Raw genomic sequence first — 140,971 nt, forward strand, 5'->3', positions numbered from 1 at the left:
CTCCTTTACCTACTAGGAGAACTAGGTTCTCATCATGCAGATTATTCTCATATGGATCATGTTCTTATTTCTACTTTATGTAATGAGGAGGAACCTGTTTTCTTTGAGGAAGTACATGATGATGATCATTGGATGCATGCTATGCAGGATGAGTATAACTCTATACTCAATAATGACACCTGGTATTTGACAGATCTACCTCATGGCACGAAGGCCATTGGTACTACGTAGGTTTACAAGTTAAAACGCAAAGCATATGGTAGCATTGATCGCTACAAGGCCAGACTTAATGCAAAGGGTATGCCTAGCAAAAGGGCATTGATTATGATGAGACCTTTGCACCCACATCTCGTCATTAGGTGTCTCATTGCTTTGTCAGCACATCATGGGTGTAATGTACATTAGTTGGACATTAAGACTGCATTCTTGAATGATGATTTACATGAGGAGATGTATGTATCACAGCCTTCTAGTTTTGCTGTGAAAGGAGAAGTCTCTAAAATATGCAGGTTGAAAAAGGCTCTTTATGGCTTTATGTAGGCTCCTAGAGCATGATATGAGAAGATTCATGTATACTTGGTTGCAAATGATTTTTGCAACAGTCTAACAGAGAGTACTCTCTATGTGAAGAGGAGTAAGAACAAATCTTTGGTCATCGTTCTATACGTTGATGACATGCTGCTCACGGAACCTGATTGTTGAAATATATGATGTACAAGTGGTAAAGGGTGAGAGAAAGAGGTCATGTAGGTAACACATCCCAAATAAAGTGGGCATGTGGGTTGAAAAGGGATCTAGGGTTGGCCCAACCCAAATAAAGTGGGCATGTGGGTTGAAAAGGGATCTAGGGTTAGCCCAACCCTAGCCCTTGGTGAACCATATATAAAGGACAATAGGCCTCACTTTTTGTAACACAACACTTGAAGGTGAAAGTTAAGCCAACTTTGGATTAGCTGAAATAGAAGGTAATATAGAAGCTTTCTATACATTTTATGTTCTTGCTCTCTCTCATAAATGTTGTTCTATCTTGCCATCAACTATTGCTTCCGTTGTGCATACTCCCCATAATTTTAACATGGTATCAAAGCCTGGCAAAGGCTAAGTTTCTCTTCAGTCCCCTTTTCTCTCTCTCTCTACCTATCATAAGCCACTCATATCCTCATCAAGAATGACGGTGGTAGAAGAAAGTGAGAAGCAAAAAGGCATCAAGAAGGAAGGCAACAAAAGAGCTTCATCAAATAAGAGGATCCTCATCACATTGACAATCAAGAAGAAGAAGAAGACATTGACAATCAAGAAGAAGAAGAAGAAGAGGAGGAGGAAAAAGAAGAAGAAAAACGTAAAGTTCCACCCATCTCCATTTTTCCGTCAAGGATTAATGTCAGCGTTTTTTCCGTCGATGCTTGTCTTTGATACTTTGGAGCCGTGAAGAAAAGGTATGATAAATTTTGGTTGAGCTTTTGAAGCTGCTAAGGTTGTTTTTTGAAGGAGGTGGAGCGCATCATTGTTAGCTGCCGTCAATGGAGCTAACTACAGTTCTGTCCGTCCTTGCGTTTTTTCGTTGCCGTAGAGTTTTTCGTCGTCAGCCATCTAGTGGCTGCATTTGTGTTCTGTGCACAACATGCACTACCACCTTGTGTAGTATTGCGGGTGTTTTTGCGTAAGCAATAGCTATGTAACCTCAGTAGGCAGCAAGCACCGTCCATCGACGTTGACGAGACAGCTCCATTCGACTGCTTCCTGTAGCAAGCGTCGACTCCATCCTCTACTACAGCAACAACGCAAATGGCAACGCTAAACGACAACCTGTAACAGCCTCAGCAAACGGCGAGCAGGCGGCGCAACACATCACAAGTAACATCAACGTCTGCGTTTTTTTTCAGAAAAAAAACACTCAAATCGTTTTTTTTCTAAGTTAAAAAAAAAAACCTTTCTTTATCCAAGTTTCCCTCTCTAAGGTTATTGAAACCCTTGGAGGACTCTTCCAAGGGTCTTTAAACCTTTCTACAAAGGTTTTCTTAACCCTTTTTTTTCTCTAAGGCTCACAAAGCCAAAGGATTAAAGAAGGTGATTTTGTAAATCCTTGAACCCACTTCAAGCACATCAATCTTCAAGCTTGAACTATTTGTTACCTTGTAAATGGAGTTAGACATTGCCCTTGTTTTTTGCAAGTGGTAAGACCTCTCCTACCTCTATCAAACATGATGAAGGAGATGGGAGCCTCGATTGAGAAGTTTGATGGCGAGGGTTTCCATGCTTGGAAAGTTCAAGTAAGATATATGCTAAAGGTCAAAGCAAATGGTGCATCTACATCTACATCTACATCGAAAACTTAAGGTACGTCTAAATCTAACTTGAAATGTATCTTTTGCAAGAAGATGGTTTCATCAAAGCAAGGGAGCAACAAGAGTGGTGCGCGAAGCCATTATGGAAGAGATGGTACTAAAGATGTTACAAAGGTTGAGGGGAATTTTGTAAGTTCCTCACATGCCAAGAAACTCTTCTAGTTGAGGAGTGAAGCATGCTTACTAGAATTGGGAGTGAACCACATTTCTCTATAACTCATCAAGTCTTTTGTAAAAGCCTAATTTATAAAGGCTACCTACCTTGTCATCTATCCTATGGTCAAGAGGGGGTCATTTTGTTCTTGTATGTCCAATGCTCACCTTGCTCCATATTTCATTATCCCATGGTGGCATTGAGAGGGGGTGTTGAAATATATGATGTACAAGTGGTAAAGGGTGAGAGAAAGAGGTCATGGAGGCGTGAACACACCCTAGCCCTTGGTGAACCCTATATAAAGGGCAAGAGGCCTCACTTTTTGTAACACAAAACACAAGTAACACGATGCTTGAAAGTGAAGGTTAAGCCAACTTGAGAGTGGCTAAAATAGAAGATTCAAAAATTATGATTTCTCTGTGAGTATTTGTAATTCTTGAATTACTTGGCATACTCACAAGAATAAAAGTCTAAATGTTATAATTTTGTGCTTGAACGTGAAGAAACTTTCACTAAAAAATCTTAAAAAAGGCTAATTATTGTTATCTTCTATAAATATGTCACCATTTGTTAGGAATATAACTTGGAAATACTTGTTTTTTAACTAGAAACAATAACTTGGATATACTCTATACTCTAAAAAGAGTTATTATTGTTCTCTTCTATAAATATATCACCATTTGTTAGGACTATAACTTGGAAGTATTTGTTTGCTAACTAGAAACAGAAACTTGAGACACTAGACTATACTCTTTACCATAACAAACTACTTGATTTATAATAAATCTAAGACTTAAACTTTAGATCAAATCTTATATCTATAAATTCTACATCTTGATTAGATCTTGTGCTTAATTGTTCTAAGTTTTAGACTTGAATAAATCTAAGTTTTGAACTAAAGAAAATATTGGAAAATATGTAGATAGCCCTCCCAACTAGTTAAAATTCTTATCTTGGTTAATAAAATTGTGATTTAACTTAAGCTGGTCTCAAATTTCTAGAAATTCTTGCAAACTTAAGATGGTCTGACTAAATCTTAGACTTAACATGTACTTACTTGCTCTTGACTTGAAATAAATTTAAAACTTGAGTTTGGTTCAAATATGATTTTTATAAATTCCAAGACTCAAATAAATCTTAAACTTAAGCAAACCTTTAGTTTGAACACATCTTATACTTAGAAAAAGACTTAGCACACCTGGACCCTATACCAAGTTTCTCTCTTACTTGATAGTCCGCGACCAGTGCCTCAAGTCCCTAAACTCATAGTCCTTGACACTCTCTCTCTCTCTATGTGTCCAAGGCTTACTACAAGTGCCCGCGACCTTGACTAAAGTGCTAACACATACATCTACCACGTGGCCTACATCATCGGTGGCTCAGAGGTGGTTTTACTTTGTTGGGGCAGGTTACATTGGGTTGTGGGGTCTCTCTCTCTCTCTCTCTCTCTCTCTCTCTCTCTCTCTGAGATTTTCACATGGCTCCTCACTCTTTGGAGCCTCACATCTTCTCTTGTCTTCAGTCTTCTTCTTGTGGCAGCTTCTCTTCACGCGTCCATGTTTTCCTCTTCTTTCAGTCTTCTTGTGGCAGCTTCTCTTCTCGTGTCCATGTCTTCCTTCAATGCTTCCTCTAGATCTTCTTGGTGTGGATCTTCTTCTTGGAAAGAGATGTTCTTCTTCTTTCATGGTTGGGGCATGAGCTTGTCCGTCAAGTCTTCTTGCTCCATGTGAGCAACATGTTTAAACATTTTGTTGACAGTTCTTTTGGGCTTTTGATGTTTATCTTGTGTTATTATGCAATGCAAACCCAAATCTATGTGGGAGGTCTTACCTCTTGCCTTATTCCGGACAAGGGCAGTGTCTGATCCCATTTTTACACTGATGTAATGTACCCAATACATAATGCATATAGCATTCATTCTTATGCACATTCCCAAATGCAACTCTGGCTGTGAATAATCTTGAATTTGAGTGTGATTTGCAGGCATTAACCAAGGGTTAAATGCAAAATGATGATTACCACTAATTTATCAGCATAATTACCAAAAATTACATTAACTCAAGGGTAACCAATTTGTACGGAATGGTTGGGGTATCAAACCAACTAATCTGAAGTTATAGGGATCTGTATCAGATACCTAATGGTTAATTTGAATCCTCAATTGTACCAAAATATAGTGATTAGCATTGATTAATCACTGATTAGTAAATTAATCCTCTGTTTTGTGTGCAAAAAACAGAGTATACAGGGAGCCCAGATCTGAGGCCTTAGAGTTCAAATGAGCTCAAATTCTTTCAAGGCCATCAATAGCAATTAGTCTGATAGAGGATTAAGCCAAGAAACACAAGATTTGACCAAACATTGAATGCTTAATCTCTGTTTTACCAAAATCACTTGCAGATTTGATGAAGAGCTTGGATCTCACTGTAGACTTGATCAAATCAATTTCTGACTTCACCAGCTTGTAGAGCATGCTTAAAAACAATTGGGGCTAAGAGGAATTAGACCCATTTGATTGGATGAAGTAGAGATCTCTGATTTATTAAAGAAAAATGACGCTTCTTAATCAGCAAAAATCCGGCGCTTGCATAGGCGGTTTGCTGCATTGATTCAACTGGCTGGAGCACAAGGGTGTTGGCTATCTATGGCTAGAAGCAAGGGTGTTGGCTGGAGCACAAGGGTGTTGGCTATCTATGGCTAGAAGCAATGGAGCTAATGTTGAGTGTGTAAGGAGATAGAGTCCCTCCACCAGCTGGGGTGGCAGAGAATAGTTGAAAAAGAGGGAAAAATAGTTGAAAAAGAGGAAAAAATATTAATTTCCTACTAATCCTAATTAGTAAAATGATTAGCAAGATAATGAGCTCACAAATTGATGGATTGTAGGCTTGGCTCTGATACCATGTTAAAATTACAGCAATGTGATGAGCTATGGTGGATCAAATACTAGAATCAACATCATTAACAAAGTGATTAGCAAATAATTAAGACGTGATTAGTGAGTAATTAACAACAAATAGCTTAATGTAGGCATGGATAGTCAAAAACCAACAAATTCTCATTAGGCCAATGCCTCAATTTATAGTCTTTACATCCAAGCATCAAATCCCATTGATTTCTCCTTGATTCACTCCACCTCTTTTGCTTGATTCTCTCCACCTCTCCTAAATCTTCTCATGCTACCCTTTATTCTCTCCCAGTAGATTCTTCTCACATTTACAGATTCTCTTTTACAGCCTCTTGCGCCAAGGGCTTGTTCCCGCACACACCCTATTCACTTGTATATTTCAACATTGACAACTTATATATAAATCTTGTTCTTGATGTGATGATCTTGATTTTAACTTAACTGATAATTAACTAATTCTTTTCGATTGTGAATTAGCTCATACTGTCAGATGATGCTATAGTCTTTGTATCATCTCAGGTTGACTAAAGATATCGTTTTTTACTATGGCTTTCTATCTAAATCCTATTGGAACGAGAAAAGACCAAACAATACAATACAAGCAAAATATAATAGCAAATATGAAACTCTTTGCAAATGTGAATTTATACATACCTCCACCTCTAAATATTGTGTCGGTTGCATTACCCTTTTGCTTGAGATGTTTACTGCATAGATGATTTAAAGAAACAGTTTCATTAGAATATAAACTTTGTTTTGCGAAAGTCTTGACAAAATAGATTAATATCCAAGAGTATATTTCACAAACATGAATCTATTTACTATTTATAAAAATGGTGTATATGTTTTATGTTAAAATCAAATGTTTATGAAAAGAAAAATATCATCTGCATTTAAATCATTATAAGAATTATAATTTTAATAGATTTAAATAAAAAATATTCAAATAAAACTTGGCATCACAAAGTAGAGTATTGATATTGGAGTAGAAGAATCTCACCTTAAATTAATAATCTGATTACTAAAAAATAAAATTTAAAAATGGTAATAATATTAACTATAACAAATACTATATTCCTCTAACAACACAAGTATGATCTAATATATATATAATTTCAGGTGGTAACTTAGATTTAAGATAATTTAAACGAGTAAGAAAATTTTTATTGGTAACGGGTCATGTTTGATGCTTTATTCCCAAGTAATTTCTTATCGTTCCATTTTGATATACAAGCTAATTGGATACACTCTGCCATAAGTTATTGTAGTTCTGATGGTTGATAAGGATACACTCTACCATAAATTGTTGTAGTTCTGATGGTTAATAAGGATCATGGGGAGATGTATGAGTCCTTTAGATTTTGAACAAGGGATTCTGATTTTTTTTTTTAAACTCTTGAGTATTTTATGTTTAAAAGAAGTAATAAATGTGAAATTATCCTATTAGTGTGGTATAGACATTTTTGGTAGCTTGATAGAAAGCTCTTTTGATATGCTCTCTTGAACATAAACATAAGTGAAGATAAAAGTAATTTTGACTTAATGTTCCCCTTACTATCAAAGCCTATGAACTTAAAAGTGTATAGAATTTAGCTAAACTTAGTCGGTAAGAAATGCAATTTCATTGCTAGTTGGTCAACTGACCTAACTATAGACTTAGTCAAAGTTCAAGATACTATCTTCAGTTTGATCGGAATGATAATAATTTATTTAGAACAATCTTTCACATTCTCTCTAAATCTTGTGTAGTCACCCTTGGTCACAAACAAACAGACTCGTAGATACAATAGAGTTCAAGTTAAATGGATTAAGACTTCTCAAATAATTTTTAGCTTACACGAGAAGATGTGCAGGAAAAGGGCCATATAAATACTATCAATATGATAAATCAGTCTCACATCACTAAGGCCAATATATGGCTTACATTGCATCTCAAATTTTGGAGTTTCAAATAATTTAGTTTCTAAGGTTGTAGACCTGCCTACTAAATGGTCTATTTTCTTGAGCCTTGTTTTAGTTTTTTTTAAAGCCTTAGGTCCGAGCCTTAGTACTTTAGTATATATATATATGTTTATAGAATGTCATGTTCCAAAACAGTAACATTGCAACACCGTTGGCTATTGAGTGGAAAAAGCTCAAGGCTCAATAATGATTTCATGTAAATCTTTAGTTAAAGGTTTTTAGACCTTATATATATATATATAAAAGATACGTAATAAACTTAAATAACCTTAGATTTATGAATGTCTTAAATAATAAAAGAAATTTAAACCCTTTTTTAATAGTATTTATGGCAAATCAAACTCTTTTAAAAAAAATCTTGAAGCTTAGTCTCAAAAAAAACAAAAAACAAAGGACTCTGTTTTGTAAGCCTTATAATAAGGCTTTTAATTAAGCCTAGCGCAACATTAAGGCTTAAGTCAACATTTTACTTTTTTTAAAAAAAAGCTTCTACCTATATATAACCGAGCTCCGACCTTGCTGCCATGTGTCCGGGTTTTGTAAGGGCTTGGGCTCCACCTACTTTGCGGTCATGTATCGGCTCCACCATCGTAACCGTCTGCCAGCCGCCCTCATTCCATGCACTGTTGTTGTTTGCAGAGAACGTCGGATCTCTGGGGTGAGCTTGTAGAATTTGAAGCTGCCAGTTGTGTGTTGTGGGACGAGACGCACCTTGCACTTGCTGTGGTACACCTCTGATTACATGCATTTCTGATTATGGTTGCCGATATACATCTCTCCCATTGATCGAATGCCGTTTTGAAAAATGAGAGTTTCTCTGTGTGTGTGGGGTGAGCCTGTAGAAGAGAAGCCTCCGGTTGTGTGTCATCAGGGACGAGAGGAAGCAGCATACACAATAGCCTTCTGCATGCATTTCTAATTTACATGCATTTCTAATTAACATGGATTTGTAATTATGGTTGCCCAATATGCATCTCTCCCACCAATCGGATGCTGTTTTGAAAAATGAGACTTAGGCTCTATGTGTGTGTGGGGTGAGCCTATAGAAGAGAAGCCTCCGGTTGTGTGTCGTCGGACGAGAGGAAGCACGATACACAGCAGCCTTCTGCATGCATTTCTATGAATGGTTGCCCGGAATACATCTATCCCATCAATCGGATGCCATTTTGAAAAATGAGAGTTTCTCTTTGTGTGTGGGGTGAGCCAGAAGCCTCTGGTTATGTGTCATCGACGAGAGGAAGCGTCATACACAGTCGTCGTAGCCTTGTGCTAGCATAAGGTTGTTTTGTTTGTTCGAGTAGGAGTATGTGCTTCTATTGGTATCGTGAGCTCGCTTATTATGGTGGCAAGGTGTTTAAGACTTGCCTAGGTGGCTAATATGGCTCTAGCCTTCCTTCATCGTTTCCTTGCATGATTGCGTGCACATCAAGTTTCATGAGTGCCTAGTCTTGAGAGTAAGACGGAAACTAGTGTTGTAGGAATTGTAGAAGGTACGGTTTGAATCATCTTAGTGCTACCATACACAACAACAAATGGCAAGAATGCCTACTTTATTGGTGACAATAGCTTTACTAGCTCCACCTACAGTTGGACCTAATGCTACTAGTGTTAGCAATGAAACCTACACTAGTGAGAGGAACCCATATGGAGCATTGGATGTTCCACACCTGCAGTGTTACCACCCCACCTCACCTCAATGTCACTAGGAACCATGCCAAAGAGGCTAGTTAATACTAAACATATTCCAGATGGACCCCTAGCATGGTAGAATTTTACATCCGGATTAACTCCCTAGGAACCCACCCAAAAGTAAACGCCATTTAGGATAATCAGGACCAATTATGTAGGACATGTAACAATTGACTACCTTAATGTAAATAGCATCATGGACCATGGGAAATTAATGGCCCAAGGAGAGCTCCTCCTGCTTGTTTCAGATGTAAAGAACCTTACTGAGTGGCCGAAATTCCCATGATGGCAAATCCAGAAGTGATAACAACAATCCACCACCTTTGGATAGATGAGGCATCACGTGCGACATAGATCACTTAATTATTGTGACTACCTGCATAAGCCTACAACTTCAAATCCATCTACCATCACTCCTTAGCCACCACCAACAAGTTTTGGTATAGTCAGTGTTGTGTATGCCAGTCTTCATAGGAAGAACAACATGAAGTACCACAACAAGGATCGAGACTAGGGCACATTCCTAACAAAAAGCAAGATCAGGCTAGTCCTAAGTCAACCCTCCAAGCACTAGAAACTTTGTCAAAAACAAGAAACAAGGCAAGGACGGTAGCAAGGAAAAATTAAAAGTACCCAATCAACCACGGACTCAAAAATTCCTAGTGGTGATGAGAGAAGAGAAAAGGGCCCAAAAGATCATTCAGGTTATGCTGTGATTTAGGATGTTTTGGTTTTATAAGCCATATAGCTTTGGATAAAGCGAAGGGATTAAATTCTCCTAACACACTTGTGCTGATAGAGAGAAACCCAAAAATATGAGAGATAGCTGAAAGCTTTACAGGCTTGTAGGGAGGAATGAATAACCTTGGGGTTAATCTAAAGCTATGTAGAAATAGAAATCATATGATATGCTAGTTTAAATCACTCTCTATCATAATGGACCAAAAGGATGAGCTTCTTAAAATGGCCAAGAAAGTTGTGGAAGGGAAGTACAAATTTAGAGGACTAGAAGAATCCCTTCCCAAGAAGTTATAAGCTTACCCTAACTCGAGAGAGAAAATCTCAAGGTTGAACGACACTCAAGAATTGGTACAAAGAACTAAAACAAGGTTGAACGACAATCAAGAATTGGTACAAAGAACTAAAACAGAAGAGCTGGTAGGATCGATCTCCACATTCCCATAGAGAACCCCCGTTACGCCATGAGCTTATCATAGAGGAATTCCATGAGGGAGTGTCTTAAGAAATCTCAAGGGGAAACACCAACAAGGGAGGGAGCCCTCAATAACTTTTGAGCCTCATAGCATGTAAATAAAATAATAACATAAGAATAACTCTTGGAGATTGCGGGTTGCTGTCATAAAAGAAAGGATCAACCAAGAGAGGCAATATACATCGAGAGATTGCCTTCATAGTTATTTGCATGGGCGCCATAGCCTAGCTCATTGTTGCTGACTACACCATTCTACATGGGTATAGATGACGAGTCAATGAGAGTTGCTAATGTGCCATCTCTAAGGCTTGCATTAAAAGGAGAAACAGGAGCCTCAAGAGTAATCCTCTGAGTCCTTATAACCATGGCCGAACACTTTTCATGCAAGCCGAAAGCTTGAGATATACATACATACATACATACATACATACATACATACATACATACATATATATATATATATATATATATATATATATATATATATATATATAAGTCCATCAATTGATGAAAGAAAAGCCCAAAACTAGTCAAAGAAATTGACGAGACAAACCAAGCTAAAATAGATTACCTTGACGGACATTCAAGGATGTACGAGTCAATGCAATTGAGAAAGTACTATACAGGAGACAATATGAACTTCACCATTTCAATTAAATTGGGAGGAGTGACCACCACTCTATGATCCTTGTTGAGGGACCAAGAGTGAGCATTATGACCAAAGACATGTGCCAAAGATGGGGAAGAAACCCCCTTAAAAGAGCCAAAATAGTCCCCAAGCTAACAAACAAAAATTTAGGAACCCTTATGGGAATCCTAAAGGATGTTAAGGTAGCATTGTGTGGCTTGACCTACGAGCATAAATTTTCTATTGTTGACTTTGGAAGGCCCACCAATTATGATGTAATTCTAAGAAGACCATTCTTGTGCCAATTGTCTATGATTCATGATTAGGGTTATGATGAAGGACTATAAATATAAAGAAGTCACCAGAATGCCTATCGTCATTGACTAACTTGGGGTTTGATACGATGGATCTCTGAGACTTAATATTTATACACTACTTTAGTGGAAAAAGTGGTAAAAGATGCGAGTCAGAATATGAAGCTTCCATAGCTTCACTACCAAACCCTGAAGAGGAGGAGAATGGGATGACTTGGACAAAGTGGCAAAAGATGTGAGTTAGAAGACGAAGCTTCCATAGCTTCGCTACTAGAACCTAAAGAGGAGGAAAACTAGATACAATTGCTAGCTATGATGAATGTGTGTCCTATACCCATGGGAACATAGCTTTGTGATGAGAATGGTAGGGACATAATTCTAGTTTTAGGAGTGTGACCGCACTGTTTCCTAAAACATAGATACCGGTTCCTCTAAGGAAGGAGGAACCAAAAATAGGAAAAAAGTCTTTTGAAGAGCTAGAAATTGTACTAATTAGGGGCTCAAGTACAACTCTTGCACCAAGCAACTTCTTTGATAGTGAAGACAAAGAAGGAGGTGTGTCGCAACTCTACTTAAAAGAGTTGAGAAACCAACAAAAATTAGAGCCAGAGATCCACCAAGCCTCAAGGGGGAAGAACATTACTTATAATATGTGGAAGCCTTGAAGGCCCCAAGAGGAGTTCTGCTCTAGGTGGAAGGATCTAATGAAAAGACCTTGTGTAAATGCCATAAAAATAGATCCTGACATGGCTGAAGTGCTAGCCCATGACTACTCCTATGATACGGTTTCAATGGACGTCCAAGTCTAGCACAGTGGTGAAAGAGTCAAGAAGGAGGGATTTTAAGCCCAATAACCAGATTAGTAAGAGGACTCTAAACAATTTTCTCGATTCAAGAACTACAAAGTGGGAAACCAAAAGATGTGTGCCCCACCACAAAAAAAAAGGGAAACCCCAAGGAACGGTTTCAATGGACGTCCAAGTCTAGCACGGTGGTGAAAGAGTCAAGAAGGAGGGATTTTAAGCCCAATAACCAGATTAGTAAGAGGACTCTAAACAATTTTCTCAATTCAAGAACTACAGTGGAAAACCAAAAGATGTGTGTCCCACCACAAAAAAAAGGAAAACCCCAAGGAACCTAGGAGTATGCCCCACCACAAGAAAGGGAAAAACTCGAGGAACCAGGAGTTTCCTTTTTTTTTGGATGGTGTGTGCTCCACCACAAAAAAGGGAAAAACCCAAGGAACCAGGAGTGTCCTATGATGGATATGGACCAAAAGATGCAAAACAAGTGGATTTTAGCACACTACATGGGAAGGAACCCAAATTGGTTTAGAGAGCCACCGACTTAACCCAAGAGGAGGAGATATAACTAGTAGCAATTATAAAGGAGTGTAGAGATGTGTTCACTTGGAGCTATGCAGATTTGAAAGGAGTCCCTCCAGAGGTTTGCCCACACACAATCCCTGTAGTGGGATGCGTTTACTTAGAGCGATGCAAATTTGAAAGGAGTCCCTCCAAAGGTTTGCCCCAGTACATAATTCCTTTAGTGGAATCGTGCTATGTCGGTAAAACAAAGAGCTACAATGAGATCTATGCCAAGGCAATAAAAAATGAAGTCGACAGATTTATCACTATGGGTTTCATTTATGAGATTGAGCACTAGATTGGGTGTCAGTAGTAGTGATTATGCACAAGAAGGATGGTAAGATCCACGTGTTTGTTAACTTGAAAAAAGTAAATGCAACCATGATAACCCACCACCATAGACTAAACTTGTGCTTGAAAGAGTGGTAGGAAAAACCTTACAAAAGGATTATTTTTTGGAAATTGAGCATCAAGGCCTACAAGAAAGAGGAGAGATTCAAGGATTTATCAAGGGTTGATTTTGAAGATTAAATCAAGTGTTCAAGGGCAAATTGAAGCATCAAGGTTCTCCACTATACAGGCTTCTTCGACATCTTTTTTTGCACAAGTCAATCATGAACGATGATGACTTTCTCGAGCAAGAGGGTAATTTTGAACATAAAGGTATTTTTGATGATCCATGTATGCCTAAATCTATTGAAAATAAAGTTTCACCTCATGCTTTTAAAAATAAAAGGATAACATAAGGACAAAGAAGTAGCCTATGCTAAAATTAGCTCCTAGGATTTATGGATCTTTCAACATTATAGATGAAGAAGAATATCTTGTGCCTGAGTTTATAATTGACCATAAGATCATCACTTTATGCACATGCAATACGTATGTTAAGTATCTTGTGACTTTCAAGAACCATTCTATTAAAGATCCCAAATGAATGTTAGAAAAGCTTTTTTGGTTCTTACTAAAATCTCATCCACTCATACCATCCATGTAATTAAGGTCAATTACAACCTGAGAAAAAGAAATTATTAGTCATAAACTCTATAAGAATACACATTATTTTATTTCAAGATATATTTTAATTTGGTTGCGTCTTTTGTTCATATTATTTTTCAAGATTAATGTGTTTCATCAACTATGTGCGTTGATATGATATAGTCAAGATTAATGTGTTTAATCACCTATATACATTGAATAATATTATTTTGGATACAAACAATGATTGAGTGATGGATTATGTGTTAATCGTGGATGGAACATGTGTTGGACCACTATAAGATATTTTAGAAGACATGTAAACACCTTTTATGGTTTCATATTTTGGCATTAATGTTTTGTAAGTCTAAGATCTCAAACCTTTGTACATACCAATTAATATGCTGGGTAATATTATTTTGGATACAGAGCATGATTGAGTGACGGATTATGTGTTAATTGTGAATAGAACATGTGTTGGACCACTATGAGATATTTTAGAAGACATGTAACACCTTTTATAGTTTCATATTTTAGCATTAAATTTTATAAGTCTAAGGCCTTAAACCTTTCTACATACCAATTAGTACGTTGACTAATATTATTTTGGATATAAACAATGATTGAGTGATGGATTATATGTTAATCGTGGATGGAACATGACCACTATGAGATATTTTCGAAGACATGTGAACATCTTTTATAATTTCATATTTTAGTATTAATATTTTGTAATTCTAAGGCTTCAAATCTTTATACATACCAATTAATATTTTATATTTTTGGTAGATCTAAGACTTCATATTTGTAGCTTGCTATATTTTGTGAGAGCTTTCATACTTAAAATCTCAAAAGTACTTGTGCTTTGTTTTTGGAAGTTCTCTCTTGAAAAGCAAGCTATTTAATACGCATAAATATTGGTATTTAGAGCTTTGGTCGCCACTCAAAGAGAAGGATTTTTGAGAAAACTTTAAAAATAAATTTCACTCAATTATTAGGGAGCAAAGAAGACACGATTTGATTTTTGGTAAATACTAAAGCTTCAAATCAAGAAGGAATAGTTGCACAGTAATGCTAAAGAATTTAGGAATTGATTGTGAAGTAAAAGGTTGATTTACATGCTTTTGGAAACCATTGAACAATAGCACAAGTAGCTTATTCATTAGACAAAGCTATTCCTCCACCACCTTTTTCAAAACCTCTCCTAAGCCACAAAACCACTTTCAAAACCACCTTTTAATTTCCTCATTCTCTCTAAGATCAAGAGCTATCAATGAATTAGATGAAGCTTGAGAATGATTCTTCTATTTTCAAATTTAGAGAAGCTAAATAGTAGAGATTTTTGAAAATTTGACGATGCGGGGATGATTCTTTGATCTGGCCTTTTTTGAGGATTAATATGTATGATTTGAAGTACATATGTAACTTATTTGATGTACAAGATACACTATAAAGCCATCACAATTATATTCTACAAGTGAAAGGAGCATGAAGCACAAAGATTAATTTCTTGTGCTATAAAAAATTAAGGCATTCAAACTACATTAGAGATACACAAAACTACATTGAAAGACACATTCCTCCTCCATGATAGTGGCATACTTTTGTTCTTTTGGAAATCCACAAGTTTGTCCTATCACATCCACTACAAGACTAGGTCTTTAGCTGTTACATATACCACCTTTTGTGACCATTACTATCTTCTTCACTTTCACTTACATTTTGCTTTGTTTAGGATTTAGGAGATGCCCAATGCATCTCATCAAAGTACTCACACATTTTGGTTCCATGGGTGGTTATAGTAATAATAGTGAGCATTTTCTTTCAGTTTTTCAATGCAACTTGTAAAATTAGTGATCTAAGGTTATAAATCACATGGACTGATTGAGACTCTAGGAGAATCATGGGCAGAGAATAAGTCAAGGAAAAAGTGGGAATCCAAATGCCTCCATTTGGATCTAAAAAATGTTGTACATAAGACATTCATTTTAAGTGAGGATTGTATATTGATAGGTTTAGTGAAATTATTATCTTATTAACATTTTTTCAAGTTGAGTTCTTAAGGACATAAATCATTCAATTATGAGGTGCATTATTTGCTTTCGCTCCCTTGCTACCACATGGAATGCTTTGATTTGTTTATTATGTATTGGCTACGTTTGCGACCACAAAATGATGTCAAAAATTGTAATCCACAAAAAAATAAAGCATGCATCTAAGGGAGAAGGAATAGCAGAGTGACACAAGGGACTTTCCAGTTTAGTGTGTTTTTGAGATGTGTGTTTTGATTATCAATCTTCTTATGCTCCATGCATTGAATTTGAATGTCTATTTTTTTTTAAAAGAATGCTTTCTGTTGCGAGCACCAAGAAATCATATTAAATCCTTAATATAAACGGTTGTCTACACCAAGCAACACAAATAAGTTATGGCCCTTGAGAAAGTATTATTCTAGGTATTTTGAAACCTTAGTGAAGCACAATGAATTGATATCCATAATCTGCATAAGCACCACCTACTCTGACCACTGAAGATAAGCAGCATTGCTATTATTCATCTTGTTTTTCTTTGGCAGCTGAGCTTGCCCCTTCCACCGGGCTATCTGTATAATATTCTTGGCGCTTTATGTTGACACCGTACTGTAAAAGATCTACTTTCAGTAACAGGAATAGCAACAAAAGCCCAAGAGGCTCTTTATAACACCTTTGCAACAAGTTACATACGGAAAGACTCAACTTGAGATGTGCCAGAAATCAAGTGATCATTAAAAATCAACACAATTGCATAATAATTTAGAAATTTGACAAGAAGTTTTGTGATGAGAACCTCTCGAAGAGCTAAAGCCAAATCCTCAGTTGTCAACACAAATCGCTTTTCCTGTCGTAAAACTCAGGACTTGGTACAATATTATTGGAATTTACCAATAAATAGCATGCAATGGCTAAAGCCTACAACATGAATCCCTTATGCTTCTAAAAGTTTCCCCACTTTGCAAGCTAAGAGCATCATGCACAACAATTTACGCAAAAACACAGGACCTATCAAACAGCAGGCTGCACTGCAAGTGGAATGCTTGATGGATGGAGGATGCCACAAATGGAATGTGCAGCCAGTCATGGGCTGAATAGATGCCCTACATAAGCCTAGCCAGGCTGTCAAGCCCATATGACCCAACTCAACCTGCTCTTGCTACTGCCCTCCCTGGGACCACCCCCATATTTGGCTTGCTGCATACTGTCACGTATCTTTTCAATGCCCAGCCAGCAATTGTATATTAACACAGGGTGCAGCCATGGTTTTATTTTGATGTTTCACCTGTCCAGGAATATGCCAGACCTACCACATCCTATGATCAAAGAAGCACCAAACAGCTCCAGACTCACTCCCTTCCTCGTTAATGGGCACTTTAGAGCAACCCAAAACCCAAACAAAGCATGGGTTTCCATGTAATACAGACTTGACTCCTGCTTTCTTTATCCCTCTTGATAGGAGATCAACCGCATCATCCATCTAGACCCAACCCGGCTTCATATCCCTGACCGAGCTTTTTTACCTGAAGCTCCAGTCATACAGAGAGCACTTCTTGAGGGTCACTGGTGATGGATTCATTGAGAGGCCCCATAGACACGTCCCATGCCATGAGGATTGCCATTGGTCAGCTGAGGGTGTAGTCACATGGCAAAACTAAAGACCTGTGCTTTGATACTAAAATAAGATTGCTCGCTATTCAGGATCAAATTTCTTGCAAGACCACATGGTCCAAGAGATCAAGCTAGCTTAAACAAGTATACTACTTTAATTAAGATTACAACATTGAGAGCACGTGCAAACTTGAAGACAAAGCATTACTTTATTCAAAAGAAGATGCATTCATATTTATAGGCCTTTGATAAAGTGCCTCTTCCATACCTTGTTCACTAGCATACTTGCTTATGGAGAAGTATTACATACTCAGATACCCAGTCTCCTGGGACGCTACCACTGCCTCTTGGGAGAGGTTCGGGTCTTTGCCAAAGAGTTCCTCGCTCAAATTTCGGCCTGCACGCCGATGTATGGTGCCCTCACTATTGGTCAACATAGTTTAACTTTTTGCTTTTTCCTACTTTTTGACCGAGACTTGCTGCTTTGTCCATCAACCTGTCCATGTGTCCCGGCATGAGTTCCATCGTGTGAAAAGAGCTTGGAGGGCCAAATAAATACACCGCCTCGCTCAGATTTCGCCCTGCACACCATCTCTCAATGGACCCTGGACCCCCAGTGTGTGGTAGATCTTCACGGAGGCCCGAGCCCGTGGCCTCAGCTCCTTGGAGAACAGCTTTGTTGCCACTTTAATCAAGGCTTGAGGCCAACTCAAGCCAGCCCTCATGCAGTTACCCCTGATCTCTGACGAGGAGAGACTATGCCAATTCTTGATTTGGAACCCCCTCTTCAAGTTGCCCAGTGCTCACTCCTTGGGCACTCACTCTCATATTGCATGGGGCCCCCTCAACACTGGTTCCGCTCAGTCGTTGGGAGAGTGGACCACCTTCTGGAGGCTCTTCCCAAGAGACACATGACAGATGTGATCAAATACCCCCCCCCGCCCCCCTCGCGCGATTAGTAGACCCTCTTCAGGATCCTTCCCCCCGGGAATGGCTTGGCACTCTCACAAGCCATGATGCCTCTAGCAGTCCTCGGTTCTGATGGGGGGCCTACACTCGTTTTCTCAATTGGTCCCAAGGGGCGGCTACCCCTCTCCCCTGCAGAGGACTACAATTGTAGATCTCTTCAGCCGATGAGGATTCTTGGCTTTCATGATCACTACTGGGACATCGACCCTCCTCTGGCCAAGGTGGCACGCAATAGTTATTGGCGCCTATGGCTCTCGGAGAGTTGACCTCTGCTTCGTGTCTAGCAGGGTCCAAGTGAGTGGGAGTGGCAAGACCCCTTCAGCCCAGAGAGCCTCACCACCCCTTCATTACACAATGATGATGAGGCACAAGATTCAGATTCATGAGAAAGATGGAACCCCCACAGCAGCAGCAGACCACTGGGCCTCCCAGCGCATCTTCTCCTGCTTTCTCAGAGATTTTTGGAAGCGTTTGTAGGATAGCTATCGGCCTAGGAAGGTCACGCTCTTCTTCTGGCAGTTAGCCTCGCTGTTGGCACTTGATTGGCCATTGGAGGACGGCCGGAACAGTGCATGTGATGTGACCACCCCATGGAGTCGCAGTGGCACTATGGTCCCAAAGTGCAACATGTTTGTTAGAGAATCCTTCGCCTATACACGACGGTGCGGTCCGCGTCACGTACTATCCACCTTGGGTGCAATAGCCTGAGTGACTCAGGCTAGCCCCACTCTTTTCTACAAGGAGGCCCCAGGTGGGTGGGCCCTCTGACGCTCTCATTGCAGGATTGATACAGTTCCCACCCCCCTACAAGTTGTCAGGGCTCTAGTCTATGAGCACCAATCCGAGATGGGAGATCGTTAAAAACAATAGCTGCATGGCTTATATGGTGGGCTCGTTGTAGCAAGGCCATTGAGGTTACTCTCACCCCTCCAGCAGAGTCCATCCACTCCATTTGGACTGACATCATTCATATCATCCATGGTCAATGGGGGAAGCTTTAGGGTGGCTTGAATCATATGCGTAGATGGTGAGAGGCCTTCTTGTGCAGATGGCACACGGGTCCCTTTCTCAATGATCAGGCCGGAGAGATTACTTGGCAGTACAAGCCACGCCGGTATGGCTCTCCCCCCCTTCCTCCCCCCCAACAACAACCTTGTATGAGGTAGTTTCCCTCCGAGTGCGGCCAGCCATGGCGGAAAGCCCCCCTCCCTAGTTTGTTTTTTGGCCTCTTATGAGGATTCAGAGCATCTACATTTAGCCCTCCAGCTGCTGCTTTTTAATTAATAGAAGGACCTCTTTCCCAAGAAAAAAAGTCATACCCTTTTGAGTCCACAAAACGATGTCCAAAAAGTCATATTTTGTCCAAACCATGCCCCAAAGGTGTTCCATCCATGGGTGCATGTTCAAGGCACTTATCGGCGCCTCTAGGGCTGGTCCAAATCTGCCCTTAAATCTGCCCATACCTACTAGTGAGGATAAAAATGTCCATAAGCATCGGGATTAACTAATGCACATGACAACTAATGTAGTAGCATTAAAGGCAATTGAAAGCACAGTCTGTGAATCCAAACATAAACTATTGGAAAGTCGTCCATAAAAGCTGAAGCGTTTTACATGTAAGAAAACAAATGGTTAATAAACTGCACTGTACACACGTAAATCCTTAAGAAATTCATCCCTGGAACCTCAGAATGTTTTAAAAAAGCAGCCGAACACAAAAGTGTGCAAAACTATCTACAACTAACAATTTACTTCCAAAAATATATTACTTATCTTATGGTAGGCCACCAACAAAAGTTGGCCAGTAAACTTCCTGGATATAAACATCATCTACCTTAGATAATGAAATAAGCAATTACTTCGTTAAATATCGAGATTGTTTACTTCAATGTGCAAAAATTCTCCAACACTTTACCTTTGATTGCTTATCTTTTTTCTCTCTCATGGGCCCTGTCTGCCTCAGTTTGCATAGCCTGGAGGGAAAACACAATTTTTTAACCATCGAAGAACTAATCCACTTTTTTAACCATCGAAGAACTAATCCACTTTTAAGGATATATGTCCTCTTTATTTCAAGAGAACCAAACTGTTCCAAAAAAAATCTTTCAAATCACATACTCATATGAATCCCCCATGTATTGATAATCTCAACTACATAGATATGGACATAATAGCATCAGATGTGGAAAAGGAAAACATGTTACTTTGGCCTATCTCTTAGTCTTGCCTTCTGCAAAATGTTAGCGAAAAAGGCATCATAGCCCGTCATCCTCCACCTGGGCAATCTGTGGAGTCAAGACTGCCAACAAACTCATATCTCCGATTGCCTCATCCAGAACCCATAGATTTGTCAGAGCATTGAATTGGTGTGGGAAGCTTATGTTTCTCACCTTGGCGCTGCTACCCTTGACTTGAACAGGGATCTCCAGGAGGTCGGTCAGATTCTGCAATCTACCGCTGAGAGGACAGACTTCAGGCTTTCTATAAGCGGGAGAGAGACCATGGTGGTTGCCCTCACATCACTTGGTACTCTGGAGGAAAAAAGACTGGAGTACAGGTATCATGCTAGAGCCTTCTTCTGTACCCAGGGAGAGGAGACAGTCACAGGTGATTTTTTTTCCAACACCAGACCACAATATTGCTGGGATGCTGTACGTAGCCTCGAGGGACCTCACGCGACGGTGGAGACGGACCCATACCCCCAGATTGTATGTCATAGTAGTGGTATGTGAATTCATCTAGGGCCAAGCCAGGCCACTTTTTCCCTCTTTAGTGAGGTTTTCCCCCCAACTATGTGAACACCCCCTCTTGTCCACATTTTAGGGTGTACTTATCTTTTGTACTTGATAGACATTTCATTATCAAGCAATCTACATCAAGTTGTGTGCTCTCTTCCCTCTTGCGCTTCTCTGCATCTCTAGGACTATGTGTGTGCATTGTTGTTGCTCTGCTGCATCCCTGAACCCAACATTTGGTGTCAGAGTTATCACGGTTCCAACCTCTTGTGCCTAAGCTCCACCTCTGTTCGTAGTCATAGTCACCAAAAACGTTTCGGGGTTTTTGACGTTTTGAGGTTTTTGAGGTTTCGGGACAAAACGTTTCGTCTTTCGGCTAAGAAACGCGGAGGTTTCATAGTTTTTTCTATATAAATACAATAAAATGGTTTAGAACTTGTAGATTGTAGAATTATTTGTAGGCCTACCTAATGCTAGCTATGCACTTAAAATATGGTAAAAGCTTAGACAATTGTGGTCACAATTGGGCAATTGGGGAGTCGTGGAATTGTGACTCGTGAGAAATTGGGCAATTGTGAGAAATTGGGAATTTATGAGAAATTGAGCAATTGAGAATTTAGGGAATTGGGAATATTGGAGAATTTGTGAGAAATTGGGAGAGAGAGGAGGAGGAGGAAGAGGAGAAGAAGAAGAAGAGGTGACTACAGATCGCGTGCAAGAGAGAGAGAGAGAGAGAGAGAGAGAGAGAGCCCAACATTTAAAAAAACACTTACATGAAATTTAAAAAAAAAACAATTTGGTTTTTTTAGAAATGAAAAAAAATCCCCGTTTCTTAAACGCGTTTCTAGAGTTTTGACCGTTTCGGGGTTTCTCAGCCCAGAAACGTGTTTCTATGTGACTATGTTCGTAGTACATTGTCCCCTCCAGGAACCCTACCGAGTGCGCTATCTCCAGTGGCCTTGTTGCTCGCACCCTGCCATCTGCAACTTCGCCGGCCATCTCCACCCTTGACCCAGCGGCTCTGTTTCCCTGCCTCTGCCTCTGCCTCCGCCCTAGGCCACTTTGCCCTCTTGTGAGGGGGTGGGGTGAGGGGATAAGCATTTGAGTGGTGCACGCCAACGCTCTACAGCCCTTCTGCATTCAGCATTGATCTCTTGCACCACTCGCACCTACAACTTCTTCGTTGATCTCACTCAAACATTTTCTATCCGACAATTTTCTTTGCTCCATAAACTCTATTATTTGATGTACACTCGCAAGTATCTTCCTTCAATGAGCTACTCACAGCCTAAAGGTTGCAATCAGTGAACAATCTATTTGCAATGTGTAGGAGAAGTAGCATTTGGTGCGGGACAAATTACTTTTTTGCAAGTAAAAATGGTTGGAAACGATGTATTTGGAATGCTTGGTGCTAAGGATAAGTTGGATGGGACTAACTATCCACTATGGTCATACATGATGAGACACGTAATTATTGCCAAAGGCTTTTGGAATGTAGTTATTGAACTTGGGGGCAGGCTCTGAGTCACCAACACGCTAGTAGTCGGCTCTACAGGTGCTTCGGAGGGTGATAGGTGCTTTGGAGGGTGATACTTTGTCTGCTTTGGCGACAGATCCCGCACCCCCTTCTACTGTGGAGCAAGCTAGATGGGATGGCAAAGATGCAATGAAGAGGAACCTATTTCCTTTGAGAAAGTACAGAAAACAATGACGTGCAGGCTATGGTGGATCATAGAGAAACATGGCTATGGCTACGGCTATGGCATAGAGAGAGAGAGAGAGAGAGAGAGAGAGAGAAAGAAAACACGACTCAATATGAGAATGGCAAAATGATTCAAATGCTTGCTTAATTATCATTGAGAAGAGTGCCTTTGAATAGGCTCCATACATGTTGCTAATACAGCTTTACATTTGTGATTAGGTAAGTGATTAGGTGTGAGAAGGTGGCTCCATGATTTTCTCTACCTTTTTCCCTAAATCAGCTCCTTGATTCTAGCAGAGGTAGATGCCCCTTTGACTTTTGCCTTGTGGTTACTTTTTGGATTTTATCCACTCTCTTTTTAAAGAGTGTGCACATGCCTTTATGCTTTTGCACTTGGATAAGGCTTGTTCTCCAACACTCCCCCTCAAGCGTTCTCCTAGTACACACTTCATTTGGATTAGTCTATGACTATTACATAATTTCATTACAAGTTGTGTACGGTTCTGTCCTTGAAGTAGAGTTGATGGCAGTCAAGCCACCTTCTTTGTAGTAGACCTTTAAAAGGCCCATGAGTCTTCATACTCTGCAACGTTTGCATCTTCTTTGCAATTTTCTTCTTCTTCCCATGTGACATTGACCTACGCTTTCCTGTGAAAGCAATCCTTCTCTTTGTGGTTGTTTTTCCCACAATGCTAGCAAGGCTTCTTGGCATAGAAGTCCTCTACATGATTGTTCCTACCACAAATGGAACACTTTTTATCTTTAAAGTTCCTCATTGTGAAGGAGTTATCCTCCTCCGCTGCTTTGTTCTTGACCTTCCTTTCTTCTTCCTTAAAGAAGGCTATGACCCCTTCCCAGGTAAGGTTTGGCAGGTTCTTCAGTGTGGTGATGAGGTTCCCATAAAGCTCTTCAAGCATAGACTTTATGAGCACTGCTAGGGCCACATCTTCTTCCATATTAGCTTTAAGACCTACAAGCTCGTTTATTAAGAACTTCATCTTGTTCACATGAGCATCAAAGCTCTCATGTGGTTGCATTACAAGACCATAAAACTATATCTGCAAAGAAACTTTAGAGTTCCTTGCAGAAAGTGAAGATAAATGCACACTTATGGTAGTGCTACGTGTGAACACGACCTAACCAAGGACACATCTATTGCTTTTGTACTTTCATATCATTATGGATGTAATATACGTGGAACATTGACTCTACCACCTCCATAGATTCTCACTCTCAACATCTCTGTGCACTGTGTCCATCTCCATCTCTGTGTGGTTTCAGCTGAAACCCTAACTTTGTGTGTGCTTGTCTTTCCTGGAGCTACCCATCGAACTGCTCACCTTCGAGTTGCTGCCTCCGGACTGTGCAGCTTCAGGCTTCAAGTTGCTCCTTTCCATCCCAACTTCTCCACCACCCCTCTACTCAGCCTCCCTTAGCGGCGCTAGTGCAGGGGGGAACAACCTCCGCCCCTTTCCGCCAACTGACTGGGTGGCACTAGTGCATAGAGGGTGACCACTGCCAAGCCACTAGGTGGTGTTTGATTCTCAGCGGACGACACTCAACCTACTCTTTGCCTTAGGTGGCAAGGGCTACATTTTCATGCGGTTTTCAAGACACATCAATCACATGGCCGTCATCCATCACTCCACTTTTTCCGGCCCACGTCGTGCGTCAGCATCCACTCTTTTCCAGCCCACATCGTCTGTCACCATCCACACTTCTATGGCCCATGTCGTTCGAGAGTGTTTTTTTGGACACTACATAGCATCTAGAGCAAGAATATTCTTGCTTCAGGTTGCATTTTTGCAGGCAAAAAGTTTGCACAAGAACATTAGGTTGCCTGGCAGTGCACGTAAGTGCTTCTTGGTTTGCATGCAGGTATTAAAGTGTGGATTTTGACAACATGGCTCAAAATGCTGGAGTGCTATCCCAAGAGGATAAGCTAGATGGAACAAACTACTCATTGTGGAGTTTCATGATTCGGAATCTGTTGGTAGCCAAAGGGCTTTGGGGCATTGTGGGTGTGATGACACACGCCCGCTTCTCTTGCAACCAGCAACACCTCAAAGGGAAGCTGCTCAAGGAGCTCTAGGAGCTAAGGTAGAGCATGCTGCTCCTACGCAAGAGCAGAAAAGATGGGAGTCCAAGGATGCACAGGCCATGTCTTTGATAGCCCTTTCTTTCAAAAGGTCTATCATTCCACACACTCCATCCTGCAAGACAGCAAAGCTTGCATGGGACACTTTGGAAGCAATGTATCAAGTACACAATGAGGCAAGGGTTGCCTACTTGAAGAGACAATTGGATTTTCTTTCCATGGATAAGAGTGAATCTATGGCATATCACCTCACTAAAGTTCAAGACTTGTGGGAACAGTTGCTTAACATTGACGAGGTTATCTCTAACAAGCAACTAGTCACCAACACACTGAATTAATTGGCCCCTTCTTACTTGGGCTTTCACACCTCTCTCAATCTTTCTATGAGAGGAGGTGCAACTGCAGTCACCTTTGAAGAGTTGGTGAGTTTACTCTTGCAGGAAGAACAAAACAAGAGCAAATCTATAAAGAAACCGTGGTGGTGAGATAAGGCATTTTCAGCCAAGAACAAGGGGAAAGCAAAGAGCTTTAAGCAAGGACACCAGTCCAATAAGGCTGATCATGGACAACCCTCTTCTGGAGGTGAAATGCCTGAAAAAGGGGATGCCAGCAAGCCCAAAAAGAAAGGCAAATGACACTACTGTCATAAGCCTGGCCACTACATAAATGAATGTAGAAAGTGGATAGCAAAAGAGAAGAAGAAAGATGCAAGTAATGCAATAGCTGACACTTCTAATGACAAAGCAGAGCAGTTTGCTAATGTAGTCCATGAGGATTGCACATTTTTGGTCAAATGAACTAGTGGCACACCAAGTGCTACAACACAGGAGATGTCTTTGATTGCATCCCACGGTAAGGATATTTTGATAGTGGTGCTTCAAGTATCACTTCTTGGTTTATCCTTCTGATGGCCACACTGTATCATGTGCAGATCATTCTACTTATCCAATGAAAGGAATATGCAAGGTCATGCTTGTTGAAGCCAATGGTGCATGACAAACGTATAGTATGTTCCAAGGATAAAGAAAAATCTGCTCTCTGTCTCAGCCATAACCGATCAAGGTAAAAAGTATTTGGTGGTTAAATTTGCAAATAAAATGTATTTAGTCAAGGACCCTTCAAGGGGTTATGCTATAGTCACTTTTGGAGCACGATGCAATGGCATGTATAAGCAAGACAGCTATAACAAGTGTCCATATGATGCACATACAGTGGCTGCCCACACCCCAGCTATGCACCATACAGAGCTATGGCATGCTTGTTCTGGGCATGTAAAATTTGGGAGTTTGATGCTTTTGCAAAAGCATCATATGGTTGACAATATGCCACCTCTTGAGTCTCCAACAAGACATGTATGTGAAGGGTGTATTTTGAGAAAGATTCACCGCAAGCCATGGATGGAGCTATTAGAGCTAAAAATAAATTACAGCTCATATATAGAGATGTATGTGGTCCAATGCGGACACCATCCATGCAAGGACATCTTTACTTTGTCACATTCATTGATGACTACCGAAGGTTTTCTTGGGTATATCCTTTGAAAGAAAAAGTAAATGTGTTTACATCTTTCAACAATTTGTGGCAACGGCTTAAAATATGTCTGGATAAGTAAGCTACAAACACTCTGCTCACATAGAGAGGGAGAATACATATATAGAGATGTATGTGGTCCAATGCGGACACCATCCATGCAGGGACATCTTTACTTTGTCACATTCATTGATGACTACCGAAGGTTTTCTTGGGTATATCCTTTGAAAGAAAAAGTAAATGTGTTTACATCTTTCAACAATTTGTGGCAACGGCTTAAAATATGTCTGGATAAGTAAGCTACAAACACTCTGCTCACATAGAGAGGGAGAATACATGTCTAATGTGTTCAAGGATTATTTGCTTGCGAAGGGCATCAAAGATCAATGCACTATACCTTACACACCACAACAGAGAAAGGACACGTCTCTCATGGAGATGGCAGGATGTATGGTGAAAAAACAGAAGTTGCCTCATACTTTTTGGATGGAAGCATCATGTGTGCAACCCATGTGTTGAACAGGTGCCCAACAAAAGCTTTGAAGACCATAACACCATTTGAGGCTTGGTAAAAAAACTGGATTATGTGCGTACATTTGGGTGTTTGGCATATGCTGTAGAGTAACTCCCAACAAAGTCAGATGATAAAGCAATCAAATGCATCTTTGTGGGATACAGTAATGAGAACAAGGGATACTGTCTCTATAATCTAGTGGCACACTGGATTTTTGCCCGTAGAGATGTGGTATTTGCTGAAAATTCAGTTCAGCCCATGCTCACGCAACATGTTTGATGGGCTTTTACCCATAGCCATTAGTGGGGATTCAGTTCAACCAACCCCAATTCAGGATATGCCTCAAGTTGAACAAGATGTAAGACATATGGAACAGCCAGCAAATCAGCCCCCTTCTTTGGGAGAGGTTGAAGATGTTGTCAAGGAAGAGCAAACGGCCATACACTGAGCCAAATCTATGCCTAGATGGTTGTTGAAAACCTTGCAAGATGGCAAAATTTCAGCTCCGCTGACAAGAAGCCATGCATTGAATGTACAACAAGGGGAGTACATTTGCCATGGGGGGTCTCTTTGATTCAGATGAGCCTTCTTCTTATGAAGAAGCACAAGAGAATGAGCATTGGGTGCAAGCCATGCAGGATGAGATTTCTTCTATCATGAAGAATAATACATGGGATCTTGTGGACTTGCTAGAGGCAAGAATGTCAATGGAACAAAGTGGGTGTATAAAGTCTTGTTAACCTATGACGGACATTGAGACGTACTATGTTTTACGTCATTAATTTAAATATTCTGAGTCATGGGCCGGGCTTGTCGGCACCATATGTTAAGGATGAAGGTATCAGTAGGATAAGGGTTAGGGTCGGCCAGCCATGTATGGGCGCCCAAGTGTGAACGGCCAAGTCACCTATAAGAGTCAAATGTAACCCTAAAACCCTCATTCTCATGTGTTGTGAATACAAGAGTGCTCTTGCCTTATCTCCTTGGTTTCCTTCTCCTACGTGTGTGAGAGAGAGAGAGAGAGAGAGAGAGTGAGAGAGCGATCGAGCACTGTGTAGCGGCGACGGCGGCTCCTTCTTCACTGCGACGCGGGAATCCTTCAAGGCGACGGTTGAGCGGTGAGTGACACACCTTTTGCATTCTGTTTAAACTTCCTTCCCTGGTTGAATGCTTGCAGCCATTCGTGGCTCGCATACGGTGTTCGGCAAGTCCCCAGCTACGACCTGTGCGGCAAGTCCCCAGCTACGACCTGTGCGGCAAAAGCGCACATTTTTGGCGCCGCTGCCAGGGAGTTGCCCTGCACCAAGCTCCAGTTTGCAGCTCGAGCTGCTGCGTGAAGTTTAATTTACACTGTGGGAAGGCGACTCTGTGTTTGTTGTTGAGGTGTTTCCGTGTTTTGAAATCTGTTTCTTCAATTTGTCTTCTGCATTTCTGTTTTTTTTGTTATTTTTCCGCTCCGCGTGTGGGCGTGCGTTCTGTTATCTGGTTTTCTGCGTGTGGGGGGATTTCTGAATCCCCAAACCTGTGCTGTGTGTGAACTGCACCGCGGCAAAGTCTGAACCCTAGAAAAAAACCCTAGAAAACTTATCCCAAACAAAATAAAAAATAAAAAATAAAAAATAAAAAAACTAAAAATTTATTTTTTTAAAGAAAAAAACCAAACGTGTGGAGAGGAAAGATTTTTTATTTGGAGAAAAAAAATTTGAAAAGAAAAACCCCCAATTGACCTCGGCCCCGGTCTCGGTCTCGGTCTTTTGATATATATATATATAGTAGAGTGAGCCTCCATAGCTTTCTTTCAAGTGAGAGCTTATGGGAAGTTGTGCCCTATATGTAGCCCACCCCCCAAGGAGTAAAGTGAGCATGGCCCTCACCCTTTCCTCCACAAGTAAATAGGCTTTTGTCCCTTCCCCCATAGGAAAACGGACTGTTTTGAGGACCACAAGAGCTCCGGATAGGTAAACACGGTGCTGTAAAGCACGCTAGGACCCTCTGAACGATACACTCGTTTCGAGCTATCACACGCCCTAGTCCAAGTTCGACCATAAGTAAGGGGGTCAAAAACGAGTTAAAAACGGGTTAAAAACAATACAGAAACAAGTAAAAACGGGGTGTGAAACACCTAAGAAACCACTTGTGTGGACTTCAAGGGTAGTTACCAACGCCCGTAGGGTACCCACGTCACATGCATCTACGCTCTGGTCGGGTACTAGAGCCTGAGCCACTAGAAAGCGTTTCAGTTTACGCAGGCTCACACCATCCCTCCACGTTGGCATCTTGGCCTTCGGCTGGAACCCAAGGGAGTGCAACCCAAGATCCACGAATAGCGGATAGTGATTCGTCCTTTGACTCAGAAGCCATGGAAGGGCACCCTACCAAGAACCCTGAGGAGACAAGCCAAAACATGCCAGTTTGGGTCCCACAACCCGGATCTAGCATGTTTAGTCATCTAATAGAGACCTTTAGTAGAGCTACACGCTCTGAACATGCGACAAGCGAAGTAAATGAAGAAGGAGGGGTAGTAGATTCACCATTCACATCTTATGTAGACCCTACCCTCCCAAAGAGTGTCCATGTGGATATTTTACCCACTTCGTTTAATGAGGGCCCTACTGAGCTACCACCTTCCGACGCGCCTCCTAAAGTAGAGGTCCCTAGAAGCCAATCCATAAGAAGTGACATTGCGTCCACTTCAAGAGAACCGTTTGGCACACCAAGTCTGGATGGGATATTTCTCAATGAAAATTGGAAATATGATCTACACACAGAGACTCTAACTGACCTATACACGGGTTACACATACCATGTAGGTTGGTTAGAAGTCCTACGATCTACATCTAGCGCCACTAATCTAGAAGAGCAACAACAAATGATATGTGAGGTTATTCATAGAATTATCCAAATTGAGAGGCAAAATAGGGGAGTGAACCTAGTTTCCACTGGCCCTATGAGGTTTTTGGATACACGCAAGGCCAAACAACCAACCCTATCACAATTGGAGACTCCCTCGGTGAGTCCCATAGACCCTTCGTATGTTGTTTCGCCTGGAGTCTGAATGCAGGTTGAGCCACGAGCAGTAACTTTAGTTTTCCAACCTTGGCTCAACTTTCCATTAAGGAATCCACAATGCCTACCCCAATGATGAGCATAACGGAAAGTGCACCTGTTACCGCTGTAGTTAGTGCGACGCCGCTACCTAGTGGAACAGTACATACAACAGTGCGTGCCAGTGCCTATCAACCATATGTACCTATCGCTACTCATGCTCATGTAGCTCCTACGCCTCTCAGTATGCCAATGGCGTATGCTCCACGACCGCCTTATCACAACCCTTATCCAAGAGGAGCTAGGCCTAGTCACATATCATATCCTACGTCATTTGCCAACATACTCAGATCAACGCCAACTCCTATCAGCCACGCTATCCCAGAAGTGCCTCCACCAGCTATGCCTGCTCACCTAGGTGATCTCGCAGCGTTTGCTCAGACGATCGGACGATCTATTCGAGCTCCTCAGAATAGCCATATGTACCCAAGGAGAGAGCAACAATGGTGTTCGGTTTGCTTAGGACCACATAGCACGAGTGAATGTCCCACATTCAGAGTCAAATTCAATGGGAATTGCAATGCATGTGGTAAGTATGGCCATTAATCTAAAGATTGCCTAGTACTTAAGCGAATGTTGGCAAATCAAGCACCACTAGCCTGGTCAAACACACCTCAAGTACCCGCGCTAATGCCTGCACAACCTGTCGAGCAACCGTCACAACACATAGTTCCAAGGAATCCGAATGTAGTCCAGTCTGTGCGTTACTACCCCCAGTGCTAAGACCACAACCTCCACATCCAAGGATTACCCCTGTAAACCAGATGGGTTGTGAGTCACATAGTGCGTGTGGGGGAGATAGACTCCACTGTTTCATATGGGATTGATACGCGTTTGAAATGATTCCCCAGTACTACATGGAGGATCATTTCGGGCTAGTCAAGCCTGTATATCAAGCGGCTGCTCTCGCCACAAGAGGGCAAAACCTTAATACCGTGGCGAGGAGACCACCTCTTCAATGCTACGAGTGTGGTGGACCGCATCATGTAGCGGAGTGCCCTAATAGGCTACAAAAGATCGCTACTCAGATGCAACCAAATCACGGGAGCACATCGGAAATGCCGGTACTTACATGTAATCGTTGTGGCATAGATCATTTGATTGCTCAATGTCCACATAATCCTAATGCACCCAAGATTACGCCATTGAATTTGGTTGAGGTCACCAACCAGGCACGAGGAACCACACCCGTTGTACCCGCGAATGTAGTTACACGGTCAATGCTTCAAAACCAAAACTACATTCTTGAAGAGAGGGATACTGCATCAATTGCTCAAGCAAAGAAAAAGAAAACGCGACGGAAGAGATCGCTTAATGCCACGAGCTCCAAGCCTAGTTCAAAGACTAACATAGGGACAAGAGACGACCCCGTGTATATGAATGATCCTGAAGATGATTCCGATTCAATAGAAACCATGGGGACCAAAGCCACTACCTTAAGGGAGGAACCCACTCGAGAGCTCAACGAAGGAGAATCAAGCGAGTACATAAATAAGGGAAAACAGAAGGAAACTTCCTCGGCCCCACAACCAAGTCAATTAATGCCCTCTCGGCCACCCAAACTGACTGAGACTCCCCAAGACAAGCCACGTGGGCCAAAAACCCTCAAGAAAAAGATTGGAACTTACCCAAACCCAGTTGAGGAGATTGAACAAGTACAACACTTAAGGGGTTTTGGTGGAAGAAACACAAAGAGAACTGGAGCCAAACCCGAGAAAAATCAAAATTCCAGACACCGTGTTTCCTACGCAAGTTCAGCCTCACAGGAGCCATAAACCGTTAGCTATACCTAGTATCATTCGAGAAGAAAGTGAGGATAGGACATCAGGAAGTGGGCAAACACCCTTCTTGCTTGAAAGAATGTTTAGTGAGGGAATGCCTGACCCCATCGAAGAGGAAGTGATTCCATCTTCACCAGTCCCTAGTCAAGGAGCGATATCTCGAAAAGTACCGTTGAATGTGTCCAAGCTAATGGATTTCATGTCCTCTGAGATCAGAACCACGATCATATCCAAATTATACGGAGATCCTGAGCTATTCTTAGCTCTTCGGGCATTTCTCAATGGAGAACTAAAGGCGGGGCTACCACAATTTGCAAATATGGATAGACCCGACACACTTCAAGATGAAGGGAAACATCGGGATCTACAACCCAACCTAGATGAAAACTCGGTCGTGGAAATACCTGTTAACAAGTTGGGACGGTACTTTGAAGGGGACGAATCTAATGCAACCCTCCCCATTACTACCAAGGGATTAACTCTACAGGGAATCCTTGATGGTGGTGCTGGCGTGAGCATTGTGACTAAAAACTGTTGGGAATCTATGGGAAGACCTCACCTCGAAGTCACAAACATAGTGGTTAAGATGGCAAATGGAACTATTGCTAAACCTATTGGAATGTTAAGGGACCTTAAGATCAAGGTTCTGGGATACAAGGTAAAACATACCTTCATTGTAATGGATTTCTCCAAGCATCCTATGTCATATCAAATGATCTTAGGACGTCCTTTCATGAGGGAAGCACAAATGGTGCATGACTGGTCGAAAAACCATGTCTATCTACAATTCTAGGACTCTGTCATTCGAGTTGATCTTGAGAATGGTCGTGCACATCCTTTAGGAAGCAAGGTTATCATTGATAATCGATCGGATACCACTATTCACTCCGCCCCATTAAGGTATTGCTATACATGTAAAAAAGAGATTGATGATGGGAAAGATTCTCCTTATATCGATGTCCTACCGGGTATGACTGAGTCGGATAACGTGGATTGGGTACACCTAGCGGCAACCATAGACACATGGGGAAATAGAGGCACAAGTTGGGTAACACCTAAGGGGCAAGATATGCCACCGTTAGTGTCAATAAACATGATAGGTGTTATGCACTTGACTCCTGATGGCAAGAAAGTGACAAACTCAACTGACAGTAGCGAAGACTCTGACCAATGTAACTCTGAGTATGAATCTCAAGAAGAAACTGACTCTGAGCCTGATGGGAGGGATGAATCAAATATTCACCCAAATGGGGAAGCAATGTGCTCAAGGCCTAGGACGGCGACCCCCTGCAGTTCATCCGAAAGTGAGGGGGACACAAGTGAAGATCGACCAAGTGAGCCCGAATCTGATGGAAACAAAAATCAAAAACTTGGTAAGAAGAAAACGAGACATAAGCGCCAACGCTATCGAGCTAATGTACGAACTGCAATAAACAAAGAGAGATCCACTGCAGAATGGCTTAGTTATGTAGGAGCCATTGACGCTCATCGGAAGATAGCGGATAATTGGGGACAATACCTCCAAAGTGTCATGTGGTGTATTCCGCAATCTCATGACGTCGCCCAATTAGAAATCGAAGAGAAACCGAAACTAAGTCGTACTGCAAGAAGGTGGCAAAACCAAGAGTTGGCTCAGCAACAAAAGGAAGCGGAATTGAAAGAAAAAAGCTTGGCACAACAAGAATCAGTAGACTTACACCCCGCACCCGAGCATTTCAAATCATTTACCACAGGGGAACGTAAAGTGGTCTACACAAAAGCCCAACGAACGCCTACCAATGGGAGTAGCGGTGTCTACGATGGCCCTGCGGTAGTTAAGGAGATAGACTTAGCAGATCCGGGTGAGGAGTCTAAACCAGTTTTTATTGCTCAAGACCTCACCAAGGCAGAGGAAGCTGCACTTACGAAGCTTCTTAAAGAATTCAAGGACATATTTGCTTGGACATATCATGATATGAAGGGTGTTCCACCCTCGGTGGTGCAACACACGATTCCAATGATTAGCACTGCTAAACCAGTCCAGCAACGTCCCTACCCAATGAATCCTAAGTACGCAAAGATTGTACAAGAGGAAATTGAAAAGCTTGTAAAATGTGGATTCATATACCCTATTGAGCACTCAGAATGGGTTTCTCCGATAGTCATCGTACCAAAGAAGAATGGGAAACTCAGAGTGTGCGTTGATCTCAAAAAGGTTAATGCAGCCACCAGAAGGAATCATTACCCCTTGCCATATTCTGAACATGTGCTTGAAAGAGTGGCAGGCAAGGAGGCATATAGCTTTTTAGATGGGTACTCGGGTTACAATCAGATCACAATTGCAGTCGAGGACCAAGCTAAAACAGCACTTATCATGGAGTTTGGAGTGTTTGCCTTTCGCGTCATGGCTTTTGGCTTGACCAATGCACCTGCAACATTCCAACGATTGATAAACACGGCCTTTAAGGAATATCTAAGGGAAATCTGTGAAGCTTTCTTAGATGATCTTTGTGTTCATTCCTCTTGGGACGAGCACTTGATGTGTTTACGAAAAATATTCGAAAGGTGTAGATTATATCGCATCTCATTGAATCCTTTCAAATGCCAATTCTAGGTTAATCTTAGGGCATATAGTGTCCAAAAATGGGATTTCCACTAACGAGAGTAAAATCAAGGTCATTCTGGAATTGCCCCCACCCACCAACTATAAGGGAGTCCAACGCTTTATGGGCCACGTTGGTTATTATCGAAGATTTATTCTATTCTTCGCCGAGATAGCTCGACCATTGTATAAGCTTCTCATCGAGTTTATTTGGACCGAAGAATGTGACCGTGCCTATGAGCTATTAAAGAAGGCCTTGGCGAGTGCTCCAATCTTGAGAATGCCTAACTGGGATTTACTCTTCCATGTGCATATTGATGCATCAAACTTTGCTATTGGGTGTGTGTTAACTCAACCTGGAGAACACAAGCTAGACTACCCCATTAGCTTTGCCAGTCGCCAGTTGAATGATGCTGAGATGAACTACACCACTACGGAGCGAGAAGGGTTGGCAATGATATATGCAGTAAGGAAATTTCGTTATTACCTCCTTGCCACCAAGTTTGTTTTCTATGTGGATCATCAAGCATTGTTGTATCTGGTAAACAAACCATGCTCCACAGGAAGAATCACACGATGGCTATTGATTCTTCTTGAGTTTGATTTCACTGTTGTTGTGAGACCTGGCAAGAAACATGTTATGGCTGATCGTTTGTCTCGCATACCTAATGGTGAGGCTCCTACAGGGGTTGATGATGACTTACCTGACACTTCCCTGTTCATGGTGGAGACACTGCCTGAATGGAGTGAGAAGATTGTTAACTTTTTGGTTAATGGCTTTCCACCCAAGGAGCTTCGTAAAGATCTAGCTCGAAAGCTAATCAAAGAATGCGAATCCTATTGCCTGATAGCCGGGACTCTTTATAAAAGAGGAAAGGATGACGTTCTTAGGCGTTGTGCCCGAGAGGATGAGTATCTATACATTTTGCAAGAGGCACATATGGGCGTAGCCGGTGGTCACTTCTCAGGAGACTTAACTGCGCGAAAGATCTTACAATCAAGGTATTGGTGGCCCACTATGTTCCAAGATGCATCACTCTTTGTGAAGGGATGCGATGAATGCCAACGATACAAGAAACCCCAGCGGAAAGATCAGATGCCCCTACATCCGATCAAAGTAAACCAACCATTTGAAAAGTGGGATTTAGACTTTGTAGGTCCAATTAGCCCAGCGGCTCGAAACACACAATCTCGCTATATTATTGTGGCCACTGACTATATGACCAAATGGGCTGAAGCGAAGGCGACACGTAAGGCAGATGCAAGGACAACAGCCAAGTTCCTCTTTGAAAATATAATCACACGCTTCGGTTGTCCTTTTGAACTTGTGAGCGACAATGGTACGCATTTTATAAATGAAGTGATTAAGGAGCTCACAACAAATTTCATGATATCCCATCATAAATCTACTCCTTACTATCCGCAAGCGAATGGCCAAGCCGAGAGTACCAACAAGACCTTAATCTCTGTTTTGACAAAGACAGTTGAAGCTCATCGCACGGACTAGAATCTAAAGCTTACAACAGCTTTATGGGCCTATCGTACTGCGTACAAAGTGGCTATTAATTGCACACCATTCAAAATGGTATATGGCCAAGAAGCAGTCATGCCGTGGGAATTTGTCATTCCTAGTCTTCGTGTTGCTACTTAAGAGGGTTGGGATGGTAATCCCTTAGTAGAGCGACTGTATATCCTTGAGCGACTAAACGAAGAAAGACAATTGGCTGTATACAATGCCCTTGTGGAGAAGGATAGAAGGAAAAAATGGTTTGATCGCCACCTGAAGAACAAGGACATCAAGATTGGGGATAAAGTCCTGATGTATGGAGTGCGTAACGAAAAGAAGAAGCTCAAATATGCTGGTAAGAGACCGTATAGAGTATGTGAAATTACCCCGCAAGGTACCATTAGAGTGGAGACTCTCGACGGAGTTGAAACCATTGGATTCCTTAATGGGAGTAAATTCAAAAGATACTGTGACCCCCTGATCCAAGAGGAGTTACATGCAATCCATCAAAAGAAGGCAGCTAAAGAACAAGCTGAGCTTAAAAAGATACAAGCGAGAGTCGAAGCCAAAGAACGTCAACAGCGTGCTAGGCAACAACGAGAAGCCAACTTGGGAATTACGCAAGTATTTTTCGAGTAAGCAGAGGAGGATGCACTAGAATCTGACCCACCTCTAAGATACCCAATTGAGTTACAGAGTCCTTACCGGGAGGTGCTGTATAATGCATTATTGGATACAGGAGCTCAACACAATTTGCTATCATATGGCGTGTGGTGTCAACTTGGAAAACCACCTTTATCCAAGAGTGCTATCCAAATTAAAGGTATCAACAAGAAGAAAACCCCTGTCTCAGGAATTCTGCACACTCCGGTGGCCTATGACAAGGGGACCGTAATTCAAAGCTTTTTGGTTATGCCTGCAGGTACCATGGAAGGGACTGTAAACTTAGGGCGCAAATGGATGATGGACACCAAGTGAAATATCGATTGGGCAACTAGACGAGTCACAACACAAGAACCAACACTAGGTCTGACCGCTCAAAATCCCGCACCTAAGTCATCCACTCAAATGCTAGATAATGAAAAATCACAAAGTCCAGTGGCAAAACCATCTTTGATTGTTTGCCATCCCTCTAACGCTTCAACGCCAAGAGTGGAAACAGGCAAGGTGGTCTCTAAAGCTCCGCTTACTATGCCAAAAAACACATACAAATGGGTCCCAAAAGCTTCGTTAATAGCTACTTCCCCTGCTCAATCGCGTTCAGCCACCAAGAAGCCTCGTAAAAGGAAAGCAGCTACCCACCCGAGAAAGGACAATGTAACATCGCGATGGATCCCTAAAAAATTATTAGTAGCCCAAGGGTACTACGAGGGGAATAACCAGATTTGGATCCCTAAACATAAGCTGAATCCCTCTACATCACCTGTAAAACCTTGCAAACCAATTGTTGCCACCCCAATGACAATTCAAGACCGTGGTAAGGAAAAGGTAACAGAGTGCTCCGCACCACTTCTTCCAGAGTTAGTTTGGATTCCCAAACGATATCGATCATTACCACCTAGCTCAGGAAGGGGGGAGCCACATGAAGCTTCTAGCTCCTCATGCTAGGCACACGCTGATATAGAAGTTTCTACATGCTCTACACCTACTCTTGTCAACACTCAACAAGAGACCAATGAGTCTATGTCTCCCTTTGTAAAAGTATCGTCGGAAACCATTTCCTCCATTCGTCAATGGGAGCGTACACTACCATCTCTGCAATTGGATGTGGCCACAAGGGTCATAAAAAGCTATCTGCCCACATCACAACCTATGACCCGCTGGACAAATTGGTTCCAAGAGGCTGCAACATCATTTCAGAAAATATGATCTACCCAAGGAAAGGGGGAGCATGTACTCACGCTCGACATTCTAATGCTTCCTCCTTAACCTTCTCCCCTGACCATGTAATTGCCAAATTCAAGGGGATGTATATATATAGCTTCATGCATTTTATTTATTTTTTAAACAAAGAAAAGAAAAACAAAAAATAGTAAAAAGAGCAAGAGCACAAAAAGAGGAGGAATATCCGTATATACAATCAAGAACTAGATTGACCTGTCATAAACCTACTGATGCTATATCTGTGTTTACAGATATGGCAGATGCACGATCATCATACACTTCATCCACTCCCACCTTTGGTGAGAGGTATCATCTATACCTTTCTCAGATATTTCACATGTGCTATCCTGTTATTGAAACTGAATGGGATAATATAGATGTACTAGCCAGAGAGGAAAATGTTGAGGAATTAGAATGGCTAATTCGCCTATTGACCATGACTGACCCCTACTCCGTAGAGGACATATCCCCATTAGCCCAATGCTTTCCTTTTCCACAAGATGACTATCCTCGCATGGTTACATTCTTGATGAGTTTATGTGGATGGGAAAATGAAAAAGAAATATCTGACAATGATGAATGGACGGATGAAACTCATGGCACTACTGAGGTTGACTTTATTTATTTGGATGATGCGGATAGAGGCTTAGCCTTAGGGCTAGAGCCAGGACTCTACAACATCCTCTTACCATATCCTCAGTAGTAGTGTGGTGATTGGTAGATAGGTTAGTGTTTTCAAGTTGTTTCTAGTTTGGAGTCCTTAAACGAGTCTTGAATTTTTCACACTGATGTGCCTCTCGAGGTATAGTGCTTGTTAGTTGATTGTACAGGTTAAAAAGTTTGAGGTGGGTTCGCTTTCAAGTCCTGAGACTGCCGCAACGTTCATCAAAATATATCTACATCAAATTGCAAGCTGTCTCGTCAAATCAAGGAGATCTCCAATTTCAGGTGTAATTCTTCCATGCCCACTCTCTTTAATTTTTTACTGTTCAATTAATTGCATGAACTATAATGCATGACCACATGAAAATTGTCAATGTACTACTTAGTTTTTGAAGTTGCCTGACGTGCTAGTGTGAATCATTAATGAGTTTAACCTTATTGGATATATTCTTGAGAATGCATGCAGTCTTTAGTTAACCTTGGAATACGATTGTCTTAGGTCTAGGATCAAACCATCTTAATGTTTGGCACCTGGCCATGTGTGTGTTGACCTCTAGAACATAGCTTTTACCCCTTTGTCGAAAGGATGCAAGACAAATTATAGTACAGGAGCGAAGATAAAGAAATAATTTTTTTTTTAAAAGCCTACAATAAATGGCAATACAAGTCTATGATGTGCTTTAATATTGGCCTATCGTCTTATTGATACTTGGTAGACGAGGAGTATTCTACTCCAGACCGATGCCTTGGTTGATAGGCTACTTCCCTGTTTTGCAGACGGTCTACCACAACAACCCTATCGAGCTTACCATACCATAGCTTCCGAGGACGGAATCTACATCAGGAAGGGGGGCATGTTAACCTATGACGGACATTGAGACGTACTATGTTTTACGTCATTAATTTAAATATTCTGAGTCATGGGCCGGGCTTGTCGGCACCATATGTTAAGGATGAAGGGATTGGGTGATCGCCGATGAGAGGCGCACCTTGAATATCAGTAGGATAAGGGTTAGGGTCGGCCGGCCATGTATGGGCGCCCAAGTGTGAACGGCCAAGTCACCTATAAGAGTCAAATGTAACCCTAAAACCCTCATTCTCATGTGTTGTGAATACAAGAGTGCTCTTGCCTTATCTCCTTGGTTTCCTTCTCCTCCGTGTGTGAGAAAGAGAGAGAGAGAGAGTGAGAGAGCGATCGAGCACTGTGTAGCGGCACGGCGACGAGCAGAGAGGCGGTAGAGCGGCGACAGCGGCTCCTTCTTCACTGCTGCGACGCGGGAATCCTTCAAGGCGACGGTTGAGCAGTGAGTGACACACCTTTTGCATTCTGTTTGAGCTTCCTTCCCTGGTTGTATGCTTGCAGCCATTCGTGGCTCGCATACGGTGTTCGGCAAGTCCCCAGCTACGACCTGTGCGGCAAAAGCGCACAAAGTCAAAAGAAAGTCTAATGGTACCATTGACAGGTACAAGGCAAGACTTGTGGCTAAAGGCTATTCTCAGAAAAAGGGAATAGATTATGAGGAGACTTTTGCTCCTACTTCCAAGATGACTATGATCCATTCAGTGATTGCATTGGCTGCACATAGAGGATGGAAAGTGCATCGGTTCGACATCAAGACTGCATTCTTAAAAGGGGATTTACAAGACGAAGTAAATGTAAATCAGCCCATTGGTTTTTAAGTTCCTAGCGTGGAACATGAAGTATGCAGGTTACACAAAGCATTGTATGGTTTGAAGCAAGCTCCAAGAGTTTGGTAAGATAAGATACATGCTCATTTGACCAACCAGGATTATGTGAATAGTCCAGCTAAAAGCACCTTGTATGTGAAGAAAACTGGTGCCAATATTCTCATAGTTATCTTGTATGTAGATGACATGCTCATAACAGGGACTTGAGAGAAGAAATTTCAGATTTCAAGGCTGATTTGAAAGCTGAATTTGATATGTGAGATTTGGGACCTTTACACTACTATCTTGGCATTCAATTTATGCACAGAGATGATGACATTGTTATGCAGCAAACTAAGTACATAAAAAGTTTGCAAAAAAGGTTTCACATGGAAGAGTGCACTAGGTTTACAGCTCATGCATGCACGACATTGATGAACCTTTTGAAGTTGGCATTTACAAAAAGGCAGTGGGATGCCTCATTTACTTGTGTAACACGACAGCTTTTGGGTGTCTCTATTGAGCAAATTCATGCACAGCCCAAGCATAAAGCATTGGCAAGCTGGGAAAAACATTTTCCATTATCCACAAGGTACCCTAGATCTTGGTTTGTTCTACCCTAGGGGGTGGGGGCAGTTTGCAGCTTTATGCATACCATGGTTGCAATGAAACGTGTTTCATTGCAACTAAATGAAACGAACTGTTTCATAAACGTTTAATTGCAATGAAACGCGTTTCTTTAATGCCAGCTGAGAAAAACCTACGAATTTGGTAATTTTTATCTAGAGAGCACGATTTTTGAAAAAAAAACGTCTATAGGCGCCTATGAAACAGATTGGAGCTCCTGCCTTGCACAAATCAGCCCCTACCAGCTCCTCCCACACTTCCGAGGTTCCGTGCCTGCCATCTCTCAAGTTGGTTGTGCTGATTTGTGCTTTTTTTCTTCGATTTTGCAAAAAACACACAGATTTTGAAATTTGGGGGTTTTCATGCTAGGGTGCCATTCCAACCCTTGCCTCACACTAAGGATGCCATGTGGGTCCATGTCAATCCTGTATCTAAATATGGTGGTTCAAACACACAAAAGTGGAAATGCAATTTTTGTGGGGTTTGCTCAGGAGGGTCCATAATCCGTGTTAAGGCCCATTTCACAAGTTTAGCCAGGGAAGGCATTGGTGCATACAAACTTGTGCTTGCAAATATCAAAGCCGAGCTACAAGAATGGAAAAGATAGCAACTAGCAGGACGCGGTTGTGGGCCTGTGCCTGAGGATATTCGGGCTAGTGAGAATACAGGTGATGCATCAAAGAGAACACGGTTGGGTTCAGAAGAAGATGCACAAAGCCAAGTAGGATTCGGGGGAGCTAGTAGTTCCACTCCAACAGCGACACAAACCCCTTTGTCCGCAACACCTAGAGCCTCTCTAGAGAGAGAAAGCATTCAAGCAAGCATGCAAAAGTAGGCAATTAAAGATGCAACTAGGGAACTCATTAGGCTTTTCATCCAATGCACTTTGTCTGTTTACATTGTGCGCACACCACGATGGGGCAGTTAGCTCAATCGGTAGAGTGCCTCGTTTACACCAAGAGAGTCAGCGGTTCAAGTCAATTATTGCCCAGGGCTAGAAACAACCATTAGCCTGAAGGAAACTCGTAGAGTGCCTCGTTTACACCGAGAGAGTCAGCGGTTCAAGTCAGTTACCATTAGCCTGAAGGAAACTCGTATCCATGAGAGCAATCAGCCGCATTGGATGTGAGTGGGAAGGACCCTCCTATGAGACCTTGTGCACTAAAGAGTGGAAGGGAGCAACAAGCAATGGAGGTGGAGATGGAGCCATTAAAAGCCACTTGGAGCAAGTATGGTTGAACACTGTTATGTGATGGGTGATCAGATATACGCAAGAGAAATGTGTACAATATTTTGGTGTCCTCTTGCAACAGCACTATGTTTTTGTGTGCCATTGATGCATCTGCGCCTGGGACAATGGTGACAGGAGAGTTTATATGGTCACACCTCTGCGAGGCTATCATGGAGATAGGCCACAAAACATAGCGCAGGTGGTCATCACTGACGATGGTAGCAACTGTGTGTCTATGGGATGGATGCTAGAGGATGAGTTCCCGCAGATTGTATGGACTCCATGTGCATCCCATCGCCTAGACTTGCTCATTGAAGATCTTGCCAAGATTAGGTGGATTGCTGACATCTTTAACACTGCGCATAGCTTGGTGAAGTTTGTTACCAAGAGGCCCAAGGTCTTGGCAATGTTTCGTGCCAATAGTGACCTTGCGCTTCCGAAGCCCTCACAAACCAAGTTTGCATATATGTTTATTGTGGTTGAGAGGGTAGTGAGAGTCTGATAGGGACTCATGCACACAATGGTCTGCCGAGAGTAGATGAGCTGGGAGGACCATGAGCACCCGAAGGCAGTTACTTTTACACGTAGAGTGATGCAAGAAGGTTGGTGGAAGGAGGCAGAGGCTTTGTTAAGTGCTCTTCAACCAATCTATAGTGTTCTTCGCATCACTAACATGGAGAGCAGCACTCTTGGACTCTTCTACGAGTTCATGGACCGGATTGGAGAGGCTCTTAACCGATGCACTCTCTTGACAGATGAGAGGTACTGAACTTCCAACTAGTTGCCTTCTTGTTGTAATGTATCGTAGGCTTTAGCTAAGAGCTTTGATCATTCATGGCTAATTTTCAGGGTTGAGGATATTCGACGGGTTTGGAACGACCGGTGGGATTGGTTCCATAGACCAATCCATGCAGTTGCCCACATATTGCACCCTCTCTGGCGTAGTGAGGCGCAGTATGTTAATGAAGAGTTGGAAGATGGATGGCACGCTTACATTCGGAAATGGACAGGAGGAGATGTGGAGCTCATGAGACACTTGGAGGATGAGCGGCTAATGTATCTGAATGCCAGCCATGCATTTGGTAGACAAATTGCATGCATGCAAGAGAGCGCTTCACCCAGCCTCATGGTGGGAGAAGTATGGGATCAGTAGCCCTCACTTGGTGAGTACAACTCTAAAAGACAAGTCTGTTATTTACAAATTACATAATACATTGATCAATGATGATTATACTTAGTACTTACAAAGTTTCTGTATTTTAATGGCAGAAACGCCTCGCAATTCAAGTCCTCTCACAGGATTGCAATTCGGGTCCTACTAAGAGGAACCGGAGCACATGGACCCTCTTCCATACAAAGAATAGGAACAGGTTGTCTCCTGCTCAGTTGGAGCGGTTGGTGTATTGCCATTGCAATCTCTGCCTAATTGAGCAATCAGGCAATCCGATAGAGCCTCGCCAGGTCAATGTCGATAAAATCGACATTGAGAAGATGAAAGATGTCCCAGAGATTCCTCAGGAAGAGCACGACATATATGCCAAGTTGTATGAGGAGTTAATGGCACCTACTCATGGCATACGTGCATCTACACAATCATTATCAGGAGGTTCTAGTATCGGTGCAGCAGCTAAGATGAGTGCGAAAGCTAAGGCAGCTTCGTCCTCTTCTAAGAGTGACGTTGAGTTTATCGAGGAGGCTACTGTTACAGGACTGAGTATTTTACCTCTTTTTCTTAAGCATTCTGATTATGTTTAATCTTGTATAGCATTCACTAATCATGTGTAAAGTTTGTACACGTGTATGGATGCAGATACATGTTTGGTGTGCGTGTGTGCATGTGCATGTGCATGTGTTTTTCTCTTACCTTGCTGCAAGTGTAGCAGTTTCTCTCTCAAGATTGTTAGAGGGTCAGCCGAGTCAACAGCAAACACGTGGCACTGATGGCACGCAACTGACGTGTGGTACCTGGCTGCAGGCGATGAGGATCGCAAGGCAGCTAACGTGGCTGCTCGGGCTGATAGGGTCGCAATTGATGACATGGCAACTGGCTGCAGGCACTTAACCATTCGTACAGGCGGCTGGCACATATATGGCTAGTCAGCTAAAGCAGACATACAGGCACACCCAAGCAAGAGAGAGAGGGGAAGGCGACAGGCAGCAAACACAAGAGAGAAGCGAAGCGATGGGCGCCGGGCAGCAAAACGCAAACGCGCCGGGCAGAAGAAAAAAAGTGATGGAGAAAAAGCGCCGGCCAGCTGCGTGGGTTTTCGAAAACACTAAAGCACCACATGTAATTTTTTTTAATATATAAAAAAGAGAGAAAAAAAGCTATTCGATAGTCTATTGGGAAAAGCCTTTGAAATAGATTTTTCTAAGGGAAAAAGCATAGCTTTTCCCCCAAACTTGTATAAAAAGGGGGCCAAGGCTCTTGTTTCACCACAACACAAATTAGGTGAAAGCTTCTAGGAGATCTCCTCTGCGTGGAGAAAGGGGATTTCTTCTCGAGAATTGTAAAAGGGCTACGCCGACCTCGATTGATAAATAAATACCTGCGGGGGTGCCACGCTTTGGGGCCAATTGGTCTTTTGTGCAGGAGCACTCTAGCTCCACTAATTCTTTTTCTTCCTCCAAGTTTATTAATCCAGTTCATAAAGAGTTTTAAGTGTGATTAAGTGTGCTCACCACTCATCAAGTTTCTGAAGGCCGGTTTCATGGTTCCATTGTTGAGATTCATCGTCGACTTTTTCAAGGGGCGAGCCTGTGGTCGACACATTTAATTCTATGGCTGGAACTAGTGCGGAGATGAAGGATTTATCTTCGGAAGAGGACGACTACTTCTATGAAGATGAGGAAAGCGAGCAAGAAATACGTTCGGATATGCCAGAAGCTGAAGATGATGATGCCACCTATGAAGCAAAGATGCAGAGTTTGATGGAGGGATTAATGGAACTCGCGAAGGACTCACTTTTTCCACAAAACTTCAAAGCTGATTCTAAACCACGGAAGTAGGGGTTTGAGAAGAAAGCTAAGCCTCAACATTCAGCTCCCATCCACCCAAATTTTCAGCCATACCCCGATTCTTCCTCTTCTTTTCCCCCACCTATCCATGGAAACACGAGACATATTGTTGTGGGTTACCCAAGGAGCTTCGTGACTATTGTATTAAAACAAAGGTCATTAATATGACTCAGATGTCAGGATTCAAGGATCAACGTCTCTTCTCTAAGAAAGCATCAAAAGAGGCAGAGGAGTCAAAGGAGACCAAAATCACTGAACCGCGAGAGAAGGGGCAATCCAAGAAGAGAAAATTTCAGCCCTTACCTCAGAGAACAGATGAAGAAAAGAAAGAGCTTATAGCTGGCAACAAATGTTTCTCTTGTGGAGAAGAGGGACGTCGGTATTATAGGTGTCCGAAGAGAGCATTTAAAAGCACAGATGATTCACAAGAAGAGCCTAAAGCAAAGAAACAGAAACCGTCTGTTGGACTAGTACCTAACTTGATAGGGATGAAGCAAGGGGATGCATCTTCAGAGTTGTGCAGAGCATGAGGAAGACTTCGAGATCAACAGGTTTTGATCTTTTTCGATCCTGGGGCACGTGTAAAGTTGGGCATCAAACCAGAGGAGATGCGTGTGTTACATGAGGCTACTTTGGCTTGTCCTGGACATTCGGTTGAGGTTACACCGATCATTGGGAAACTGCGACTCAGTGTGCAGACTTACACGGACAGAGAGGATGATTTCTACATTATGCCTTTGGAGGGTTGTGATGTTTTGTTGGGTATGCCTTGATGCTGTAAGGTTAAAGCGGTAGTAGATACTTTCAACAAGAAAATCTCTCTCACTCACAAGAATAAGGAACACACTCTTGATGTAAAGCGTATCGACCTCGGCTATTTCTCGTTTAATAAAGAAACATCTTTCTGTTTACTTAGTGTTTGTTAAAGAGAATCAAGATACCACAGATTCTAACCTGTCTGAGTTGGACAAGGAAAGATTGGACTTTCTCAAAAGTTTTCAAGATTGTTTTTCAGAGGCTTTGCCAGGGGAGTTGCTGCCTGCTAGGCCTGAGGATCATGGGATTGATTTGATTCCTGGAAGTTCACCACCGAATAAGCCATCCCATAGGGTGAGTGCAACCCAACAAGAAGAGATTATGAGCCAAGTGTGTGATCTGTTGGACAAAGGGTTGATTCAGCCGAGCTCTTCGCCCTGTTGTTCACCAGTGCTTTTGGTACAAAAGAAAGATGATTCTTGGCGGATGTGCATTGATTACAGGGCACTGAATAAGATTACCATCAAGAACAGATTCCCTATACCTCAAATCGATGATATTTTGGATCAGTTACAGGGAGCAGCTTACTTCAGTCTAATCTGAAGAGTGGATACCATCAAATTCGCATCAGGCCAGAAGATGTGTACAGGACAGCTTTCAGGACAACTTTTGGACTTTATGAGTTTTTGTCATGCCTTTTGGTCTTACGAATGCTCCAGCGACTTTTAACAAGATGATGGATCGGATTTTTCGACCCCATCGTGCTTTTGTGGGCACCTTCTTTGATGATATGATTGTGTTTTCTCATTCAGAGAAGGAGCATCGGGAGCATTTGACCAAAGTGTTTGAGGAACTCAGAAAGCATAGGTTGGTTATCAACGAAAAGAAGATTGAATTTTTCATGCAGGAGATTCACTTTCTTGGGCACATGGTGTCTAAGGATGGCGTCAGGATGGATCCAGCGAAAATTGAAGCAATAAAGAATTGGCCGGATCTGCAGACTATACATGATGTACGAAGTTTCTTAGGACTTTGTTCATATTACAGGAGGTTTATTCGATTCTTTGCAAAGATTGCTTCACCTTTACATCACCTGACCAAGAAGGATGTAAAATTCCAATGGACAGAGAAGGAAGTGGAAGCTTTCAACAAGCTTAAGGAAAAGCTAACCACTGGTCCAGTTTTGGTTTTACCAGATCTACAAAAACCTTTTGTGGTACAGTGTGATGCATGTGGGAATAGCATTGGAACTGTTCTTATGCAGGATGGACATGTTATTGCTTATGAGAGTAGAACTTTGTCACCAACAGAAAGGAATCTACAAGTGTATGAGAAGGAGCTTCTTGCGATTATTCATGCTCTTTCTACTTGGAAGCATTACCTTCTTGGAGCTGATTTCATTGTTCAGAGTGATCATCAGACTCTTCAATACTTCCTTACTCAAACGAAGCTCTCAGAGAAGCATATGAGATAGGCAAACTTTTTGTCCATGTTTCACTTTAAGATTAGTCATGTGGATGGCAAAAAGAATGTGGTTGCGGATGCCTTGTCTAGGAAACCACATGTGGCCGCCGTCTCTATTATCCTTCATCATGAACTTGATGATATGCGAGAACAGTATGCTCATGACTCAGATTTTGAGCGGATTTTTGATCATTTGACTGAAGGAGAGCGAGTTGATCATTATTCTCTCAAGGAAGGATTTTTTATGATGCATGACAAATTGTGTGTCACATCTCAGTTGAGGCAGAAGGTTTTGACAGAATGCCATGCTCCGCCTTATGCAGGCCATCGTGGTATTGAGGCTACAGTGAAGGCTTTGGAGGCATTCTTTTATTGGCCTACTATGCGCAAGGATGCTGATGCTTTTGTTCGTGATTGTATCATTTGTCAGAAGGTGAAGTATGACCATCAAAAGACACCTAGGTTACTTCATCCTTTGCCTATTCCAGATAGACCGTGGGAGAGTATTGCTATGGATTTTATCTTTGATCTTGCTAGGACAAAGAGTGGGAATGATGGCATCTGGACTATCGTGGATCGTTTCAGCAAGCAGGCTCATTTCATTCCAGTCACGAAGAAGATAAATGGAGAGCAAATGGTGAGGATATTTTTGACAAATATCTTCAAGTACCATGGGATGCCCACATCTATTGTCAATGCCCGAGATTCTCGAAAGACGAGTTTATTTTGGAGAGCATTATTCGAGAACATGAAGACTTCGTTTGAAGTTCTCATCCTCTTTTCATCCACAAACAGATGGGCAATCGGAAATTGCCAACTCAGTTGTATTGGATCTTCTAAAGTGTTATGTTTCGAATCATAAGGAACATTGGGAAAAGTATCTTCCTTTGGTGGAGTTTGCTTACAACAACAGCATTCACACTTCAACAGGTAAGGCACCTTTTGAGATTGTGCAAGGCGGGAAGAAAGTACCTCCGATCCTACATACAAAAGATAAGATCTTCGAGGCAGATCGTTTTGTGGAGAATATGGATGAGGCTTACAAGAAGATCAAGGTGGCTCTTCACAGGACTCAAGAGAAATAGAGGAAAGGAGCAAACCTACACCGTCGATCATTGGTTTTTGATTTTGGTGATTGGATGCTTTTGAGATTTGAGAAGGCTAGACTCAGGAAAATGAAGGGTAAACACAGTTTATATTCTAAATTGAGTATGCGGTACTATGGGCCTTTTCAGGTGATTGAGAAGATGAGTGATGTTTCTTATTGTCTTCACTTACCGGATCATTGGAGGATTCATAATGTATTCCATGTGAATTTTCTTAGACCTTTTAGAGGTGAGGTGCCTACAGATCAAGTTGATGAGAAACACAACCAGAAGTCGAAGAACTAGATGAGATTCTTCAACCGGAACAGATTCTGGCACATAAAGAAAGAAAAGTCAGAGGAAAAGTTCCACGTCGATATCTGGTGAAGTTTGTGAACTATTCACCTATGGATTCGAAGTGGATGGAGGAGGGTGACTTGGCAAATTCACCGAGGATACTACAACTTTACCTCGAGGCTTTAGGTTTGGAGCCTACCTTAGAAAGTGCTTCAACAAGTTCAACTGTGGATTTCAAAGTACTACCTGTTACTCAAGAGGGGGGTGACTCCGCTCCCTTGTTCACAGAGTTCACTTGGATGAGATCTGGAAGTCGCTTGGTGTTCTTATCAGCACACCCGAGATACTGAATTGATAGTATATCTGCCTATGGGATTTCTATGATATTTGTGTACTAGTCACATGGTTTGATTCATGTATATACGAATCTTTAGAGAGAATGGAGACACCTATTCTAGATTTTCATTTGATAAGCATCAGTGTTTACTCATGTTCATGATGTACTGCTGATCGTGGGTCCTATGGGATGGCCATGAGCGGAGCAGGTAAAGCATCCAGGGAGACCTGACTATTCACGAGATGGAAGCTCTTGATTTATGTTATTTAGATGTTCTGTTTCAGTTGGCAGGACATAGCTTTCTCGTTGCTCTCTTAGGTTCTGTTTCAGTTGGTAGATCCTTTGAATGAACAATCGAGGACGATTGCTTTGTTTTAAGAGGGGGGTATGTTACAGGACTAAGTATTTTACCTCTTTTTCTTAAGCATTGTGATTATGTTTAATCCTGTATAGCATTCACTAATCATGTGTAAAGTTTGTACACGTGTATGGATGCAGATACATGTTTGGTGTGCGTGTGTGCATATGTGTGCATGCTCATGTGCATGTGCATGTGTTTTTCTCTTACCTTGCTACAGGTGTAGCAGTTTCTCTCTCAAGACTGTTAGAGGGTCAGCCAAGTCAACAACTGACACGTGGAACTGACGGAAGGCAGCTGACGTGTGGTACCTTGCTGCACAGTGCAGGCGATGAGGATCGCAAGGCAACTAACGTGGCTGCTAGGGCTGACACGGGAAAAGCCTTTGTAATAGATTTTTCTAAGGGGAAAAGGGGAAAAGCTATGAAAAAGGGGGCCGAGGCTCTTGTTTCACCACAACACAAATTGGGTGAAAGCTTCAAGGAGATCTCTTCTACGTGGAGCAAGGGAATTTCTTCTCGAGAATTGTACAAGGGCTACGCCGACCTCGATTGATAAATAAATACTTGCACGGGCGCCACGCTTTGGGGCAAATTGGTCTTTTGTGCAGGAGCACTCTAGCTCCACTTATTCTTTTTCTTCCTCCAAGTTTATTAATCCAGTTCATAAAGAGTTTTAAGTGTGATTAAGTGTGCTCACCGCCCGTCAAGTTTCTGAAGGCCGATTTCAGCTACTGATGAGGACAGCGAGGATATTGAGGATTGAGTGCCCAGACTCCAGATTGAGGACTCTAGTCTTTGGGGCTGTCAAGCTCCTCTAGTTTACTATTTGTCATGCATGATTACATCTATCATGCATGCTTTACTTTGTGTATTTCAGACTTCAGCTTTCTTTTTATGTATCAGCTCAGGATTCAGACTTTTTGTGATTACTTTGAGTGCCATTATTGAGTAGTTGCCATTATTGATGATGGAATCTAGATCTTGATTCTTGATGTTGCCAATTTATTTATGCCAATTGGTCATTTGGCTGCACACTGTAACTGGGTCAACCAGATTCTTTAGTTTTAGCATGTAAACAAGTTTTAATGTGTAAATGATGGATGTTTAATATTGTTTTGCAAGAAGGCAACATATTTTTAACATATAATAAACTTGTATATAAATTTTGGGACCTGTACCCTTCCTTTTTGTATGAAACGTTTTTGAAACTTCTGGGAAATGAAAGAAACGTTTCTGAAACATTTATGAAACACATTTCATGAAATGCCTGGCAACTACGATGCATGCAGTGATTCAGACTAGGCTGGTGATTATGATACCAAGAAATCCACCAGTAGGAATTGTTTTTTTTTTTGGCAGTTCATGTATATCTTCATTTAGTAAAACACAACCCATTGTTGCCACATCTACTTGTAAGGCTGAGAACACGTCAGCCCTCAGTCCTACAGTAGATTGTGTATGGCTAAGGAGGTTATTGGCTGATCTTCGTGAGTGTCAGTAGACACCCACTACTATCTCACTGATAGCCAAAGTGCTATGGCCGTGGCACGAAATCCTATATTTCATGCACGTACCAAGCACATTGACATCCATTATCATTATGTGAGAGAGAGAGATTACACGCAAGGGAGATTAGTTTATCTTACTACCCTACACAAGCTAATGTCGCACATCTATTTACAAAGGCTTTGCCTAGAGAGATGTTTGAAGCTTTCCGAGAAGCTTTAGGCTTGCTCTCATATAGAGAGTGATCTGCTACCTCGTGTAGGTTCAAACTTTTACTTGGGGGGGGGGGGGGATTTGAAGGAAGATGCACACTTATGGTAGTGCTACGTGTGAGCATGACCTCAACAAGGACACTTTTTCTCATGTGGTTTTTGCACTTGGATATCTAGTGTGAAAGGACACTCTATCTATTGCTTTTGTACTTTCATATTATTATGAAAGTGATATACGTGGAAAGTTGATTCTACGACCTCCACAGATTCTCTCTCAACATCTCTATGTACTATCTTCATCTTTGTGTGGCTGTCGGGTAAAACTCTAACTCTGTGTGTGGGTGTGGCTTTCCAACAAAAAGCTTGTCCAGCTTTTCATATGCTTCTTTGGAGGCTCGGAGATCTGCATATTTTCTTGACGTTGCTTCATGAACTGATGTGTGTGTGTTGATTTGTGCATGATGTTGGTTGTTGCTCAAGATGTGTGCACAGGACTGGGCCGCCTACTGACAGAGTACAGAGGTTGTAGGGCATGTTTACACCTCTACGGACTGTTGTACATATGGCAGCGCAATGGTGTACGGATGGTAGCGCAATGGTTCAAGCGAGTACAAAAAATTTCGGGGTGCTAACGCTCGAGGAAAAATCAACCTATAGCTTTGATACCAAACGTAGAAAACAATGAAGTGGAGGCTATGGTGGATCATAGAGAAACATGGCTATGGCTATGGCATAAACACACAGACAAAGAGAAATAAAACACACTCAATATGAGAGTGGCAAAATGATTCAAATGTTGGATTAGTTATCATTGAGAAGTGTGCTTTTATATAGGCTCCATACATGTATGGATCCTTTATATAGGCTCCATACATGTATGGAGCCTTTATATATGCTCCATGCATGCTCCTAATACATCTTAACATTTGGAATTAAGTCAATGATTGGGTGTGAGTGGGTGGCTCCATGATTCTCTTCACCTTTTCTCCTAAATTAGCTCCTTGATTCTAGTAGAGGTAGCTGCCCCTTTGACTTTTGCCTTGTGGTTACTTTCTGGATTTTATCTGCTCTCTTTTACAAGAGTGTCTGTGCACATGCCACATGCCTTTATTCTTTTGTACTTGGATGAGGCTTGTTCTCCAACAAGAAGCACAGGAAGATAATTGATGGATGAGTGCCATGTAGAATGAGTATGACTCAATCCATAAGAATGACACTTAGTATTTGGCTCATTTGCCTCATGGCAAGGAAGCATAGTTGCATGAAACGGAAATGGAAAACGGCAACCGCCGGCCTTTGGGAAACGACAATGGCACAAAACTAGGAAACGGTGGATGTATGATACATAATATGAAAATAATGAGAAAATTAATAACTAGGGAAAAGTTTGAGGAGTGCACCATCATAATTTGAAATAAATAGTGAGCAAAATTTGTAGAAAATCACTAAGCAAGCACTAGATGAGACAAATCAATGGGTGACTTGCTAAAGAGAAAGGTAGATGGTAGTGTTGTGACCGCTACAAGGCTAGGCTTGTTGCAAAGGGTTATGCTAACCAAAAGGGCATTGACTATGATAAAACCTTTGCTCCCACTTCATGTATGACTACCAATAGGTATATCATCACATTGGCAGTAGACCATGGTTTGCACGTACATCAGTTGGATATCAAGACTGCCTTCTTGAACGATGATTTGCATGAAGAGGTAAATGTATCTCAACCTCACCGTTTTGTTCAAAAGGGGAAGAAGAAGAAAGTATGCAAGCTACAGAAAGCTCTGTATGACCTTAAGCAGGCTCCCACAGCATGGTATGAGAACATTGATGTATACTTGGTTGCACGTGGTTTTTACGATAGTCCTACTAAAAGTACCCTCTGATTAATAAGGAATTTTTGTCATCGTTCTATACGTTGATGACATGCTGCTCACACGCCCTGATGATGAGAAGATTTTTGCCTTCAAATGTGTCATTCGAGATGACAGATTTGGACCCGTTGCATTACTATTTGGGCAATTTCTTCAACGTGATGATGGTATTGTCATGTTGCAATCGAAGTATATACAAATGGGACTTCGAGAACAGACAGATCTAATAGTAAAAATGGTCGGTGAAACTTCAGCAAGACCCAAGCTTCAAGCTCCATTATCATCATACACTTGTGGTAATGAACTTCTTGCACCAACCAAACTCATATGATGTTATTTTGGACACACCTTTCATGAGGGAATGCAAGTTGGTGCATGATTGGATCCCTGTCACTACGGACATGCACGGAACACACTCCAACTACGCACAGATGAAGAAGGTAAGGCTCATGTTCACCTCCATCCCATCAGGCTATATGTAGGGACCTGCTTGCCCACACTAGCCCGGATGCTCGCGGTACTCCAACCCGGGATCTCACCCCTGAACCCCGGACTCGCTTGCCGCCCGCTCTCCGGCATGCAGTCTCACAATCCAACAAGCCCACATATACGCTATATGCTACGTGACATTACCTCCGTCTTAAGAAGAGTTTTCATCCGCGAAAACAAACACTGGATAGTTTTTGGTAAGCGTACTTAAGCGTTCCCATGAGGACGCTTTATCCTCTCCATCCTTCCACTTAACAAGTGCCTCTCGGTACACATTATGCCTCATCTTCCGTTCTTTAACTTCAAGAATCTTCTCAGGTTCATGTGAAAGAGACGGTTGTTCAACAAGTTCCACCAAAACGTTAGAAGTAACTATGTTCTCCTTATGGTAAACATTTTTCAGAGCCTACTGACATGAAAAACGAGAGCTGTCCGACAACTCAAGTTTGTATGCTACACTAGTAATCTTCTTAAGGATTTTAAATGGACCGTAATATCTAGGAGAAAGCTTTTGACACTCTCACATCTTGAGAGTCTCCGACTTCGCAGGGACTTTCAAGCAAACAAAGTCACCCTCTTCAAAGGCACTTCTCTATGGCTCTTACGTTTTTGTACGACCTTGTGCACTACTACGATTACTATCTCTTGCTACTTCTAGCATATCTTGCATGTCTTCAAAGAAATCCTTGATAGATTATATCTTCTCCTTTTGTAGACCTATGGGCACAAGGGATCTCGGCAAGAAATAAAAGAAGCATGCCAAAAAAAGGAATTTAAGAACAAATTGAGGAAATGATCTTTTGGCAAGTTATCCAATGAATCTTGGGGATCCAAGCATTTAAACAATATCTTATAAGATCCATTTCAAGTACCATCTATCAATATCTTATAAGATCCAAGCATTTAAACAATATCTTATAAGATCCATTTCAAGTACCATCCAAGCATTTAAACAATATCTTATAAGATCCATCAAGGAATACTATCCAAGGAAGGGGGTGGACAACTCAACTATCCAAAAAAAAAAAGATCAAGATTCTACAAGTTTATTCTCACAAGAAGATGCATACCATGGTACAAGATACAGAAGGAGAACATGAGCATAGTAGCCTTGATTTCACTCAATTTCACTTGCTAGCTCAAAATATGTCCTTGGGGGGGATTATTAAAGAACACTCTTGATATCTAGAGGTTATTGAATCAATGGATTGATATATTCCCATTAGAGGAGGAGGTGGGAATGATGACATAATACTAGAAGTTAATGTTCTTTAAGGTGACCAAAAGACTTGAGAGAACAACCCTCCCATGGAGTGCAATTAGTTCCCAAGTAACTTCATATTCCTAGATGGTGGTTTTGGGGTTAATGTGATCATCAAAGCCTTGTATTTGAAATGGGAACATCCATTTATTGAATGAATATACTTTTTCATCAATCTTGAAGATTAAACAAGAGTGAATTTTGTAGGATTAAGAGTGCCTAGTTAAAATAGGAGGCTTCATGTTTGCTATCCCCTTTGTAGACTTCCTAAGTCTAAGCTCCCACTAACATTTTCCCACCAAAATTTGATGCAATATTAGGTAGGCCTTGTCTTAGGATAGAAATGATAATACATGATTGGGGCAAACTCTTGAAAACCAAGAATTCCATGCTGTCCTTATCTTAGGATGGCAATGGTAATACATGATTGGGATAAACTCTTGGAAAACCAATAATTCCATGCTACCCATGGGCCATGATGTGCTCATTGACACCACACCATGACCAAATATGGTGGCTAGCCCCACCAACAAATGTGTGTGCCCCTCTATGCAAGGGCCACTACCACCCTAGAGTTACACACATTTGTATGGGCTTGCAGAGGCTTTGCCTATGCTAAGACAGGTCGCTGCTCTACCTGTCTTGGCTTTGCTGAGACAAGTCTCTACTCTGCCTATTTTGGATTTGTTTGCTAAGACAATTCTCCACTCTACCTAACCAGCCCTATAATATTTCTACAAAAAAGAGAAGCTTTGGACTATTTATGTCCTTTCATCTTCCACGCTTTTCTTGCACATGTGGGATTACTTGACATCCCTTTTATCCCCACTATTCATGTAAGGTTTGCACTGCACTCTAACACCCCCCTAAAATCGATCATGGAGGGAAGATAACAATGAACTAGGGCTCTAATAGCATCCCAAAATCCAAGAGCTGTCATGCTTCCCATGATGTGTTTGATACCATAGCATGACCAAATATGGTGGGCTGACCATAACTGTGCCTCCACTACGCGGGGGTTGCTAGCACCCTTGGAGGCACACACATCCACATGTACCTAAAAAGGCTATTACTTTTTGAGATAGGAGGTCCTCACTCTGCCTAATCAATCCTCTAATATTTCCATATAGCCAAGATTTTGGGGGAGTTTTGGAGGGGTACCTGTTGAGATTTGAGGTGACATGAGAGCTAGAGAGAATGTGATAAGAGTTGGGCATTGTCCCACATGCAAGAAAAACCCAAAGTGTATTGTACCAACTCGCTCACCATGGGCATGCAACTGAGCGCATCCGCTACTACGTTAAATTTACCTCTCTGTAACGAAGCTGCAAATCAAACTCTTGTAGGATCTCCGCCGCCAAGCTTTTCTACCTTTCAACTCATTTTGACTAGAAAGCCATTTAAGACTTTCATGGTCCGTCCGGACCTCAAAAGTAGTGCCCATACAAATAATGTCGCCACTTTTTTAGAGCATGAATAATAGCCAGTAACTCTCCCTCATAGGCTTAGTAGTTAGAGCGTGTGGCTGTCTGGGGCGTCTTGTGCTGCTACCCTCTATTTGTCAAGGGAGACGTCCTTCTTTTCGAATCCTTTGACGACTGTCAACAACACAACCAAAAGCTTAGCCTTGTCCAGTTGTGCTCATAGCCAGGCCTGGCCGTGTGCGGGTATAACACCACGCACCACACCAGGGTAAGAGATGCAAATCCACGCATGGAGCAGCAAGATGGTGGTGACGTGCGCATACGTGTGGACGGCCCTAAGTTGCCAGAGAGCTGTTGCCGCTGCTATCGGCTGGAGAGAGAGCTCTCCTTGTTGATGCTCCCTATGCTAGTGCATGCGTTGCCGGATGGCGTCGTTGCTATCAGGCTGGGAAGGTGCAGTCTCTCTCACGTGCACGCTACACACGAATGAGATAGTGATGCCATCGTGTTTATTGCCTATTGGGGCTACGCTTAGTCGTCGTGTGTTCATGGACGGTGAAAGAGGGCTCACGACTATGTCACTACGGGCACGCACGGGACACTCCAACTACGCGGTAATCGAGAAGGGAAGGCTTGTGTTCACCTCCCAACCATAGAGCAGAATGAGGGATCCCCCCTTCCCACCGGGCTATATGTAGCGACCTCCCTGCCCACACTAGCCCAGACGCCCGCGGTACTCCGACCAAGGCGTCTCACCCTTGAACCCCGGACTCACTCGCCACCCACTCAAAAGCATGCAGTCTCGTAGTCCGGTCGAGCCCACGTACACGCTACGTGACGGTGGAGTACGAGTACCATGCAAAAGTGTCATCCTTTGCCTCGTGGACCTCCCCACCACAAAGATGGAGTTCACCACCTTCGCGCCCCGGATGGGGTGGTGGAGTGTGATCCCTCTAGGGTTTGCAGGGTTGCCTTAAATTTCTACCACCATCTTCTTTCGATGGACCCTGCCTTCTCAAGTGCATCACAAAGTATGGCAGCACACAAGGCAGTTGTCTCATTGGCCTTGTAGAGATTAACTTCAACAGAGGAGAGATTGAGAAGCACTATAGGCCCTTCCCCGCTAGAAGTGTTAGAAAGGGGATGGGATTGCGGTCTCCCTCTTTCACCACCATTGGGATCTCATGAAGGCTGGCCAAGCAGCAACCTTCAAGAAGGAAGGTTATGGTGACAAGCTCCCTTCCTGAGTGATTATTAGGCAAAGGGACTCATTCATTTGAACCCCAAAGAGAAGGGTTTCCCGTCCTGAGGTTCACCAGTGGCGCCCTATTACCTTCCTTGACACCACCTACAAAATTCTCGCCAAAGCGATCCACCATCAACTTCAGCCGCACCTCCACAACCTTATCAATGGCACACAAACAAGCTTTACCCCAGATAGGAGCATCCTGAATAATATCTTCATCGGACAAGAGATGAATGCAGCTTGTTTCTGAAAACTGGTGAAGGAGCAGATGAAATTGAGGCCATTACATTGTTCAAAACATAGGCCAATTTGATTTCAAACAAAATTCTATAAACTTGCTTGTTACTTCAAGGGAAAAGTAACTATGAGAAGCTCCTAAAAGACACATTCATGAGGAATTTCTAACACTCAAAAATGCACCCCAAAAAAAAATGAACTTCGATACAGAGGCAAACAGTAATTGAAGCGTACTGGAATGCATCATTTACAATCTCGCTGATGAACTTTTGTGTTGCTATGGAGATCAACCTCGTGCTGTAAAATGGTAAAATAAGTAGCTGTCAGGGCTTGGTGTTAAGATCAAGCTAAGCTAACAAAAAACTTCAGTACTTCATAGTAAGAGCTCATAAACAACATTGTCTTTTAAATTCCTTCAAAAGATTTATGAGAAGAGAGATCTAAGGATGTTTCTTTTTTCGGGAAAGGAGGGACAGAAGAAGAAGAAGCCACCCGAAACACAACTCGCATTATAAGAAGTAAGAAGCCAGCTGCACAAGACGACATGAAGAAAAAGTTATCTTGTGCACCAACTGCTTTGGTGACATGTGGACATTATCCTACAGTTTAGGGGCAGTTTTAGACCAATTGTTGGGCAACATAAACATGTATAAGCCAGCCTGGCCAGGGAGCAAAGCATCGAGCAACTTTTTAGCCCATTACGAACGTGTTAAATGACTTTTCTGACACAAATTTGGGCTTGCAAAAAGGTGATCGCCTGCACTAGTTATGGGCTTATAAATAGTAGGGCCACGGATAGATCCAACGATCTGTAGTGCCATGTCACATGCAGATGCTGTACTAGGGTGCCACATGGCCATTCTACTTAGCCAGTACACTTAGCACACCATTTTTGCTAGCCATTGTGCATGTTGTACAAGGACATGTCGCTCGAAAGGTGCCATCTAGTCAAATCATGTGCAAGTCCTACATAGTCGTGTGTAACCTACTTGCAAGCTATAAAGATGTGCACAGGTTCCAGACACTTATTAGACCCATGGTCAGATGCTCGAAACACCGGTCAGGCCATTTAGGATTAATAGTGTCTACCAAGCCTTTTTTTCGTCCAAGGTCACTAGCAAGGTAAAGGGTGGCCAAGTATGCTTCATGGGAGCATGCGTAGGCTGTGGGCAGCTCTTGGGAACCCATTGGGTGCCCAATTAACTAGACAAAAAGGGAATGTTGGACCTTGCAAGTTAGGGTTAGTAGAGCAAGACACTCACAATAGAGAGTGAGAGGCACATAACTTGATGATGATTACCAAGTAGAATGAGTGGCATAAGGTACAAATGATAAGTACACCCCAAATGATAAGTGTTAGAGGGTGTTCACATGCACGGGGGAAAAAACCTCCTAAAGAGGGAAAAAGTGCCCCGGCTAGTCCTAGAGTGTTCACACACCCCTCCATTACACAAATGTCTACAAGGAAGTGCTCAAGTAGTAAAAAGGCACCCAAGTAAAAGAGAAGGGCGCAATTTATTAATATTTTGTCCTCATTTTTCCTAGTCTACCTGTTCTCTACTCACCGACTTGCTCACGAAGGCCAACAAATAGGTGCACTTCATCCCATCAATCACATCTACAAGCATCTCACTCATATGCGTGTATTGAATTCAGCCCCCATGCCACTCATTGGAGCATTACACTGGCTTCAAGAGGTACAACAGACATTTGCATTTTCAACCCACTGTGTGGTGAAGAAAAATGATGTCAAGTGCACCCCACACTTGGATGCCACGTGGCCATATCTCTACAGCACGTGCAAGTCTTAATTGGCCCTTTGTGTCCCATGTCAACTAGGGATCCATTATGAAGGGTCATGGTCAGGTGTACATGTGCCACACATGAAGTTAGTGCATGTCCCGCACGTCTGTGTAACCCTTTGGAATGATGTAGAGGTGTACCGGCATTTATTAAGCTTCCAACCGGATGCACGAGCACTAGTCTAGGACAAGAGATAGGCTTTTTAGAAGGCTCTCTCATGGACAGCCATGTAACGCTTGTCCAAGAGCCACCAAGGAGGCCATGGATATGAAGGTTAACCATATATATACCTCGATGAATCCAGGAACATGCTGTGACATGCGAGGAATTGACCGTAGTAATCACAACCTTAGGCTAGCTAAACTTCACTTAATGATGCTTAAGAGATAAGACAATTAGTGTCAATGCAATACAATGCAGCTATATTAAAATGAATGGTTACAATGAAGATCTAGAAATAGATTTATGATGCTGTCCTAGATGAAGATCCTTCTCGGGATGAGAGGGATATGATGAATGCTGATGATGACTGTTCCTTGCTCCAATGTTGAGGTCCACCCTTCGATGCCGGCTTCCCTCTATGTAGGAGGTAGGAATGATGAACTATGTGCTGAATATGCTGGCTAAACTGCTGATCTGCTTCTCCCTTGCTCCATGGATGAGAAACGCTGAGGAGAGATGAGACCATGGACTGAATGTGCTGCCTATGATGACTGTGAACTGCTGTCCCGCTGACTTCCCTTGTCTCCTAGGAAGGAAGCGCTGAAGAGAAGCTGAGATACTTGGACTGAACTGATGCGATGGCTTATATATGGGTAAGTGCTGCTGGTCGGGCAGATAAACTGCTGTCGGCCAGGTATCTGGACTCCACGACCTGCAATAAATGCTCATGGATGCTGTCGGCTGCTGTAGAGGTGCTGTTGGCTGATCATAACATCCCCGACTACATGCCATAAATGCTCTAAATGCCTTTATGTGCTGAAGATGGCTAATGTACTGATGTTGGTGCTGAAAACAGCCCCAAACATATGTTTGCATATGCTGAAAATGCCTGAATAATGCTTAAATGTCCTGATTAATGTTTATGGATGCTTGATGATGCCATGCCACTTGTACACCTGATGGGTGTGCACGTGACACATGCCCAAATTCACCTTATAAGAAAGTGCAATTTATAACCTCATGGTAGTCATCCACAAGACAATAAACCATCAACTCCATCATGCATAGTATGGACTAGATACTACGGCATCCCCACTAACATCATCAAGCTAACCATATGTTGGGTTTTATGCTGTGTATGCACCCAGAGGAGTGCTAGTGATCATCAGTAGGTTACTGGGGCACTTTTTACTTCAGTTAGTGGAGGTTTTTTCCCCCAGTTTAGTTCAGTTTCACTTATATGCAGTTTATAAGTGTTTTGGTCCACCCGGCACATTTATGGCCGGACATGTGAACACTTATCCTTTAGGGGTCACTATCATGTGGCTTGTACTTCACTTTTTCAATCATTGAGATCTACAGCAGTCGTGTTCACTCCTTCTCCTTGGTTTCCACGCCTGTTTGCTTTCTGTAAACCCTAACCCTAACCCTGTTTGGTCTTCAATTGGTATCAGAGCCATTGAAGCTTTGCCTTTGCCCATTGCTGTACACATTTATCTTTATCAACTGCCCGTACATCTGACCCGTACATCATACGTACACTGCCTGCGCTCAGCACTACCCGTACATCATACGTACACTGCCTGCGCCGACTTCAGCAGAGCATTGAAGCTCTGTGTTGCTGCTGCCCGTACAACGTGTACCTGAGCGCCACCTGTAGCGCCCGTGTACCTGAGCGCCACCTGTAGCACGCCGCCTACAACCTCAGCGTACTTGTACCAGCCACCAACAGCGCCGACAGTCAACTGTGCAGCCATACGCTTGTAAGTGCCGTCTGTCACCTGCCTGCGCCAACTGTACAAGACAGCGCAGTACTGTACTGCACTTGTCAGCGCCTGTACCTACTGTGCCTAGTCACCTTCAATACAGTACCTTGTGTGTACCTGTTCGCACTGTTCAATAAAGTGCTCCGTACAGTACCAGCTGAGTACATCGCCGCCTGCAGCTGTGCGACGCCTTCAGTACTGTGGTCGCCTCAGTATCCGTACAGTACTTGCTTGCTTACAGAGGACTGCTTTCGTACATTATCTGCACAGTACAACAGTCTACGAGTACAACAATCAACTCATATCTCAGCTGGTAAGCATTACAGGTTTTGAATTTTGGGCATTCTTATTTTTCTCTGTGAAAAATACACAGGCACAACAAGCAGTTTTTCTATCAAGGAAAATATACAGGCACAACAGGCAGATTTTCTAGCAAGAAAATATACAGATTTTTGCACAGTTTGGGTGCAGTAAATTTGGGCATTTTTGGGGCATTTTGGCATTGTGTACGCCATTTGCTGCTCTACTCAGTCATTGGTGCATTGAGCTGCACATTCAGAGGATTGAGAGTGCAGGCAGATTTGGGTGAACTGTATTCAGTGGAGTACAGTTGTTATCAGGGTTTTTGCTATTGGGTTTTTTGGTAAACAGGTACAACATTGTGCGTAAAGCATAATGGCAAATCAACAGCAAAGTGATGTATTCACATATTTGTCTAAGCAAGACAAATTGGATGGCACGAACTACTCCTTGTGGAGTTTTATGCTGAAAAATGTGCTTGTGGCAAAAGGTCTTTGGGATTTTGTTAGTGGTGATGAACCACGTCCAGGTCCATTGGCTCCAGAGACTCCTCCTCAAGGGGGTGCTCGTGGACGAGGACAACAGGTACAGGCTCCAGGACAGCCATTGCCTGTTCAGAGAACAAATGCTCAAAAGACATGGGATGCCAGGGATGCACAAGCTTTGTCACTCATTGCATTGTCAGTTCAGAGGTCCATTATACCTCATATTCGTTCAGCTGGCACTTCACAGAATGCATGGGTGACTTTGGAGCAGATGTATGCTGCTCGTAATGAGGCTAGGATCTCATTTTTGAAAAGAGAGCTGGAAAATCAGAAAATGAATGAAGGAGATGATATGTCTAGCCACTTAAACAAGCTGCAGGATTTGAGAGAGCAACTCATCAATGTGGATGAGATTATTCCTGAGACACAGCTTGTGTCCACCATCTTGCACTCTTTGCCAAGATCTTACTTGGCTTTCCATACCTCTTTGAACCTCAGCATGAGGAATGCTGTTGAACCCCTCAAGTATCAGGAACTTGTTGCTCTCTTACTACAAGAGGAGCAAATGAGGAAGAATATGAATATGAACACAAATGCTGAACAAGCATTTACTACAGGTCAAAAGGGGAAAGGGAAATCTCAGCCAAAGAGTGCAAATCAAAATTCAGGTGATGGTGGTTCTTCACAGGATACCAAGAAAGGTGATGGACAGCCCAAGAAGAAGGGCAAATGTCATTACTGTAAGAAGCCAGGTCACTACATCACGGAATGTAGGAAGAGGATTGCCAAAGAGAAGGCAAAGGAAGCTGGGATGTCTGTTAATGATGCTCCTAAAGCTCCTCCAGAGACTGCTTCTTTTGTTGAGGATAGGGATTACTGTTTTTTTACATGCAGCTATGATGCCTCTTGGTCTTCACAGGCACTCAGTTTGACAGAGCATGCATGTACTTGGTATTTTGATAGTGGTGCCTCAAAGCATATCACATCTCGCAGGGATTTGTTTGGTCATGTTGGCCCTGCCCCTGTTGGCAAAACTGTTCAGTGTGCCAACAATGCTTCATATCCAGTGTGTGGCATTGGGGAGATTCAGCTTACAGCCATTGATGGCTCCATTCTCCGCCTTACAGATGCCTTATATGTACCAGGGATAAAGAAGAATTTGTTGTCCATTTCTTCTTTAGCACATTGTGGAATGCAAGTCCACTTTGATGATGATAAATGCATGGTCAGAGACAAAGCAAATGCCTTGACCTTGATGCTTACTGGTACATTATGTCATGGACTTTATGAGTTGGATGCATTTCAGCCAGTGGATCAGTCTGCTTATCATGCATTCACTCTTACTCCAGCTATGGTTGATACGGAGTTATGGCATGCTCAAATGGGGCATGTAAATTTTGGTAGTCTTATGCTTATGCAGCGACATAATATGTTTACAGATCTACCTCTCATGGAGAAGCCTCCAGATCACATTTGTGAAGGATGTATTTTGGGAAAAATGCACAGGTTTTCCTTCCCACGTGATCAGGCTCTAAGAGCAACTGCAAAGTTGCAACTTATACACAGTGATCTTTGTGGTCCCATGCAGACAAAGTCATTAGGTGGTTGCTTTTATTTTGCAACATTTATTGATGACTTCTCTCGTATATGCTGGGTCTATACTTTGACACAGAAATCACAGGTATATGATGCATTTTTGGCCTTTGTAGCACTTGCTGAGACAGAGTCAGGATGCAAGGTGAAGACTCTCCGTTCTGACCGAGGGGGGGAATATATGTCACATGTGCTGAATTCCTTTCTTGGGAGTAAAGGTATAAAACATCAGTATACTACTCCTTACACTCCACAGCAGAATGGGGTTGCAGAAAGGAAAAATCGGTCACTCATGGAGATGGCCAGATGTATGCCAAAGGCAAAAAGACTACCACATATCTTTTGGGTGGAAGCAGTAATGTGTACTTGTCATATTTTGAATCGATGTCCCACAAAGGCATTGGTTTCTATTACTCCTTTTGAGGCTTGGCATGGCCGCAAGCCTTCTGTATCGCATTTTCGTATCTTTGGGTGTCTTGCATATGCACACATACCCAAAGAGTTGAGGAGGAAGCTTGATGATAAAGCCACAAAATGCATTTTTGTTGGGTATAGCCGTGAGAGCAAGGGCTACAGGTTATATGACCCACTATCCAGGAAGATATTCATCAGTCGGGATGTGATTTTTGATGAAAAATCAGAATTATCCATGGCTGGTTATGAGGCAAATCAGGCTGAAAATGATGTGTTTGAAGGTCTACTACCCATGGAGTTTCATTCCACAGTTGGTGATCCAACTTATGAGGGTACTGGACAGCCAGCAAATGATGTAGGTGGTGCAGAAATTCAGCAGCCAAATCAGCCAGAAGCTGAACCAAATATGGGACAGCAGGCACCACAGGTTAGACATATACCTAGATGGTATTTGAGGACATTACAGGACAGCCATTTAGAAGGTCCTCTTGCTGGTCGTACTCGTAGGGAGACAAGGACCAATGAGCATGCACACATCATGGATTTGAATCTGGTTATGGCAGCCAGTTTACAGGATGATGATGAGCCTGATTCATTTGTGGATGCACGAGATAATGTGCATTGGAACAAAGCCATGCAGGATGAGATTGATTCTATTAAAAAGAATCAAACATGGGATTTGGTTGATCTGCCCAAAGGCAAGAAAGCCATTGGTACTAAATGGGTCTACAAGTTGAAAAGACATGCAGATGGATCCATTGACAGGTACAAAGCCCGTCTAGTTGCAAAGGGCTATGCACAGAAGAAGGGCATTGATTATGAGGAGACATTTGCTCCTACATCCCGTATGTCGACACTTAGGTGTGTCATTGCATTGGCTGCACATCGTGGTTGGGTTGTTCATCAGTTGGACATAAAGACTGCATTCCTACATGGGGACCTCGAGGAGGAAGTTTATGTATTTCAGCCCATGGGATTTGCAGAACATGGTCATGAGGGGAAAGTATGCAGGCTGAAAAAGGCCTTGTATGGTTTGAAACAAGCTCCACGAGCTTGGTATGCAAAAATAGATGCTTTTCTACTCACTCAGGGATTTGTGAACAGTCCATCAGAGACCACTTTGTATGTGAAGAAAGAAGAGACAGATCTGCTGGTCATCAGTCTTTATGTGGATGATCTCTTGCTCATGGGATCAAATGATGACAAAATTGCAGCATTTAAGGAGATACTGCAACAGACATTTGACATGTCTGACTTGGGCCTTGTACATTACTATTTGGGCATACAGTTTGTGCAGGATAACAGAGGCATTGGGTTGTTGCAATCACGTTATGTTGCTAAACTTCTGGAGAAGTTTAAATTTCAGGATTGCAAGCCTATTAGTACTCCTATGGAGCCTGGGATGAAACTGTCACTACAAGATGACAGTGTTTCCTTTGATGCCACTACATATGCTCAGGCTGTTGGGTGCCTCATTTACTTGTGTAATACAAGGCCAGATATTCAGTATGCAGTCTCTCAGTTGAGCAGATTTATGCACAGCCCACGGTTGTCACATTGGCAAGCTGTGAAGCGTGTATTCCGTTATTTGCAGGGTACCTTGTCTCTTGGGTTGCTTTATCCCGAGGGGGGTGACATGCAGTTACATGCTTACAGTGATTCAGATTGGGCTGGTGATTTTGATACCAGACATTCCACTAGTGGGAATTGTTTCTTCCTTGGCGCTTCATGCATTTCTTGGCTAAGCAAGAAACAGACCACAGTGGCCACTTCATCTTGTGAGGCAGAGTGCAGAGCAGCCTACACTACTACTGTTGAGTGTGTTTGGCTGCGTCGTCTTATGACTGATATGGATATTTCAGTGGAGGAGCCTACACCTATCTATACTGATAGTCAGAGTGCCATTGCTGTGGCCAGGAATCCTGTGTTTCATGCTCGCACGAAACACATTGAGATTCACTATCATTTTGTTCGGGAGAGACTCCAGGCAGGAGATATCAGTCTGATCTACTGTCCTACAGATCAGAATGTGGCAGACATCTTCACCAAGGCATTACCACGTCCGAAATTTGAAGCATTCCGCAATGCTTTGAATTTGTTTCCTTTTGGTGGATGATGTACAGTGATCACATATCACTCCAGGGGGGTTTGTTGGGTTTTATGCTGTGTATGCACCTAGAGGAGTGCTAGTGATCATCAGTAGGTTACTGGGGCACTTTTTACTTCAGTTAGTGGAGGTTTTTTCCCCCAGTTTAGTTCAGTTTCACTTATATGCAGTTTATAAGTGTTTTGGTCCACCCGGCACATTTATGGCCGGACATGTGAACACTTATCCTTTAGGGGTCACTATCATGTGGCTTGTACTTCACTTTTTCAATCATTGAGATCTACAGCAGTCGTGTTCACTCCTTCTCCTTGGTTTCCACGCCTGTTTGCTTTCTGTAAACCCTAACCCTAACCCTGTTTGGTCTTCACCATAGGCCAAATAGGCCAAGCCTAGGCCTTAAGAAGCCAGCCCTAGGAAGCCCATGGAACCCTATCAGCCAGCCTAGAGCCTTGTCGGCCAGCAGCAAGGGCTGCCCAACAGCACACGTGTGAAGCGACGACAAGGAAAAGCATTTTCCCCTAGTCGTGAGCAGGCCAACAGCATCATAGAAAACCGGCCACAGCAGAGGAGGTGCCTATATAAGCGATTTTCAGTCGTTGGCATCATTGATCTCATATTCTCTGCAAGAGCTGAAGTCCAAGGGTTGAGACAGCCAAGAAGGTGCTAAAGGCAAGTAAAGGCTGCCCTGTACTCAACCTCACAAGTAGATGTGGCAATAGTGGGTTGCTTTTTGCTCAACCACAAAAAGAAACAATTCCCAATGGTGGATTGTCGTGTGTCATAAACACCAACCTAGTTTGAATCACTATAAGCATGTAACTGCAAGCTCCCTCCCCTAGGATATACCAAAGCAAAATCCAGGGTGCCCTAAAGATAGCGGAAGATCCCCTTCACTGCTTGCCAGTGCTTTGTACCTGGGCTGTGCTACACTAGGAGCCTACTGCTTGGTTGTACACTCATATCAAAAGACTCTCCAACATCATACATGGTTCCATTGGAGTAGAGATGGGCTTACAATCCCGAAACCCAAACTTGTACAACAGCTTTTGAATGTAGTTTGACTGATGTACATGTATCCCAACATCTAATGACTGACCGTTTCGACGGCCTCGGTACCAACTCCCATGTGTTGTTCTTCTCAATGGCATCAAGTTCCACCTGCATGGCTTTCCTCCAAGTATCCTGTGAAAGGGCTTCCTTAACGGAAGTGGGCTCCTTGTCCCGCATAATACGAGACATCAAAGCATAGTTTACCTGAAGAAGCTCCACTGTATTGCTTTTGTCGCGGACTCTGTGCGATCTTCGAGGGCCGTCCTCTGTGGTCCACTCGGAGGGTAGCTCCGTGACACATAACTCCCGAAGGGTGTCCATCAACCACCTCGGTACTCGAACAGATCGTGGAGCCTCCTGCCGTTGCAGGGGCTCTACTCCAGCTGCGGGCTCAACCTCCTGTACTGACTGAGGTTGATCAACTGGAACAATGGTCTGGGAATCATCATCAGACTCCTCTGGATCTCCAAGAAGTGGCGGCTCCTCAACAGTGGATACTGGAACATGCTCATCAAAGACCACATCCCGGCTGACAACAATCTCATTCCTGTCTGGATCATACAATCTGTATCCCTTGGAAAGAGAATTATACCCCACAAATATAAGCTTGCGGGATTTGGAGTCAAGCTTCCCCCTCTGCTTCTTCGGAATATGTACATACGCATCACTCCCAAAAACACGAAAGTGGGAGACATCAGGTTTCCTGCCAAAGTATGCCTCAAACGGAGTCATATTAGGTACTGAAGTCGTTGGAGACCGGTTGAGGGTATGGACAGCCGTTGCCATAGCCTCCCCCCCAAAGTGGACGAGGAAGATCACGATGCTCCAGCATGGTCCTCGCCATCTCCACCACAGTCCTGTTTTTGCGTTCTACAACTCCATTCTCTGAAGGCGATCCTATATTGGCTAGTTCCCTCTTGATGCCATGGTGTGCACAAAATCTGAGAAATGCATTCGAGGAGAATTCACCCCCTTTGTCAGCCCTAAGAGTCTTTACCTGCAATCCAGACTCTTTTTCCACCATCACGTGCCAATCCTTGAACCATGCAAAAGCTTGGTCCTTCTGTGAAAGAAAGTAGACCCACGTGAATCTGGTACAGTCATCAACAAGCAGCATGAAATAGAGAGATCCTCCCAATGATGGTGTCTGCTGAGGTCCACACAAGTCAGTGTGAATCAACTCCAATGGTTTTGAAGCCCACCTGGAAGCCTGCTTCGGAAAGGATTCCCTGTGCTGCTTACCACGTATGCAAGAACTGCAACGTCCTTGCCTCCTGCCAACATCTGGCAAGCCAACCACCATCTGGTCCTGTAAAGCTCGCCGCACTGCATCCACATTTAAGTGGCCATAACAAAAGTGCCACAGATCTCCGACTTGAGAACCTGTCAATGAGGAGAGTGCAGAGAGCTTGTAGATACCATTCTCCACACCGCCTTCCCAAACAACCTGGCCAGTCTCACAGTCCCGTAGAGCAACTGAATGCTCCTCAAATTCCACCCGAAAGCCAGTCTTGCATACTTCATGCACTGACAGAAGATGAAAACCAAGAGCAGGGACGTAAAGAACACGGGAGGCATGCTTGCCTCCCTTGCCGTCGGGAATAATCTCCATCCGGCCCTCACTGTGTATCAGAATGGTGGAGTTGTCGCCAATGAAAATGCGACCTAACTACCGTTTCAGATCCAAAAAGAAGTCTCGGGACGGAGTCATGTGCTTGGAAGCACCACTGTCAAGAATCCATTCCCGGGTATCCTCTGCGGTGAAGCCAACTGCCTCCTCGCTCGAAGACGATGAAGCATCTCAGTCCATCATCTCTAAGTGCACAAATGCAGGAGTCTTTGCAGCTGAGGCTAAAGAATCAGCACTCTTCCCAGTCCGCTTAGGACACCTCCTCCAATAGTGGCCTTTCTCGCCACAATCATTGCAGGACCTCTCGTCCTTCAGATTCTCTCGTTCTGTGTCAGGCTTCTTCTCAGAAGACTTCTCCAGTGAAGCCTTCCCTTTGCCCTTGTTGTTATTCCGGCCTTTCGGCCGTTGGCCAGTTAAGGCCTCCGAACCTCCGCTGTGAGGAGGATTCGTGAATCGTTCCTCCTGGTCCAAGACCATGGGCACAAGCTCCTCCCAGGTAATGGTGCTGAGCCTACCACTAGTAATCAAAGAGGAGTAGAAAGCGGAATACTGAGCAAGCAAGTGGGACAGCAAAGTAATGGCCATGTCTTCTGATGATATCTCCTTCCCAGCCTGGAGGACTTCCTATTGAAGGGCCTGCAACTTATTAATGTGCTCCCGCATCGTCGACGACTTTGCAGGGTTCATAACCCACATCTGTATCCTCTTCATGGGCGATACCCTGTTATAAAGAGAAGCCAAGTGCTGCCATATGCCTCTGGCCAACGTCATATGCTTTACTTGATTGATTACTTGCAGTGTGCAGTTGAGGAAGATAAATGAACGGACCGTGGCGTTGACACGATCCCACATCTGTGCCTGTGCCTCGCGGTCCTTCCTCGTTGACAGTAACTCCCCTTCCTTTGCTTCCGACCGTGGCCCGATAACGATGAAATCAGCAAGGTCATATGACTCCAGCACAGACTCCATCATAACCTTCCAGATGCCGTAATTGTCCCGTCCAACTGACGATCCACTGGGAGCGTGGGGAGTGTTGGGATCTTCACATGCTTCTCAGCCATCTCTAACAAATCTACCATCGCGGGGATGTAACTGAAAAAGGGTGGATGGGTGGGGAAAAAAAACTTTAAACCTGCAAGTGGCTGTCCAGCAACTCAGCCCGCCTTCCCCTTGCTTCTTCTCTTCTCGAACAGTCCCTAACAATCCACCAATCAGCAACGCAACAATCCCCCTCTTGCTCAGAAAACTCCCAAGATCTTTCAAGAGCCTAGGGCTCTGATACCATGTCAAAATACGCAGTGGAGATGATAACCAAATTTGAGACCACAAGAGCAAGTAGAGTGCAGAAAATAGACAGTACAAGAGAAGGAGAGAGATAGACGTGTAACTCTTCTCTATACACAATGGTGTGGGGGCCATGGGGCCATTTTATATGGCCCCATACATGCAGTCGGCCTGTTGAAAAGGCAGCCGACTGGGCCTACATGTCCACAACCAGCCCCATCCACATCAGTCGGCCAGCTGCGCACAGTCGGCCAGCATGCAGGAGAGGTCGGGGACTAGAAGGGGCAGTCGGCCAGCATCCAGAACCTCTGACCAGCAATCAACCAGTATTTGGATCAGCCAGGGTGCAGAAAACTGCCTCCCACACCTGGTAAAAATAGGGAAAAATGGGAAAAAAATACGGGGAGTGAGGAAAAATGAGAAAACACCTACAAAGTGCGGGCACACCCACAACAGAGGCCCTGGTGTCTGATAAAGACAGGAGATGACTTCTCACAGGATGGACCTCGAAGATTGCATAGAGTTTGTGATAAAAGTCAATCAAAGGAGCTGTGACAAGTGAACTATGCATTGATGTCTCGTATCATTCGGGACAAAGAGCCTACTCAATTAAGGAAGCTCTTTCCCAGGAGACTTGGAGGAAATCCATGCAAGTGGAACTTGAAGCCATAGAGAAGAATAAAACTTGAGAGTTGGTTCCGAGGCTGTCAAAACGGTTAGTCATTGGTGTCAAGTGGGTCTGTATACGTCCGATGGGTCGGTGGACAAGCACAAGGCCAGACTTGTGGCTAAGGGCTATGCTCAGCGGCTTGGCATCGACTATGAGGACACTTTTGCACTAACAGCTAGGATGACCACAATTCGGACAGTTCTTTTCCTTGCCTCTTCTCAGCAGTGGCCGGTGTATCCAATGGCCGGTGTATCAGATGGATGTAAAATCCGCGTTCTTGAATGGTGACTTGCAGGAGGAAGTGTATGTTGAGCAGCCTCCAGGCTTTGAGGTTCGGGATCAAAGGATATGGTTTACAGGTGACGGAAGGCCTTGTATGGTCTTAAACAGGCTCCCAGGGCTTGGAATTAAAAGATTGATCCTTTCTTTCTTAGAAAGGGTTTTCAAAGATCAGTTTGCAGATCCGAACTTGTATCTCTTTTGAGAACGCGGCATGGTCACCTTGATTATCCTCTCTGTGGGTCATGTGGAGCGCACATAGCTGTAACGAAGGCTGCCTTGTCAAAGGAGTTTGAGATGACGGATTTAGGCTTACCCCATTTCTTTTTGGGATTGGAGATTTAGCAAACCCAGAGGGGGTTCTTTGTTTCTCAGCAACGGTATGTTCATGAGTTGCTGGAGGCCTTTGGGATAGAGAATTGCAAGCCTATTTCATCTCCGATGGACCCAAATACCAAACTTACAGTACATGATTCTTGTGAGCAAGTTGATGCCTCCTTGTATCAGAAGCTTGTTGGTTCATTGATTTAGTTGCTAAACACCAGATTGGACTTGAGTTTTCCAATGGGGTTGTTGAGCTCATTTATGTAAACACCTTTGAAGACTCATTGGGACACAGGATTGTGGATCTTGCGGTATCTACAAGGTATGCAGGATCTTGGACTCTTCCATGACACTGGAGGGGAAACGTAGAACCAAGTTAGTCTCCAAGGTTGGAGTGACTCTGATTGGGAAGGAGATCCAAACACGAGGAGATCTACATCAAGCTACGGATTTACCCTTGGTTCAGGAGCTATTTCTTGGAGCAGCAAGAGGCAACCAACTATTGCCTTGTCTTCTACTGAGGCAACTCCTTGTGGTGCTGGTTGCGAGGTGGTGTGGTTGCGGAGGTTGCTTGGCAAGATTGGGTTCCCACAGAAGGAACCCATGGTCATCTAGTGCGATAACCATAGTTGTATAGCTATTGCTCCGAACCCGGTCTTCCATGCCCAAACCAAGCACATAGAGATACAATATCAATTTGTTCGTGAGAAGATTTTAGCCTCTACCTCAGCAGATGCTCCGTCAACACTCCAGCTCATTGGGGTTGGTTCCACATCCAAGAGCTGAGAGGGGGTGTTAGCAATCATCTCATGTCTGTACCATATTACTCAGTAGGGAGTGAGGGCCTCTGTTGTGGGTGTGCCCACCTAGTTAGGAGCTTTCTCCATTTTTCCTCATTGTCCATATTTTTCCATGTATTTCTGGTCGTGGGGGACTGTTTTCTTGTGGCCGACCAGCAGCCCAAGGTGGTATAAATACCACCCTTGTCTCCCACACCATGTTGTACCGGATCCTCTGTATATAGTAGAGAGTTTACACAGCTTCTGTCTCTCCTACAGTTCTGCGTTTTCTTTCTCACAGCAGTTTGTCTCATTTCCACTGTGCATTCCAACATATGTTGGCTTCAAGTTATTTGAGGATGTGGGCATATACAAAAAATTGATCGGGAGTTTTCTGCTTGCCCTAAAGTAGACGTGAGTATCTGGTGGTTATGTATGAAAACACAATCTTTGTTCAATCTTAAATGAGGATTGGACAACGAAGATCTTGTGGTTGGAATATGTACTAGAAGTACATGGCGGCACTAGGACTTGTTTGTGTTTGTTTGTGCATTAAGTGGACTAGTGTTTGCCAACAACTAATGGAAGATGTCATTTGGTATGAGAGTTAAATTGTGTTCTGTTAAGTTGTGTTCTGGGTCTGTGCTAGGGTTGCTACGGTACAACTTGTTGTACTTTTAAGACTCAATGTCCTATTGGGATTCAGCTCTTGGATGAGAGTTGGATTGATAGTAAGCAATTGAATCTTTGTAGTAGAGTCTACAAGAGGAGTCTTACTCTGGCCTAGGTAAGAGACAGTGGACTTAAGTAGATGCTATGGACGGATTTCAGGATCCAGAGATTCACTTACATAGGCTTGTCTCCTTATGCATTCACGAGGACGTGGATTGAACAGAAGGAGGGAAGTATGTTACGTCCCAGTACGCCTAGGGTTCGGGCTATGGACATGGACGTGGACTAACCCAGGCTAATGTTAGGGCTTAGCTGGCATGTGGGGACCTGGAGGGTCCACATGTGGACCAAGGCCGCTAGTAGGATGAGGTCTAGATTGGCTAAGAGCTTATAATAAATAATATAGGGCAAATAATGGCTAATATCTTACAAAGAAAGCAAGAAAGCTTATAAATAAAGCAAGGGCCAATAATAGCTAGGCTATTGCTGTATAAGTGACCTTGGGGGCACTTATGAGTTATTGAGGTATCCATGCGGTTGACAAGAGGGCTACCGGTGGCATGTAAGACCTCATGGCCATGGAGCTCCAAGGTGGGTGGTTTGGCCTAGTAGTACAAGATGCTTAGGTTGGGGCCATCAATACCAAGCAGGCTCGCGGCAATTAGACCTCAGGATCGAGGGTGAGTCGGGGGGACTCTACGGTAGTGTGGTGAGTCACTAGCCACAAGCTACCGCGGTCATGCAGTGTGTACAATGTCAAGTCTATGAAACCTCATTAGGGCTTTGGTCCAAGCCAGATGATACTTGGACGTGGTCTGGAGATCTTATATTTATAACCTTAACTAACCCAATTTTAGGGGTTCGTACCCGCACACTTTTGGTCACTTGGAATTTTAAGGCCCTTTTTGACTTTAATTAAACCTTATCTAAGGGGTTCACAACCACAGCCCATCCCACCACTTTGGGTCCCTTGGACGGGCTGTTTTCAGCACCCTAGAGTTGTTGTTCCAGGGCCATCAAACCTACTCCAATCCTGCATTTATTGGCAATGGGCTTAGTCAGGGTCCCTAGGACACATAACTCGATTTCTTGTAGTAACAATCACAAATTTATGAAGAGAGGAGGTGCATGGTTATTGCCTTACATGTGGATGATCTGATTATAATGAGCAGCAAGATCTCACCCCCTTCTTGAAACAAGAGTTTGAAAAATGATAGACTAAGGGTTGATGGGACTAAGGTTTGCACCAACATATCTTTCACTCTCAGCAGAGATGTGCAAGAAAGGTAATAAAATCGTTTGGGAATAACCAAAAGCAGGCCAGCTGCAACCCTGATGGAAATAGATCATGAGCTTAAGTGGAGGAATAGGTTACTTGTGGACAAAAGAATGTACAAGCAGCTAAAGGAAATTTCCATCTCTCTCAAATACTCGACCAGATGTCAATTTCTTAAGCCCCTAGAGAGCCATTGGAAGGCAGGACTACAGGGGTTAGCTCCAACAAAAAAGACCTGTGTTGACAACTTGACTCTTAAGTGCCAATGGATTTGACAAGGCAACTGCAAGGCTTCCCTATAACCACCGAATAATCCTAAAGCAATGTCTCCTCAAGTCATATTGCCTCATTTAGGCCTCTGTGCATCAACTCTGTCAAGTATTGTCTATCTTGCTGTTAAAAGATGTGCAACACTATCAGCTGTAAGACCAAAACATCCTCTTTGTCCACAAAACCTGGTTGCTCCACCCACTGCACAACCGCGAAGAATGACTGTGTTTCAGGGCGGACCCACCAGGACAAACACGAATGCCACCCTGGCCTGACGTCCCGTAGGTCCAAGGTTTGAATCCTAACATCTTAAATTAATATCTCGAGAAAAGAGTGCCCTAGACTTTTATTAAGCCTATAATTGCATGCCTATAAAGGTAGCTAGTGAATTCAGGATGAGCTCTTTTAAAGACTTGAAAGGACAGGTTGCAAGTATGGGGTGAAAACTCAGTAATCCACAATCAAGTGCATGATAAAAGCGCACGTCGTATACATATACAAGGCCCCCACACACATACGTAGATGCACGCATCAATAAATAAATCAAAGCACAGATATACATGAACATATCAACAAACGAAAGGGGCTCACTCTCGGAAATACATACATACATCCAAAAAGACAAACAGACGTGGATGCACATACATTTATACATAGCAAATGCATATGCATACACACAAATACATGCATACATGAAAGCATACACACACATACATAATGATACCAGCAGAGGAAGGGGCTCACACTCTCAGATCCGGACACTGGAATCCGCTTCTGTTGAGATAGTATTCGGCCAATTCATCAGGAATCTGGGAAAGCAAGGGTCCACGTCTGAGCTATATTTTCATGCACAAAATGTTGTACTCAATGAGAGAAGATTAAACTTACAACAGGGAGGTACTCCACAACAGAAGACAGGAAGTCGATAAGCAGCGCATCCTCATCCCGCCTGCTGGCCTCCATAGCACTACATGCATTTGAATGCTGAAATACTCAGTTTTATATCATAGTCTTAGATTAACTGGAAAAACTCAGTTTTATATCGTAGTCTTAGATTAACTCATCAATTGTTTAAATTTTCCTAATTTCTCTTACTATTCATAAAGACACAAGAATGAGAAAATATTTATTTACATATATGTACATATATGCATATAATTTTTAAATACAGTTTTTATATTTTTAATACTTATATTTAAATATAAATGTATCTTTCTCTATATTAAAGAGGAAAGATTTTCACGCAAGGAGAAATATGCCACATGGGTGACGGGTATAGACCTACTGATGCTGTGAGAGTGTTCTGATGATTCCTGCCTTCAAACACATGCAAAAGCTTTTACTGCTTGACCAATGACTATTGAAGAGGGTAGGCTACATGATTGACTGATTAATCAGGGAGGGGGTCCTTTGGGTCTCCTATGATGGTGGGCCTGTCAACCAACCCACAACCCTGCTCTCTGCTGCCTTACCAACATCCATCCTGCCCATGACCTGCCTGGCTGCTTGAGTGCCTTGCTTGGCTATATGTCTGGCTTACGCTACTGTACCTACCTGTAGAGGTGGTAGCGAGCCTTAACCATGGCGTAGCCAACATGATAGAGGCTAGTTTGCAACAATAGAGCTTGCTCAAATGAAGAAAAAGGGCTCCAATTTATAGATTTGGGGATCTCATGAGCTAGAATGGCAAGTAAAAGCTCTAATGACAAGTGTAGAGCCGAGGTGACAATTGTGAGGCCACTTACTCCACTATCGCGCCACATGTCCCAATTTAAGAGATTGACTTCTTTGACCCGTCAAAGCTTGCTAGCGCCCTAAATCTACCCTAAGATTGCTGCCTAATGTGGGATTAGCTATAGGATTAGCCATGTCCTCGTGTGTGCACATGACATTCCCTCCTGCTCGACTTGATGATGGGTAACCTGCCATCTTTCCTCCTTGGACTACTGAATCTATACTTTGACTACTTGACATATGTCTTTGATTGTGGCCTTTGGCCTTCGAAAATGGCTTGAATTCTGATCAAAAGCATGCTTATCGACCTGCCCCCATCTGCGGATCGGATGACTACGACTGGGGCTTGCCTATCTATATATAGGCCCATATAATTCTTCCTACTATTCCCAATAGAGGACAAACATGAATATCATCTAAATATCACTTAATGCTGCCGACTTTATCTATATCATGCTCATGACTTGGCCGACTAGTGGGCTGACTTCTTTAGCTGTCAGAGCCTACCAGTGCCCTAAATCTACCAAAAGATTGCTTCCTAATCAAGGATTGGCTATAGGATTAGCCATGTTGTAACTATTTGGCCCTCCCAGCTCTATTTCACATGATGAAATCCATGCCCAGATACGAGACAAGTGAAGAAGACATGGGGACAGGGTCCATAAGGTTTGATTAAGAAAAAGCACCATTCTTGGTCAAAAAGTAGGAAAAAGCAAAAAGTCAAACAGGGTTGACCGTTGGAAAGAGGAGACTGAGCCGGACCAAAAAGCTAAAAGGTGCTTTCTCAAAAAGCAGCAGCTCTAAGGTCCAAAAGCAAGGCCTTAGAACCAAAAAAGCAAAGCACCAAAAGTTGAGTAATATTTTATTAATAAAAGTAAAAAGAGTAAAAGCAAAGGCAAAAAGAAAACTTGCTTTTTAGATGTACGGTCATCCCTAGACTTGTATGGGCATATGCATGGGCGATATGGGTGCGTGTACGAAGCCATGCGTGGAGCTGTACGGACATGTATGGACAAATTTTAAAAACCCTAAAATTGCTCGAAAAACCCTTAAAAAACTGCTTTTTGGATGTTTTTATCGCCCAAAAACCATTAAAACAAGCTTTATATCAATTTTCTTGCTAGAAAGAGCTTTTCCATGGTTTTCTTCATTGACAAGGTTGTAGGAGTTGTGGGGATTACTCATGGGAACTTGGACTACTTGAACTTGGATTTGAACTTGGACTAAGAGCTTGGATATGGAACATAGAGCTTGGACATGGTGCATAGACATGGAAAACTTGGACATAGAGCTTGGACATGAAACTTGGACATGAACATGGAACTTACACATATAGCTTGGACATGTGGATCTGGACTTGGACATGATTTAGACTTGGTTTTAGATTTGATTTGGACTTGGAACTTGGACTTGGATTTGGATTTTGGATATGGTATATGGTATATGGTATTAGCCCGGTGAAAGATTCTTGTGGGTCATCCCCATGGTGTGCTCGGCATCAGAGATCTCGTGCCACGACATCGACATCGACATTGACTTGGATATCCTACATCAACATATCTGTTTGTTTTGTATTCATTGATTGTATTGATCCTGGCTAGCGTGCCCGTGGATTGTTCCTGAATAAATTGCTAAAAGGGGCGGGGGGGCTGTTCCCCGCTCAATGTGGTGTACTTTGCAAGATCCCTATTCCCTTCTCTCTCTCCCCTCTCTCTCTATATCTTTATCTCTTGGATACATGGTTGAGTCTGTCATCACTGCACGCCCCGCTAAGCTTAAAGTGATATCAGAGCAGCATTTCTCTTGAAGACACTTTCTTGGGGTGACAGAGCCATGTCAAGAGAAGAGGGAAACCAAGGGTCTACTGAAGCGAACAACTATCAGGCTGATCCAGGACTTCAGGATAAGAACTAGGGTCGTTGATCCATTACCCATGAGACCGCAACCATGTCATCAGAAGAGTACCATGACTTTCAACAGTTCAGACAATTTCTCAGAGACAAAGAATTCCTTGCATGGAGAACCAAGAGGGGACGGGACCAAAGAAGGGCTCAAATGTTTGAAGATTTCATCAAGGATCAAGCCACCGAAGCCGAAGGAGTTGAAGCTGCTAAATCCCATCTTCGGGCCAAAGGAGTCACCATTGCAAGAGGATCTAGAGCTACCCGCTCCATTTATCATGCAGGAGACAAGCAAGCTACTCCTAGGCCTACTCTTTCAGATGAAGTTTCCTCAGGACAGGTAAGGGAAAGAAAGGCAAAGAAGCTAGAGAGGTCGGAAGATCTTCAGATTGACATCATGCCAAGAAGTTCGACAAATGGTTTGTAGTGGTGCTTAGCCCATTGCATGTTTCGAGAAATAAAGCCAGGGTATCTTTGTGAACAAAAGCTGAAATAGAATCCTTTTGAAGCATTGACACTTTATGCTAGCAAAGGACCAGTGTTGGATATTCTAGACCTTTTTGTGGTTTAACATGATGAGCTTGCATTGGACTAGTCTTGCACCAAAAAGGCCATGCTATGGCCTATGAACGTCAAAGACAACAAAGTAGTAGATGCTCTATCTTGAAGACCCATGACCCATGCAGTTTCTATGGGTTACCATATGGATTTCACTTTGATGAAGGATCCTTATGCTACCAAAGAGGAGTTCAAAGATGTTTTGGAACAAATTGTAGATTAGAGATTTGGTGACTTTTTAAGTCATCAAGTAGGGTTTTTTTATGATGCAAACCCAAGTTATGTGTGACACAAGGAATTGAGACCAAAGTAATTGAAGAGTGCCATGCTCCTCCATACATGGGGCATAGAGATACCTTGACTACACTTCAAGCTTTGGAGAGCTATTTCTATTGGCCTACTATGAGGAAGGACATTGAACTTTATGATTCAAGAATGTTTTGGTTTATCAGAAGAACAAGTTTGACCAACAAAAGCTAGCAAGATTATTGCACCCATTGAAAGAGTATTGCTATGCATGTACCTTTCGATTACCAAAGTCAAGAAATAAAAATGATGGTATATGGACCTTTCAGATTACCAAGAAGATCAACCATGTATGTCATCAGTTGGACCTTTCAGATCATTGGAAGATATATAATGTTTTCCATGATAGTTTATTGAAACCATGTACAAGTTATCCCCAAAGGAACTTGTTTTGAAGGATCCACTAGGGGTGGGAGAGCCAGAACAGATTGTGTTTCATTCTGTGAGAAAAAGAGAAAAGACAGAGGTCAGAAAGTTTCTCTTGGACTTCGAGAATTATTTGCTATTGGATGCGAAATGGATGCCAAGGAAGTACTTCAAGGACTATCCAAATATACTTCAATCTTATGAGGATGTGGTTGGTCCAGATGTATTTGAAGTACAGATATGGACGTCTTGCGATCAAGACAGATTCAAGAGGGAGGGATCATACCTCTAGCCCTCTTCACTGTATATATATATTGGACTAGAATTGATCAATATTCTGCTTATACGAGTTATTTGGACATGCTCTAGTTTGGGTGGCAATGATGCCAGATGACCAATTGGACGACAACGATGCCAAAACAAGATTTGTATATGGGAGGCAACAACGCCAGATGACCCATTGGACGACAATGATGCTAGATATATTGGACTTCGCAATCGGGTGGTCATTGCGACCAAATGGCCCAGATGACTATTGGATTTCGTAGTCAGGCGGTCATTACGACCAATTTATGGCATGTGATAGTCCATTGGACTCCATACTACCTGGATAGTACCTGGAATACCCAGTAGACGCGAATAATGCATACTAGTTTGTTGACTAGCTTGTGTCTAGTTTTTGCAGAAGATGAGTACGCATTTATTTTTTTCTAACACATGTGACAAGCCATCAGGAAGTACCATCAAGAACAAAGCTATTGGTCAAAGAAAAGGCATTGAGATGTTGCCAAATGAGCAGATGACACCACAGATATGGGGAAAGACCATATGCACAAGCTCACGAGACGAGGCTAGTACATTGAAACATATGAATGTACTTGATGTACCTTAAAACATATGCATGTACTTGATGTACCAAGAACATATGGATATACCAGGGACATATGGATGTACTTGGAAGATATGGATATGTTTGGAACACTTGCGGTCCGTAGTTGAGAACACCTGCGATGTAGGAGAGGGAATGTAACTATTTGGTTCTCCTACCTCTATTTCACATGATGAAATCCATGCCCGGACACCAGACAGATGGAAGAAGACTTGGATCAAGGTCCATAAGGTTTGATTAAGAAAAAGCACCATTCTTGGTCAAAAAGCAAGAAAAAACAAAAAGTCAAATAGGGTTGACCACGAGCCAAGGGCACCATTGGAAAGAGGAGACTAAGCTGGACCAAAAAGCTAAAAGGCGCTTTCTCAAAAAGCAACTCTAAGACCAAAAAGCAAGGCCTTAAAGCCAGAAAAGCAAAGCACCAAAAGTTGAATAATATTTTATTAATAAAAGTAAAAAGAGCAAAAGTAATGGCAAAAAGAGAAAAGCAACGCATAAAAAGGCAAAGCAAAAGCATGAAGGCTTTTTGGAAAAAAGCAAGGTCTCTTACAGGTATAAAAAGGATTGAACTTCTCTTGTAGTACCATGAACAAGATCATTCAAGAATGAAGGAGATCGTGGAGTGCGTGTGGGCATTATTATGATCATGGAGAGCTTCTTCTTCGCCATCAACACCCTTCTCCAACTTGCTTTTCAGATAAACGATCATCCCTAGACTTGTATGGACATGTGCATGGGCGATATGGACGCGTGTATGGAGCTATACGGACATGTGTGGAGCTGTACGGATGTGTACGGCCATGAATTTTAGAAACCCTAAAACTGCTCTAAAAACCCTAAAAACTCCTTTTTGGATGTTTTTATCGCCCAAAAACCATTAAAATAGGTTTTATATCAATTTTCTTGCTAGAAAGAACTTTTCCATGGTTTTCTTCATCAACAAGGTTGGAAGAGTTGTGGAGATTACTCATGGGAACTTGGACTACTTGAACTTAGATATGAACTTGGACTTAGAGCTTGTATATGGAACATAGAGCTTGGACATGGAGCATAGACATGGAAAACTTGGACATAGAGCTTGGGCATGGAACTTGGACATGGAACATGGAACATGGAACATGGAACTTAGACATATAGCTTGGACATGGATCTGGACTTGGACTTGATTTAGACTTGGTTTTGGATTTGATTTGGACTTGGAACTTGGACTTGGATTCACTGGATTTGGATTTGGATTTTGGATATGGTATTAGCCCAGTGAGAGATTCTTGTGGGTCATCCCCATGGTGTGCTCGGCATCAGAGATCTCGTGCCACGGCATCGACTTGGATATCCTACATCGACATATCTGTTTGTTTTGTATTCATTGATTGTATTGATCATGGCCAGCGTGCCCATGGATTGTTCTTGAATAAATTCCTAAAAGGGGGTGGGAAGCATGTTCCCCGCTCAATGTGGTGTATTGTGCAAGATCCCTATTCCCTTCTCTCTCTCCCCTCTCTCTCTCTCTCTCTTTATATATATATATATATATATATATATATCTTTATCTCTTGGATACATGGTTGAGTCTGTCACTGCACGCCCCGCTGGGCTTACACATGTCCACATGTGTGCACGTGATAGCGTATGTATTTGTGTTTGATTGTGTGCACCAAGGGAGTGCAAAGAGTTAACAGTTTGACTGGTTTGAGTAAATTTATTTGATTGGGTAATGAGATATAGTGTGACTAGGATGATAGGATAGGATGGAGTGATATACGGTAAGGTCACTTTTGTGACATAAGCAATGATGTGCTGGAAACCTTTGTGGCTATATAAGTGGATGCACTTGCCTCATTTAAATAAGAGAGCTTTTGTGTGAGATTAGCGTTGTAGTTAAGTTTATGCCTTGTGTCAATCCATCATTGATTAAGCTCTTTCATTAAGTGTTTATTTTCTTAATCTTTCATTAATGGAGTTCATTAGCTCTAAACCTCCATAGACTAGCCTAGATCCATGCTTTTTCATGAAGGCCTTGTGCAAGGTTAGGATTTGGCAGCAGACTATGGTGGATGGAAAACCTCCATGGTGGAGAGAGAGAGAGAGAGAGAGAGAGAGAGAGAGAGAGAGAGCCAAAGCTAGAGAGAGATTATGTGCATGCTTTTGTAGATTGTCGATGAAGTCCTCGGCAAGAATGCCTCGAAAAATAATGTTGATGTAGCCCATGGAAACAACTGCTTAGGGTGTTTAGCCCATGACTCTCAAAATTGGAGGACTGGAGTCTTCAGTTTTGGGTTAAAAGGTCAAATTGGGTTTAAAAAACCCAATTTGTGGGTTACGACAACTTCAAATTGTGAGGCAAATTATGGATTATACAAAAGCCACAATTTTTACATGCATCTTTTTTTTTCAAGAAAGAGACTTCTATTAAGTATGAAAAAAAGCAAACAATAATCACGGCTTTAAGCCGGAATAGAATAGAATCACCCCAATATGTAAGGTGATTTCAACCACTGAGAAGCATCATGATGCCATGAGAGACCTATGGGACTAGAGGAAAAGAAAATGTCATGGTCCCACTCCTGCATAAATACAACGCGCTTTGCCTGCGCAGAACGAGAGGACCCCTGAATACGAGCCCAAGTAGCCATCAGAGTATAGATGATATCACCCCATATAGTATTAATTCACTAAGACCCAAAAATCTAGACACCCTCAATAGCCTCCATGCATCTAGCTCTCCAAATCTGCCATGATGTAATACTGGCTACAATCTCCCAACTGGTGTCAATCCTCTGTCTAATCAAAGTGAGGGACATCCTGCAATAAACCATGTCGGGCAATACCTCTACAAATGAAAATCACTGAGTCTGTACCACTGCCCTGTTAGAAAAGCTGCGGACCAAACTGGGAAAGCCAAGCAACTGCCCCTAAGTAAAATGCATGGCATGGCCACTCAATTTGCCCATAAGTTGGGCTATAGAACCCCAAATATGCTGCATCCCCGTTGTACAGTCTCAAAATCTACCGCATCTCTCAGGCAGGTAGGTGCTACACCGAAAACACATCTCCACTGATTGGTGGAGAGACCACCATGTAAAAATAACCAAAAGAAATGAGAGATCTGGCTCCTTCTGTATGAATGCCAAAGCTTATGCCAATATCTACACTGTACCACTGGAGAGATATCATAACTCTTCCAATGAGGCCTGAGACTAGGGATCCTATGCATCTGTCGAGTGAGGAGAAGCCTAACATTCCGGACCGTAAAACTGAAAAAGGGAAGGCCTTTCAATGGATTGAAGGCTTCAATCCACTCCCACTCTCCTAGCTCCCACTCAAGGTATTTGATAGGACTGCCACCATATAGCCACAAACATGAGTCACTATCTAAGGAGAAGGATCAATGAACCAACGCTTCCCCAAACGACCAACAATCCTCACTGCACTAAGCCTAGTATCTGGAATGATCCCCTCCATGCTACACCTCCCCAATCTCCCTCCAGGCATGATAGAATAGATGATGCAATCTGTAGCCTCCTGGGTTGGGAGAGCAATGACTTGCAAAGGTTTGCCTATCCTCGAAAAGACTCCCAGCCAGCTCGGATGATGATCTCCATGAAAGGTCCCAAAGAGCCACTCATGCAAAATACCTGCATCAATCCAATCAATATGTATGCGAGAGCCCTTAAGATGCTGAATGGATGTAGCTCTCCGATCCACCGGAAGACTCTTAAAGGTCTTCCACGCAAGAACTGTGTATGCACATCTCTACCATCCTGACCACTACATGTAACGAGATGCACCAAGTGGTCGACCAGCCTCATCACTAATGAACTCATTTCACATAATAGGTTGTCGGTCAACCTCATCCAAAGACCTAGGAAGCTTGTATCGCAAAAATGGTCTCATGCTTCTCCATGCTCTGACAATGGTTGCAATAAGAGGGGAAGATGGTGCCTTGATATCAGCCTCTGTGAACAAAAACCGTGTGCTGGGCAGCCAATCTCTCCCAACACAAGATGTACATCCGAAAATCTGAGACAAGAAAAACTCCTTCCAAGGCTCAGTATCTGGTAGAAAACCTCTGACCACAAGTTTGTAGAGCAACGCCCTGCACTGAACATCCGGATCAATAATATTCAGCCCCCCTCTTGTCTGGGCTGAATAACTATGAGCCAAGCTATCCTCGCACGAGTGTCTGTGGTGCCATCCAAACCCGACCAAAGAAAATTGCGGATCAATCTCTGCAATTGACCAATGCACGCACGAGAGAAGCACCAACAAGAGACAATAAACCGAGCAGAAGCAAGCAATACCTGATTAGCCACTAAAGCTAAGGAGGCTAAATCTAATCTCCTGGAGCTCCAATGAAGAAGCTTCTTCCAGATACTCCTAAGTACCGGAGCAAACTACTCTGCAGAAGAAATATCAACCCTAACCTGGCATCCCAAATATCTAGCAGTGCATGCTCTACCTAATCCAGGTAAACCCAAGCTCTGCACCCCAAACAACTCTCAGTGAGTCACTAATCCAAAAACCAACAGATTTGTGCCAATTAATGAGTACCCCTGCTGCTAAACAAAACTCTTCCAGTGCTACCCAGAAGGAACATAAGCATATGTGTGAGGCCGCCAAGAACATGGTTGTCTCATCACCTAACTCAGAGTCAACCAACTCCTCCTAAATACGAAGAGGCAACCTCAATCCAGAAATACCAGCAATAGAGCGAAGGAAGATGCTCATGGCCTCTGCAACTATGATATATAATAATGGGGCTAAAGGGCAACCCTACTGTACTTAGCGAGAGATCTAAAACCGCTCTCCTCTATCACTGCAAGCGAGCACACTACTCTGGGCATCGTGCACACATGAAACTCCCTTGATCCATCTTTGAGAGAAACCCATATGGCTAAGAGTACCCTCAAGGAAGTCCCAATCCACTCTATCATAGGCCTTCTCAAAATCCAAGAGCAGAATGGCTAAGGGCTGATTACTCGCTTTGGCCCATTCCACGGCCTCCCAAAACGAGAAAATGTTATCAAAGATGCTCCTTCCGTGTAAGAATCCATTCTGAGTATCATGAATGACATCTTGCAAAATTGGCTACAATCTAATGCTCACTGCCTTAGCAAGAATCTTAGATGCAGTCCCAAGTAAGGTGATAGGTCTCCACTAGCCAATCCATGTCTTATCCCCACTCTTAGGGATAAGATAGATAAGCTCCTCAGTGAGAGAAGAAGGTATAGAACCTATGTCCCACATCTCCTAGAGAGCCGATGTGATCTCAGTCCCAATCGCATCCCAAAAAGTAACGAAAAAAACAGGGGAGAGGCCATCGTCCCCTGGACACTTACCATGAGGTAAGACATGAAGAGCATGAATGAACTCCTGCATAGAAAAAGTGGCATCCAAAACGGCACACATCTCTTCAGTAATCAAATGTGGCAATGCATTCCAAACCTTCCTCTGTGTTTTACATGCAATTTAGGGATTTATTTAACGTTAATTGCTAATTTTTTTAAAAAGCCCCAAAATTGAAGGGCGTATGTGACTTCAATTTGATCCTAATGGTTTGATTTTGAAGAATACCCCAAATAATATGGATGCAGGAGTGTTTAATTAGAAGATTTTCACCTTCCTTTTAACAAGACGCAAAATTTTACGGTCGTGCTGATGGTGAAGATGTAGGTGGACAACAGGTGTAGCAAGATACTGCTAAGCAAGTAAACGGCGCAACAACCATGACGATATGTCATTTAGAGAACTATCAAGATGCACCTATGAACCCAACTATATGAAGGCTAGCTAACTCTCACAAGTAATATGTAGGAGGGAGATCAAATCACTGCCTAGAGCCTTGTAAAGCCACGCTATGGTCGCCTTGATGCCAAGCTTCCTACTCTTCCCACACACATCGCCATAGCCAAAGCATCATCTCCTATTTGCTCAGAGAATTGGCCGATCACAACCTCATATAAGCTAATAGTAATAGCAGGGCATTGATGTGAGGTAACGTGAGCACGCGATGGTGATGGTAGGCCAACCCATGCTCTTGGCTACGAGAACAAAAGACATAAAGTGACCTAGCGGACAAGTGGCACATACAATTGAATGGTCGACAGAGATGGCAACAACAACAGGTGCAACAGGGAAGGATGACATACAGAGCAAGACCAGCTGATGATAATCCTCATTTTGATACCAAATGAAGGCCCTCTGCTCGGGTTAGGATTTGGCAACGAACTATGGTGGATGGGACACCTCCATGGTGGAGGGAGGGGGGAGAGAGAGAGAGAGAGAGAGAGAGAGAGAGAGAGAGATTATGTGCACGACTCAATGATGTTGATTGTATTAGTTCAAATCAAGTACATGCTTCACAACCTTATCTTTTAACACTTACATATCACACTCACATATGGGAACACGGCACATAGCATACACTTATCTAGATATAAGGGGTGTTCACACCTTAGCAGGTGCCCACACATATACATGAATGAGGTTACACACAAAGGGTGGACACACACATTCACTTGGTCCTTTAGGGACAGTTCACACGGGGACACAAACAATGGTTCACATACACGGCGAATACGCAGACGAGAGCTCCAAAACCCCAACATTTCACACCTTGGGTGTGTGCTCAACCCAAGAAATGAAAAAAGCTGACATGCGCACTCATGCATCTCTTTGATAATCATCCTCTGGTTCATAAGCCGCCTCCTCGGACTACTAAGGTCCTTGGACAATCCTCCATGATGTGCTCAATGGAGTCACACGGCTAGTCAATGTTTCGTGATGTGCTCGGTGGAGTAATACTTCAAAAATTATCTGGCGGTCGCTTGGCTTGAAACTTGTAAGGTCCTCCGTGACCAGGCAAGATTTGGGAGAGATCTAGTATTGAAACATGGTTCTACATGGAGCTCACATAAATTTCTAATAAGTTGGATTACAAAGGAAGAGACTCCTAAAATCTGGCAGGGTTACTATTTTTGGACAACCCCCATGGAAATTATACTTGTGTCATTACGTCAGTAAGCTAAGCAAATGGAGGGACTTGTTGAAGCACCTTTGACAGAATGTCTATCTCTTCAAATGGGACATGTGGCACGACAGTGGATCAAAGCAAGGCAAGTGGCCTCACAATTGTCACCTCAACTCTACACTTGTCATTATGGCTTTTACTTGCCATTCTAGCTCATGATGATGAGAGCTCCAAACCTTTAAATTGGAGCCCTCTCTCTTCATTTCAACAAGTTCTATTGTTGCAAACCAACCTCTACCATGCTGGCTACTCCATGGTTAAGGCTCGTTACCACCTCTAAACGCTTCCCTAATGCTCGTTGCTTTCTTTCTCTCTCACTCGTAAGGCTGCCCATGAAGTTTACAAGTTGTTGGGGATTGTTTTGAAGGCTTCCATCGCGAAGAAATATTGAAGCCATTGGACACTTGCTATTGCCATTAGGCATGAAATTGAGCCATTGGGCACTTGCTATTGCCATGGGGTATTGAATCTTAGCCATATTGCCTTATGGACAGCTTTATGGGCCCATGATTCAGCCATATGGGCTTATGGACAGCTTTAAGGGCCTATGATTCAGCCATATGGGTTTATGGACGGGTTTATGGACTTATGATTCAACCATATGGGTGTGTCAAATCTGCACATCGCTCTTTGCTAATTTGTGGAATTAGGTGGCATATGTTTAAGACTGTGGCCGATTTAAGTGTCTAATTGCATTAATGATCAAGTGTTCTTCAAAACCCCTCCTGCCCCCACTCAAAGTTACATTTGGTATCAGAGCTTTGGCTCTTTCGCACTCTTGTGTGTCAAGATGATCCTATGGGATAATAAACATTGGCTATTAGTGTAGTTAAACACTGCCAGTCTATCCACTTATGGAAGCAGACATGCATCATGAGCAGCATGAACAAAAGAATGTTTGCCTTATGGACAATTCGTGTAATCTATGTTGGGAGCACAAACATTGCTTTGTACTTGACTTGTTTATTGGTATTTGGGTTATTCTATCAAAGCCCATAGAGATCTTTTCCAGACTCATGACAAACTTGACAAACAATTCCATTGTTATTTATTTTGTGTTTAGCAAATATGCATTTTGGATAAGTGCTTACCCTTGTATGTATACAAGGAGAAGGGTGAATTATTTGCCTTGAGTTGTTTCAACGAAACATTTTTAATAGTTGAAAGCCTAGTATCTATGGTATACATGATTATCATGTTTGTCCTCTACCGGCCGACAGAGTCACGGGGCGACAGGAAGAATTCTATGAGCCTATGAATATAAAGCAAGTCTTAGTCTGGGATGTCTGATCCCCAGATGGGGACAGGTCAATAGGCAGGCTTTAGGTTGAAATTCACTGGCCAAAGGCCACATTCAAAGCATCTTTTTGTACCATATCAATATATTGAAAATATAATTCATCTCTCTTCTTTTTGCTGTCTATTCATTTCTTTTTGCATTGGTGTTCCTGGTCAATTTTGCATTAGTGTTCCTGGTCAATAGACTTAGGCCGGGGATCAAGAACAGCAAGGCTTCCGCATGCTACGCACACACATATGCTCACCTAGAGCCTTAACTTCCAACACCCTCCCTTAAGGCAACAAGAGGTATCTCCTACGACCCTCCCTCAACCCCACAACTTATCACACGCCCACACATACATGCTTCTCGCAAGGAACATTCGTTTGAAGGCTTTCCGTGGCCTAGGTAGGGCACCCTCATACGCCTAAACATGGCTATCACGGCCATCATGTGCCTCCCATGGGCACCACAAGATGGGCTCATCATAGCCCCATTGTGGTTCTCCATGACCACCAAAACACCAAGTATGCCTCCGCCAATGACACTCACCATGTACACTTCCACAGGTGAACGGGGCTTCCTGCACATTGCCATTACAAACCCTTATCTCTTAGGGTTTCAAGCACGGCCAAAAAAGAATAGAAAATACCTTATCAGTACTTTCTCTGATCGTCGTTGCCGCCTTTGGATCTCTGTCGAGCTGGAGAGTTGCCGCGTAGTGCTCGTTGAAAAGATCGTCGCTTGATTCGAAGATGAACGTTGATCGCGGAGTATCTTCAAAAGGTCGCGTTCAAACACAACCTACACTTTCCTGGCCTTATGCCGCTCTGCCTCTTATCAACTTTACTTCTGCTGCTGCCAGCTGAAGGCCGTTAAAAAATGAGTCGTGGCCTATAGGTGCCAAAAAGCGTGTTGGCGTAGGAAGCCTGCACAACTATAGATTAGCTTGTTGCTCTTCTGTAGAAGCTCTTAGCGATTGGAAGGCCGCCACTATACTAGAGAGACGATGGTCTGGCTTTTGCGGTCGAGAAGCTGAAGCTCACAGGCAAGTTCTGCAGTCCCTACCTGTAATCTACGGCAAGCGGGTGCTATAGGTACCAAAAATAAAATGTGTTATTCGATTTATTTTTCCAAGGCGGAGACATCCTTTTTTTGTTAAGGGTGAAGGGAATAAAAATTAAAGAAATTTAAGGTTAAGGTGGGAGGTTGAATTTAGAAGATTTTTTTTTGAGTCATGGACCGACTCTAAATAATGTCCCCCTCTCGTATAGATACGTATATATCTATCTCTCTCTATTTGTGTCCGTCTCTCTTTCTCTCGACATGCTCGGGATGGTTTTGCTAGCCGCGTGCTTCTCTGCTCTCTCGATCTGTCTCTCTCTCCTATTCCAGCCTACGAACATCATCATAGGAACTCGTCCCATTCAACCTCATTGTGGTTTTGCTTAGTTTATTACATCTCAACACCCATCTCAGGTAACTTTGGCTTTTGCAGCCAACACCCCATGTACATTAAGGTAAACTCTCAAAGCCTTAAGCTCTTCCACTTCACGCCTTAGAGAATCTACATTTGTATATATGCACATCACTCTCAGACATTGCAACTCTTCTTCCACATGACTTGCACTCAAACCTTGTGAAACGTGACTCTCATTATGCTCAAATCAAGCTACTAGGTTAAAACCCCAACCCCATGAACAATCACAGGCATTGTCCAAGTAGCAAAATAATTCACACATATAAAAACAAAGGTCAAATTACACATGTATGCATAATGCACTTGTGAGCTTAGTGGAGAATCACCTATTTGCTTTCTTGTACTTTCCAAGCTTGTGCGTATTATCTCTGTACACTAGGTGTACATGGCCTAATCACACAAGCACCATGAATATTGCCTAGCCTTTACAATATTTCCACCTACATAAGACCCAAAATTCATACTAACATCATCCAAGAATCTTCACAGGCCCTACTCGAGATCGAGAACATCCTGCTATGCCCTTGGACTCCATATGGGCCCTACCTACATAATCTATATGCATGCCCTACCTACATGATTGATACGCATGCCTAGGATTAACATTCTTTACACGTCACAATAAGTTAGGGCTTTATAATAATACCTTTGTCACAAGCTCCACAAATTGTAATTCTAGATCTACATAAACTGTTTTAAATTGAAATGCAAAGCCAGTAGTATTATGAATCTTTGACAAAGGCTCATGGATGAATGACATGCACCACCATATGTAGGATGTAAGAGTATTTTTGCCAATATGCATGTGCTTGAGGATATTTCATTTGGCCAAGAATTCGGAGGGATATAGAAGCACGTGTTCATGGGTGTAAGCCCTTCCAAAACACCTTTTGGCCATAGGTTAAGAAAACATGCATTTTATCATGACTAAAAAATCATTTAATGGCAAACATGTTCAAACATCGTGGAATGCCCAATTACATTGTGGGAGACAAAGACCCTAGAACAATGGGTCTCTTTTGGAGAGCCTTATTTGACAATATGGGCACCAATTTCACCCTCTCTTTTGGAGGAAACATAATGAAGTGGCTTTCAATGAAATCAATGAGCCATTTAAGTTCACTCAGAAGACCACAACGAAGTGGTGGCTTTCAAGCTTGTGTCATCTAATCACTAAAGGACACAGAATCCTTCTCTTAAAGTCATACATGGGACCCAACAAGCCCATGGAACCTATTTCTAAAAATCCATTGTACGTAGATAAGCTTGAGAAGGAACCACAACCTAGGTAGAGTGCATCTCATGTTATCCTTTTAGATGTTCATGGGACCCAAACCCATGAAACCTACCATCATAAGTAAATAAGCTTCAGGAGGAACCATAACTTGGAAAAATTGTATTTCATAAGAAGCGGAGACTTACTATGGTAAAGTCCAGAGATACTACCTTGTTAAATTTAAAATGGTTAGATGACGAAAATAATCGGCACTTCTTGAAGCCTAATTACAGGCTTTTCAACCGAGTATAACTGTTTAGAAGACATGGGATGTCACCATATTGGCCAATTATCCATGTGAATACCAGTGGTCTCCATGATTATGCTCGTGAATCCCATTATTAATGACTATGAGTTATTGGGCAAAGAATCACACAAAATTTTTATACCTAACAATCTGGATAATAGGGGAATTTTAGTAAACATGATACACTATTAGAAGAGGAGCATGAAGTAGTGCCTACTGTTAGGCCTGGGGGGGGGGAGCTCCCTTTGTTTTTCTAGTTTGGACAATTTGAGTTTTGAAAGCTAGAGCCATATAAGTCTTAGCAAGCCTTGTGATGATTGGGATGGTCTGTCCTATAAAACTATTATAAAACCATACTAGACCACTTGCCACTAGAGTAGATTTTGAGAATGAACTCGCATGACTATGAACTATAAATGTTGTTGGGTTCTACTAATCCTTAGAGGTTTGGTTCCTAGACTTGTGTCAACTATGTAAAATCAGACAATGCCATCTCTTGGTGGTTAAATGCATCTACAACTTCTAGACTATCACATGCATGTCACTAGAATTGCTTGAACATCTTCATGTCTTTAAAGCTCTCCATCTTCAAAGAGGGCATCCATCTTCAAAGGAACCTCTTTAAGCTCTCCATCTTTTAAGGAACCTCTTTAAGCTCTCCATCTTCAAAGGAACCTCTTTAAGGGCATCCATCTTCAAAGGAACCTCTTTAAGGGCATCCATCTCTTAACCTCACCTAGATAGCTTGGACACCGACGATGAAATCAATCATGGGTGGTGGAGGATGAATACTTGCCACTATGCTTTTGTGAAGGTCACACAAATGAGAGCATAGCTCTTTAAAGTAGGTCACAAGTGTCAATAAATAGGTAACCAATGAAATGCAAATGCAAAAAAAAACACCAAAAAATAGCAAGAGTTGAGCTCACCAAAGTTCAATACACTCGCCCTACTTTAGTCTTGCATCAAACATTCAAGAGACTGGCCATTCTGTAGCTATGTACTTGTGCTTTTGCCACCATATTTGTGACTTGCGCCATTGTTCCAATGACAACCAAGGTGCCATTATTGTCAAGAACAGTACTAGCTAGGTCAAAGAAATGCTACTTGTTCCTCATCTACATCATCGCAAACATGGATATAAGAAATGCATAAAAAAGACCTAAATAAATGATGAGGGAGAGGGAACGCTAACTTAAAAGTGTTGGACATCAAGAACCCATATGTTAGTGATGGAGTATTGTATAGCAAAATTTAAAAAATAATTTCTTAACATACTTGTGTGTAGGTACCTCAATTTGCTACTAGAGACTACAATGAGGTATACAAACCATCCTCATTCCTACTATCTTTGCCCTCCTCACCATCATCATCCTCTTCTTCGTCTTCGTCGGAGTCACCCTCGAGATCCTCCTCTTTGTCTTCATCATTATCTCACTGCTTGATTCTTCCTCTTGCTCCTCTTCAGCTTGAACATGTATTCCTTACCTTTTACCTTCTTGCCTCAAAACTTTCTCCTTAAACATCAATGTCATGATGTATAAGTGGTTGACAAGCCTTGTGTATGAAGAACACTTCTGTAAGAAGACTACATTAAATTTTTTACTAGTTTCGTCCTTCTTGTCATCAATGCATAAGCGTATAACTTCTCCTCCTCTTTTAGAAACTAATCTTTATAGAAGTCAAGGAAGAGTAGCCAACTTCTATATATTGTAGACGACCACACAACTCGCCTTTGTGCTTGTGAGTACATGGTGTTCACATACTTAGTATCACACCATTCCTTTAAAAATGGTGGTGAGTGTGGAATGGTCTTACTTGCAATATGCAGCACTTTGTATCCATCTATGAAAAGAATAGTCAAAAAGCATTATTCATCTAACCATATCATAATACATCTTGTCCACCCATTGTTTGCAAGCTTTACATCCGGATGTGAGTCAACACTCTTGTTTAGTTTAACCTTCATTGTGCGCTTTTTAAACAAATTCTACCTATGTTGAGATTTTAACTTGGAGGTCTCCATAAGAAATGTGATTGGCATGACTACTATGTACATGTCTTCTATATGTCTAACCAATCGACATCCATACTCCACTATTTGATGCCACATCATGTCCCTCTGCCAGTCTCATTGAATTGCATTGTTCTAGCTGTGCCATGCATTAAATTCAACTCAATAACAATTACAAATTATTCATATTGATGTTACATTCAATAATAATAACTTACACTTAGGAACTCTGAAAGACACAAGTTTCTCTATGTCTCCTAAAATCATAGCGCCTAACACATTTGTCTTCTCGAAAGGTGGCAAGGTCGAAGAAGCTAAGCTGTACAGCCTCTCCTCATTCAAGCAAGCAAGCTTCTCCTCCCAATTCACTTGAGATAGTAATCTTCCAAAAAGATAAAGAAAATAGAATTTAGGGTTCATTTATGGGACTAAATGCTACAAAGCTTTATAGTACATTATACTTGAAGAACTCTTCTCCTTGTTCAAGACTAGCAATCATCGCATATTTTCGGATAGTTTTCCTCAGCTTTGGATCATGCTTGTGGTATGCAGCCCTCCACCGTTCCTTGAATTCCTTTCGAGGGAGATGATATTTCAATATTTGTTGTGCTACCAACAACTACTCATACTGGAACACGACGTGATATATGCATGCATGAGTATATATATTACTCAAACCATTAAAAATGTGGTGGAGTTTTACGATTATATCGTGGATGGTTACTTGGAATACTATTTGTGAGAGTCCACCAAGAGAGCAGTTATACATGATGGTCGACTAGCTCTTCTTTGGGTCTCAAAGTACTTTTCATTCCACCTCTTATTCAACTCTAAAGCTTGTTGAAGTATTGTCTCCTTGTTGGATTGTTGCATCGCTCTTATCAGCACAATCTTGTCGATGGGAGAGTAAGGAACATATCCAACCTCATTCATCCCAACATAGCAAAATTATTAATATTGGATCACCAGAAATGTGTATACGTAGAGATACATAACATGCATACCTGCTCAATCTAGCAACAAGAGAGAGTACCTCCCCCTCTGCCTCCTCCTTGAACTCCAAGAGAATTAAGTGTATTAATATTAGATTATTTGTTTCATTTTTTACATTCTATTCCTCATTTCGAGATTCTTCTTCTTAGATTTGGAGATTCTAAGTATCTCTGTCATGTTTTTTAGCTAATCACGCTTCTAGCTTCTCTAAATGTACATTTAGAGCTTGTGTTTACAATGGATTGCTATGCTATATCGATATTCTTTGGTACTTGCAACAATGACTAGATGGTCTCCTTCCCATGTGTAGGTCAATATTTGGTACTAAAAGATTAGAAGTTACAATCTCCTCTCTTTCGTAATCCTAATGCTTATATTAGTGTGTTTGCCACCATAAGTGAACGAGAAGGCAACCCAAATCACTTAATCTAGTTGTATCCAAGCAAGACCACCTCCCTCTCAACCATGTATGTTTTTGATAGGGAGTTGTCAAACAGATACCTAGTGATTCCGTCAAGTGAGTTTGAGCAATCTACTCCAATTCATGAAAGTACTTTTATGGATCTCACAAAAGGAGGTTCATCGGGGTCTCTGGAGATGGTCAATCTCACAATCGATGAGCCTTCGATAACAAGCCTGGATGCAGTGCCAAAGGGTGATGAGATGAACAGCATTGTTAACCTCATAATGAACTCCTACTCTCATGGTGGTATTTTGAAGATAACGTTGGTGACATGTTCGTGTATACAAAAGTCCAAGAAGTTCCCAAAATATATAATGGCAACATTGCTTTTGAGCTCCCATGCACATGTGATTCTTCTCTTTCTCCCGTGCATGGAATAGAACAAATGTATGATGGCCATTGCTAGACCAAATCAATGAAGAGTACTATGAAGCTCCCAGGTATTATGAGGAAGAGCTATTGTGGAGGGGTTTTTGAATCCACCAATAGTCTATGTGGAAGCTTCAGAATCAATGGCCAAGCAAACAAGATGTCATGGTGTGGTGACTGTTTGTATATATATTTAATTCAGTACTCACACAATATGATGCAACTAGCTAAATCTTGAATTGTAGGTAAATTATCGGAGAAAGTACCCCAAGTGGGGATTTCAACCCATGGTATTGGATCATTGTCTTGTTTTTACCGCAAGAGCATGTCTATTTGCATTGCAAAGTGTGGGGCCTTTGTATACTACTGCATGCCTAACCTTGCTCATTCAATGAGGCAAATGATACACCAAGGTGTGCATCAACATGTAGTCTAGAAAGGACTGCCATCGATAAGACTAAGGAGCTAGTGAAAGAGGTAGTATCTAAGTTATCATCCTTTGGACCACGCAAGATTCAAATGACAATCTCAAAGCGCCTTGTCATAGATACAGTGGTAAGGCCAAAAAATGCAATTAATAAATAGATCTATCAAGTGGAGCTTGGGAGTCTTTTAGAGGAAATGCAACCTCTCATTCAAGAGCACATGTGTAGGGTTTTATAATGCATATATTTCGATCAAAGTTCAATTGAAAATATTTTTTCAAAATAATGCCATATTTCATTTACACTACTTAGGTTTAAGAGAATGGCTAAGGCTTCAAAGTATGATGGATTCTCTAGTGGAGCAGAGTCCAGCATACTAAAGCTAAAGAAACCATGTGCGTATGAATTCTTTCATGGGAGTAGGTTCCCTGGACCAGGGAAAAAGGACTATGAGCATTAATTGCTATGTCTTCAAGATGTGTACTACTAGTAAACCATCTTCAGGTGTCGACCTGGTGAGTTAGATGCATTGCTCTAGGAATGGAGATCTGAGACATGCCTGTCTTTACTTTGACCATGTACAGAGGGTTGCAGGGGTGGACTACAATGGCGGCACATGTTTACTACCCCGAGTATACTTCGTGATTGTACTCATGCAAAGTCTATGCTTGTTAAGACTTTACATGTACTTATGTAAAGAAGATCATGCTCTTGTATAGGAGCTTATGACAATTGCCACTTGAAAAATGAAGGAAGAAGACACCGATGCATAAGCCATGTTTTGGCAAATGCTTAACAAGGTAGTGGAGCAAAAGGGGTTATTGAAATTAGACTTTGCCACCTTCATGCAGACGAGGCTGGGGTGAATTGGAGGTCTGTTTACAATGGCAGGCCAGATAACAAAATGGAGGGTAGAGAAAGATCATGCTTGTTCCTTTGGGAACAAAGTCTCAACACACACACAACAGTACGTGGTGAAGAATTACCAGGACGAGCATCATCTTTTGTGTAGGCAATGGAGGTTTGCTAAAAGTGAGGAGGATACCTTATTTAAATATAGATATATAAGAGCGTGGTGGGGTAATGGCAAAGTGGCAGATGAAAATATTCCTATTATGGATTGTTGGCTGAGCTAGTGGAATGTTCGATATCCTTATTGGAGAAAACAACTTGTCAAGGTGAGATAATCATTTACTGGTTGGTGGTAGTTATACTTATATTTGATTTTCTTCTTAATTAACAGGTTGTGGATGAATCTAAGTCAGAGTACATTCCGCGAACGAACTTGGCGGAATCCAAGCACACAAGTTGGCTTGCTATGGCGAGGGGTTCAAGGGGACCATCTCTCTTTACAATGCAGCAGTGTGACAGACCTAGCAAACACACTGCTTCAAAGTGCAAAAAGGGAAGCACTTAGGGTCTGGTCTAGGCATCACAAAGTTATCAGAGAGGTATGCTAACAGGAATGCATCATCACCAAGCCCAACCGTAAAACAAGTAGGTTGGTGGGAGAAACAATTAGAGGAACTCCCATGTTTCATGTTCCCAATGTCATGGGCAACAACAAGATAGTTCACCGTAAGAGGCGTCCACAAACTATCATGGATGAGGATGGAAATAGCCCCTATAGGCCTGATACATTGTTATTGAGAATTAACCTCAAAAGGGTAAAGGGTAAAATTTTGAATTTGCACAAGACTAGCAAACAAATGGAGGTGTGCAACTAGAGGAGGGAGAGCAAAGAGTATGGGAATCAGATATTCACGATATAATGTGGGTAATTCATCGAAGACAAGTTAACATCACAGTATCTTGTCAAGCATGGCTTGGTGCCCAAGCAGGGAAATGTAGAAAACAAATCAAGTAGTCAGGAACCCAACGCCAAGCTTTTATGGGATTCATGAGTGGACAGAGCGACAGTGCAGATAGTTCATGTGGTTCTACAATACAAGCGTGGAACACACATGCATGGTACGTATGCTCCACACATGGTCAATACAAGCGGTGATTTGTTATGTAGAAGAAGAGTTTTCAAGAGGAGAACACAACAGCAAAGCAAAACCCCGAGGTAGAGGATAGGAGTGTCATAAATAGTAGCAAAGAGGATAGATAATGCTCTCAATTTATCAGCTTCAGTAATTGCAAAAAGGGTTGTGAAGAAAATGGAACATGTTGTGTTTGTAGTATAGTCTAACTCTTCAACGATGCAAGGTGAGAGGTATGATGTGAACGATTGCAAAGGTACAATGCTATACATGTCACGATTTTTCAGTTGAGAGCATGCAGTGGATGTCCATTTGTTGCATGTAAGCACATGTATTTTGTCTACCTGCGTGTACTTGAGCTCAATGTAAACAATAGCATGTTCATACACCAGCCACATCTGAAGAAGGAAGACCTTGCCAAGATTTTGAGTGCTAGAAGGTCAATGCCAGTCAGTGTAAGCATGCGGTGCCGAGGGATTATTTATGTGTCTCTCTCTTTGAAAATGACATGATCACATGCCTTCGGATGGTTTTTTTGTAGTCCTATTTATGAATAGTGTCATAAAAGTTTTTCATTTCATGAAATTCGTATCTTGCAACCATCTTTTTCAAGGAGGATATTTTTTAAAGAGAAAAATAGAAGTTTTTTATGATGTTAATAGAATAGAATAGAATGGAATGGAATTCAATTTTGCTTTGTAGAATAATGAGTGAACAGAGTGGCTCGACAAAGAACTTGTTAAAAAATAAAAAAATAAAGGGAATCCCCTTATTCTTTGTTGGTGGATAACGAGTGAACAGTGTGGTGGTCATAAGCTTTGATTAACTTAATATTAAAAAGGCAAATCACTTTTTCTTTTGCCAATAACAAGAGACACTTTATGTGCACCCAAGAAAGGAGTGGAGTTCATTTTTGCATGCACCTAAAAAATGAGAGGTAATCCTTGAGGGTGCATGTTGAAGGAGGAAGAGAAAGAGAGGGAGAAAGATAGAGTGTGTAGAGGGAGAAAGAGAGAGAGGGAGGGAGGGAGGGAGGAGAGGGATACAGAGGTGGAGAGAGCATGAGGGTGCATTTTGAAGGAGGATTAGAAAGAGAGGGAGAGATATAGAGTGTGTGGAGGGAGAAAGAAAGAGAGAGGGAGAGAGGGAGGGAGGTCATGTAGAGAGAGAGAGAGAGAGAGAGAGAGAGAGAGAGAGGGGGGGGGGGGGATAGACAGATGTGGAGAGAGCATGAGGGTGAATGTTGAAGGAGGAAGAGAGAGATAGAGTGTGTAGAGGGAGAAATAGAGAGACGGAGAGAGCAAGGGAGAGGGGTAGATAGAGGTGGAGAGAGCACAAGGGTGCACATTGGAGGTGGAAGAGAAAGAGAGGGAGAGAGATAGGGTGTGTGGAGGGATAAAGAGAGAAAGGGAGGGAGAGGGATAGACAGAGTTAGAGAGAGCATGGGGGTGCGTGTTGAAGGAGGAAGAGAAAGAGAGGGAGAGAGATAGAGAGAGTGTGTGTAGAGGGATAACGTGTTGGTTGCAGTGGGTTGGAGGGGGAGAGAGAGCATGAGGGGGGGGGAGGGGTTGGGTTGGGCTAGGCTGGGAGTAGGGAGGAGGGGAGAAGAAAGAGAAGACACGGGTATAGAGAGGGAGAGAGTGGTAAAAGAAACCCCGCTTCGTGCCCATCCTCGTGCAACTATCTAAAGTGACTTTAAGACCATTTTCACTATGGTCAAAAGGTTTGTGTTCATGACCCTATCACCATATCTTTGGAGAAGCGAAATCATGAGGAAGGCTTCACCAACTCGTGACCCTATTCGACTGTTTTGATAAGGTGATCACAAATCAACTAGTATCTCACCAACCATGAAAAAATCAACCATTATGTCTTATGAAAAGTTTTAGAACACAATCAACTCTACCTATCCACAAAGCATATCATCAAGTGTAGCATTAGGGTTCTTGAGATATCATAGCCGTAATCAGCAAAAACAAGTATGAAGTAATTTTAGGAATTAGAAAGCTTTTAGCAAAGTTAGCTATACAACAATTGTAATCCCAAGGGATTTGGAGGTTTATTTCCAACATTTAATCCCAAGGGAGTTAAAGGTTTATTTCCAGTTATTAGCTTAGGAAATAGTCTGTCACAATAACTTTATAACCTTAGCTTAGGGAAAGCTTATGAATAGGATTCCAATAGTCCTAAGTATCGTTTTAATTCTCAAATCAATAACCATATACCTGATAAAAAGCATTCATTGTAGATTTTATGAATGAATGTATGGATGAATAATCAAAAATACGAAGAGCTTTGAGTCTACTTTCTATTTCTCGCATTATTTGTGCAATGTCGCATTCATCTGTAGTATGTATAAACAAACTATTCATTATTTAATTTTGCAATAATGTATATTGTTAAATCTTCTATTACTGTGTTGGTTTATCTGCCAAAGCTTTTGGCAATCCTGATGTAATTAATTCCCAGACCAGGCTCTGGTTTCATCATTTAATCATCATCATGTATGTGCTGCATGCCAGTTAAGTGGTGGATCATTTGCTATTTGTTAAGTCATCCTTTCGTTCCCTCTTGTTCTCATTAGATCAAGATGAAGTTTGTCACTCCATTCTACATGTTGATGCGTTCTCTCTTTGTGAAGAGGTTTCCTCTAGCTTGTACAACGCTATTTTGCTCACCTCTTTGTGGCATCATGACCACATTTCATGGGTCTTTGACCCTAGGTAATTTAAAGTGTCTTTCATTTTTCAAATTCAAGCCTTTTTTAGCACTCCTCGGGGGTTATCCAGTCACGTTTCCCATTCATGCTCAATCCGATATGGAAAACCTTTCTTTTCTAGAAGATGAGCATGGCAATGACTATTATTAGCCACTCCCAAATTTCTAGATTATTCGCTGATGTGATAGACTAGGAACGATGTTGTGATGCTTGTCTGGAGCGTCATCAACGAGTTGCACTTGAGGATGTTGATAAGACGATGATGTCTCTGTACGGAGAAAGATGATGAAGTTAGTGTCAAGCTCGGAGAATACAATGGCAATGTTTACTCGGAGGATAGTCATCATATGGATGATTTCAATGTTCCACCACTGGTAACCTCTTGTGCGGCTCAAAATTTAATGATTACCAAATTGATCCTTATCAAAGTAGGTATAGAATTGCCTTCGATGTGTCCTGTCATTGCTTCATCTCTAGCCAGTCTTGGAACCTTTTCGAGTCCACTTGGCCTTATTGATGCAACCTTGCCCCCACAGTTTTCACTCATGGCTCAATGTGTGCCTCTTAAGTATCTGAAGCTCCATGATGAGAAGAAGGAGGATCCAGATACACATGTGGAAAATTTGGAAAACACCTGGTTGGCCAATGGCATGCCACTCACCATCATTGCAGTTCAAAAGTGCATAATTTGTGGCAAATTTGATGGATGAGCGATAAACTAGCATGCTTAGTACGGCCCCAACGCATTCCAACTTATGCAGCCCTATGTGCGATACCTCTCTACATTGGTTTTCGGAAGGATAAGACCTCTTGACTACGGCCATATTTTGAACTCTACCGAGTCGGGTTAATTGGCAAACTCAAGCCCTCATGGGAGAATGGCTTGTCCAGGGCAGCCTGTAGAGGAAGTTGTAACCTACGATGGCATCTTGTGGATCTTACAGCAGTCAGCAGATTTGATGGGTTGGTGGAAGGTGCGCAAAGATCGGAGCGTAGTTTAGGGAAGAGTTCAACTTCAAAGAAGGGGCAAGCAAAGTCTTAAGAGGATTCTTCAAATGATGGAGCAAGAGGAAAACACTTCAGATGACTTCGATGCATAGTCATATTCAAAATCCAAGCACAAGAACTAAGAAGAAGAAAAACTGGAAGCCAAAGATAGTCGAAGAAAGACTTGTGGCAACATGGGCTAAGCTTCAGGGTGGAGGTGTAGGAGGAGTTGGATTTGGGCTGCGATTTGATGTTTGGTGTACAAAGTGTTCCAAGAAAGGTCATACCAAGGAATAATGTCTACTTGTTATCTACTATGTTATATGCTAGATCACCACTCATGCTACTGAGGCTTATCTCGTCGGTACAATGGCAGACTCAATCACCCACATCGTCAAGCATAGAAAACTTAGTCCGCACTTTGAGTGCGATAGACAACACTACGGGCATACACAAGCTCACCCTTATGGCCAAGGTCGTGGAGGAGGTCATGGTGTAGCTTTTCAATGTTAGAAAACGGAGTGCCTGATTTGGCAACAACATCAGATGGAACTCCAAAAAAGGGTCCACTTCAGCTTCATCTCCAACAATTAATTTAGTGTAGATTCAATCAATTTCAAGGGGAGTGGAGCCTCCACAAGCTGTTATGGCACTCATTGCAAGGGCGCAACACACCCAATGAATGACATGGAAAATGAGGATCGACCAATGACAAAGAATAAACCTCAAAAAAAGGAAGGAGCAACGGGCGGGTCCAAAACCAAGTCACCGCCACCGATAAGATAGGAGAAGAATGAAAAAGTGAATGTGAAAAATGCGAAATGACAATGAACTTTCCCTATAAAGAAGTGAATGTAAAAAAATGTGAGTTTTGATAACAGAGATGTAGGGTTTGGCATAAAACATTCAAACGGCAGAAAATAACACACATAAATTCATGATGAAATAGAATCACGATGCTTACAACTTGATGTGACAAGGTGACTAAGAGAAATAAAGCGGAGGCCGCCCCACAATACAATAATAATAACCCAACTACTTTCACACTAGCTAATGCATAATTACTACGTGGACATGGACATGTGTCATATGAGTGTGTGACAAAAATAGTGCACACTAGTACAAGCACTGGTTCTAGTAGAGCTTTCCAAAATAGGGCTTCAATCTAAATCCATTTACATGCTTTGGCAATTTCACACCATCTAATGATATTAATTCAAATGTGCCGGTGTCGAGCTTTGAGGATATCTGATATGGGCCTTCCACCTTAACTTGAGTTTACCTAGATGTGGGCCCATTATGGAATTAAACAATAATATCAGATCCCCTACATCAAAAATTTTGAATTTAGCATTTATGTCCATAAAAAGCTTTCATCGCTTCTAGATGACATCAGCATTCGAGTTGCTTTGGAGCCTTTTTTTTTGTCAATGCCAGCAACAACTACTCCTACTGATGTGTAACTGATTCTTTTGGTGATAATCTGAGTCATTTTGCCACCTGTAAATTGGATATTATAAATTCCATTGGTACTACCGCGTCTAAACCATAGACCAATGAGAAGAGAGGACTTCCAATTCTGGCACTTCATATGTTGTTCTAAATGCTCGGAGCATTGAATATAGCTTGTGATCCCAATCGATTCTATTCTCATTCACAATTTTCTTCAAAATTCACTATAATATGTGATTGGTGGATTCGGCTTGACCATTGCCTTATGGATAATATATTGTGGACTTTTTATGAATAATCATGTGATATTTAGTCAGACTCTTGTGGCAGCATGGGCTAAGCTTCAGGGTGGAGGTGTAGAAGGAGTTGGATTTGGGCTGCGATTTGATGTTTGGTGTACAAAGTGTTCCAAGAAAGGTCATACACCAAGGAATAATGTCTACTTGTTATCTACCATGTTATATGCTAGATCACCACTCATGCTACTGAGGCTTATCTCATCTCGGTACAATGGCAGACTCAATCACCCACATCGTCAAGCATAGAAAACTTAGCCCACACTTTTAGTGCGATAGACAGCACTACGGGCATACACAAGCTCACCCTTATGGCCAAGGTCGTGGAGGAGGTCATGGTGTAGCTTTTCAATGTTAGAAAACGGAGTGTCTGATTTGGCAACAATTCAGATGGAACTCCAAAAAAAGGGTCCACTTCAGCTTCATCTCCAACAATTAATTTAGTGTGCAGATTCAATCAATTTCAAGGGGAGTGGAGCCTCCACAAGCTGTTATGGCACTCATTGCAAGGGCGCAACACCCAATGAATGACATGGAAAATGAGGATCGACCAATGACAAAGAATAAACCCCAAATATGGGAGGAGCAATGGGCGGGTCCAAAACCAAGTCACCACTAATAAGATAGGAGGAGGAGAATCTGGAGTCCGATGTAACAGCGAGGGAAGCATAGAGGAAAGAAAAAACCCACTCAAAGGGCATGAACACTATGAGTGGAGTGGACAAGAGAAAGGGGTATGAATGTTACCTCGTATTGTGGCAAGTGAAGTGCAGACAACTAATCCATCGAGGGGAGTATGATCTATGGGAAGATTTGCAGAAGATGAATGTTAATATCACATTGGATCGATTTTTATGCGTAGTTCCTAATTATAGGCAAAGGCTCTTAAAATAGATAATTCATATCTAGCACATATGGCATGTCCACTATATCTGCTCAAAAAGAATAATGCTCTGTTTATTTGGAATAAGAAGTGTGAGCAAGCATTCAAGCACCTGTAGTTTCATGTCTTTGTGGATGCATGAGATGTTGTATTTGTATATTTTCTTTTAAAATCTAATATCTCCTTCTCCATTTATTCTTTAACTTAATTAGCCTCATCTACTTTAGAGCGTAGATTCTATACAATTTGCTGTAAATGCACCAACTCAGCTTGTGTCCACCTCTTCTAGAAAGGTAACTGCTCTAGATGATGGGCCTGCACCATCCTGACTCTCTAGATTATGGACTTCCTCCAAATTGCTAGAAATCTATTGGCCTTCCCTATGGATTTTTCCACTAGTTCCAGCAGCCTCATCCAGAGTGAGTCATGGGCTTTCTTTCTTTTCTTTTATCCATGGAGTAGCCATGGTGCCCTTGTTGCTGCTGTCAATGGATTTGGCACACTGGTTGGGACTCCATTTTGCAAAAACTACAAATACAGGTCAATCTTTGTCTTTGATTGAGGGCCTATTCTCTTCAACTCTCTGCCTATAAAACTAGTGAAAAAGAATATGTGCCCAAGTAGCGGATGCATATAAATGCAATCTTATGGCCCTCTTTGACATATATGTCAACTTATGAGTAAGGATGATCATCTCAATAATAAATCCAAAATGTAATTACGAGTATCCTTATAATTTGCAAGTTTATACTCCTTACATGCTCCCTCAAAACCAAAGTGAATTTCCATATCATCATCTGACACTACAAGAATATCTATCGCGCTCCCTCAAGTGGGAATTGAAAACTTGAGCCACATACTCCGGAGTATACAACTGGGTGCCCTGTGTCACTATCTTGATAACTCCATTCTTCTACATCTCCTGTAGGTTCTCCATTAAATCATTGTTGAGGGTAAATGACTAAGGGTTCCACGAAAGGGAAGCGAACTATAGTAGCCCCACCTTTTCTAGCCAGACATGGTAGTGAATGATATTCACATTTTGAACAACAATAAGCTTCTTGAATTCCACCATGTTTGCAAAAGGAAACAAAAAGAAACAAGAGTGATGGTAAGTGAAAGACAGAGAGTGAGAGTGAGATGAAAATGAACTTTGCGAATGAAAAAGTGAATGTGAAAAATGCGAAATGACAATGAACTTTCCCTATGAAGAAGTGAATGTAAAAAAATGTGAGTTTTGATAACAGAGATGTAGGGTTTGGCATAAAACATTCAAACGGGAGAAAATTACACACATAAATTCATGATGAAATAGAATCACGATGCTCACAACTCGATGTGACAAGGCGACTAAGAGAAATAAAGCGGAGGCCGCCCCACAATACAATAATAATAACCCAACTACTTTCACACTAGCTAATGCATGATTACTACGTGGACATGGACATGTGTCATATGAGTGTGTGACAAAAATAGTGCACACTAGTACAAGCACTGGTTCTAGTAGAGCCTTCCAAAATACGGCTTCAATCTAAATCCATTTACATGCTTTGGCAATTTCACACCATCTAATGATATTAATTCAAATGTGCCGGTGTCGAGCTTTGAGGATATCTAATAATATCAGATTCCTACATCAAAAATTTTGAATTTAGCATTTATGTCCATAAAAAGCTTTCATCGCTTCTAGATGACATCAGCATTCGAGTTGCTTTGGAGTCTTTTTTCTTTCAATGCCAGCAACAACTGCTCCAACTGATGTGTAACTGATTCTTTTGGTGATAATCTGAGTCATTTTGCCACCTCTAAATATCAGATCCCTACATCAATAATTTTGAATTTAAACAATAATATCAGATCCCTACATCAAAAATTTTGAACAATAATATCAGATCCCTACATCAAAAACTTTGAATTTCGCATTTATACAATAATATCAAATCCCTACATCAAAAATTTTGAATTTAGCATTTATGTCCATAAAAAGCTTTCATCGCTTCTAGATGACATCAGCATTCGAGTTGCTTTGGAGCCTTTTTTCTTTCAATGCCAGCAACAACTGCTCCAACTGATGTGTAACTGATTCTTTTGGTAATAATCTGAGTCATTTTGCCACCTCTAAATTGGATATTATAAATTCCATTGGTACTACCGCATCTAAATCATAGACACAATGAGAAAAGAGGACTTCCAATTGTGCCACTTCATATGTTGTTCTAAATGCCCGGAGTACTGAATATAGCTTGTTATCCTAATCGATTCTATTCTCATTCACAATTTTCTTCAAAATTCACTATAATATGTGATTGGTGGATTCGGCTTGACCATTGGCCTATGGATAATATATTGTGGACTTTTTATGAATAATCATGTGATATTTAGTCAGACTTTGGATAACTTGGTTCAGGAAATGTCCAACCTGATCGCTAACCAATTCTACTCATGCATCCACAAAGAACTGCATCTGTATATTTTCTTGTGAATCTTAGAGTCAGCAGATTTGATGGTTTGGTGGAAGGTGCACAAAGATCGGAGTGTAGTTTAGGGAAGAGTTCAACTTCAAAGAAGGGGCAAGCAAAGTCTTAAGAGGATTCTTCAAATGATGGAGCAAGAGAAAAACACTAGTGAACTAGTGAAAAAGAATATGTGCCCATGTAGCAGATGCATATAAATGCAATCTTATGGCCCTCTTTGACATATATGTCAACTTATGAGTAAGGATGATCATCTCAAAAAATATATCCAAAATGTAATTACGAGTATCCTTATAATTTGCAAGTTTATACTCCTTACATGCTCCCTCAAAACCAAAGTGAATTTCCATATCATCATCTGACACTACAAGAATATCTATCGCGCTCCCTCAAGTGGGAATTGAAAACTTGAGCCACATACTCCGGAGTATACAACTGGGTGCCCTGTGTCACTATCTTGATAACTCCATTCTTCTACATCTCCTGTAGGTTCTCCATTAAATCATTGTTGAGGGTAAATGACTAAGGGTTCCATGAAAGGGAAGCGAACTATAGTAGCCCCATCTTTTCTAGCCAGACATGGTAGTGAATGATATTCACATTTTGAACAACAATAAGCTTCTTGAATTCCACCATGTTTGCAAAAGGGAACAAAAAGCAACAAGAGTGATGGTAAGTGAAAGACAGAGAGCGAGAGCGAGATGAAAATGAACTTTGCGAATGAAAAAGTGAATGTGAAAAATGCGAAATGACAATGAACTTTCCCTATGAAGAAGTGAATGTAAAAAAATGTGAGTTCTGATAACAAAGGTGTAGGGTTTGGCATAAAACATTCAAACGGCAGAAAATTACACACATAAATTCATGATGAAATAGAATCACGATGCATACAACTTGATGTGACAAGGCGACTAAGAGAAATAAAGCGGAGGCCGCCCCACAATACAATAATAATAACCCAACTACTTTGCACGCTAGCTAATGCATGATTACTACGTGGACATGGACATGTGTCATATGAGTGTGTGACAAAAATAGTGCACACTAGTACAAGCACTGATTCTAGTAGAGCCTTCCAAAATAGGGCTTCAATCTAAATCCATTTACATGCTTTGGCAATTTCACACCATCTAATGATATTAATTCAAATGTGCCGGTGTCGAGCTTTGAGGATATCTGATATGGGCCTTCCACCTTAACTTGAGTTTACCTAGATGTGGGCCCATTATGGAATTAAACAATAATATCAGATCCCCTACAACAAAAATTTTGAATTTAGCATTTATGTCCATAAAAAGCTTTCATCGCTTCTAGATGACATCGGCGTTCGAGTTGCTTTGGAGCCTTTTTTCTTTCAATGCCAGCAACAACTGCTCCAACTGATGTGTAACTGATTCTTTTGGTGATAATCTGAGTCATTTTGCCACCTGTAAATTGGATATTATAAATTCCATTGGTACTACTAAACCATAGACCAATGAGAAGAGAGGACTTCCAATTGTGCCACTTCATATGTTGTTCTAAATGCCCAGAGTACTGAATATAGCTTGTGATCCCAATCGATTCTATTCTCATTCACAATTTTCTTCAAAATTCACTATAATATGTGATTGGTGGATTCGGCCTGACCATTGGCTTATGGATAATATATTGTGGACTTTTTATGAATAATCATGTGATATTTAGTCAGACTTTGGATAACTTGCTTCAGGAAATGTCCAATCTGATCGCTAACCAATTCTACTCATGCATCCACAAAGAACTGCATCTGTATATTTTCTTGTGGATCTTACAGTCAGTAGATTTGATGGGTTGGTGGAAGGTGCACAAAGATCAGAGCGTAGTTTAGGGAAGAGTTCAACTTCAAAGAAGGGGCAAGCAATGTCTTAAGAGGATTCTTCAAATGATGGAGCAAGAGGAAAACACTTCAGATGACTCCGATGCATAGTCATATTCAAAATCCAAGCACAAGAACTAAGAAGAAGAAAAACTAGAAGCCAAAGATAGTCGAAGAAAGACTTGTGGCAGCATGGGCTAAGCTTCAGGGTGGAGGTGTAGGAGGAGTTGGATTTGGGCTGCGATTTGATGTTTGGTGTACAAAGTGTTCCAAGAAAGGTCATACCAAGGAATAATGTCTACTTGTTATCTACTATGTTATATGCTAGATCACCACTCATGCTACTGAGGCTTATCTCGTCTCGGTACAATGGCAGACTCAATCACCCACATCGTCAAGCATATCTAAAATGGTATCTAAGGAGTACTAAATAGTTCTAGAAAGCAGTTCGTAGTACTAATAGGAACAAGAAAGTACCACTTAATTTAGAAACTTCTCAAGCTTGAGAGGGGTTGAGAAGTGAAAACATTGAGAATAGTAGGGAAAAAAGCAAGCATTCAAGCACCTAAATATGATATTATCGCAGTGTCAATCGTGCAACCTCCGGATTGGGAGAGGTAGTTTCATGTCTTTGTGGATGCATGAGATGTTGTATCTGTATATTTTCTTTGATAATCTAATATCTCCTTCTCCATTTGTTCTTTACCTTAATTAGCCTCATCTACTTTATTGCGTAGATTCTATACAATTTGCTGTAAATGCACCAACTCAGCTTGTGTCCACCTCTTCTAGAAAGGTAACTGCTCTAGATGATGGGCCTGCACCATCCTGACTCTCTAGATTATGGACTTCCTCCAAATTGCTAGAAATCTATTGGCCTTCCCTATGGATTTTTCCACTAGTTCCAGCAGCCTCATCCAGAGTCAGTCATGGGCTTTTTTTCTTTTCTTTTATCCATGGAGTAGCCATGGTGCCCCTGTTGCTGCTGTCAATGGATTTGGCACACTGGTTGGGACTCCATTTTGCAAAAACTACAAATACAGGTCAATCTTTGTCTTTGATTGAGGGCCTATTCTCTTCAACTCTCTGCCTATAAAACTAGTGAAAAAGAATATGTGCCCGTGAAGCAGATGCATATAAATGCAATCATATGGCCCTCTTTGACATATATGTCAACTTATAAGGATGATCATCTCAATAATAAATCCAAAATGTAATTACGAGTATCCTTATAATTTGCAAGTTTATACTCCTTACATGCTCCCTCAAAACCAAAGTGAATTTCCATATCATCATCTGACACTACAAGAATATCTATCGCGGTCCCTTAAGTGGGAATTGAAAACTTGAGCCACATACTCTGGAGTATACAACTGGGTGCCCTGTGTCACTATCTTGATAACTCCATTCTTCTACATCTCCTATAGGTTCTCCATTAAATCATTGTTGAGGGTAAATGACTAAGGGTTCTACGAAGGGGAAGCGAACTATAGTAGCCCCACCTTTTCTAGCCAGACATGGTAGTGAATGATATTCACATTTTGAACAACAATAAGCTTCTTGAATTCCACCATGTTTGCAAAAGGGAACAAAAAGCAACAAGAGTGATGGTAAGTGAAAGACAGAGAGCGAGAGCGAGATGAAAATGAACTTTGCGAATGAAAAAGTGAATGTGAAAAATGCGAAATGACAATGAACTTTCCCTATGAAGAAGTGAATGTAAAAAAATGTGAGTTTTGATAACAAAGGTGTAGGGTTTGGCATAAAACATTCAAACGGCAGAAAATAACACACATAAATTCATGATGAAATAGAATCACGATGCATACAAGTTGATGTGACAAGGCGACTAAGAGAAATAAAGCGGAGGCCGCCCCACATTACAATAATAATAACCCAACTACTTTGCACGCTAGCTAATGAATGATTACTACGTGGACATGGACATGTGTCATATGAGTGTGTGACAAAAATAATGCACACTAGTACAAGCACTAGTTCTAGTAGAGCCTTCCAAAATAGGGCTTCAATCTAAATCCATTTACATACTGTGGCAATTTCACACCATCTAATGATATTAATTCAAATGTGCCGGTGTCGAGCATTGAGGATATCTGATATGGGCCTTCCACCTTAACTTGAGTTTACCTAGATGTGGGCCCATTATGGAATTAGACAATAATATCAGATCCCTACATCAAAAATTTTGAATTTAGCATTTATGTCCATAAAGGGCTTTCATCGCTTCTAGATGACATCAGCATTCGAGTTGCTTTGGAGCCTTTTTTCTTTCAATGCCAGCAACAACTGCTCCAACTGATGTGTAACTGATTCTTTTGGTGTGATAATGTGAGTCATTTTGCCACGTCTAAATTGGATATTATAAATTCCATTGGTACTACCGCGTCTAAACCATAGACACAATGAGAAGAGAGGACTTCCAATTGTGCCACTTCATATGTTGTTCTAAATGCCCGGAGTACTGAATATAGCTTGTGATCCCAATCGATTCTATTCTCATTCACAATTTTCTTCAAAATTCACTATAATATGTGATTGCTGGATTCGGCTTGACCATTGGCCTATGGATAATATATTGTGGACTTTTTATGAATAATCATGTGATATTTAGTCAGACTTTGGATAACTTGGTTCAGGAAATGTCCAACCTGATCGCTAACCAATTCTACTCATGCATCCACAAAGAACTGCATCTGTATATTTTCTTGTGGATCTTACAGTCAGCAGATTTGATGGGTTGGTGGAAGGTGCACAAAGATCGGAGCTTAGTTTAGGGAAGAGCTCAACTTCAAAGAAGGGGCAAGCAAAGTCTTAAGAGGATTCTTCAAATGATGGAGCAAGAGAAAAACACTTCAGATGACTCCGATGCATAGTCATATTCAAAATCCAAGCACAAGAACTAAGAAGAAGAAAAACTAGAAGCCAAAGATAGTCGAAGAAACACTTGTGGCAGCATGGGCTAAGCTTCAGGGTGGAGGTGTAGGAGGAGTTGGATTTGGGCTACGATTTGATGTTTGGTGTACAAAGTGTTCCAAGAAAGGTCATACCAAGGAATAATGTCTACTTGTTATCTAAGATGTTATATGCTAGATCACCACTCATGCTACTGAGGCTTATCTCGTCTCGGTACAATGGAAGACTCAATCACCCACATAGTCAAGCATATCTAAAATGGTATCTAAGGAGTACTAAATAGTTCTAGAAAGCAGTTCGTAGTACTAATAGGAACAAGAAAGTACCACTTAATTTAGAAACTTCTCAAGCTTGAGAGGGGTTGAGAAGTGAAAACATTGAGAATAGTAGGAAAAAAAGCAAGCATTCAAGCACCTAAAGATGATATTATCGCAGTGTCAATCGTGCAACCTCCGGATTGGGAGAGGTAGTTTCATGTCTTTGTGGATGCATGAGATGTTGTATCTGTATATTTTCTTTGATAATCTAATATCTCCTTCTCCATTTGTTCTTTACCTTAATTAGCCTCATCTACTTTATTGCGTAGATTCTATACAATTTGCTGTAAATGCACCAACTCAGCTTGTGTCCACCTCTTCTAGAAAGGTAACTGCTCTAGATGATGGGCCTGCACCATCCTGACTCTCTAGATTATGGACTTCCTCCAAATTGCTAGAAATCTATTGGCCTTCCCTATGGATTTTTCCACTAGTTCCAGCAGCCTCATCCAGAGTCAGTCATGGGCTTTTTTTCTTTTCTTTTATCCATGGAGTAGCCATGGTGCCCCTGTTGCTGCTGTCAATGGATTTGGCACACTGGTTGGGACTCCATTTTGCAAAAACTACAAATACAGGTCAATCTTTGTCTTTGATTGAGGGCCTATTCTCTTCAACTCTCTGCCTATAAAACTAGTGAAAAAGAATATGTGCCCGTGAAGCAGATGCATATAAATGCAATCATATGGCCCTCTTTGACATATATGTCAACTTATAAGGATGATCATCTCAATAATAAATCCAAAATGTAATTACGAGTATCCTTATAATTTGCAAGTTTATACTCCTTACATGCTCCCTCAAAACCAAAGTGAATTTCCATATCATCATCTGACACTACAAGAATATCTATCGCGCTCCCTCAAGTGGGAATTGAAAACTTGAGCCACATACTCCGGAGTATACAACTGGGTGGCCTGTGTCACTATCTTGATAACTCCATTCTTCTACATCTCCTGTAGGTTCTCCATTAAATCATTGTTGAGGGTAAATGACTAAGGGTTCCATGAAAGGGAAGCGAACTATAGTAGCCCCATCTTTTCTAGCCAGACATGGTAGTGAATGATATTCACATTTTGAACAACAATAAGCTTCTTGAATTCCACCATGTTTGCAAAAGGGAACAAAAAGCAACAAGAGTGATGGTAAGTGAAAGACAGAGAGCGAGAGCGAGATGAAAATGAACTTTGCGAATGAAAAAGTGAATGTGAAAAATGCGAAATGACAATGAACTTTCCCTATGAAGAAGTGAATGTAAAAAAATGTGAGTTCTGATAACAAAGGTGTAGGGTTTGGCATAAAACATTCAAACGGCAGAAAATTACACACATAAATTCATGATGAAATAGAATCACGATGCATACAACTTGATGTGACAAGGCGACTAAGAGAAATAAAGCGGAGGCCGCCCCACAATACAATAATAATAACCCAACTACTTTGCACCCTAGCTAATGCATGATTACTACGTGGACATGGACATGTGTCATATGAGTGTGTGAGAAAAATTAGTGCACACTAGTACAAGCACTCGTTCTAGTAGAGCCTTCCAATATAGGGCTTCAATCTAAATCCATTTACACGCTTTGCAATTTCACACCATCTAATGATATTAATTCAAATGTGCCGGTGTCGAGCTTTGAGGATATCTGATATGGGCCTTCCACCTTAACTTGAGTTTACCTAGATGTGGGCCCATTATGGAATTAAACAATAATATCATATCCCCTACATAAAAAATTTTGAATTTAGCATTTATGTCCATAAAAAGCTTTCATCGCTTCTAGATGACATCAGCATTCGAGTTGCTTTGGAGCCTTTTTTTTGTCAATGCTAGCAACAACTGCTCCTACTGACGTGTAACTGATTCTTTTGGTGAAAATCTGAGTCATTTTGCCACCTGTAAATTGGATATTATAAATTCCATTGGTACTACCGCGTCTAAACCATAGACCAATGAGAAGAGAGGACTTCCAATTATGCCACTTCATATGTTGTTCTAAATGCCCGGAGTACTGAATATAGCTTGTGATCCCAATCGATTCTATTCTCATTCACAATTTTCTTCAAAATTCACTATAATATGTGATTGGTGGATTCGGCTTGACCATTGGCTTATGGATAATATATTGTGAACTTTTTATGAATAATCATGTGATATTTAGTCAGACTTTGGATAACTTGGTTCTAAGGAAATGTCCAACCTGATCGCTAACCAATTCTGCTCATGTATCCACAAAGAACTGCATCTGTATATTTTCTTGTGGATCTTACAGTCAGCAGATTTGATGGGTTGATGGAAGGTGCACAAAGATCAGAGCGTAGTTTAAGGAAGAGTTCAATTTCAAAGAAGGGGCAAGCAAAGTCTTAAGAGGATTCTTCAAATCATGGAGCAAGAGGAAAACACTTCAGATGACTCCGATGCATAGTAATATTCAAAATCCAAGCACAAGAACTTAGAAGAAGAAAAACTGGAAGCCAAAGATAGTCGAAGAAAGACTTGTGGCAGCATGGGCTAAGCTTCAGGGTGGAGGTGTAGGAGGAGTTGGATTTGGGCTGCGATTTGATGTTTGGTGTACAAAGTGTTCCAAGAAAGGTCATACCAAGGAATAATGTCTACTTGTTATCTACTATGTTATATGCTAGATCACCACTCATGCTACTGAGGCTTATCTCGTCTCGGTACAATGGCAGACTCAATCACCCACATCGTCAAGCATAGAAAACTTAGTCCGCACTTTCAGTGCGATAGACAGCACTACGGGCATACACAAGCTCACCCTTATGGCCAAGGTCGTGGAGGAGGTCATGGTGTAGCTTTTCAATGTTAGAAAACGGAGTGTCTGATTTGGCAACAACATCAGATGGAACTCCAAAAAAAGGGTCCACTTCAGCTTCATCTCCAACAACTAATTTAGTGCAGATTCAATCAATTTCAAGGGGAGTGGAGCCTCCACAAGCTGTTATGGCACTCATTGCAAGGGCGCAACACCCAATGAATGACATGGAAAATGAGGATCGACCAATGACAAAGAATAAAACCCCAAATATGGGAGGAGCAACGGGCGGGTCCAAAACCAAGTCACCGCCAATAAGATAGGAGGAGAAGAATCTGGAGGGATGTAACAGCGAGGGAAGCATAGAGGAAAGAAAAAACCCACTAAAAGGGCATGAACACTATGAGTGGAGTGGACAAGAGAAAGGGGTATGAATGTTACCTCGTATTGTGGCAAGTGAAGTGCAGACAACTAATCCATCCAGGGGAGTATGATTTATGGGAAGATTTGCAGAAGATGAATGTTAATATCACATTGGATCGATTTTTATGTGTAGTTCCTAATTATAGGCAAAGGCTCTTAAAATAGATAATTCATATCTAGCACATATGGCATGTCCACTATATCTGCTCAAAAAGAATAATGCTCTGTATATTTGGAATAAGAAGTGTGAGCAAGCATTCAAGCACCTAAAGATGATATTATCGCAGTGTCAATTGTGCAACCTCCGGATTGGTGGGAGAGGTAGTTTCATGTCTTTGTGGATGCATGAGATGTTGTATCTGTATATTTTCTTTGAAAATCTAATATCTCCTTCTCCATCTGTTCTTTAACTTAATTAGCCTCATCTACTTTAGAGCGTAGATTCTATACAATTTTCTGTAAATGCACCAACTCAGCTTTCAAAAATCTATACTTTTTGATTGACTACAGAGAGTGTTGTTAGCCCTACTTTCATCTTCTCCAACTTAGCTTTTGTAGAATTCAACTCCTTTTGCAAGGCAACCTTTCTAAACTATTATGCTTGTAACCACCTCTGTGGTTTTGGTGGCACACTTTGTGATGATTGACTAGCTGCCTTTAACAAATTGGTGTCCACGTCTTCTAGAAAGATAACTACTCTAGATGACGGGCCTGCACCATCCTGACTCTCTAGATTATGGACTTCCTCCAAATTGCTAGAAATCTATTGGCCTTCCCTATGCCTTTTTCCACTAGTTCCAGCAGCCTCATCCAGAGTCAGTCATGGGCTTTCTTTCTTTTCTTTTATCCATGGAGTAGCCATGGTGCCCTTGTTTTGTTGATGTGAATGGATTTGGCACACTCGTTGGGACTCCATTTTGCAAAAACTACAAATACATGTCAATCTTTGTCTTTGATTGAGGGCCTATTCTCTTCAACTCTCTGCCTATAAAACTAGTGAAAAAGAATATGTGCCCGTGAAGCAGATGCATATAAATGCAATCATATGGCCCTCTTTGACATATATGTCAACTTATGAGTAAGGATGATCATCTCAATAATAAATCCAAAATGTAATTACGAGTATCCTTATAATTTCAAGTTTATACTCCTTACATGCTCCCTCAAAACCAAAGTGAATTTCCATATCATCATCTGACACTACAAGAATATCTATCGCAGTCCCTCAAGTGGGAATTGAAAACTTGAGCCACATACTCCGGAGTATACAACTGGGTGCCCTGTGTCACTATCTTGATAACTCCATTCTTCTACATCTCCTGTAACTTCTCCATTAAATCATTGTTGAGGGTAAATGACTAAGGGTTCCACGAAAGGGAAGCGAACTATAGTAGCCCCACCTTTTCTAGCCAGACATGGTAGTGAATGATATTCACATTTTGAATAACAATAAGCTTCTTGAATTCCACCATGTTTGCAAAAGGGAACAAAAAGCAACAAGAGTGATGGTAAGTGAAAGACAGAGAGCGAGAGCGAGATGAAAATGAACTTTGCAAATGAAAAAGTGAATGTGAAAAATGCGAAATGACAATGAACTTTCCCTATGAAGAAGTGAATGTAAAAAAATGTGAGTTTTGATAACAAAGATGTAGGGTTTGGCATAAAACATTCAAACGGCAGAAAATTACACACATAAATTCATGATGAAATAGAATCACAATGCGTACAACTTGATGTGACAAGGCGACTAAGAGAAAAAAAGCGGAGGCCGCCCCACATTACAATAATAATAACCCAACTACTTTGCACGCTAGCTAATGCATGATTACTACGTGGACATGGACATGGACATGTGTCATATGAGTGTGTGACAAAAATAGTGCACACTAGTACAAGCACTGGTTCTAGTAGAGCCTTCTAAAATAGGGCATCAATCTAAATCCATTTACATGCTTTGGCAATTTCACACCATCTAATGATATTAATTCAAATGTGCCGGTGTCGAGCTTTGAGGATATCTTATATGGGCCTTCCACCTTAACTTGAGTTTACCTAGATGTGGGCCCATTATGGAATTAAACAATAATATCATATCCCCTACATCAAAAATTTTGAATTTAGCATTTATGTCCATAAAAAGCTTTCATCGCTTCTAGATGACATCAGCATTCGAGTTGCTTTGGAGCCTCTTTTCTTTCAATGCCAGCAACAACTGCTCCAACTGATGTGTAACTAATTCTTTTGGTGATAATCTGAGTCATTTTGCCACCTGTAAATTGGATATTATAAATTCCATTGGTACTACTAAACCATAGACCAATGAGAAGAGAGGACTTCCAATTGTGCCACTTCATATGTTGTTCTAAATGCCCGGAGTACTGAATATAGCTTGTGATCCCAATCGATTCTATTCTCATTCATAATTTTCTTCAAAATTCACTATAATATGTGATTGGTGGATTCGGCCTGACCATTGGCTTATGGATAATATATTGTGGACTTTTTATGAATAATCATGTGATATTTAGTCAGACTTTGGATAACTTGCTTCAGGAAATGTCCAACTTGATCGCTTACCATCTCTACTCATGCATCCACAAAGAACTGCATCTGTATATTTTCTTGTGGGTCTTACAGTCAGCAGATTTGATGGGTTGGTGGAAGGTGCACAAAGATCGGAGCGTAGTTTATGGGAGAGTTCAACCTTAAAGAAGGGGCAAGCAAAGTCTTAAGAGGATTCTTCAAATGATGGAGCAAGAGGAAAACACTTCAGATGACTCCGATGCATAGTAATATTCAAAATCCAAGCACAAGAACTAAGAAGAAGAAAAACTGGAAGCCAAAGATAGTCAAAGAAAGACTTGTGGCAGCATGGGCTAAGCTTCAGGGTGGAGGTGTAGGAGGAGTTGGATTTGGGCTGCGATTTGATGTTTGGTGTACAAAGTGTTCCAAGAAAGGTCATACCAAGGAATAATGTCTACTTGTTATCTACTATGTTATATGCTAGATCACCACTCATGCTACTGAGGCTTATCTCGTCTCGGTACAATGGCAGACTCAATCACCCACATCGTCAAGCATAGAAAACTTAGTCCGCACTTTCAGTGCGATAGACATCACTACAGGCATACACAAGCTCACCCTTATGGCCAAGGTCGTGGAGGAGGTCATGGTGTAGCTTTTCAATGTTAGAAAACGGAGTGTCTGATTTGGCAACAACATCAGATGGAACTCCAAAAAAAGGGTCCACTTCAGCTTCATCTCCAACAACTAATTTAGTGCAGATTCAATCAATTTCAAGGGGAGTGGAGCCTCCACAAGCTGTTATGGCACTCATTGCAAGGGCGCAACACCCAATGAATGACATGGAAAATGAGGATCGACCAATGACAAAGAATAAAACCCCAAATATGGGAGGAGCAACGGGCGGGTCCAAAACCAAGTCACCGCCAATAAGATAGGAGGAGAAGAATCTGGAGGGATGTAACAGCGAGGGAAGCATAGAGGAAAGAAAAAGCCCACTCAAAGGGCATGAACACTATGAGTGGAGTGGACAAGAGAAAGGGGTATGAATGTTACCTCGTATTGTGGCAAGTGAAGTGCAGACAACTAATCCATCCAAGGGAGTATGATTTATGGGAAGATTTGCAGAAGATGAATGTTAATATCACATTAGATGGATTTGTATGCGTAGTTCCTAATTATAGGCAAAGCCTCTTAAAATAGATAATTCATATCTAGCACATATGGCATGTCGACTATATCTGCTCAAAAAGAATAATGCTCTGTATATTTGGAATAAGAAGTGTGAGCAAGCATTCAAGCACCTAAAGATGATATTATCGCAGTGTCAATCGTGCAACCTCCGGATTGGGAGAGGTAGTTTCATGTCTTTGTGGATGCATGAGATGTTGTATCTGTATATTTTCTTTGAAAATCTACTATCTCCTTCTCCATTTGTTCTTTAACTTAATTAGCCTCATCTACTTTAGAGCATAGATTCTATACAATTTGCTGTAAATGCACCAACTCAGCTTTCAAAAATCTGTACTTTTTGATTGACTACAGAGAGTGTTGTTAGCCCTACTTTCATCTTCTCCAACTTAGCTTTTGTGGAATTCAACTCCTTTTGCAAGGCAACCTTTCTGAGCTATTATGCTTGTAACCACCTCTGTGGTTTTGTGGTGGCACACTTTGTGATTATTGACTAGCTGCCTTTAACAAATTGGTGTCCACCTCTTCTAGAAAGGTAACTGCTCTAGATGATGGGCCTGCACCATCCTGACTCTCTAGATTATGGACTTCCTCCAAATTGCTAGAAATCTATTGGCCTTCCCTATGGAATTTTCCACTAGTTCCAGCAGCCTCATAATTTGCGAGTTTATACTCCTTACATGCTCCCTCAAAACCAAAGTGAATTTCCATATCATTATCTGACACTACAAGAATATCTATCGCGCTTCCTCAAGTGGGAATTGAAAACTTGAGCCACATACTCCGGAGTATACAACTGGGTGCCCTATGTCACTATCTTGATAACTCCATTCCTCTACATCTCCTGTAGGTTCTCCATTAAATCATTGTTGAGGGTAAATGACTAAGGGTTCCACGAAAGCAAAGCAAACTATAGTAGCCCCACCTTTTCTAGCCAGACATGGTAGTGAATGATATTGACATTTTGAACAACAATAAGCTTCTTGAATTCCACCATGTTTGCAAAAGGGAACAAAAAGCAACAAGAGTGATGGTAAGTGAAAGACAGAGAGCGAGAGCGAGATGAAAATGAACTTTGCAAATGAAAAAGTGAATGTGAAAAATGCGAAATGACAATGAACTTTCCCTATGAAGAAGTGAATGTAAAAAAATGTGAGTTTTGGTAACAGAGATGTAGGGTTTGGCATAAAACATTCAAACGATAGAAAATAACACACATAAATTCATGATGAAATAGAATCACGATGCTTACAACTTGATGTGACAAGGCGACTAAGAGAAATAAAGCGGAGGCCGCCCCACAATACAATAATAATAACCCAACTACTTTGCACACAAGCTAATGCATGATTACTACGTGAACATGGACATGTGTCATATGAGTGTGTGACAAAAATAGTGCACACTAGTACAAGCACTGGTTCTAGTAGAGCCTTCCAAAATAGGGCTTCAATCTAAATCCATTTACATGCTTTGGCAATTTCACACCATCTAATGATATTAATTCAAATGTGCCGGTGTCGAGCTTTGAGGATATCTGATATGGGCCTTCCACCTTAACTTGAGTTTACCTAGATGTGGGCCCATTATGGAAATAAACAATAATATCAGATCCCCTACATCAAAAATTTTGAATTTAGGATTTATGTCCATAAAAAGTTTTCATCGCTTCTAGATGACATCAGCATTCGAGTTGCTTTCATCGCTTGTAGATGACATCAGCATTCGAGTTGCTTTGGAGCCTCTTTTCTTTCAATGCCAGCAACAACTACTCCAGCTCATGTGTAACTAATTCTTTTGGTGTTAATCTGAGTCATTTTACCACCTGTAAATTGGATATTATGAATAATTCCATTGGTACTACCGCGTCTAAACCATAGACCAATGAGAAGAGAGGACTTCCAATACTTCCAATTGTGCCACTTCATATATTGTTCTAAATGCCCAGAGTACTGAATATAGCTTGTGATCCCAATCGATTCTATTCTCATTCACAATTTTCTTCAAAATTCACTATAATATGTGATTGGTGGATTCGGCCTGACCATTGGCTTATGGATAATATATTGTGGACTTTTTATGAATAATCATGTGATATTTAGTCAGACTTTGGATAACTTGCTTCAGGAAATGTCCAACCTGATCGCTAACCAATTCTACTCATGCATCCACAAAGAACTGCATCTGTATATTTTCTTGTGGATCTTAGAGTCAGCAGATTTGATGGGTTGGTGGAAGGTGTACAAAGATGGGAGCGTAGTTAATGAAAGAGCTCAACTTCAAAGAAGGGGCAAGCAAAGTCTTAAGAGGATTCTTTAAATGATGGAGCAAGAGGAAAACACTTCAGATGACTGCGATGCATAGTCATATTCAAAATCCAAGCACAAGAACTAAGAAGAAAAAAAATTGGAAGCCAAAGATAGTCGAAGAAAGACTTGTGGCAGCATGGGCTAAGCTTCAGGGTGGAGGTGTAGTAGGAGTTGGATTTGGGCTACGATTTGATGTTTGGTGTACAAAGTATTCCAAGAAAGGTCATACCAAGAAATAATGTCTACTTGTCATCTACTATGTTATATGCTAGATCACCACTTATGCTACTGAGGCTTATCTCGTCTCAGTACAATGGCAGACTCAATCACCCACATCGTCAAGCATAGAAAACTTAGTCCGCACTTTTAGTGCGATAGACAGCACTACGCGCATACACAAGCTCACCCTTATGGCCAAGGTCGTGGAGGAGGTCATGGTGTAGCTTTTCAATGTTAGAAAATGGAGTGTCTGATTTGGCAACAACATCATATGGAACTCCAAAAAAAGGGTCCACTTCAGCTTCATCTCCAACAATTAATTTAGTGTAGATTCAATCAATTTCAAGGGGAGTGGAGCCTCCACAAGCTGTTATGGCACTCATTGCAAGGGCGCAACACCCAATGAATGACATGGAAAATGAGGATCGACCAATGACAAAGAATAAACCCCAAATTTGGGAGGAGCAACGGGCGGGTCCAAAACCAAGTCACCGCCGATAAGATAGGAGGAGGAGAATCTGGAGGGATGTAACAGCGAGGGAAGCATAGAGGAAAGAAAAAACCCACTGAAAGGGCATGAACACTATGAGTGGAGTGGACAAGAGAAAGGGGTATGGATATTACCTCGTATTGTGGCAAGTGAAGTGCAGACAACTAATCCATCCAGGGGAGTATGATTTATGGGAAGATTTGCAGAAGATGAATGTTAATATCACATTGGATCGATTTGTATGCGTAGTTCCTAATTATAGGCAAAGGCTCTTAAAATAGATAATTCATATCTAGCACATATGGCATGTCCACTATATCTGCTCAAAAAGAATAATGCTCTGTATATTTGGAATAAGAAGTGTGAGCAAGCATTCAAGCACCTAAAGATGATATTATCGCAGTGTCAATCATGCAACCTCCGGATTGGGAGAGGTAGTTTCATGTCTTTGTGGATGCATGAGATGTTGTATCTGTATATTTTCTTTGAAAATCTAATATCTCCTTCTCCATTTGTTCTTTAACTTAATTAGCCTCATCTACTTTAGAGCGTAGATTCTATACAATTTGCTGTAAATGAACCAACTCAGCTTTCAAAAATCTATACTTTTTGATTCACTACAGAGAGTGTTGTTAGCCCTACTTTCATCTTCTGCAACTTAGCTTTTGTAGAATTCAACTCCTTTTGCAAGGCAACCTTTCTGAGCTATTATGCTTGTAACCACCTCTGTGGTTTTGGTGGCACACTTTGTGATGATTGACTAGCTGCCTTTAACAAATTGGTGTCCACCTCTTCTACAAAGGTAACTGCTCTAGATGATGGGCCTGCACCATCCTGACTCTCTAGATCATGGACTTCCTCCAAATTGCTAGAAATCTATTGGCCTTCCCTATGGATTTTTCCACTAGTTCTAGCAGCCTCATCCAGAGTCAGTCATGGGCTTATGAATAATATATTGTGGACTTTTTATGAATAATCATGTGATATTTAGTCAGACTTTGGATAACTTGGTTCAAGAAATGTCCAACCTGATCCCTAACCAATTCTACTCATGCATCCACAAAGAACTGCATCTGTATATTTTCTTGTGGATCTTAGAGTCAGCAGATTTGATGGGTTGGTGGAAGGTGCACAAAGTTCGGAGCGTAGTTTAGGGAACAGCTCAACTTCAAAGAAGGGGCAAGCAAAGTCTTTAGAGGATTCTTCAAATGATGGAGCAAGAGGAAAACACTTCAGATGACTCCGATGCATAGTCATATTCAAAATCCTAGCACAAGAACTAAGAAGAAGAAAAACTGGAATCCAAAGATATTCGAAGAAAGACTTGTGGCAGCATGGGCTAAGCTTCAGGGTGGAGGTGTAGGAGGAGTTGGATTTGGGCTGCGATTTGATGTTTGGTGTACAAAGTGTTCCAAGAAAGGTCATACCAAGGAATAATGTCTACTTGTTATCTACTACGTTATATGCTAGATCACCACTCATGCTACTGAGGCTTATCTCGTCTCGGTACAATGGCAGACTCAATCACCCACATCGTCAAGCATAGAAAACTTAGTCCACACTTTTAGTGCGATAGACAGCACTATGGGCATACACAAGCTCACCCTTATGGCCAAGGTCGTGGAGGAGGTCATGGTGTAGCTTTTCAATGTTAGAAAACGGAGTGTGTGATTTGGCAACAACATCAGATGGAACTCCAAAAAAAGGGTCCACTTTAGCTTCATCTCCAACAATTAATTTAGTGTGCAGATTCAATCAATTTCAAGGGGAGTGGAGCCTCCACAAGCTGTTATGGCACTCATTGCAAGGGCGCAACACCCAATGAATGACATGGAAAATGAGGATCGACCAATGACAAAGAATAAACCCCAAATATGGGAGGAGCAACGGGCGGGTCCAAAACCAAGTCACCGCCGATAAGATAGGAGGAGGAGAATCTGGAGGGATGTAACAGCGAGGGAAGCATAGAGGAAAGAAAAAACCCACTCAAAGGGCATGAACACTATGAGTGGAGTGGACAAGAGAAAGGGGTACGAATGTTACCTCGTATTGTGGCAAGTGAAGTGCAGACAACTAATTTATCCAGGGGAGTATGATTTATGGGAAGATTTGCAGAAGGTGAATGTTAATATCACATTGGATCGATTTTTATGCGTAGTTCCTAATTATAGGAAAAGGCTCTTAAAATAGATAATTCATATCTAGCACATATGGCATGTCCAGTATATCTGCTCAAAAAGAATAATGCTCTGTATATTTGGAATAAGAAGTGTGAGCAAGCATTCAAGCACCTAAAGATGATATTATCACAGTCTCAATCGTGCAACCTCTGGATTGGGAGAGGTAGTTTCATGTCTTTGTGGATGCATGAGATGTTGTATCTGTATATTTTCTTTGAAAATCTACTATCTCCTTCTCCATTTGTTCTTTAACTTACTTAGCCTCATCTACTTTAGAGCATAGATTCTATACAATTTGTTGTAAATGCACCTACTCAGCTTTCAAAAATTTGTACTTTTTGATTGACTACAGAGAGTGTTGTTAGCCCTACTTTCATCTTCTGCAACTTAGCTTTTGTAGAATTCAACTCCTTTTGCAAGGCAACCTTTCTGAGCTATTATGCTTGTAACCACCTCTGTGGTTTTGGTGGCACACTTTGTGATGATTGACTAGCTGCCTTTAACAAATTGGTGTCCACCTCTTCTAGAAAGGTAACTGCTCTAGATGATGGGCCTGCACCATCCTGACTCTCTAGATTATGGACTTCCTCCAAATTGCTAGAAATCTATTGGCCTTCCCTATGGATTTTTCCACTAATTCCAGCAGCCTCATCCAGAGTCAGTCATGGGCTTCCTTTCTTTTCTTTTATCCATGGAGTAGCCATGGTGCCCTTGTTGCTGCTGTCAATGGATTTGGCACACTGGTTGGGACTCCATTTTGCAAAAACTACAAATACAGGTCAATCTTTGTCTTTGATTGAGGGCCTATTCTCTTCCTCTCTCTGCCTATAAAACTAGTGAAAAAGAATATGTGCCCGTGTAGCGGATGCATATAAATGCAATCTTATGGCCCTCTTTGACATATATGTCAACTTATGAGTAAGGATGATCATCTCAATAATAAATTCAAAATGTAATTACGAGTATCCTTATAATTTGCAAGTTTATACTCCTTACATGCTCCCTCAAAACCAAAGTGAATTTCCATATCATCATCTGACACTACAAGAATATCTATCGCGCTCCCTCAAGTGGGAATTGAAAACTTGAGCCACATACTCCGGAGTATACAACTGGGTGCCCTGTGTCACTATCTTGATAACTCCATTCTTCTACATCTCCTGTAGGTTCTCCATTAAATCATTGTTGAGGGTAAATGACTAGGTCTCCACGAAAGGGAAGCGAACTATAGTAGCCCCACCTTTTCTAGCCAGACATGGTAGTAAATGATAATCACATTTTGAACAACAATAAGCTTCTTGACTTCCACCATGTTTGCAAAAGTGAACAAAAAGCAACAAGAGTGATGGTAAGTGAAAGATAGAGAGCGAGAGCGAGATGACAATGAACTTTGCGAATGAAAAAGTGAATGTGAAAAATGCGAAATGATAATGAACTTTCCCTATGAAGAAGTGAATGTAAAAAAATGTGAGTTTTGATAACAGAGATGTAGGGTTTGGCATAAAACATTCAAACGACAGAAAATTACACACATAAATTCATGATGAAATAGAATCACGATGCATACAACTTGATGTGATAAGGTGACTAAGAGAAATAAAGCGGAGGCCGCCCCACAATACAATAATAATAACCCTACTTTGCATGCTAGCTAATGCATGATTACTACGTGGACATGGACATGTGTCATATGAGTGTGTGACAAAAATAGTGCACACTAGTACAAGCACTGGTTCTAGTAGAGCCTTCCAAAATAGGGCTTCAATCTAAATCCATTTACATGCTTTGGCAATTTCACACCATCTAATGATATTAATTCAAATGTGCCGATGTCGAGCTTTGAGGATATCTGATATGGGCCTTCCACCTTAACTTGAGTTTACCTAGATGTGGGCCCATTATGGAATTAAACAATAATATCAGATCCCCTACATCTAAAATTTTGAATTTAGCATTTATGTCCATAAAAAGCTTTCATCGCTTCTAGATGACATCAGCATTCGAGTTGCTTTGGAGCCTTTTTTCTTTCAATGCCAGCAACAACTGCTCCAACTGATGTGTAACTGATTCTTTTGGTGATAATCTGAGTCATTTTGCCACCTGTAAATTGGATATTATAAATTCCATTGGTACTACTAAACCATAGACCAATGAGAAGAGAGGACTTCCAATTGTGCCATTTCATATGTTGTTCTAAATGCCCGGAGTACTGAATATAGCTTGTGATCCCAATCGATTCTATTCTCATTCACAATTTTCTTCAAAATTCACTATAATATGTGATTGGTGGATTCGGCCTGACCATTGGCTTATGGATAATATATTGTGGACTTTTTATGAATAATCATGTGATATTTAGTCAGACTTTGGTTACCTTGGTTCAGGAAATGTCCAACCTGATTGCTAACCAATTCTACTCATGCATCCACAAAGAACTGCATCTGTATATTTTCTTGTGGATCTTACAGTCAGCAGATTTGATGGGTTGGTGGAAGGTGCACAAAGATCGGAGCGTAGTTTAGGGAAGAGTTCAACGTCAAAGAAGGGGCAAGCAAAGTCTTAAGAGGATTCTTCAAATGATGGAGCAAGAGGAAAACACTTCAGATGACTCCGATGCATAGTCATATTCAAAATCCAAGCACAAGAACTAAGAAGAAGAAAAACTGGAAGCCAAAGATAGTCGAAGAAAGACTTGTGGCAGCATGGGCTAAGCTTCAGTGTGGAGGTGTAGGAGGAGTTGGATTTGGGCTACGATTTGATGTTTGGTGTACAAAGTGTTCCAAGAAAGGTCATACCAAGGAATAATGTCTACTTTTTATCTACTATGTTATATGCTAGATCACCACTCATGCTACTGAGGCTTATCTCGTCTCGGTACAATGGCAGACTCAATCACCCACATCGTCAAGCATAGAAAACTTAGTCCACACTTTTAGTGCGATAGACAGCACTACGGGCATACACAAGCTCGCCCTTATGGCCAAGGTCATGGAGGAGGTCATGGTGTAGCTTTTCAATGTTAGAACACGGAGTGTTTGATTTGGCAACAACATTAGGTGGAACTCCAAAAAAGGGTCCACTTCAGCTTCATCTCCAACAATTAATTTAGTGTAGATTCAATCAATTTCAAGGGGAGTGGAACCTCCACAAGCTGTTATGGCACTCATTGCAAGGGCACAACACCCAATGAATGACATGGAAAATGAGGATCGACCAATGACAAAGAATAAACCCCAAATATGGGAGGAGCAACGGGCGGGTCCAAAACCAAATCACCGCTGATAAGATAGGAGGAGGAGAATCTGGAGGGATGTAACAGCGAGGGAAGCATAGAGGAAAGAAAAAACCCACTGAAAGGGCATGAACACTATGAGTGGAGTGGACAAGAGAAAGGGGTATGAATATTACCTCGTACTGTGGCAAGTGAAGTGCAGACAACTAATCCATCCAGGGGAGTATGATTTATGGGAAGATTTGCAGAAGATGAATGTTAATATCACATTGGATCGATTTTTATGCGTAGTTCCTAATTATAGGCAAAGCCTCTTAAAATAGATAATTCATATCTAGCACATATGGCATGTCCACTATATCTGCTCAAAAAGAATAATGCTCTGTATATTTGGAATAAGAAGTGTGAGCAAGCATTAAAGCACCTAAAGATGATATTATCGCAGTGTCAATTGTGCAACCTCCGAATTGGGAGAGGTAGTTTCATGTCTTTGTGGATGCATGAGATGTTGTATCTGTATATTTTCTTTGAAAATCTAATATCTCCTTCTACATTTGTTCTTTAACTTAATTAGCGTCATCTACTTTAGAGCATAGATTCTATACAATTTGCTGTAAATGCACCTACTCAGCTTTCAAAAATCTATACTTTTTGATTGACTACAGACTTTCATCTTCTCCAACTTAGCTTTTGTAGAATTCAACTCCTTTTGCAAGGCAACCTTTCTGAGCTATTATGCTTGTAACCACCTCTGTGGTTTTGGTGGCACACTTTGTGATGATTGACTAGCTGCCTTTAACAAATTGGTGTCCACCTCTTCTAGAAAGGTAACTGCTCTAGATGATGGGCCTGCACCATCCTGACTCTCTAGATTATGGACTTCCTCCAAATTGCTAGAAATCTATTGGCCTTCCCTATGGATTTTTCCACTAGTTCCAGCAGCCTCATCCAGAGTGAGTCATGGGCTTTCTTTCTTTTCTTTTATCCATGGAGTAGCCATGGTGCCCTTGTTGCTGCTGTCAATGGATTTGGCACACTGGTTGGGACTCCATTTTGCAAAAACTACAAATACAGGTCAATCTTTGTCTTTGATTGAGGGCCTATTCTCTTCAACTCTCTGCCTATAAAACTAGTGAAAAAGAATATGTGCCCGTGTAGCGGATGCATATAAATGCAATCTTATGGCCCTCTTTGACATATATGTCAACTTATGAGTAAGGATGATCATCTCAATAATAAATCCAAAATGTAATTACGAGTATCCTTATAATTTGCAAGTTTATACTCCTTACATGCTCCCTCAAAACCAAAGTGAATTTCCATATCATCATCTGACACTACAAGAATATCTATCGCGCTCCCTCAAGTGGGAATTGAAAACTTGAGCCACATACTCCGGAGTATACAACTGGGTGCCCTGTGTCACTATCTTGATAACTCCATTCTTCTACATCTCCTGTAGGTTCTCCATTTAATCATTGTTGAGGGTAAATGACTAAGGGTTCCACGAAAGGGAAGCGAACTATAGTAGCCCCACCTTTTCTAGCCAGACATGGCAGTGAATGATATTCACATTTTGAACAACAATAAGCTTCTTGAATTCCACCATGTTTGCAAAAGGGAAGAAAAAGCAACAAGAGTGATGGTAAGTGAAAGACAGAGAGCGAGAGCGAGATGAAAATGAACTTTGCGAATGAAAAAGTGAATGTGAAAAATGCGAAATGACAATGAACTTTCCCTATGAAGAAGTGAATGTAAAAAAATGTGAGTTTTGATAACAGAGATGTAGGGTTTGGCACATTCAAACGGCAGAAAATTACACACATAAATTCATGATGAAATAGAATCACGATGCATACAAGTTGATGTGACAAGGCGACTAAGAGAAATAAAGCGGAGGCCACCCCACATTACAATAATAATAACCCAACTACTTTGCACGCTAGCTAATGCATGATTACTACGTGGACATGGACATGTGTCATATGAGTGTGTGAAAAAAATAGTGCACACTAGTACAAGCATTGGTTCTAGTAGAGCCTTCCAAAATAGGGCTTCAATCTAAATCCATTTACATGCTTTGGCAATTTCACACCATCTAATGATATTAATTCAAATGTGCCGGTGTCGAGCTTTGAGGATATCTGATATGGGCCTTCCACCTTAACTTGAGTTTACCTAGATGTGGGCCCATTATGGAATTAAACAATAATATCAGATCCCCTACATCTAAAATTTTGAATTTAGCATTTATGTCCATAAAACGCTTTCATCGCTTCTAGATGACATCAGCGTTCGAGTTGCTTTGGAGCCTTTTTTCTTTCAATGCCAGCAACAACTGCTCCAACTGATGTGTAACTGATTCTTTTGGTGATAATCTGAGTCATTTTGCCACCTGTAAATTGGATATTATAAATTCCATTGGTACTACTAAACCATAGACCAATGAGAAGAGAGGACTTCCAATTGTGCCATTTCATATGTTGTTCTAAATGCCCGGAGTACTGAATATAGCTTGTGATCCCAATCGATTCTATTCTCATTCACAATTTTCTTCAAAATTCACTATAATATGTGATTGGTGGATTCGGCCTGACCATTGGCTTATGGATAATATATTGTGGACTTTTTATGAATAATCATGTGATATTTAGTCAGACTTTGGTTACCTTGGTTTAGGAAATGTCCAACCTGATCGCTAACCAATTCTACTCGTGCATCCACAAAGAACTGCATCTGTATATTTTCTTGTGGATCTTACAGTCAGCAGATTTGATGGGTTGGTGGAAGGTGCACAAAGATCGGAGCGTAGTTTAGGGAAGAGTTCAACGTCAAAGAAGGGGCAAGCAAAGTCTTAAGAGGATTCTTCAAATGATGGAGCAAGAGGAAAACACTTCAGATGACTCCGATGCATAGTCATATTCAAAATCCAAGCACAAGAACTAAGAAGAAGAAAAACTGGAAGCCAAAGATAGTCAAAGAAAGACTTGTGACAGCATGGGCTAAGCTTCAGGGTGGAGGTGTAGGAGGAGTTGGATTTGGGTTGCGATTTGATGTTTGGTGTACAAAGTGTTCCAAGAAAGGTCATACCAAGGAATAATGTCTACTTGTTATCTACTATGTTATATGCTAGATCACCACTCATGCTACTAAGGCTTATCTCGTCTCGGTACAATGGCAGACTCAATCACCCACATCGTCAAGCATAGAAAACTTAGTCCGCACTTTGAGTGCGATAGACAGCACTACGGGCATACACAAGCTCACCCTTATGGCCAAGGTCATGGAGGAGGTCATGGTGTAGCTTTTCAATGTTAGAAAACGGAGTGTTTGATTTGGCAACAACATCAGATGGAACTCCAAAAAAGGGTCCACTTCAGCTTCATCTCCAACAATTAATTTAGTGCAGATTCAATCAATTTCAAGGGGAGTGGAGCCTCCACAAGCTGTTATGGCACTCATTGCAAGGGCGCAACACCCAATGAATGACATGGAAAATGAGGATCGACCAATGACAAAGAATAAACCCCAAATATGGGAGGAGCAACAGGCGGGTCCAAAACCAAGTCACCGCCGATAAGATAGGAGGAGGAGAATCTGGAGGGATGTAACAGCGAGGGAAGCATAGAGGAAAGAAAAAACCCACTCAAAGGGCATGAACACTATGAGTGGTGTGGACAAAAGAAAGGGGTATGAATGTTACCTCGTATTGTGGCAAGTGAAGTGCAGACAACTAATCCATCCAGGGGAGTATGATTTATGGGAAGATTTGCAGAAGATGAATGTTAATATCACATTGGATCGATTTGTATGCGTAGTTCCTAATTATAGGCAAAGGCTCTTAAAATAGGTAATTCATATCTAGCACATATGGCATGTCCACTATATCTACTCAAAAAGAATAATGCTTTGTATATTTGGAATAAGAAGTGTGAGCAAGCATTCAAGCACCTAAAGATGATATTATCGCAGTGTCAATCGTGCAACCTCCGGATTGGGAGAGGTAGTTTCATGACTTTGTGGATGCATGAGATGTTGTATCTGTATATTTTCTTTGAAAATCTAATATCTCCTTCTCCATTTGTTCTTTAACTTAATTAGCCTCATCTACTTTAGAGCGTAGATTCTATACAATTTGCTGTAAATGCACCAACTCAGCTTTCAAAAATTTGTACTTTTTGATTGACTACAGAGAGTGTTGTCAGCCCTACTTTCATCTTCTCCAACTTAGCTTTTGTAGAATTCAACTCCTTTTGCAAGGCAACCTTTATGAGCTATTATGCTTGTAACCACCTCTGTGGTTTTTGGTGGCACACTTTGTGATGATTGACTAGCTGCCTTTAACAAATTGGTGTCCACCTCTTCTAGAAAGGTAACTGCTCTAGATGATGGGCCTGCACCATCCTGACTCTCTAGATTATGGACTTCCTCCAAATTGCTAGAAATCTATTGGCCTTCCCTATGGATTTTTCCACTAGTTCCAGCAGCCTCATCCCCAGAGTCAGTCATGGGCTTTCTTTCTTTTCTTTTATCCATGGAGTAGCCATGGTGCCCTTGTTGCTGCTGTCAATGGATTTGGCACACTGGTTGTTGGGACTCCATTTTGCAAAAACTACAAATACAGGTCAATCTTTGTCTTTGATTGAGGGCCTATTCTCTTCAACTCTCTGCCTATAAAACTAGTGAAAAAGAATATGTGCCCGTGTAGCAGATGCATATAAATGCAATCTTATGGCCCTCTTTGACATATATGTCAACTTATGAGTAAGGATGATCATCTCAATAATAAATCCAAAATGTAATTACGAGTATCCTTATAATTTGCAAGTTTATACTCCTTACATGCTCCCTCAAAACCAAAGTGAATTTCCATATCATCATCTGACACTACAAGAATATCTATCGCGCTCCCTCAAGTGGGAATTGAAAACTTGAGCCACATACTCCGGAGTATACAACTGGGTGGCCTGTGTCACTATCTTGATAACTCCATTCTTCTACATCTCCTGTAGGTTCTCCATTAAATCATTGTTGAGGGTAAATGACTAAGGGTTCCACGAAAGGGAAGCGAACTATAGTGTAGCCCCACCTTTTCTAGCCAGACATTGTAGTGAATGATGTTCACATTTTGAACAACAATAAGCTTCTTGAATTCCACCATGTTTGCAAAAGGGAACAAAAAGCAACAAGAGTGATGGTAAGTGAAAGACAGAGAGCGAGAGCGAGATGAAAATGAACTTTGCGAATGAAAAAGTGAATGTGAAAAATGCGAAATGACAATGAACTTTCCCTATGAAGAAGTGAATGTAAAAAAATGTGAGTTTTGATAACAAAGGTGTAGGGTTTGGCATAAAACATTCAAACGGCAGAAAATTACACACATAAATTCATGATGAAATAGAATCACGATGCATACAACTTGATGTGACAAGGCGACTAAGAGAAATAAAGCGGAGGCCGCCCCACAATACAATAATAATAACCCAACTAGTTTGCACGCTAGCTAATGCATGATTACTACGTGGACATGGACATGTGTCATATGAGTGTGTGACAAAAATAGTGCACACTAGTACAAGCACTGGTTCTAGTAGAGCCTTCCAAAATAGGGCTTCAATCTAAATCCATTTACATGCTTTGGCAATTTCACACCATCTAATGATATTAATTCAAATGTGCCGGTGTCGAGCTTTGAGGATATCTGATATGGGCCTTCCACCTTAACTTGAGTTTACCTAGATGTGGGCCCATTATGGAATTAAACAATAATATCAGATCCCCTACATCTAAAATTTTGAATTTAGCATTTATGTCCATAAAAAGCTTTCATCGCTTCTAGATGACATCAGCATTCGAGTTGCTTTTTGGAGCCTTTTTTCTTTCAATGCCAGCAACAACTGCTCCAACTAATGTGTAACTAATTCTTTTGGTGATAATCTGAGTCATTTTGCCACCTGTAAATTCGATATTATAAATTCCATTGGTACTACCGCGTCTAAACCATAGACCAATGAGAAGAGAGGACTTCCAATTGTGCCACTTCATATGTTGTTCTAAATGCTCGGAGTACTAAATATAGCTTGTGATCCCAATCGATTCTATTCTCATTCACAATTTTCTTCAAAATTCACTATAATATGTGATTGGTGGATTCGGCCTGACCATTGGCTTATGGATAATATATTGTGGACTTTTTATGAATAATCATGTGATATTTAGTCAAACTTTGGATAACTTGGTTCAGGAAATGTCCAACCTGATCGCTAACCAATTCTACTCATGCATCCACAAAGAACTGCATCTGTATATTTTCTTATGGATCTTACAGTCAGCAGATTTGATGGGTTGGTGGAAGGTGCACAAAGATCGGAGCGTAGTTTAGGGAAGAGTTCAACTTCAAAGAAGGGGCAAGCAAAGTCTTAAGAGGATTCTTCAAATGATGGAGCAAGAGGAAAACACTTCAGATGACTCCGATGCATAGTCATATTCAAAATCCAAGCACAAGAACTAAGAAGAAGAAAAAGTGGAAGCCAAAGATAGTCGAAGAAAGACTTGTGGCAGCATGGGCTATAAGCTTCAGGGTGGAGGTGTAGGAGGAGTTGGATTTGGGCTGCGATTTGATGTTTGGTGTACAAAGTGTTCCAAGAAAGGTCATACCAAGGAATAATGTCTACTTGTTATCTACTATGTTATATGCTAGATCACCACTCATGCTATTTAGGCTTATCTCGTCGGTACAATGGCAGACTCAATCACCCACATCGTCAAGCATAGAAAACTTAGTCCGCACTTTCAGTGCGATAGACAGCACTACGGGCATACACAAGCTCACCCTTATGGCCAAGGTCGTGGAGGAGGTCATGGTGTAGCTTTTCAATGTTAGAAAACGGAGTGTCTGATTTGGCAACAACATCAGATGGAACTCCAAAAAAGGGTCCACTTCAGCTTCATCTCCAACAATTAATTTAGTGTAGATTCAATCAATTTCAAGTGGAGTGGAGCCTCCACAAGCTGTTATGGCACTCATTGCAAGGGCGCAACACCTAATGAATGACATGGAAAATGAGGATCGACCAATGACAAAGAATAAACCCCAAATATGGGAGGAGCAACGGGCGGGTCCAAAACTAAGTCATCGCCGATAAGATAGGAGGAGGAGAATCTGGAGGGATGTAACAACGAGGGAAGCATAGAGGAAAGAAAAAACCCACTGAAAGGGCATGAACACTATGAGTGGAGTGGACAAGAGAAAGGGGTATGAATGTTGCCTCGTATTGTGGCAAGTGAAGTGCAGACAACTAATCCATCCAGGGGAGTATGATTTATGGGAAGATTTGCAGAAGATGAATGTTAATATCACATTGGATCGATTTTTATGCGTAGCTCCTAATTATAGGCAAAGGCTCTTAAAATAGATAATTCATATGGAATCGTGAGTAGAGATTCAACCCAACAACAATTAGATGAACACAGTTTAATGTGGCTCCGTAGAACTAGTTCCGGAAGTTACAGTAACATTTAAACAATGGACAATACCTAGAGTTCTCATTAATGGAGGATTTAGAGTTAATATGTTATTAGAAGATAGCTTCAGCATCATAGATATTCAACTGGCGTCCTTTTATGTCAAGATGGCAAATCGGCATAGAGTGATGCCTGCATGCATTGTCTGGAATCAAGAAATCAGTGTGGCTGACTATAAATTGAGGCATCCTTTGTGATACTTTTGATGCTAAAGAACTCTAGAGCGTACTCAACGGTGCTTGGCTGACCATGGGTCCATCATGGAAAAAATCTGGCACAATTCGAAGACAGATCGGCTAACCATCTGAAAAGGAAAGAAGAAGATACGAGTGTTTGTGTTCTCAAAAGGAAACATCAATCCATCAGATCAACCACTCTGTGTTCAGAAGGACTCAAGTGGCTGGAAGGAGTGAAAAATGATGGAGGAAGTGAAAATCTTAAAAGAAAATCCAGATTTAGTCTCCTTATTTAAGATATATGCTGATCGGATAGTGTCCCAATATAAGCCAGAAGACATGGCAATGCAACCAACTATGGAAACAACCATGGAAGATGGAATCCTGGCTAATTAAGAACAAAAAGTTCCAGAGTAAAAAACAAAATAATTATATCCAGAAGCAGAAAAGGATGAGGTTCCTGACGAAATCCAGACATTCATATCTACCAGAGAAGCCCATGAGAGGAACATGCATAAAAGTAGTGGGTGTAAGAAGATGAATAGTCCGATATGAACTTGGGGGATGATGAGAATCCTCGAATGGTCTGAATAAATGCCAACCTTACAGATGAATGGAGACAACAATTTTAAGAACTGTTGTTAGCATACAAAAATGTGTTTGCTTAGTGTTACACGGATATGAAGGATATTGACCCTGATTTTTATCAGCACAAGATTAATCTCAAAGAAGATGCAATTCCCATCTAGCAGCAGAGATACCGAATGAATCCAAATTATGCTCACTAAATGAAAGAGGAAATTAACAAATTGCTAAAAGTAGGTTTCATTTATCCGTTTGATAGAAGCTAATTGTCATAGTTCTTAAAAAGGATGGCAAAGTGTGTGGATTACCGAAAATTGAATGTGGCCACAGTCACATATCCTTTTCCACTTCCTTTCACTACTAGATGCAGCTCTGGTGGCCATGATATGTATTCATCCTTGGATGGATTCAGTGGATTTTATCAAGTAACGATGGCACTGGAAGATAAAGAAAAGACAGCCTTTGTCTCACAAAATAAGGGGTCTTCGCCTTCAATGTATTGACTTTCGGGTTGAAGAATGCACCGATCACATTCCAAGAGGATGGTCTAGGAAATATTTTATGAGTACCTCACAACATTTATGAGGGTCTTTGTGGGTAAATTCAATGTTTTTGGGAGGCGTTTACAGCATCTGCACAACACTTGACACTGTCGCTCGCGGGAGAGATGCCGTGAAACTAGATTGAACCTAAATCTAGCAAAGTGTGCTTCTACAGTAAGGAGTGGAGCGTTTCTTGGCCACATTGTTTTAGAAGATGGGCTAGTAATGGATCCCTGCAAGGTGATCGTGCTTGTTAGATTGCAAGCTCCACGCAACACTAAAGAAATGAGCATATTCTTGGGACATATCAAATGGCCTACAAGGTTTCTCATATATCTAGCACATATGGCATGTCCACTACATCTGCTCAAAAAGAATAATGCTCTGTATATTTGGAATAAGAAGTGTGAGCAAGCATTCAAGCACCTAAAGATGATATTATCGCAGTGTCAATCGTGCAACCTCCAGATTGGGAGAGGTAGTTTCATGTCTTTGTGGATGCATGAGTAGAATTGGTTAGCAATCAGGTTGGATATTTCCTGAACCAAGTTATCCAAAGTCTGACTAAATATCACATGATTATTCATAAAAAGTCCACAATATATTATCCATAAGCCAATGGTCAGGCCGAATCCACCAATCACATATTATAGTGAATTTTGAATAAAATTGTGAATGAGAATAGAATCAATTGGGATCACAAGCTATATTCAGTACTCCGGGCATTTAGAACAACATATGAAGTGGCACAATTGGAAGTCCTCTCTTCTCATTGGTCTATGGTTTAGACGCGGTAGTACCAATGGAATTTATAATATCCAATTTACAGGTGGAAAAATGACTCAGATTATCACAAAAAGAATCAGTTACACATCAGTTGGAGCAGTTATTGCTGGCATTGAAAGAAAAAAGGCTCCAAAGCAACTCAAATGCTGATGTCATCTAGAAGCGATGAAAGCTTTTTATGGACATAAATGCTAAATTCAAAATTTTAGATGTAGGGGATCTGATATTATTGTTTAATTCCATAATGGGCCCACATCTAAGTAAACTCAAGTTAAGGTGGAAGGCCCATATCAGATATCCTCAAAGCTCGACATCGGCACATTTGAATTAATATCATTAGATGGTGTGAAATTGCCAAAGCATGTAAATGGATTTAGATTGAAGCCCTATTTTGGAAGGCTCTACTAGAACCAGTGCTTGTACTAGTGCGCACTATTTTTGTCACACACTCATATGACACATGTCCATGTCCACGTAGTAATCATGCATTACCTAGTGTGCAAAGTAGTTGGGTTATTATTATTGTATTGTGGGGCGGCCTCCGCTTTATTTCTCTTAGTCGCCTTGTCACATCAAGTTGTATGCATTGTGATTCTATTTCATCATGAATTTATGTGTGTAATTTTATGCCGTTTGAATGTTTTATGCCAAACCCTACATCTCTGTTATCAAAACTCACATTTTTTTACATTCACTTCTTCATAGGGAAAGTTCATTGTCATTTCGCATTTTTCACATTCACTTTTTCATTTGCAAAGTTCATTTTCATCTCGCTCTCGCTCTCTGTCTTTCACTTACCATCACTCTTGTTGCTTTTTGTTCCCTTTTGCAAACATGGTGGAATTCAAGAAGCTTATTGTTCTTCAAAATGTGAATATCATTCACTACCATGTTTGGCTAGAAAAGGTGGGGCTACTATAGTTCGCTTCCCTTTCGTGGAACCCTTAGTCATTTACCCTCAACAATGATTTAATGGAGAACCTACAGGAGATGTAGAAGAATGGAGTTATTAAGATAGTGACACAGGGCACCCAGTTGTATACTCCGGAGTATGTGGCTCAAGTTTTCAATTCCCACTTGAGGGAGCGCGATAGATATTCTTGTAGTGTTAGATGATGATATGGAAATTCACTTTGGTTTTGAGGGAGCATGTAAGGAGTATAAACTTGCAAATTATAAGGATACTCGTAATTACATTTTGGATTTATTATTGAGATGATCATCCTTACTCATAAGTTGACATATATGTCAAAGAGGGCCATAAGATTGCATTTATATGCATCTGCTACACGGGCACATATTCTTTTTCACTAGTTTTATAGGCAGAGAGTTGAAGAGAATAGGCCCTCAATCAAAGACAAAGATTGACCTGTATTTGTAGTTTTTGCAAAATGGAGTCCCAACCAGTGTGCCAAATCCATTGACAGCAGCAACAAGGGCACCATGGCTACTCCATGGATAAAAGAAAAGAAAGAAAGCCCATGACTGACTCTGGATGAGGCTGCTGGAATTAGTGGAAAAATCCATAGGGAAGGCCAATAGATTTCTAGCAATTTGGAGGAAGTCCATAATCTAGAGAGTCAGGATGGTGCAGGCCCATCATCTAGAGCAGTTACCTTTCTAGAAGAGGTGGACACCAATTTGTTAAAGGCAGCTAGTCTATCATCACAAAGTGTGCCACCAAAACCACAGAGGTGGCTACAAGCATAATAGCTCAGAAAGGTTGCCTTGCAAAAGGAGTTGAATTCTACAAAAGCTAAATTGCAGAAGATGAAAGTAGGGCTAACAACACTCTCTGTAGTCAATCAAAAAGTACAGATTTTTGAAAACTGAGTTGGTGCATTTACATCAAATTGTATAGAATCTACGCTCTAAAGTAGATGAGGCTAATTAAGTTAAAGAACGAATGGAGAAGGAGATATTAGATTTTCAAAGAAAATATACAGATGCAGTTCAAGCAGATAAAGCGAATCTTCAAATTTTACAGAGTAGGATCAGAATGCTTTAAATACAAATGAGGATATATACATTTATGAAATGTCAGCAAATGATGTATAGCTATGAAGTTAGAATATGTGATCTTATGGAAATTTTGTATGCTAGCTATATTAAAGAATACGTCGTTGATTCTACGTTCCGCCCAGATTCCCTTCAGTATAAAAAGCTAGATGATCAATCCGAAGCTGGTGGATCTAGAGATGGGGGATCTAGAGCAAGCACATCCGGAGGAGCTGAATCTGGAAAGAATATATAAACAACAACAATAACAACAAGCCGTTTTCAGGCCAAACTGTAAAGGTAAACAAGTGATGGCTAAGCGAGATGAAAGTTTTTAGAAACTTCAAAGAGAATGTATTATTTTTGAAGAACAAGCTCGTGCCTTCTTTCATCACAATTGAGAGCAAATCAAGAGTGAAGTTGAAGCTCTGAGGCTTGCCAATCAAGAACTCAAGAAGAGAAATGCTGAGCTTGAAGATCAATGATTTTTTTATTCGGTAAGAATTACAAAGTTGAAAGAAAGAATTACTTCTTCCAAAGAGATGTTGTTAAGAAGCCGGTGGAAAGAAGATATTCAAAGGCTCCATACTCATGATGCTGAATATGAAAATTTCATGGAAAGTAAGAAGAAGCTTTTGGAAACACAAGTTGCTGAATCGAAGAAATCAATTCAAGTATACTGGAGGGGAAGCTAGAATAGTGTTCCACCTGCATACTAGACGCAATGGAAAATCTAAGATCGAGACAATTACCTCTATCGGCCACCACCAGCTGGCATGCTGTGCAACACGTAGTGGCCCACTTCACCAAGGAAGTTCAGCCACGTCACCAAGGAAGTTCAGCCACTCGTCGCTGAACTTGCTTGGTGAAAATCTAAGATCTAGACAATTACCTCTACCAGGCGGCCTGACCATTGGCTTATGGATAATATATTGTGGACTTTTTATGAATAATCATGTGATATTTAGTCAGACTTTGGATAACTTGGTTCATGTTCACCAAGGAAGTTCAGCCACTCGCTGCTGCAACTGTCTCCAAGTGCTTTAGAAGGTCATCAACAACATCCAGTTCTCAAAGCTGATAACTATATACCTTCTTACAAGCGCTCACTATAATCATGCATTGAATGTATGGATGAATAATCAAGAAGAATAAGAGCTTTGAGTCTACTTTCTGTTTCTCGCATTGTTTATGCAATGTTGCATTCATCTACAGTATGTATAAACAAAATGTTCATTTTTTTATTTTGTAATAATGTTTACGATTAAATCTTCTATTACTAAGTTGGTTTATGTGCCAATACCATAAATTATAGCTTTAGCTATATAAACAATTGTAATCCCAAGGGAGTTAGACGTTTATTTCCAGCATTTCATTCTATTTTGAAGTGCCTTTATGGCCCATATTGTTCCCAAACTCAATTTGTTTATTTGATCAATATGTTATTCAATCTTTGCCTCATACAACTTCTATACCATTTTTATTGTGTTCATGCAATTGTCATTTATTAATTCCTCAATGTGCAAGCTCCATATTTGAATTCTTCTTTGTGTATGAGCTTTGTGAGCCATACTTTTGCATAATTTCTTTTTCTTTTTTCCAAAAGGTAAATGAAAAAAATTTGAAAATATTCTAGTGGGGAAAATAGGAAAGGAAGGATTACATGCGAATCGGGAAGGTTAAGGAGGAGTTCAAAGACAAAGTGGAAATGCAAGAGATTCTATATCAATTTACATTCTTGTTGACATTGATGCTTTGATACACATACGCTCACTTGAAGGTTCTCAAATTAAGATTATCCAAAGTCTTTATTACTTAATCTTAAGTGGTCCTAGATGTGCAGCATAAAAGTTCATACAATAAAAAATAAGAATGAAACAAGTCTTATTTAGGTATGATTATGAATAAGAGTAAGAAATTCTAGCTATTGCCTTTTCATAATAGCTTGACTATTTTGGCAATATATGTTGAAGACATTATGAAAGTAGGATTTAAGAAGTTTGACGTGCTTATGTATTATCCTTAAATAATATTAAAGACGATAGTGGTATAGTCAAGGACAATGGTGACAATCTTGCTCACTTGGACTCCATCGTAAAAAAGCAAAACAAGGCTAACAACACTCTTTCTTTTCATAACCAATATTAGAAATTACATGCACAAATTCTATTCATTAACTAAGTTAGTTACTTCCTTAATATTATGCAATCGAATGCATTTTTTTTAATAGTCATGGTCTTTCCTTGCTACTCACCTTCATATACGACGATAAGGAGCAAGGAAGTTTTAGTGTTTTAGTGAGAAAACACTAAAACTTAATATATGAAGTTTTAGTGTTTTGTCAAGTCATCGAGTCCACATTTCACCTAGACAGAGACACTTTTTGAATCCATGGATAAGAAGAACATACAAAGTTTGCAATGGAATGAATCACCTATCGAAGAAAGCACTCCCTTTAAAAGGGTCTAGAATCAAGAGATATTATGGAAGTTGAATTTGATAACATTCTCTTTAGCTAGTTAGTGATGAGGTCAATAGTGTCTCCTCGAACAATACTCACAATAAAATGTTAACGTCTTTCTCACAAAAATAT

At 41.5% G+C, this 140,971-nt stretch overlaps 1 protein-coding gene across 3 annotated transcripts; it reads right to left on the reverse strand.

The window, feature by feature from the left end:
* Positions 1-15,925: 15,925 nt before the first annotated feature.
* On the reverse strand, positions 15,926-75,246 carry LOC147615661 (transcription initiation factor TFIID subunit 10-like). Of its 3 annotated transcripts, XM_086778204.1 has the most exons (6): positions 75,101-75,241; positions 74,957-75,021; positions 57,583-57,645; positions 20,078-20,135; positions 16,379-16,429; positions 15,926-16,191 (listed from the first exon to the last, which is right to left on the reverse strand). In XM_086778204.1, exons 1-6 carry the CDS (start codon positions 75,173-75,175, stop codon positions 16,102-16,104), a joined length of 402 nt encoding a protein of 133 aa, XP_086634330.1. In that variant the 5' UTR covers positions 75,176-75,241; the 3' UTR covers positions 15,926-16,101. The 3 variants fall into 3 exon arrangements, with proteins under 3 accessions (XP_086634330.1, XP_086634332.1, XP_086634333.1); XM_086778206.1 differs by lacking the exon at positions 16,379-16,429 and having other exon boundaries at positions 75,101-75,246; XM_086778207.1 differs by lacking the exon at positions 57,583-57,645 and having other exon boundaries at positions 75,101-75,243.
* Between the last annotated feature and the right edge of the window lie 65,725 nt (positions 75,247-140,971).

The sequence above is a fragment of the Cibotium barometz genome, chromosome 39 (assembly GCF_041138505.1).
Source record: "Cibotium barometz isolate CiBa-2024 chromosome 39, ASM4113850v1, whole genome shotgun sequence".
Lineage (NCBI taxonomy): Eukaryota > Viridiplantae > Streptophyta > Polypodiopsida > Cyatheales > Cibotiaceae > Cibotium > Cibotium barometz.

Excerpts from the sequence above, each read along its gene's own strand:
- LOC147615661 (XM_086778204.1), bottom strand. The coding sequence starts at position 75,175 with ATGGAGGCCAGCAGGCGGGATGAGGATGCGCTGCTTATCGACTTCCTG. Across the intron at positions 75,022-75,100 it reads TTGTGGAGTACCTCCCTGTT|ATTCCTGATGAATTGGCCGA; the intron begins GTAAGTTTAATC and ends TTGCTTTCCCAG. Across the intron at positions 20,136-57,582 it reads ATTGTAAATGATGCATTCCA|GCTATGCAAACTGAGGCAGA; the intron begins GTACGCTTCAAT and ends TTTTCCCTCCAG.